Source organism: Vitis riparia, unplaced genomic scaffold (genome assembly GCF_004353265.1).
Source record: "Vitis riparia cultivar Riparia Gloire de Montpellier isolate 1030 unplaced genomic scaffold, EGFV_Vit.rip_1.0 scaffold824_pilon_pilon, whole genome shotgun sequence".
Classification (NCBI taxonomy): domain Eukaryota; kingdom Viridiplantae; phylum Streptophyta; class Magnoliopsida; order Vitales; family Vitaceae; genus Vitis; species Vitis riparia.
In genome coordinates this window covers 1-108,401 of record NW_023269803.1, presented here as the reverse complement: position 1 = coordinate 108,401, position 108,401 = coordinate 1, and the positions used below count along the sequence as shown (strand labels likewise).

Genomic DNA, 108,401 nt, shown 5'->3' with positions numbered 1-108,401 from the left:
AAGAAGATGAATTTGACCACAAAAAAGCACAAAGGATTTCTCTTAGATGTTTTAAACAACAAATAGAAGTCCAAACACTCATTCAAATACCATACTTAATAAAAAAAAAACAAAAAATTCGAAAGGTCTAGAGCTGGGTAGGAAATTGATATGTATAAACTGATATTTTAAAAATATCTAGATGCCTTCTAAATTCATACAAATAAAAAATAAAAAAATAAATCATATGTGACTTTTAAGGTGTCTATATTACATAAAAACAAAAAAAGCCAAGACTAGGGAGCATTGAAAGAATTTTTAAAATACTCAATTTGATCAGCTATCCAAAATTAGTTACGTATAGCAGATGTAACTTTGAAAAATCATATTTCCCTCTAGAGAACATATGTTTCAATATTTTATGTGTCAAAATTCAATTTCAGGGAGTCTAGAATTTGATAAAAATATTCATTTAAATTAAAAAGGTCAAAAGGAAATTTAACTCTATAAAATTCTCTCAGGTGTACAGTATTAGACCAAAACAGAACATGCTAAAAGAATAGATCATAACTCAATTTTGAGAAATGCTTTTTGACTAAAACAACCTTCTAGAATCAACTAAAAAAAGTGATTAACATCATACAACTTTTGGAATTTTTTTATTTTTTAAAACTCCAAAACATTTAAAAATGATTTTTTTTTCTTTCTAAAAGGTTAGTGGTTGAGTTGAAACTAGTAGCAAATCCTTATTTGATATTCATAAGTTTAACCTGTGCATTGTCAACCTCAGATGAAAGGATTCACCAAGGTTAAGAATACTTCCATTAGCTTGGGAGCACAAGTTCAAACCTGTCGCACCCCGATTTTTTTTTTTTTTTAATTGAACAATTGGTACTCAAATACAATATAAGTGCTCTCAAAGATATAGGGATACAAAAATTTAAATGCTGAGTTCCTTTTTGATTTTGTGCAAAAGGAGGATATGCAAAACCTATCATAAAGAGTGCATCTTGTATTAAACTTCGTAACTATTAATTAACAAAACATGTTTCGTTTCACAAAAGAAACTTGTACTACATTAATTTACATATACTAAAACCCTATGGTTTACTACGGGTAGCCCATACTACAAGTGTACCTAACAAATATATATATTACATCATTTCTACAAAAGATTCAATCTTTAATACAAAGGCAAAGCCTCAAGACACTATCAATGCGAGCAAAGAGCATCCAATCACAGTAAAGCAATGCTCAAGCATTATTTCCTGCATAGGCCTTCTAACCTACATCTAAAGGTGGAAGGGATGGGGTGAGTTCACAACTCAGTAGGAAAGTTTATAACCATCCTAAGCATACCCTTAAAAACTTTGAATTAAACATGTAATAGCATGCATGATAAACATTTTATAACCATTAACAAATATGCAATCATGTCACCCCCACCAATATATATATCAATGCTCCACAAGATACACAGTCGATATAATAATGACTATTCTGGGACATCACCCAAGGGCAAGTCATACCCTGTGTCTTTTGGGACTCATACCCAAGGGCAGGACCAATCCCGTGTCTTTAGGGACTAAAACCTAGGGGTAGGACCAACCCCATACACCCACATCGGAGTGCCTTCCTCAAGGGCTTTAGGGACTTTCACCCAAGGACCCACGATCCCATATAAACAATATATCAAAAGATAATGCCTGTAGCATCGCATAAATACTTCCCACCAATCAATTCTATGAATATCATCTGTGATTATTCCATATCCTTCTATCAATGCAACCACACTATGAACCATTTCCACAACACTGAACCATGAATCTTCGTACCAATATGTGTTCCAATCTCAATGTAACATTTCAACACAATAAACCAAGATGCAATGACACATTAAAACATTTTATAAAATCATAGAAATGACATGAAATTTCCAATAAATGTTTCAAGAAAAGAAATCAGATACACTATGGGATAGCATAAAATTCCCTACCTTACACGGACTTTCCCTCTGTGATTCTTCTATGTAGGCGATCTTTACATATTACAAGGAACTGAAATGAAACACATAATTTAGATTTACTAACGATGAAAATTTATACAATTTACTGTTGCTAATTTTTAATTCTAATATTCTCTAATCTACATGCCTACAGGTTTTCAAATCAAATTTGAATTGAATTAAACAATATTTACAATGCATATTAATATTCCCCAATTAATTGTCAAACACTAATTGTTTTAATTTTTTTCTTAAAGCCTAACCCATTAACAAATCCAAGTGTCCAAATAACCTAATTAATCACATGTTTACTAATCTATTTTTCAATTAAACAACATTATACAAAGATTTATGCTGATCTTACCATTAATTAAATATTTAAGCTAAAATACTTTAATCCTTAATCAATTATGATTTTTAACTAAAACATGTTTATAGCTAATTACACTCAACTTTTACACAAATTTCACCCTTAATTTGTTTCAACATTAGGAACCAAAATAAACCAAAATTACTAAATTAAACAACTTGCTTACCTCAAATCTACACTTTCTCTCTCTAGATTCTCTCTCTAACCTAAGTTTCTGCAACTAAAATGGTGCAAAATGAGCTATAGGCCCTTATATAGGGCTCTCCCTGCAGCCAAGTAGGACATGGCTGCCACCAATACACCCAAGTAGGAGGTGGTATGCCACTTGGCTTCCACTAACTCCAATTTCCCAATTTTGCACTTTAGTCCTTCAAGTTATCAAAAATAAAACCCATAATTGCCCATTAGTCCTTTAGGTTTTTAAAACTATAATCAGCCCCTAAAAACCTAATAAGCATGGTTAAGTCATTAACTAATATCAATTAACCTTAGTCAAACTTTAATTCATAATTAAACATGATTAACACTAAACTAGTTTTAACATCTAATTAAGCACGTTTAAAATTAAGTACTAAGATAGTCACTATTGCCTATTTAATTTATTAGTGCTAGGTATTACAAAACCTATGTGAATAAAAAAACAAAGTTTTGGTAAACTAGAAAAAGGGAGAATGCAACTTGGATCGATGAAATGAGTTGCATGTTTTCAAAAGAATGTGAAATCTTTGTCCTAAACCTATAATAGATTTCTTTCAAAGTTTTAGATGGTTTAAAATCTTTCAAAAACAATTTTTAGGGGAAGCAAAAGGAACCAAGTGAATTAATACATCCCAGTCAATAAACACAAAAAGGATTTTTAAGTTTCTAACTTAAAGGGATTAAAGAAAATACAAGAAATGCTTACTTGGATGTCCTTTTTGCCTACCCTTCATTAACAATCGAGGAGCCTCATCCATGATGGTGTAAATTCATTTTTTTTCTTGCAAAAGAAATTTTGACTCAACTCAAAATGCCAATTTTAAAAAGCTTTTTCCAAATTGGAAACTCTAGTGTAATAAGGAAACCTCCAATTTATAAAATTTTGAAAACTTGAGAGCACTTTATCTAATTAGGAAAGATTTCATTCTTCAAGGATCCTTAAAAATAAATTTAATAAAAATATTTTAAATCCTTAAGAATAAATTTAGAAAGGAACTTTAGCTCTCATATTAAAATTTCTCATAAATTTAATTTCATTATCCTACACCTTTCCAATTTAATAATTTTTTAAAATATATGGAATCAAATTTTCATAATAATTTATTTTGTTAAATTACCAAAAATAAAACTTTTAGTAATTCCCTTAATGATAAATAATCCATCTTGAAAATTTCCAAAAATTATTTACTCTCCAAATTAGGGATTAGTGTAATAAGAAAATTTCCAAAAACTTCAAAATAAAAACTAAAGAGAGCACTTTATCCAAAAGAGAAAATTTTATTCTATAAGGATTCTCATCAAAATAATTTTAAAGAAAATAGTTTAGAATCCTTTGGAATAATTTAGAAAAGAAAACTTTGCTCTCTAATTTATTTTCACAAATTTTATTTTCTTAATCTACACTATTCCAAAATTTAGTAAATAAGATGCTTTGGAATCTAATTTTCAAGAAAAATTATATCCATAAAATTAATAAAAGTTTCATATTATTTACAAAAGAGGCTTTCAATAATTTTGGTAACTTTCTTAAAATAAATTCTCCATCATGAGAATTTCCAAAAACTTTATTTATTCACTAAATTGGAATGCTTGTGCTTATAAGGAATATCCAATTTTATAAAGAATTTAAAATACGAAAATCTTCTTTTAATATAAAAACTTAAGTCCTTGAAGATCCCAAGATTAGAAACTTTGAAAAATGGATATTCTAAGGATTTTTTTTTAGAAAATGAAACTAGATTCTCTTACAAATTTTAAAAATCTTTCCATATAAAAAATTCTTAGTAGTAGCACTATTCCAATTTTGAATATAACTTTAATTTGGAAATAACTTCTCATGAAAATTTATTTTCCATAAGAAAAATTAAAATTAACAACTTTGAAACTATTTCCCATCACATGCACCAATTTTCTCATTTTTGCCTGTGGGAGCGAGGAATTATAGAGGATGTCTTCTCAGTAGGTGGCTAGTCAAGGCTACAACATGCTCGTCCAATTGAGGGAATGCTGAAGATGGCTCATGGATGTTGAAGGTGGTTGAGATTTATTTGAGTGGTATGGTTTGAGAAGAACCTAACATCGAGAAGGAAGATCCAAAAGTTTGAAAAACATAGAGAGATAGAGAACATTATCACCCTTGCCGTCAACACTACCAACGTCTGTAGTGGCCATCTCACTCCCACAGCCTGTCGCCACCGCACCTCTAGCTCCACCACTCCTGATTACTACCCAAAAAGTGCTATTTTGCGCCTTTAATTCATTATGTTTTAAGCACTTTTGTGTAGTAGTTCTCCATTTTTATTCTAATTGGCATGTTAAGGACCTAGCAATGACTTCTAATCATATTTGTGGCTAGTTTTAGTGTTTTGACAGCTTTTTGGATCATTAAGACAAGCAAAGCAAAGGAGAGAAGCAAAGAGGAAAACAGAGGACAGTAGTTGCAGTCTTCCTTCGCACTTTTGGAGCACTTCCTGAAGTCCATTTTCTACATGCTATATACCATTTCAAAGATCAGGAAGTCAAGAATCCAAGCTTCAAACGGTGCACAATTCGGAGTTGAAATGAAGGAGTTACAGCCATTGGAAGCCAATCACTCCAAGCTGAAGGAAGAATTTTGCACGGCTACGAAATCACCCTTTTGCTGCGAAATGATTTCGCAGCCATTTTGCACAGTGCCGTGGAATTTCTCCTGAACTTTCCCGATATTTGCGACCGACACTTTTGGATATTTTGCTTCAGATTTTTGATGTCTAAATCCCCATTTTCTCCTTGTAACCCACCAATTATAGGATTCCTTAGTTATTAAGTTTGGAAAAGGGGTGAATAACCTCAGATATTTTGTTTTGTAATTTTCTTTATATATAGCTCTCGGGAGCTTGTTCTCGAAAGGATCCTTTGTACAAATTTGCAAGGAAGTAAAATACAGAGCACTTGCTCTGCTTTTCATATATATTTTTGTTTTCTCATTCTTTTTATTTCTAGCCAATCAAACTCTGAGGATTTTTCCTCAGAGGATGAGAGGCTAGGCTCTTCGTCTCTTGGAGTGAAGAAAGCCGGGTAAGTTTCCGAATGAAAAATTGGAACTTTTGTTGTTTTAGTTTTTAATGAAGAGAAAGTGTGACCCGTTAATGGTTTTTATCTTTTTAGTTAACTTAAAACTTCTTTTAATCACCTGGGCCAACACTTGGTAAGGCAAGTGATCTCCGTCCATGGAGATTCACTAGTTTACCCCTTGCGAGCCTTTGGGAGGTGACTTGAAGGTAGGATTTTCTAGAATTGCCAACACTTGGTAAGCTTTTGGACTCCAAGGAGACATCCATTAGTTATCTCTTGCGAGCTTTTGACGGGTAATCCAAGGTTAAAGATCACCTTGAATGACAAATGCTAGGTGAGAGGCATGAGCCATTGCAAGATGCATCAGTGAGAGGGATTTAGTGTTTGAACCCATTAATGGGAAGCATCTGTACAACACCGGTTGGAGAAGGAACTATATGTTAATTCTCTAATGCGAGGAAAAGAAACAAGTGACCAGAACTCCCTTTTTGTATGAGGAATCTGAGCCTAGTGATCTGAAACTCCAAGAAACACTTTTCTTTATAAGTAAAATCAGTTACTATTTTTGGTTAGTTTAAAACCGAACATTTTTCATTCAAACATCTTTATGTTTTCTTTTAAAGCTAACCTTGAAATGAAAAGGCACCAATTCAGCTTTGAATTAATATCATTTGCAAAGTGAAAACCCATCCCAGTGAACGATCCTAGAGCCACTATGCTATAGTAGCTTTGTCTTTGCTACCCTAGTATATGGTGTAATAGGTTATAAATTTTGTTGATTACTCCCTCAATCAAGGAGCACCAGTTGGACACGAATCAGCTGAGACACCAATTGGGCACGAATCAACTCCTAACATCAACGCCTCACTACAATCACCACCACATTCGTTCCTAACTGTTTTTTTTCTCCTCCATTGTCATTCATCTTCCAACCAGGCGCCGATGAGATCCATTCCGCCATAAATCATCCACCACAGATCACCTCCATTTCCAGTGCCTTTGTATATACCAAAGCCCATTAATTTCGTCAGACTATCATCTTACCGAAGGCTGCCGCTTCATTGCCATCGCCATTTTTTCGGTTATGTATTTCTGGTACCAGAGCCATTGCAGTCTCCGAACACCAGCTATAAGCAACCTTATTTTAGGTGCAGGTGACCCATGCATGCATGGGCTTTCAAAGTCTCCATCAGAGTCTCAAATTCCTATCTTATCCTGAGAACTCTTTGATCAAACGGTGCAGTGTAGAGTACTAGACCTTCAAGACCTAAGTGAGAATTTACAACTAGAGAAAAGCTTATCTCTCTTGACTTTTAAATGGGTACATACCCAGCTGAATTTTCCACTCACATCCCCAATCACCATGCCCATCTAAACACTTCTCATGCTCCACCCGTCTTACCATTCTTCATACTTATAGCTCACCCACACAACTTCACTTCCACCATGCAGCCACAACCATCTCATAGCTCACCCACACAACGTCACTTCCACCATGCAGCCACAACCATCTCACAGCTCACTCACACAATTTCACCTCCACCATACAGCCACAACCATCTCACAGCTCACCCACACAACTTCACCTCCGCCATGCAACCACAACCATTTCACAGCTCACCCACACAACTTCACCTCCACCATGCAGCCACAACCATCTCACAAATCACCCACACAACTTCATATCCACCATGCAACCACGACCATCTCACAACTCACCCACACAGCCCACACCTCTATCATGCAGTTGCACCTCTATGGACCTGCATTTTTCACGTGCGTTCCCACTCGAATAACGAGACTCACTTTTATTTGTGAAAAATTAATTTTTGGAAAGTTGGAGTCGCCACTTATTTTATTTTATTTTAAAAGGGAAAATAAAACAAGAAAGATAACCCTAAAAGAAGTGACTCCATAGTTTTTGGAAAAACGCATATTTGAAAAACCCGAGTCTAGGTCCGGGGATCAGGTTACCTATTGGGAAGGTACCTCTAAAAGGTAGCACCCCTCAAAGCCCTACAAAGGTCTTTATTGACTAAGTTAAGGGAAATGTGTCAATTAATTGGTTAATCATGGATACCTAAGTAGGCTAGGTGATTTCGAAAAATAACATGCTTAACAAGAAAACCAATCACAATCATGAAAAAGATTTAGGGTGCGTACCTGGATTACTTCTTAAGCGCTATCACAAGACATCAAAGTTAGTTCAAATAGTATACAATTCAACATGCGTTTTATAAAAAATAATCGCACAATGAAGCATATATATCAAGGCACCCAAGCATTATCAAACATAGGCATAGTTCACAGTGACAATCATATTTACAGAATTTAGAAGGTAGGTGATATGGGGTGTACCTGGATAGTATAGAGAACTCATAATATGCTTCCTCAAGACATGGGGGGTTAGATAATAAATAATAAAACAAGAAATCCTAACAAGCATATCTAATTAGCATAGAAAAAATGATTTAGAATATATGAAATGATCAAGTATCACACATATCTTGTATACAATTCCTAAAAAAATAGATAGATATGATTACGACAAATGGTAAGGGTGGTAGCAAAAATAAGTTTTGAAAATATTTTCTTATGTAGGGGTTTCACCAATTCCCCAATCGATATACACGAATTTAGCCTAGAATTGTCCCATTTATTTGGGACCACAAGCTTTGATTCGTGTTTTATTCAAAACCAAAATTTTCATTGGAAGCCGAGAAGGATGCAAACCGATCACGATATGGTTGCATATTATTATTATTTTTTTAAAAAAAAGATTTTGATCATGAGGACTCTAAATGAATTTTTTAACATAAATTTTTCAAAGGTATCTTTTGAGAAAAGCATTTGATTTTAAAATAAAGGGAATTTATGTGAAAATAACAAAACATAAGAAATAAAATACAGAGCAAAACAGAAGAAAACGAATTCACAAAGTGAAATTTTGGACAATCTGAGCAAATTAAAGTGGTGAGAATGGAGGCCAATCTTCACTATTTTTCGATGGCCTTTGAAAAGTAAATTTTACGAGAGACCATCAAAGCAATAAATTATTCAAACTTAGATTAAATAAGCTAATGAGACATTCACCAAAAATTAAAAACTAGTATTCAAGAAGCACATAAATTGAGCATAACAATCAAGAATTAACATAAGATTGACTAAACACACAAGTACACCTAGATTAAAAAAATAAAAATAAATTGAAACTATACTCAATTAGAATTAAAAAAAAAAAAAAACTTTATGTAATGGGATTAATTAAACTATTGGATTAAAATAATAAACATACTCAGTAAAAAAAAAAACAAATTAAAACTAAGCTAAATTATAATTAAAAACATGAATTTTATTAGCCAGATTAATTAAATTATTGAATTACAACCACAAATATATCCAAACTAAAAAATAAATTATAACAAAACTAAATCGGAATTAAAAACATAAACTTTATCTAATAAAATTATTTAAACTAATGAATTAAAATTACTAACGCATTCAAACTAAAACATAAACTAAAACTAAACTAATCCGGAATTAAAAAATACATAAACTTTATCTCACAAGATTATTTAAACTAATGAATTAAAATCACTAACACATTCAAATTAAAAAATAAAATTGAAACTAAATTAAATCGAGATTAAGTGTGGCTGATACCCCTCCTGAATACGTGGCTCTTGTGTGCAGCCGAATCCACTGTCCAAAGAGTCATACTGCTCTCCCTTAGTTCTGCGCATGTTATCTCTCAAAAAAATTTTCTCCGTGTGTTCTCTCTCAAAAAGAATTTTCTCCACATGTTCTTTCTGCCAAAATTCTCACCCAAAAAAATGTGTTGAAAAACCTCCCAAGTGTGATCTCAAGCTTCCAAAAAAAAAAAAAGTGCTGACATTTATTTTCTTCTAAGGAAAAATCTCACTTTCCTCTAAAGAACCCTCTCACTTTCTTCATTAAACGCACAACCTTATAATTCCTCCAAAACCAAATAGGTAGTCTTTTTTTTTTTTTTTTTTAATTGTCTCCCTTTCTAAAGAAAACCTCAAACTCCAATCTCCTTCTCCAAGCTGTGTCAGTTTTCAATTGTTTCCTTATCTCCTAGAGCCACCTTTCTTTAAACTCTCCCAAAATGTATCTTCCAATCTCAATATGGTATCCATTCCATCTCCAATGATCATGCATCCAAGGAAACCACACATTCCAAATATCAATACCGTGCACACCTTTCATACATTTCCTATAAAATTTCAAATAGATAAGGACAATTAATAAAATAATAATAATAATAATAATAATAATAATAATAATAATAATAATAATAGTACTAAAAAAAAACATTTACACAAAATTATTAAATTAAAACAGATAAGTAAGAACAAGCATTACAGAAAAAGTGACAAAATAATAAGGAAATAAAATAGATGAAGAAATAGATAAGATAATAAAAGTCAAGTCATGCAAGCCATACAAAAAATGCAATCATGCAAAAAAAAAAAAAAACTTGAAAGGTGACCTAAGTAGGCCTAAGTGATCCTAAGTGGGCCTAGGGTGCCTAAATGGGCCTAAGGTGCCTAAATGGGCCTAGAGTGCCTAAGTGGGCCTAGTGTATCTAAATAGGCCTAGGGTGCCTAAATGGGCCTTGGGTGCTTAAATGGGCCTAGGGTGCTTAAGTGGCCAAGTGTATCTAAATGGGCCTAAGGTGTCTAAATGGGCCAAGGGTGCTAAATGGGCCAAGGGTGCCTAAGTGGCCTAAGGTGCCTAAATGGGGCTAAGGTGCCTAAATGAGCCTAGGGTGTCTAAATGGGACTAAAGTGTCTAAGTGGGTCTAGGGTGCCTAAATGTGCCCAAGGGTGCTAAATGGGCTAGGGGTGCCTAAATGGGCCTAGGGTGCTTACGTGGGCCTCGGGTGCCTAAGTAGGCCTAAGTCTAAATTAGGGTTGTCAAGAGTCACAATGGAGTTAGATAAATCCCTCAACCAAAGTTTCCAAGGTGGTTTCGAAAAAATAGGCTACACGAGTAGTAATGGGCCACCAGGGAATTGCTGTAAAATACGGAATCAATACCTAATAGGACATGTGCTAGGAAGACAAAATGGAGGGTTTACAACCTCTCTCACACCTCACCATCACTGCTCACAAAGCCCCCACACGGCCACCATATCCACCACCTACAACCCCACTCATTTTCAAACCCACTAAACCCACTTCTCTCTCTACCTCCTCCACTATTCATTCTTCATGGAACTCAGCTCCCATGCAGCCCGCACTCATCCCATAGACCCCTACCCCTCTCATGGCCATCCCTCACCCAACCATTCAGCTCACCCATGGCCTCACACCTCCACCATGCAGTCGCACCCCACCATATGCAACCCACATACACCAATCTCCTCCGCACAACCCATATGCAACTCAAGGTCTCAATCTGACCACCCTCCAATGCCCCATGCAGTGGCCATGTTCCATTCTTTTTTTTTTTTTTTAATGTTAAAAATTTATTTATTTACTTATGTCATTTATTCATTTTATTATTCTCAAATAACTCTTTAAATTTTTTTTTTTTTAAAAAAAAATCTAATCTTTAAAATATAAATTTCAAATAGTTTTCTAAAATTTTAAAATCTAATCTTCAAAATATAATTTTCAAATAGTTTTCTATTAAAATCTAATGCTCAAAATATAATTTTCAAATAGTTTTCTAAAATTTTAAAATCTAATCTTCAAAATATAGTTTTCAAAATAGTTTCTAAATTTTTCAAATTTAATCTTTAAAATAAGATTTTCAGATAAATTTTCCAAATTTAATATTTAAAATACGATTTTCAAATAGTTTTCTAAATTTTCCAAATTTAATCTTTAAAATATCATTCTCAAATAATTTTCTATTCCAAAATTCCAATTTTTAAAATCCCATCTTCATTCAAAATTTCCAAAATTCCAATTTTTTTTTTTTAAAATCCCATCTTCGATCAAATTTTCCAAAATTCCAAAATCTCAAATTTAATTTTTAAAATCTCATTTTCAAATGAATTTTCCAAAATTCCAAAATCCCAAATTTAATTTTTAAAATCCCATTTTCAAATGAATTTTTCAAAATTCCAAAATCTTTTTTTTTTTTAAATACCATTCTTAAATAGTTTTCCAAAATTCCAAAATCCCAAATTTAATTTTTAAAATCCCATTTTCAAATAAATTCTCCAAAATTCCAAAATCCTAATTTTTTTTTTTTTTAAAACCATTCTCAAATAGTTTTCCAAAAATTTTTAAATTCCAATTTTTTAAAAAATATCATTCTCAAATAAAAATTCCAAAATTCCAATTTTGTTTTAAATATCACTCTTAATTAAATTTTAGAAATTCCAATTTCCAATTTTAATTTTTAAAAATGCCATCTTCAAATAATTTTTCAAAATCCCAAATTTCAAATTTAAATTTTCAAAACTTCTATTTTCAATTTTTTTAAAATGAATAAGATTTCATAATTCCAAAAATTTATGAGAATTAATTCATAAAAAAATAAATTGGGCTATGGTGGGGGCTCGACATTCATAACATTTCTTTCGAAAATAATTCAAGTAAACTATGTGATCGATTTTGTTTGATTTTGATTTGGTTTTGTGTGAGATTTTTTTTTTTGACACTTGTCATTATACACTAACCTTGTTTCATGACAACACTTTATTATCTGCTACTAAGGTACGCTCTCACCCTCACTTTGTTTATTATTTCGTTATCATGACTCGTTTTTTAACTTTGATCATTTTGGTATCCATTAATCTCCTAGTTAATTACCATGCTTGCTTCTCCTTATTTAGTAGAAACTCATTTTAAGGGCTTAGAGGGGTGCTACGATCTTTACTATACCTTCTCAATAAGTAACCTGATCCCTTAACCTAGTTTTGGTTTTTCACAGACCGTCTTTTCCAAATAAGGAGTCTCAGTTAGGGTTTTTTTTCTTATTTTATTTTCCATTAAAAATAAAACAAAAATAAGTGGCGACCCTAAGTCTTTTCTAAAAATTATATTTTTCACCAAATAAACAAAAAGCGAGTCTTGCCAATTGAGTGGGAACGCATAGTGCTAAAATGCGGGATCCATTGTTACATGATCAATCATGATGACATAGGTAAGTATAGAAAGGTTCGGGAAAGGTTAATTGTAATTAATTGAGGCATGGAGTGGACTATAGGTTTTTAAATTGAGCAAAATTGTTTAAAAATTAGTTTTAAAACTCCTTAAGCTCTCAAGGTTACTTGGAGCACTTGAGCACTGCTTAGAGCACTCAACTTCTCTACAGGGTGCTTATGCACTAGTGTTAGATTTCTAAATCTGCACAATTTTCTTATTTCTATAATTTAATCACTTTTATTTTGGAAATTCAAGTTTCAGTCTATTAGGTATTTTTATCCTACAAATACTATGCAAAAAGGGTTTTTTTTTTTATCTGCTCTATGAATGCAAATATTGGAAAAGTTGTATTAACCTTCATTGCATCCAAAACTCCCAAGAAGTTCATGTTTGCATTCCTTGGGTTAAGAAGGAGCTTTGCATTCCCTCAGGCGCTAAGGTAGGAACACACATAGTGCTTTGTCATGGATGTGAAGTTCAATATAAGTATTGGGGAGTAAGACTTAGGGATAACAACCAACTAGGTAAAATTGTGTACTATTATGTCGATAGTGGATTTATAATTAGAGGCCCCTAACCTCATAGTTTTTACATTTGTGTGATCTCTAAGAGATTGTATAGGTGATTTTCCATTTAAAAATTATTGTGTCTTGAATTTTATTTCTTCTTTCCACTTCCTTATATCAAAGGAGAAAGTAAAAATAATAAATTTTGGGATAAACAGAATTAAAAACCTATTCACCTCCTCTAGGTTTTTCCTAATCTAGATCTACAAACTTCCGAGTGCACTGCCCCCATGATTTTTTATTAGGACTATAAAAGAAACAATGAGAATAATAGGATACAAGACATACGTGGATACCATCTACAGAGACAAATTTACTTGACCCGGATGCAACCTCCCACCATGGGCTTACTCTGTCCAGCATGCTTTTTCATGTCCATGTTATGACACCTTGTACTTCTAAGTGTACACCCTAACTCCTTGCTGTAAGGATGCACTCAACTTATTAATGCCCTTTCACTTAAAGAATTAACTTTCAAGTTTCCAAATTGAAAGATTTTTGAAAGCCAAGGAACAATGGTGCACCAGTAATGACAAAGTAGTGGTTTGTTATGTGTCTAAAAGATTATGAAAAATATTTTTTTTATAAGCACAAATTAAAATCCTAGGTGGAATAAAATAGGAAGACTAGGAAACAAAATTTTAAACTTTCTTACAATGTTTAGACTCTTTTTTACATTAGATTCAATTATTAACTTTATCATTACTTGAATCCAAAACTATAAACTTATCATAATGTGCTTCATTTTCCTAATCTGAAACCTGCATTTAAATGTTTTACCAACAAACTTGCTATATTAAAAGACACCCATGATTTCTCACCTGTGTCTTTTCTCTTCCCTTTTCCAACTTTTTCTCTCTTTATTCACTCTTCTATTTCTTCCTTAGATTTTGTTATCAACATATCTGTAATTGTCTCATCTACTCCATTTTCTCCTCAACTGCAACCTTCCATTCCATTAATTCATTTGACTTTTTTCTTTTGGTAGACATGAGGTAAGTAAGCATGTAAATGAAACTGTCACACAGTTAAAAGCATTCTCTTATGAATTTGGAGGAAGGCCAACTAACCTTACATGGTCCCCCACCCTATTGAACACGTATTTACTCACAGAGAACCTTGTAGAAATGTCTTTGTTTCTTATCTTTACCCAACCAAAACCCTTCATCGAATAATAAGTCATGGGCTCTTCTTTACACGTAGCTTTCGCAGTTAAACGTCATGGCCCCACTGCCAATGCCAGACTTTATATACTTCATCTGCCATATGGGTATGGTTTTGACTTTTCGGCATTGATCCTCAGACAAACTCCATGAAGCAATGAAGCTTGGATACCAACTCTGAACTTAGAACAATGAAAATGAAGATGATTGGTTGGTGGTTTACTTAATGGCATTAAGTTAGCTTTGGTACATTCTTATATCACAACGAGTTGGATTTTTGTTTTTCAACAGATTCAATCAAATTTCCTTAGAAAATAATTAGATTTTTAAAATTCTTAAATGCGTGTTTGTGAATATATGAACTGCAACATTAATTGTTCAGACTCTGCCGTTCAGCCTTGAAAGAGACATGCATGGTTGAAACAGCAGATCATATGTTACGCCAAGAACATGTATTGAATTGGTTAGACAGAGTGGTCCCTTTGTGACAGAATGGGTGGGGAATTAAAAGAATTAAAAGAATTAAAGGAATTGAAGTGGAGTTTCATATGGCAGGCTCAGACTCTAGCGAAGTGGTCGTTCACTCTTCATCCACCCATCATTGCAGAGTTGGTGGGTTCCATTCATATCTAATCGCACTTCTCCAGTGGGCTATGGGAATTATGGAACCTTTCATTACCATTTATATATTCTAGGTCTTGGTCTCTTTTATTAAATGGCAGTCTATGCCTTTTTAAATTTTCAAATGACTAGCTAGCAAAAGAAATAGGAAAACATTTCTAATTTCTTGAGAAGGAAAGTCTATTACAAAGTCATTTATATGTCTAGTATATTTGAAAAAATTTCAAATTAATGTCAATATCCGTATCTTCAAAATTACCCTTGGTAGCCCTTCGATATAAGCACTTTTCATCTAAACCATCTTCGATCTTCACAAGGAATACTCTACAACCTTGAATTCTGGATGATAATTTCTTTAGTGATTGGTCAGGCAACTTGAGATGGTAACAGTCAAAGACAAAAGCCACACAAACTACTACTAGCTAATAACCAATTCATGAAATTGCCATCACATTATGTTTACTGTCACTAAAATTCTTGAAAACCCCCTGTTGGTTTTGGTTTCTTTTTTAATAGAGCTTTGAGATCTTGCTTTTACCTTGATGATGAGCATCTTTATAAATTAGGGCATCTTTATCGACCTCTAGGTCTGTGACTTACTAGAAGTGGATTAGGTGGTCAAGGGCTCTCTAGTATCATCATAGATATTGAGCTTTAGCATAGGTAGGCTTTTTCTATATGATGTGTGAGATAAAAAAACTTTAATGAAAGAAATCAAAATAATCATGGATATGGTCGTGGACATGACTGTGGATGTTGCCAAAGTAATAGAGTAAGAGATAGTTTCAATTCATCAAACAATGAAGAGATAAACTAAAACTCATATTCCTCAAGAGAACATGGAAGATGACACAACTCAAGGCAAATCGAAAGGGGTAGGTATAGTAAATCCCAAATTCAATATTATAATTGTAAAAAATATGGTCATTATGCTTGTGAATACAAAAGTTCACTAACAATATTGAAAGATAAACTAACTATATATGTTGAGAAGAAAAATCAAGAACTTACTATATTGTTGGTCTATAAGGAGAAAGTGAAGAGAAAAACACTTGGTATTTGACATCGAAGCAAACAATCATGTGTGGTCTTAAAAATACGTCCGTGGAGCTTGATGAATTGGAAAGTGGTCAAATTACTTTTGAAGAAATTCTAGGAAAGGGAAAAGGTGAAATCTTAATTCATAAAAATGGAAGGCATTGATTTATCTTGAATGTCTACTATGTGCCCAATAAAAAAAATAATATATTAAGTTTAGGACAACTTTTTGAAAATAGTTATGATATTCATAAAAAAATAAAATTAAAACCTCTCAATAAGAGATTAACATGTCAATTTAATTGCATTTATCATCCTAAGTGTTAGGAGAGAGCTCTTAAAAGCATGACATGATGTAACAGTAAATGGATTTTATTATTTATAATATGATTCTTATTTCTTAATTTATTTGTCCTATTTATGCATTATATTATTAGAGCATTCAAACCTAACATCTCTTGCATTGTTCATGACTTAGGTGCATTAAGAGTTACATAGAAGATTTTAGTCATGGGTTCCTTGCAAGTAGATGAGTTGTTCACAATTGATTCATGGACTTAGGCAATCCACTTTAGGTTGTAGTGTACTACATCCTAATTGGAGGGATGACTTGTCTTGGTCATCGGGATGAGTTTCCCATGGTGAGTGCACTAGTGTGTATGGTTACATATTGAACATGACCTATGGTGATAATAGGCTATCGGGTAGTCATGTTCTCACTAAGCTACTATGCTATATGGGTTCTCAACCTTGAGAGGAGATTGATTTAGTGCTAAAGTCTTTAGTGACTTTGACTAATGATAAGACCCTAAGGTGCTCATATATTCCTTATGGATTGGGTCACTATTCATTGAGGTTGGAGGCAATGGGTATACCTAAAGAAGACATTATGATATCTTATGGATTTGGGATAGTGTATTCCCTTAGATGATCCTAAGAACATGTGATTATAAAATCTATGGTTGTAATCATTCATTAATATGATGTAACAATAAAGTGACTAGATAGCTCTTCCTTGGACCTGTTGTTGGGATAAAACATTTAAAGGCATAGCATGATGTAACAATGAAAAGGAATTCATTAATATTTATATTATGATTCTAGTTCTCCTTTTATTGTCCTATATTTAGGGATTATCTATGTTGAGCATTCAAGCCTGTATCACTTGCATTTCACATGACTTGAGTGCATTAGGAGTTGCATAGAAGATCTAAGTCATGGGTTCTTTGCAAGATTGATGAGTTGTTCACAATTGATCTATGAACTTAGGCAATTCATTTGAGGTTGTAGTGCACTACCCCCTAATCGGAGGAATGACTTGTCTTGGTAATTAGGATGAGTTTCCCATGGTGAGTGCACTAGTGTTATAGTTACCCATTGGACAAGAGTTATGGTGAATCATGATTGGTTATTGAGTAGTCATGATTCACCAAACTACTATGTTGTATGGGCTCTTAACTTTTAGAGAATATTAAGCTATTGTTGAGATCTTAAGTAGCTTTAACTTACGGGTGAGATCTTGAGGTGGTCATATATTCCCTGTGATTGGGTCACTATTGATTAAGGTAAGTGACAATAGGAATTCTTAAGATAAACACCATGATATCTCATGGGTTTGAGACAACATGTCCCTTTGGGTGATCCTAAGGATATGTGATTATAAAATTTATGGTCATGGTAATTCCTTTAGTAGAATTTGACATATGATCCTTATGAGTTAAAGTATGTTAATGGATCACAAAATAAAAGGATCTATTACTTAGGGATTGAAGAGGTAATCTTGAGAGTTGATAACATTTATCTTGTTAAATTATAGACACTAGTTCATGGGTAGCTTGCATACAGTCAGTAATAGGTCATAGACTCAAGCATTCTATCTCAATCTAATATCATAAGATACTAAAGTATAATTAACTCTCTATAGTAGGATGTTAAGTCAACTTTAGAATTGGATTTTGATGCAGAGAATATTTTTCAATGGGTCTCAATGGTCCCTGCTTAAGCCTATATTCCTAAGTGGCATATTACTTAAGGGATATATAGGTTATTTATTCATGTGTGCATAATTAATCTAGGAACATCCATTAATAGGTATGTCTTTTTGAGCACATAAATCTATAGTTTTATATGATTAAATGCTTTGAATGCTTCCATTGCATAGATCTAGAGATCCTTAGGATAGTTTTGCACCCAATGGTCCAGGGCTTAGAATAGAGTAATCCAGATTTCAAAACTTGACACTAGAGAAGTATGGGGTTCTCTTTCTATAGGGATGGAGGCTAGAGCTTACTCTTTAGAAGACGATATTTAGGAGTCTCTAACCCTAAACCCCTAAGGGGGTTTATATAGACTTCCTTGTGAGCTTAAGTGATTTGAGTCCTTCTTAGGCTTGAGTTAATTAATCTAGTCCATTAGGTCTTAATTAATTAGCCCAATCTAAAAATACCATTCATAAGTTCTACTACAACCTTGCTCTTTTACTAAAAGGTCTTTATGCGCACAAATGAATAAGAAACCCATAAATCCTGAAGACTAATGTGCCACTAAAAAGTGAGTTCGAGTGGGTAACATTAGGATCTATAAGAAAAAATTGGCTCGCTTAGAGTCTAATTTTGAAGTTGACTAAACATCCTATTACATAAAATCAACTACACTTTAATATCTCATGATATCATATCAAGATAGAAAACTCAGGTTTGTGACTTACTAACGACTATATGTAAGTTTCTTATGAATTGGTGTTAGTAAATTAAATCATAAAAACTTAGATCTAGGGTTAAAAAAAAAAATTATCTTTCATTTGAAGTTTTTTTATATTAAATCTAGTTAGTGAAGTGGATCTCAATACCTCACGACTTTCCGCCCAGACTCTTCCCGGACCTTGACATTAGAGAAGGGCGAACTTTTCTCTTTATAAGAATAGAGTATAAGGCTCACTCTTTAGAAGACAATATCTAAGAGTTTCTAACCCTAAATCCATAAGAAGGTTTATATAGACTTCCTTGTGAGCTTAAGTGATTTGAGCCATTCTTGGACTTTGGTCACTTATTTTAGTCCACTGGCTCTTAATTAATTAATTAGTCCTATTAGACTTTAATTAATTAATAAGACTAATCTAAAAAGATTATTCATAAGTTCTTTTTCAACCTTGAGTTTTTATTGAAAGGCTCTTATGTACACATATGAATAAGAAAACCATAAACCCTTAAAAATAATGTGCCACCAAGGAGTGTGAACTTAAGTAGGGACCACTGAGACTGATAAGAAAATATTGGTTTCTTTAAAATCCAATTCTGAAATTGACTCAATATCCCACTACAAAGAACTAATTGTATTCCAATATTTTATGATATTAAATTAAGATACTAAACTCAAGTCTATGACCTATTATCTACTCTATGTAGGCTCCCCATAAATTGTTGTTCATAATCTAATGAGGTGAATACTATCAACCTCTCAAGATTACCTCTACCACTCTTAAGGCTTAGATCCTCCTATTATGTGATCAACTAACATACTTCAACTCTCCAAGAGCATTTGTCAAATCCTAATAATAAATTACTATGACCATAGATTTTCTTATTACATGTTCTTAGGGTTACCTAAGGGATCACATTGTCTTAAACTTATGAGATATCATGGTTCCAATCTTGAGAATACATGTTGCCACTCGTCTTATACAATAGTGACCGGATCCATAGGGAATATATGAACTTATTAAGTTCTCACTCGTAGGTTAAAGTCATTGAAGACCTTAACACTGGCTTAGTATTCTCTCAAGATTGAGAGCCCATACTATATAGTAGCTTGGTAAAGTCATGACTACTTGATAGCTAATGTAATGACTCATCGTAGGTCTCATCCAACATGCAACTATACACACTAATACATTTATTATAGGAAAGTCATCCCAATAACCAAGATAATTCATTCCTCCAATTAGTAGTTAGTGTGCTATAGCATCAGATGGATTGCCTAAGTTAATGAATCAATTGTGAACAACTCATCAACTTGTAACCATCCAATGACTTTGATTTGTTGTGCAACTTTTAATGCGCTCAAGTCATATTACAATGTAAGTGATGTAGGCATGAATGCTCAATCTAAACATAATACACAAAAATGATAGTAAATGGAAACCACAATCATAGTATAAATATTAATGAAACCTTTTATTGTTACATCATGTCATGCTTTTAAGGGCTTTATCCTAACAATTTTCCACCAACTCTTAAAGCTTGTTGGAAATACATGTAACACCTGTGTTATCCTTATGACCATTAAAGACTCTATTCAACAAAGTCTTGTTGAAGGGATCCACTATAGAAATACCTGGATTACTCTAGTCCTCACCTTGGATATGTAGGGTGCATGCAAAAACTATCCTAGGCCTTTTTAGATCTATACAATGGATGCATAATACATAATAAATTTAGAAATAGAGATTTAGAAATGCTACTTGCGATTTGGATGTTCCTAGATTGATTTTAGTTAGTGAAAGGACAATACAGATCTTGAAAACTAGTAGATCTTTCACCCAATGACTCTCTTTCCTAGATCTTAGGATGCAAGGATGTGGAACCTCTCTAATGGGAATAGACACTAGGGTTCCTATCTTTGGAAGACTAAATAGACAAAAGATATGAATCTCTAACCCTCAAAGGGTTTTATATATGCTTTCTTATGGGCTTAAGTGATTTGAGCCCATCTTGAGATTGGGTCACTTAATCTAGCTTACTAGGTCCAAATTAATTGAGTAGTCATATTAAGTTCCAATTAATTAATAAGTTTAATCTATAAAGACTGTTCATAAGCTCTTGTGTAACCTTGTGTATTTATCAAAACATCCTTATGCATATAAATGAATAAAGAATCCAAGTCTCTCTCAATAAATGTGACCACAAAGAATGTGAGCTTGAGCAGGGACCATTAGGATGCATAGGAAAATAATGGCTCTCTTGGAATCTAATTTTGAAGTCAACTCAATATCCCATTATAAAGAGTCAATTTCACTTTAATATCCTATGATATTAAAATGATATATTAAACTCAAGTTTGTGATCATTTACTATATGCAGGCTCTCCATGAATTAGTATCCATAATCTAATAAGGTTAATATTATCAACCTCTCAAGATTACCTTTACCATCTTTGATCTTAGATCCTTTTATTATGTGATCAATTGACATACTCTATCTCTCTAAGAACATATGTCAAATTCAATTAATGAATTAATACAATCATAGATTTCTTAATCACATGTCTTTAGGTTCACCCCAGGGGACACGTTGTCTCAAACCAATGAAATATCATGGTGCCTATGTTGAGAATATCGTTTTCCATCTACCTTAACCAACAATGACCCAATCAAAGTCACTGAAGACCTTAGCACTAACTTAGTATTCAGGTTGAGAGTCCATCAAGCATAGTAGCTTGGTGAAGCCATGACTACTTGACAGCCTATGTCATGACTTACTATAAGTTTTATCCAATATTTAACCATATATAATAGTGCACTCACTATGGGAACTCATCTCGATGACTAAGACAATTCATCCCCTCAGTTAGGAGGTAGTACACTATAGCCTCAAAAGAGTTGCCCAAGTTCATAAATCAGGTATGAGTGACTCATCTACTTACAAGGAACCCATGACTTAGATCTTTCATGCAACTTATTAGAACTCAAAATTGGTGTGCTACTCATGATCATATTAACACCATGCATTCAATTTAACTAAACTATGAATGATCTTCTATTGAAAAATTAAAAGCAATGTTCATACAATTAAATGCATTCCATTGCTAGGGATCTACATCGCTACGTAATCTATTCTTGCATCAAAATGCCTCTTTTCCTTGTTTCTTCATATTTTCTTGTGTATTTAGACTTCTTTTCCTTGTTTCAATTATTCTTGGATCTTTGGGTTTCTATTCACTTTTATTTATGCACATTTTATCCTCTTTTTGTTTTATTCTTCACTAGATTTAAACATTATTCCTCAAATAGGGGATTAACATCTAAGTTAAAAGATAATGATTTGAACTTAAAAGCTATTCAAAAACTTATTTTTATATATGTAATCTTGTTTAATTTTTTTTAGAATCGTTATTTTTCCCTTGCTTTTTATGCTTGTTTGATATGAGATTTCGAGGTATTCAAGATCCACTTCCTCAATAGGATTTAGTGTCAAAATATTTAGATCAAAGGTAAAGTTTTTTTAGCCCTAGATTTAAATTGTATGTTTGAAGGCTTATGTTACCTTAGATCTAGTATCCCTGGGTTGATATATGCATGCAACCTTGTGATCCAAGGATTAGGATGGATTTTTCAAGATATTCCAAAATTGAGCATGTCAAAACATGATTGTTATGTTGAAACTTGTTGTCACGATTTCATTGAAGTGCTTAGATAGTGTGAAAGCTATGTGATTCTTCAATTGTTGGCATATCATGAACTATTATGTTGTGACTAACTTGGTTGCTACATGAGCAACATGAAAGTTAGTGCTTGAGGCATAAGGCACCATGAAAGGTAGCCTTGTAAAATTAACGGGAAAAAATAGTGCCTAAGTGAAAGGCTTTAAAGGAAGAAGGATAAAGTATCTTTGTTATGATATAAGATTGGGCATTCACATATGTCTCAGGGTAAAGTATGTACAATTGACTAAGTTGAACAATACCAATGTTAAAACACCAAAAGCAGGAAGAAAATTTTTAAGTTTAACGAAAAATTAGGATGTAATGAGATATGAATCATAATCTAATTAATTCAAACATTATAACCTCTTTCATAGTTCATACTTCGAGTTCTATCAAGATGGACTATTTTTTATATTAAGTTGAATCATGGTTCCATACCTTGGAATGTGGCAGACTCTTACTAGTAAATTAGTTGGGAGAGATGTGAGACAATGGAGAGAGAGAGAGAGAGAGAGAGAGAGAGAGAGAGAGAGAGAGAGAGAGAGAGAGGAGAGAGAGAGAGAGAGAGAGAGAGAGAGAGAGAGAGAGAGAGAGAGCACCCAACTTAACAATTGACGACTAAGGTTACTGTTATCGAATTGGATAGAATAATGCCTATGTATAGGCTTACGATAACCTTGGTTAGGAGTGTCAACTTGAGAGATAAGTTTCATCTATTGCCATGAATGCATATGACCATTAATTGGGCATTATTGTTAAGTGGGATGAACCCAGCTACCTTATGCTTTGTTTGGATTGAATTGTAAGAATTTAAAGACTTTTCTTTAAATATTGTATTTCATAAAAATCCTTCTTTCTTTATATACAAAGGTATTTTACATTTCATAAAAATTTATAATACCAATTTTAATTATTTATTAAAAGTACATTTTGACTTCAATTTCAATGTGTAATTAAAGTAAAAAAATAAAAATAATTTCAAATTACACTATTCGAAATTTATTAGAGTCTGTTTGACTGTATGATTTAAAAACTTTTCTGTTTTTAAAAATAGAAAATCGTTTTTAAAAATTTCTAACACCATTTGGACATTGTTCTTTTAAAATAATTTTTAAAAACAAAGTAAAATAGAGAACTAATTTTAAAGAATAATTAAGAGTTATTTTCATATGTGAATCTATTTAGTCATATTTGCTTAAATTTGATTTTAAAATTATCTTTAATTAAGTTAAAGAAAAAATTCAATTTTTAAAAACAAGCTTAAACCTTCTTTATCCTCTCTCTCTCTCTCTCTCTCTCTCTCTCTCTTATATCCACAACTGAAATTTGGAATTATGAGAAAAAGAAAGAAAAAAAAATTTATTGTTCGGATGGGGGAACAAGAACCAACATTAATGATGCGTAGGAGAGAGAAATTTCAACCTAAAAGAAATTTCAACATAAATATCTGTTTTCTTTTTTTCCTCAGTTCTCAGAGGCCAAAAGAAAAGAAGGTAAAAGAAATTAGTTGCTACTTGCTAGGAGCTCAGAAAGGACAGAATCTTACCTTTCCTAACTCATTTATTGCACTGCTACTTAACTGAAATTTTTCCTTCTGTAACCTCTATTCCTTTTGACCATCATTTTCTCTGTAAATTCAGTCTGCTTCCTTTCTCTATCATCTTGGTTATTAACTTTAATCAGCAATTTAATTTTTTCACGACCAAAATACCCTTGCCTCTCTGATTTAATGACAACCAACCCAGAACTCTATGTATCAATGATGGGAACAATATTAACAATGTTCAGTCTGGCTCTCAAAACATTTTAATTTAATTAGTATATGAAGTACATAAAATAAATTGCTTTAAAGAATCAAATATTTTTCCTAATTTTTGGTAATAAAATGCAGTTTTTAATAATAAACAATATATATATTCTTCCGACAATATAAACATATAAAATAATAATATGACTAAAATATGAAGAATATAATTAAGGTACGAAAAATGATCGGGATAGAGGGATGCGATTAAGAGAAAAGTGATTAGGGTACAAATTATAATCAAACTAAAAAACTTGGCATAATACCTATTTGGTATCATAATATTTTCATTAGGGTTAAAATACAGTCACAATGAAAGATTGATCTTAGCACCTGGTAGAAAGTGGATGAGGAAGAGCCATGAAGCCTTTGTTGAATGTTTACTCCATTTGGGCTTCACTTGTTCAAGTTAACTATATGGCTCAAAACACAAGTAATGCTGAATTTTAGTACATTATACTTACAATTTTGGTTCCTAATTTTACAGCATTAACCCAGATAACCACCATATGCCTTCCAGTCAAATTGCCCAAAATATATTTGGTGTGGAACTTTAGTTACTTGAGACTTCTGGTAAGCAGCAGGCGGATATGCAAATTGCCTGTACCTAAATGGAGCCCACTCATTGCAGTGATGGTTGAGAGTGATGATTGCAAGGTTGAGGATTGTAAAAATGTCAACATAAAGGCCCATAACCTTGGTGCCATTGCTACTAAATTTGTTAAGCTATAAACTTGGATAAGAATTACATAATATACCAATAATGTATGTCTAATATTCTATCTAAAGCAAAGTCCTTCTTACTTGTATCTGGATTTAATAGCATATTAGGCTGCTAATTTGATTGAGAAAAATCAAGTGTAATGAGAGAATTGATGTATTTTCAAATGAATTTTAGTTAAAGCCTAATACGATTTCATTATAAATCTTTGACACAAGTTTGTGAGGTGATAAGTACAAAGGTTTGTACTCAAACAAGAAATAAGATATGGTTATAAATCTTTTGAGCTGGGAATTTTGTGACATTGTAAGTACAAGGGGGTTGTACTGAAAATGAAGTGTGTTTAGTTTAGTTTAGTCTTTCTGCATAATATTTATGATAATTATTCAGTCAGTCTCTCAGCAATATTAACCAGTGGCATCTAAGAAGGACAAAGACATGTGCTGGAATCCATCAGAACACAAGTACTGGGTAGAGATATATTTACCCCTGCCAGCCCACTACTGTTAGCTAAAGCCATAAAGGCAGCATGATCCTCCTATTTTACTCCTTCAAATGCTATTACTCTTCACTATTCTCAACAGCCTTGCCTTCAATAGGGATATATCCTTCAAATACCCTCCTCCTCCTCCTCTTCACTTCGATCAATAGGCATGAACCTCAAGACAAGCAAGAAGATGAGAGGGCTTATGTGCCACTCTCCGGCAGCAACTGCAGTCTGCATTCCGGGTGATCCACGTTCGGTGATCGTGCCAAGAAGGCCAGACAGAACACTGGTTGATCACTCAAGACTAATCAATAATGCCAAGTACTCCAGACTGGTTGAATCTCATCGCTTCACTCCTGCTGCTAAGAGATCTGTTCTTGTGCCAGCCATGAAAAGGGGCCATCGTCCAGTGCGGAACCAATGCCCTTCCATCCACCTTCTTCAACACCTTCATTGGATCATGTTTTCCAGGTCAGGTTTATGATCATATGCAAAGTAGTTTCACCATTTTCTACACATTAGCATTTCAACCACTTCACTAATTCCAACTAAAATTTTTATTTCTACCCAAAAATATAACTACAGATGATGAACTCAACTGTCCAAAAATAGACCAAATACCATGATCTATGACTGACTATCATTATCCCTTATGTTGGGGGAGCATCCAATCCTGCCCCAGAATGTGATATATTTCTTCATATTGCGAAGTATTAAGTTCTTGAGGAAACTCCAGTATGGGGTAGAAGTAGGGTAGCACACTGTTATAATGGTGTTTCACCGGTGGTGGAAGCTAGAAACTGGGCATTAAGGGCCTGTTGGAAACAGTTGGGAATGGTATGAGGCAATATGTGCTGTCATTTTCAGTAGAGAGGTGAGTTGCATGCATATCCCATGAATTGAACTTTGAGTAGCTCTCATCTCTTTTCCATCTGTGAGTATAGTAAGTATTCCACATATTAATGCTTTATTAGATTTTGTACTGCAATCAGAAACTATTATTAATGAAATTGAAGGTGGCCATGCTAGTTAGCACTGCAATACTGTTCTACCCATTCTACCAATAGTACATTCAGATAAATCACATCATCCATTTTTACCCTTTTTTTGGAGGCACAACCTTGGCCTATATGCACAAGAGCCTTGTGGATTTTGTTTTCTTCCTTATTTGTATTGAAAAAAGTTTTTTTTTTTAAAAAAAAAGTTAAATCTTAAATATTTGTCTATGTTTGATAGAAGGAATGAAATAATCTTTTAAAGATGTTCTTCTTTTAGAAGGAAAAACCCAAAAAAGAAAAAGGAAATTTTCAAATATTTTTTAATTACAAAGTTGCTTAACATGTCCTTTTATAAAATTAAGATTATTTCATTATACATGCATTGCCAAAAAAAGATTTTAAATGTAAATAAAAAAATCTATTTTCCCTCTTAAAATTTTTTTTTTTTAATCTGATAATTTTTTTATTTTTAATATGAGCTTTTTCTTTTAATCAAATGTTTGCTGCTGCAGGTGGTTGTGATGAGAGTTTCCCTTCATTGCCAAGGTTGTGCTGGTAAAGTGAAGAAACACTTATCTAAAATGGAAGGTAGGTATTTGTTGCTTGGAGTTGGATATAATTCCAACATCTTGCATTCAATTGTATGCAATGTCACTACTTTTAAATTCAGAAATTTGCATCACCTTTTTTTCTTTAATTTGGTGACCAACCCAAATATATCTGAATTTGAACCATGGACCCAATTTAATTTGGCAACTGGTCATTTTTTTTATCTCTCAATCACTACATCTAACCCTCCAAACTTCACACAATCTCAACCCCATTTTCAGCTTCTATATTACTTGACTTCCAAGTATAAATGATTGAATTTAAATTTTGTAAAGGAAGGGTTGTGCAGATGTTGGATTCTTTTTCAAAGATGCTCTGGTTATTCCTAATAAAATATTTCAGTAACAAATTGTTTTCTGAAAAGCACTTTCCTTCTGTTGACAACAAGTATATTACAATTGAAAAATACAATCTAACAACTAAAAAGTGGGACTGCTAATTTTGATTGTGGAAAGCTAATACAATTTTGCCTTTTATTAGGAGTGACATCATTCAGCATAGACCTAGAGACCAAAAGGGTGACAGTGATGGGACACGTCTCACCATCAGGAGTGCTTGAGAGTATATCAAAGGTGAAGAAAGCAGAGTTATGGAGCTGCTGAATCGACTTAATTAAAATGGTAGGAGAGGTCACATGGTGCCAATCAGAAGCAAAATGAAGATGCTTTGTATTTATATTCTCTTTAGGCAACTTGTTTGGTTGTGTAGAAAATTAGGAGTGGGTGGAAATGTGATCATGTGCTTTGGAGCAGTATTGATGGTGATGTGTGAGAGGGTTGACAGCAACATCCCCCATCTTTCTATCTCTATTTCCATGGTTAAGGGCACTGTGATGTTATAAATGCTTTCAATTGGATCTACTTTTCAAGGAGGGTAATCAATGTTTTTTTCTTTTCTTTTCTTTTTTACTTTTTTTTCTGCACTAGATTTGTGACAATACAACTTTCATGTATTCAAATCCCAAGCTTTGCTCGTAATTTGCGCAATCCTATTCAACATGAAACAGATTTTCTGCGCTATCACTCCTTCAAAAAGTGAAGTTTATAGAGTCATAATTTGATCACAAAGTTGACGGTTGGTTGAGCTTATCATTGTTTGTCGTTATGCTAGAGATGAAAATGATGGACTTTTTGTGGCCTTGGTTAAGAGCAATAACAATTCAGAAGTGACTAATAAATCTCAAGTCTTTGCTGGATAAAAATGGAAGACCTTAAAATGTGATTGGTCATCCTGTGGAGAGTATTGTCCCTATAGACTAAAATGGACTTTTTGATATGTCAGTTGAGAGAGAACAATTTAAAAGCCAGTGACTGTAGAAAATCTGTAGTTTTCCAAATGAATGTGAAGTAGAAGAGGAAACTAAAAATATATCAAAAGAACACAAATCTAGCTACCATCCTAAGAACCATCTTGTGTATAATGTGATTGGTGATCATCCTAAGAGTGTGGTTGCTGGGAGTCAAGGTAGGTCAGATTTATCACCAAAATAGATCCTTACAATGTGGAGAAAATTTTGATACATGAATTGATTACTGCACCACATTGAGAGTTAAAAACCAATTTACTATGTAAAAATGATGTACTAAGAAAATAAAACTTTAGATTTTAATCAAAATATTTTATTTTTTCATCATCCATAATATTAGTATTAAAATATTTAATGTAACAACCAAAATCTAAAAAATAAAATAGTTGACAGTAATGAATTACGCATCAGAGAAAGTAGGCTCGAATTTTGTTAACAACAAATGTTTGAACCACTCAATGATACAAGCACAAAAGCTTGAGCTACTTTATATCTCCAATAAAGGTTTGATATACTTTCACATGAGATGATAATTGTTGGGGTGCAACTATGTCGCTTTTAAGCCTGGGATAGGTTAATCAAATTATGACTCTTAAAACAGGCTTGTAGGGTGTGATATTGAATGTTATAAAAGGTTTGACCTACCTTCATTAAACTCCAATTGGTTTTTAGATGAGATGGTCAAAACCCGATCCAACAATAGTGTCACCAACATTTATATTCTCTTTAAACAATTGTTCCTCTTTGTAGTTTCAAATATTTGTTTTATCAAGGTTCGTTTTTATAAAATCAATTATATATCAATAGATCTTGTTCTCTATCCTTTCATTTCCTTTATTGATTTTGATGTAGAAATCGAGATGTTTGCATACAAAAAGATATTTCATTTATTGACTAATCTAGTTGAGCTCTAATATCAACAACTTCTTTTAGATTTCTGAGCTCTAATAGAAGGAGAGCAAATCGAGCAAGCAATCCAACTAGGATTTCTGACCTCTAAAAATGAATCAAAATATGAGGCGATAATAGCTAGTCTCAATTTATCCCTAACCCTCTCTGCTACAAGGGTGAAGATCAAAAGCGACTCATAGCTAGTGGTCAACCAAATTTAAGAAGACTATCAGGCAAAGATGAGCCCATGGCACATTACCTCACCCTAGTCAAAGCCCAGGTAGAAAAATTGGACGAATAGTACTATTGGCCCACCATGAAAACAAACATTAAAGCGTATGCCAAAAAATATGACAAATGTTAAAGATATGCTTCAATTCCTCAATTTCCATTCGAGTAGCTTACTCTGTTACTAGTTCTTAATCGTTCACATAATAAGGGATGGATATAGTCGGGCCATTCCCGACTAAGGTCACCTAGAAAAATTATTTCTCACTGCCATAGACTACATCAACAAATGGGGAAGCAAAAACAAATGCTACTATCAAAGATAAAGATATTATAAAATTTGTCTAGAAGAATATAGTGTGTCAGTTCAGTATACCCCGAGCGATAATTACAAACAATGGGTCACAAATTGATAGTCAAGCATTTCAAAACTTTTGCTCACAGTTGAGAATTAAAAACTTATATTTTACACCAAGGTTCCCTCAGAGCAATGGGCAAGTGGAAGCCACTAACAAAGCTCTGCTAACAACATTCAAGAAAAGACTATCCAGAGCCAAAGACGAATAGGTAAACAAGTTGCTCGGAGTTTTATGGGCACATCGGACCATCAGCTGCAAACTCACAAGAGTCACACCATATGCATAAGCATATGACATGGAAGTTGTAATGCTAATCACAATCGACATGCCAACAACTAAATCGACCATCTCAGTGACAGAAGATAACTACGAGAACATGGAAATGCACTTAGACTGGGCAGACAAAGCAAGTGAGCTAGCATTTATCCAACTATCCTCCTACCCAACAGAGAGTAATTGCTTAGTATAATAAGTGGATGAAACATAGGACACTTCGGCCAGAAGATTTGGTTTTAAGGAAAGTATTTGGAAACACCACCAAAATTGGTGTAAGGAAACTACAAGCTAATTGAGAAGGGGTTATATTGTTGTCAAGGAATGACTGTTCGGCTCATATCACCTGGAGGATATGGATAGGACATCATGTAACAACCTTGAAATGTAGCCAATTTAAAGAAATACTATCAATAAAACGTAAGTTTCCATTATGCCTTTTTTTTATAATGCTCTTATTATGCTTTAACCATTATAAAAGCATGGAATGCCCTCACTCGCTATATAAACATTTCTCATCCAGAGACCAATGTAAAAGCCAAAAAACCTAGAGCCCCAAGTAGGCAGAGTAGGAAAACAGGCCCTTTGGCTTTAAAAAAAAATGCTTAAAAGCTTCACAAAGCCTAGTGCCCAAAATTCACAAGGCTTAGTACATGAGACTTACAAGGCCTAGTGCCCGAGATTCACAAGGCTTAGTGCCCGAGATTCATAAGGCCTAGTGCTTTCTCTCGATGGTAGCCTGTAGGTAAGTTCTTCATTTCTATTCCCCGTGCTCTGTTTTTGAATACCTTCCCCTGTTTTTGGTGCTTATCTGTGGTGACTCCTCTGGATACCGTTGGAGCATGGAATCTTCGAACTTGGCCCATGTGTAAAACCACTAGCACATAACACATTGGAATATCATTCTACCTCCTTCATAACCATCACAGTTCAGGCTCCTCATGTATTAATATCAGAGATGGCTCAAATTTGATTTCCGTGAAGGCTAGTAACGAATCTCGCAAATGTCATGGTGTCCAAAGATTCAGAAAAGGACTGGAAGGGTGATGATCAAGTTTGGCATTCGCTATCATCTAAGAATTTTATTGAACCACTTATTAGGTTTCTGAAGGATGTTTGTGGACAATATGATGTAAAGGCTCAGAGAGTCGAATTCAGTTGTCATTGGCACTTGTCAACGAAAGTGAAAATGTGGGTTATACTTGGAAACAGACGCATTCAGTCGGATGACACCCCTCCAAAATTCAAAAATCAACAATATTGTCAGAAGAAGTTTCAATGCAAAGTGACTTACGTGCTCCCTTTCTCCTTCAAGTCTGTGGACTCGGGATTCTCCCTTTACAAGGCAATAGGATATAGATGATCTGGGTGATTTTTTGCAATATGAAAAGTTGAGGTGTTGATGGCTTGATGGGTCAGAAAGAACTAATGCATGGCAATTTGCTTCTAAATTGGTTGGTTGTCATTAGTCTTCCTCAACATGGTATGGGCAATGTAAGAAGCTAGATCCTGCAGGAAAAGACTTCTAATAACTTGAAGAGGACAAAGTGGCAGTTATGTGAAAAATGGCGTTTGCCTTAGTTAATTAGGTGCATGGTAATATTAAAGTCATCTGAGATGGCTTCTTTGATTTGTTTAGAAACTGGTTAATGTGTGTATAGAGTTGAGCCTGTCACCTGGTACTCTCAATATCCTGACTTGATTGGACTCCTCAGTTGGTGCTCCCTTGGCGCCACACCCTTGTGATGACAAGATTATGTTTGGGAGAAGCATCCTGCCCCTATTGCTCATACATCCCATCATGCCACTGCTACAGTCCTACTGCGGCTATGAATGGACTCCACTAACAGCCGTATCAAGGATAAAAAACGGGGTGGGTTGCGTATTCTTTAAAGCCACGTTATAGCATGCAACATTCATAATATAGAAACAGCCAGCCTCCACAAACGATCTTACCTACAGGCTGCCATCGAGAGAAAACACTCACCATTTTCTGAAGGACAGTCACACCATCCTCCCCGTTCTTTCTTTTGTTAAACAATTCCAGTTTCCTTCAAATTTCATTCTTAAGAGTTTCTAGATTCATCAAAAAATCAGATTTCATAAAACCTTTTGTTGTCATCTTCCTCATGGCATGCATTCTCACTATTTTATTTTATTTTCAACTAGCATGAACAAACTGCATGGTGCAAAATAATGGAATTGATTGAACCAACTCATGCAAAAGTAATTTGGGACTTGATGGAACCTCCACATAAGAAAATTTTTCAAAACTTTTCCTTGCTGCTATTTTTCACTCAACCACTGACCCTTTAGATTTAAAACTCATTTCAGCAACCTCATAATATTTTAAAAAAAATTTCCAAAACTTGTATGATTTTCCTCACTTCTCGAACTTGAATTTAAAATTTCGTTTGAGTTAGAAAGCAATTCTGGAATAGAAGATATATATAAGTCTTTAAGGGGGCTCTGTTTTCACCTAGTTCTGCACACTTGAGATATTTTTGTAAAAATAAAACAACAAATGGCTCTTTAAATTTGATTCGATATTTTTCCTTAATTTTAGGCTTCTTGAAATTGATCTTAGACACATAAAATATATATAAAAAAATGTTTTTTTGAGGGAGATATGATTTTTCAAAGTTGCACCTATTGTACATGACGGAATCTAGAAATCTAATTAACTGAAGTGTTTTAAAAATATTTTTTAGTACTATCCGACCCTAGATTCATTTTTTTGTGTGATATAGACACTTTGAGCGTTATGTTATTTTTTTGTACGATTTTATGTAATCTCTTATTATTTTTAAAAAATCTGTTTATGCATTTTTTTTTTTTTTACCTAATCTAAACTTTGTAGAACTTTTGAGTGTCTTTGTTGCAATCTATCATTTGAATGAGTATTTGGTTTTTGGTATGTTGTTCTAAATGTGTAGGGGTTGTTTCTTGAATTTTTTTTGTAATTAAATTCCACTCCAATACATTATTTTAGAAATTGTTTTATGATGCTTCATTTTCTAATTACATGCTGATGATTTTGTACTTTGCTTGAAATTGTTATTTATTTTTTAAGTCATTTGACTTACCTTGGCTCAATTTTGGCTTTGGTACTATATATTAGACATAATAAAGATGTTATATAATTTATACTTATCCTAACCACTCTAGCATTTTTGGAGGAATCTTATAAATTATGCATGTTATCCAGGTACGCTCTCTATCACTTACTTTCCGGAATTCTATGAACATGCATGTTGTTGTGAGCCATATCTATGTCTGATTCCATTCTTGGCTGCCTAGATGTTTGTTTGATTTGCTCTGATAAAATACATTTTGTGTGCTATATTTATGTGCTAACTTTAATGTCATATAATAGTGCTTCAGAAGTAGTCCAGGTACACATCCTAACCTTCCTTTACGATTGTGATTTGATTTCTTTTTTTGGCATGCTAGTTTCGAAATCATCTAAGCCTACCTAGGTACCCTCAATCAATTGATTAATTGCCACTTTTCCCTTGACTTAGACAGTAAAGACCTTTTTAGTTTTTAGAGGGATGCTACCTCTTCGAGGTACCTTCTCAATAAGTAATCTGATTCCCGGACCTAGACCCGGGTTTTTAAAAGACACATTTTTTCTAAGACTATGGATTCACTTCTTTAGGTTTTTCTTTCTTATTTTATTTTCCCTTTTAAAATAAAATAAAATAAGTGACGACTTCGAATTTTCCAAAAATAAAATTTCACCTTAAAAAGTGAGTCTTGTCGATTGAGTGGGAACGCACATGGAAAATACGGGTCCACACTGAATGAATTCTCTGGGCATCATAGCACTTGGCTAAGGCATTATTCGTTTGAATAACCAAACGCCATGAATAAGACAGTTATGCTTTTCCCATAGAGTAGCCAAGGAGTTGTTACATGCAGTAAATGAGTAACTGTTACAGATAGTCAATGATTTGAGTGTTGCACATTAAAGCGACAATAATGGGCAATCATGAAAGCAAGAGTAGCATTACAAACTTCCCATTATAAAGACCACAAATAGCCACAAGGAAATGCAATTTAGCTCTTACAAAAACTTTGCCAAAAATTCTCCCTAAGCTAATGTAGCAATTTGAGGGGCTTACCCAAACAAAGATTTGAACACAACTTTTTGCTAGTCCATCTGGTGTGAGGAAAACTATTCGAAGGGAGCATTGTTGACCATAATCCAATAGAGATCATCACCAATATTCAAATTTTGTTCTCTCACTCAAAAAGTAGCCTTTCTTTTGTATATGCAATAACACTTTATATTCCTTCATTCCTTTTAAGAAGAATAAATAGCTTATCATAGTTTCTAATAAACTAGTGTCACATAAGATGCTCTGAAATGTCCAATTCAATTTTAATATGCGTAAAAACATAAATATTAATAAAAATAAATAAAAACCATCCAAAATGAAAATAAAGAATGCAAAAAAGTTCATGCCTAATTATCAAATGTTAGCTATCTTAGCAAAACAAATAGTTACTCAGTTCATCTTGATGTAAGCAATCCACATCATAGTAACTTCCATCATTTATGTTGATTTGTCAAAGCAAATTAAAGTATTTTTAAAGTCTTCATTGATTCTTTAGGTGCTCAAAGTGAAAAATCAAGTTAAAATTCAATCAACTTCATGAGCTAATATAGATTAAGGTCATGCATTGTACAAATAAGCCTTCACTTGAATATTTATAGTTGTTAGGAACTTTGAATAGATGGTTTATGACTGCTCAAAATTTTGTCGACTCATTTGATAGTATGCAATTCAATCTCGATTATATATGTATATAGAGAAAAAGACAGAAAAGAGAGAGAGAGATATAAAGATAAAGAGAGAGTCTTAAAAAATTAAGATCTAGGACATTCTTTGAGTGACAATAAATAGGTGATTTCAATAGGCACAAAGTATTGAGATCCCTGTAAAGCTTCCTTGGTATAATATGCTTCCATTTTCCTAAACTATGTGAATCTCATTTCATTTTCTCATCTAGCTTCGAATTACTTGACTTTGCTTTGCATTGATAGGATAAAAATTTCAAGCATCTTGAGTTGCTAAATTATTGTTAAGCACTTACGATGAACTCAGTCCATGACAAAAAGTTGTGAAAACCTCTCGTACATTTTGGTCTTTTAACCTTTGTGTATTTTCTATATCAATGGATTAAGTCGAAAGTCACCTATTTTATCCATCCAAATATTAGTTCTTTTCCATTTATAATCTTATTTGTTTATCACTCAATATTAAACTTTAGCATATGCAAAATTCATTAAGAACTTAAGACCGAATTAATATATAATTAGACTACGAACAATAATTCATGAGGAGATTGTATTCAATGAATTATGGGTCATGAAACCCGAGTTGTTATTTACATAGGGTATTAGAGTGTAGTTGATTCTCTCTAGTGAGATGTTGAATCAACTTTAGAATTTGATTCTAAGGGAGCTAGTATTGTCTTATAAGTCTCAGTGGTCCCTACTCGAGTTCATATACTTTGTTTTTATGAGGGTTAGATCGACTCTTAGTTTACTTATGTACATAAGGGCATTTTGGTCATTGCACAAGGGTTAGTGAACAATATCTCTAGATTAGGCTAATTGATTAATTAGATAGCCCCATAGGGTTAATTAATTAATTAGGACCCAATTTGGGCTAGATTAAGTGACCCAAACCAATGTGGACTTAAGTCATTAAACCTAGGTAGAAACCTTATAAATACCCCTTTAGGGTTTCTAACCCTTTTAGTCTTCCATTATCCAAAGAGAAAGAGCCTTAGCCTCCATCTTCCTAAACCCCTCACCATTTGAGTGCTAAGAAACAAAGGACAAGCCATACAATAGAAGATCTTGGGTGTATGAGACTTCCAAAGGCTTTAGATTTTGTTTTCTTTTGATGAAATTGATTTAAGAGCATCCAAATTAGAGGTAAAGTTTTCTAAAACACTAATCTAAATCTTATTTATTAAAAAACGATGTCTTGTTACTTTTGTTGCTAGGATCTAGATGCTCTAGGTAGTTTTCATGCACCTAATTTGATCATAGGATAAGAAACAAAGTGATTTGGGATTCCCTACAGACTAATTAACCTAGGGTTACTAGATATATACAATAGAAGCGGAAAAAAAAAATAAAAAAATAAAAAAAAAAACTATAGAGCTAAGGCTTAAAAAATGGACCTTTGATCTAGATGTTCCTAGATCTAGATTTTGATCGAAGTAAAAGAACAATCTCATTTACTGTGATAATCTTCCACCCAATCACTTGTTCTCTGGACATTGGCACTTGTGTAGGGTGGTTGCATAACCTTTTTGAGAATAAGAGGATGGAAGCTTTCTCTAGAAGACAATCGTCAAAAAAAAAAAAAAAAAAAAAAAAAAATGAATACCTAAAGGGGTTTATATAGTCCTCCTTTTAGTCTTAAGTGACTTGAGCCAATCTTTGACTCGAGTCACTTAATCTAGCCCATTGTATTCCAATTAAATAATAGTCTTGATGGGTTTGAATGAATTAAGTAGCCCAATGTAGAGACCTTAATCTAGCCCATTGTGTCCCAATTAAATGAATAAGGTCTTTAAATTGGGCTAATGAATTAATTAGAAGCCCATATGGGTTCAAGTCACTGTGGACCTGCATTTTTCACGTGTGTCCCCACTTGATGGCAAGGCTCATTCTCTTTTAATGAAAAATTGTATTTTTGTAAAAATTGAAATCACCACTTATTTTTTATTTTTTAAGGGAAAATAAAATAAGAAACTAAAACCCTAAAAAAAATGACTCTTTAAGTTTTGGAAAAGTATGTATTTGAAAAACCCAAGTCTAAGTCCAAGAATCAGGTTACCTATTGAGAAGATACAGTGATTACGTCGTAGCACCCCTATAAGTCCGTATACCTACGGTCTCTACTAAGCGAATTGAGGGAATCATGACAATTGATTAATTAATCAAGGATACCAATAATAGGATAACAAGATGCATATAAGTCATGAGGTGAAAAAAAAAAAGAGTACTTAAGAATGTACACAATTAATGAATGTGAAATGCATAAAATATAATTTAATTATTTATTAAAGTTATAACATTTCAAAGGAAGTTCAAAAGAATTTTATTTACAAAGGGAATAATTCCAAATTAATGATTTCAAATTATTTATTCACAAATTTTCAATTTATTTATAAAAGATTTGATTTTTATTCACATCCAAAATTAATTCAAAAAATAAGACTTTTCTTGATTTTATTAAAAGAATTTTGATCGAACGCAAATTTATTAAAAGAAATGCTCAATTTGTTCTTCTATTTATAAAGAAATGATTTTGGTTTACGCTTTATTAAAAAAAAAAATAAGATTCCACAATTATAATTAAAAAAACATCAATTCTATTTTTCGAAAAGTGATTTTTACAAGGAAAAGGGGTTTACTTATTTTAATTATAGGAACCAAATTTTAATTTACTAAGAAAATAAATTTTTACAACTTTCATTTACGAAAAATATTTCCAAACCAAATTTATTCAAAAAGAGAAATTTTTACAACTTTTATTTTCTTTAGATTTTTATTAAAACGATTTTCAAGATTTTTTTATTATAACAAATTTTGGAACTTTATTAAAACCATTTTGAAATTCTTCATTAAACAAAATCTCAGAATTTTTATTAATCAACTATGGAACATTTTATAAACTTAGAGAGCTTTAATTTAAGACAAAATTTTAAGAACTTTAATTTAAAACAAATTTTAGAGATTTTGATTAAAACACTAACTTTGAGAAAATTTACTAAAACACTTTGTTGATTTTTGAGACTAACTTCGAGGGTTTTTATTAAACAACTTTTAAAATTTATCAAGACAAACTTTGAGAATTTATTAAAATCGAATCTTAAGAATTTTTAAGATTAAAACACTTATTTTGAGAATTTAGTAAGAAACTTATTAAAACTTTTAAGACTTTTATAGAAACAAAACTTTAAGTACATTTAATAGATATAACTTTGAGAATTATTACTAAAACATTTCTTTTGAAAATTTTAATTAAACCGAACTTGAGAACTTTATGACTTTTACGACTTTTATGAAAACAAATTTTAAAAACATTTATTTAACACTTATTTTGAGAATTTTTATTAAACAAACTAATTAAAAATAAAACGATTTTGCTAAAAAATATTTATTAAAACACAATTTTTAGTAAATAAACTTATTAAAAAATTAATTTCTTAAGAACTTATTAAAACACAATTTTTAGTAAACAAACTTTTTAAAAAAATGACTTTTTTAAGAGCATTTATCAAAACATAATTTTTATTAAACAAACTTATTAAAAAATGAATTTTTAAAGAACATTTATTGAAACATAATTCAGGTGCCTACCATGGTTTTAAAAACCAGACCGGATCAGTCGATCACGGTTCTAGTTCAATCCGATCAATTAGACCAGAAATATGTTGAATCAGGATCGGACTAGCTAAACCGGTGGTCCGACCGATGAACCGGACAGTTCGATTAAATTTTTTTTTGTTTTTCAGCATCAAAACGACGTCGTTTTGATGTTTCTGGTGTCAAAACGACGCCGTTTGGAGGACTCCTTCCAAACCCTCCCTCTCGAGCATTGCAGTCCGCCCCCAACGCACCGCGACAGGCTCCCATCGCCGGCCGTTTCACCTCAATGGCAGCCACGACTCTACTTCCTCCTCCAACAATGGCAGCAAGAGCATCAAGTTCCTCAAGAAGACTCTCCTTCACAGACACTAGTTCAATGCTTTCTACCAAGGTCGTCTCAAAAGGGTTTCTGGTCGTGTGCGTGGGGAAGGAGCTGAAGAGGTTCATCATCCCGACAGAGTATCTGGGTCACCAAGCATTTGGGGTTCTACCGAGGGAAGCCGAAGAAGAATCGAGTTTCAGCAAGAGGGTGTGCTAAAGATCCCATGTGAAGTGGCTGTGTTTGAGAGGATCTTGAAAGGTGTGCTCAAGATCAGATCAAATTTCCTCAGATTGTTACTTGTCCCACCCAATTAGTGATTTAAATTTCAATTTGTAATAATAAATTGGCCGAGAAGAAAAGAAATAGGCATCGGCTGTAGATCGCACAACCCTCCTCCCCTCCCCTCCCCGGCCAGTGGCAGTAGCTGCTCCAACGTTTTTTTTTTTGTTTTTTGTTTTATGTTTTATTACTTTTATATTTATTATTTAATGTGTTATTTTTATTTATTGATAATAATTTTGATAGATATTATAAAAATTTAGATATAATTATTATTTTTTTTATTTTAATAGTATATAAAATAATAAAATATAAATTTATGACGTCACTGATTCGATCGCCCGATCCAACTAGTTCTAAAAACATTGGTGTCTACCATAAGGGGAAAAGTTTGAAATTTAAATAAACAGGCTAAAAAAGTATTTGAATTTTTTTTTAAACCCAAATCGGTTTCAGGGCGGGTTCGGATCTTGCCTTATCCTACCCCACACTACCCTAATTATATATAAAATTAATTTAATTTAATTTTTGTTATCATATTTTTAATATAATAATAATAAAATACTTTTCAATAAAATAAGTTATAAAAATATAATATTTTTAATTATTTATAAAATATATTTATTTTAATGTAATTAAAAAATTAAATTTTTTAGAAAAAAGACATTTTATTTTATTTTTTTATAAATAAAGTTAATGGGGTAGGACCGGTATGAGAAATTTGTATAACCGTCTCGGACCGCTTCTCCCCTTTAATTTTTTTAAGGGGATGGCATGAGGATTGCTTTGAATAAACGGGGTTGGGGTCGGGACGGGTATACATAGGTTTTGCCTTTTAAGCGGATGCTGCAATCTTTTCTAGTTTTGTTGCATTTTGACCGGGTCATACCACTGATTAGAAACGATGCCATATTTCATGGGGGATTGTGATTGATTCAATGTTTAGGCACAGATGTGATATGTGCTGGTCTAATTTGGAGCTTGGGTCTAGACATGGAGGGGCCACAAAGAGGTCATTCATGGAAGCCTGATATTTTTTAAGCTGAACTTTGTTTTTGGGTAAACATCTGGAATGCATATATCACTCTCTCTCCATGTGGCATGTGGAATTTGCCTTACATTTAGTTCAATATTTTTTTTTATTTACTTAGTTTTATCAATCATGCTTTCCCTTCTTATAAATTTCTCAAGTATATATTTTTTTTTAAATATGTCACAATCATTCCAACTCAAAATATTATTCCGCTAAAACTACATACATCAGTAAGAAATTTTCTTAGAAGCACTATTCATCAATGATGGTGATATGTTAGGGGCTGACACCAGCATTCATATCTTTTACCTATATTTTAAGTTAATTTTATAAATGCTTTGATTTCAATCTACCTTCTTAAGGAAGGCAATCAATTGTTTTCTTTCCTGGTTATGCTAGTGTTTTTTTTCTTTCGATGAATCCGTATGAACTTGTCCAAACAAACAACTTTTTAATTGAATAATTTAGTAAATATTTAAAAATCCAAATGTTGACCTTTCATGCCTCAAAATCAATCTCATAAGCTTTTCAAAGAATATGCTATGAAGCATATAAGAGATCCATATAAGAGTGATTTTGAGAGGATTAGTATGTCTTTTAATGCTTGGAAGCCCTTTTTTTTTTTTTATAAAAATTTAAAAATCATTTAAAATATTTTTTGGGCATTCACTCGATGGATGATTTTTATGTATTTATTTATATCTAAACACATGTAAGCTTTTCAGCACAACTTTAAGGAGGTGTTTGATAAAACTTAATACTTATTACTTAATGATTTAAGTTGATTTTAAGTTAAATTATTCTTAAAGTTGTTAAATTTAAAACTTATTACTTAATTCTTACTTTAAATATTAAAATTGTTTGATAAAATTTATTTAAAATTTATTCTAAATTATCAAATTAAAATATTTATTTTCATAAATTATTATTAGGGCAAAGGAGGTAAGTAATAATAAAGCTCGTGGAGTAGCAAAATAGATCATTAAAGTAATTAGCACAAATGAAGGTAAATTGATAAAATGAGGATGTATACTTAAGAATAAATTAATTATTTTACTTATTATTTTTAAGTTGTTTTTTACTTTTAAATCATATCATTAAATTATTTTATCAAATATGTTTAATTCACCTGATAACTTCAATTAAGTTATTAAATTAATAATTTAAATTAAGTTATTAAGTAATTTTTAAATTATTAAGTTGGTTTACCATTTTCCAAATTGAAAACAAATTAAAATCTTTTATCACTTGACACACTCCAACTTCTGACTCATTCTTCAGCACTTTAATTGAGGCCGGCATCGACAAACAGATAAAACCTTTGATTTGTTCCAAAAAAAATTTTGACCATAAAATTTAAATTAAAGAATGCATGCATGGGTCCAAGAAGCCATAGGGATGATAACAAGATGATTGAAGGAAAATGAAAACTAAAAGAATATGTGTTGTTTTTTAATCTTATATTGGATCATCACTGTTGTGATATGGACTTTGAATCACAAGAAGAAAATTCACAGAATCCATTCTTGTTAATCTCCTTATCTCCTTGGCCATTTATGTCTTCAATCCTTAGAGGAACCCCACTTCTCAATGATTCTCCCCTACTTGCATGGTAAACACCTATTGATCTCTTACTGATTCCAAGCTTTATTTTGATGTACTTTTGAGGTTCTGGAAGAAAATGATTTCTTTGGCTAGAGAAGGTCTAGCTTATAGAATAATGTAGTACTTTTACCTTCTGTCTTTCCAAAGAATAGTATATGATTTCCATTGCCTGTTCTCTTTTTCTGATTGCAATTGCCACTAGCTTTGTAGTTGATTCTTTTTGCTCATAATTATATTTTTAGTATCTTCTTTGAGAAGTGGAATATAAACCACTGTATCCTTAATTTGATTTTCTGTTTCATTACTATATTTTCTTACACAGGATTATACACTTTGATCTGATTGTTAATTACCAGTAGGTTACATTTTCTGTAAATCTATTGCATGTTCTTGTTAGTATTTTAATTTTAGGAACTCACAAATGATAGTTACATCAATGTTTTGTATGATTAAAGTCTATGAACATCTTTTGGAAAGGTTGAATTCTTAGTCCAATTCTTCTATTCATCCAACCACCTAGATTCTGCACTGGTTTCTTTTTTTTTTTTTTTTTTCCTTTTTGTTAATGAACTGGTAGAGATTATGTGGAAGGACAAAGTAGACTGCTTTTCAGGAGATGAGAAAAGAATGGAAAATTTTAACTGACAAGATACGAAACAAGAAAATGGTGAAATGTTGAGTATGCATAGATAATAGAGCACTGCCACACATGGAAGGATTCACTTTGATATGTGATGATTTAGGTTACAAAAGAATGGAAATTGCAAGTTTGATGGCTGAGAATGGTGAAAAGAGGAAGCATTGCCACATTTTCCCTTATCCAAGCATCTCTCTTGCAGCAGAGAATCCTCTGATACGAAGAAATCAAGCTGAAAATAGTTGAAGGTTGGAGTTGCTTGTTTGCTTCTATGCTTCTAGCAGAAGCCACCAAGTCATTGAAGTCACCGGTCTCTGTACTATGTTCTATGCCTTGGTCCAAATACTAATGCTACAGAAAGCCATCACTCTGATGAACTCAGTTTTATCTTTCTGTAGTTCTACTTTGTCTTAGATTCCACAACTTTTTTCGCCTCTGAACTTTAACATGGTTCCATTCCCCAAAAAAAGAGTTCATGTCCAATCAACCGAATTGGAAAATAGATTCTTTAGCAATGGCCTTAAATTCTAGACTAAGATGAACCATCTCTATGCGTCTTCTGATATTGTGTTTTTTACTTTCAGCTATATAGGTAAGTCCTAGAACTGTTCAGTGGCAATAAGTAATCACCTTGTTGATGAGCATGAAGCAAAGGACCTGGACATAAGAAGAATGTCTTCATCACATCGCCATTCGGAGGACTTGCCATACGTTCACAAGGTGGGAGTGCCTCCTAAGCAGGACCTTTTGAAGGAGTTCACAGACACTGTGAAAGAAACTTTCTTTGCAGATGACCCCTTAAGACCTTTTAAAGACCAGTCAAGATCGAGACAATTTGTACTTGGTCTTCAATCCCTTTTCCCAATTCTGGAATGGGGAAGGGATTACAACCTTACCAAACTTAGAGGTGATCTCATTGCTGGATTCACCATTGCAAGCCTCTGTATTCCTCAGGTAATCATCTGTCACTAAACCATATGGAGAATGTGTCCATTTTTAGGCAGTTCTAATGATTGCAACATTTTTAACAGGATATTGGATATGCAAAGCTTGCAAATCTTGCTCCTCAATATGGTTTATGTAAGAAGAGTCCTGTTTCCTACCCATGATTGGCTGCTTAATCATCCAATTTTTGTTTGTTAATTAGTTTTTCCTAATACTACAGACAGTAGCTTTGTTCCACCACTTATCTATGCCTTCATGGGTAGCTCAAGAGACATTGCCATAGGACCAGTAGCTGTGGTGTCTCTCCTGATTGGAACTATGTTGCAGAATGTGATTGATCCAACTGAAAATGAAGTTGAGTATAGGCGTCTTGCATTCACTGCTACATTCTTTGCGGGCATCACTCAGGCCACACTTGGTTTCTTTAGGTATCTTGACTTCCTACGACATGCAGGAAATAGTTTTCCCAATTTTACAGTTCCTAAAAGCTCCTAACCACGCTGTCATGATTGATTATTTCATTACTTCTCATAGTTATACCACATAATGACCCCTTTTGGCTTGGTTTTCAGATTGGGTTTCTTGATTGACTTCTTATCTCATGCTGCCATTGTCGGGTTTATGGCTGGAGCTGCCATTACCATTGCCCTTCAACAACTTAAAGGCTTGCTGGGCATAAAGAAGTTCACAAGGAAAACCGATATTATCTCTGTTATGCACTCAGTATGGAGCACAGTACATCATGGGGTAAGGAGTTATGGACTCATTTTTGTTTCTTTTCAATTTTGGATGAAGTATATTTCTTATGACATCAAGAGACATATCGATTCACGTTTTAGGCTAATCAACTAAGCTTTACATCCACCATGTTGTGCAGTGGAACTGGGAGACCATAGTCATAGGATTATCATTCTTGGCTTTCCTTTTGTTGGCCAAGTATATTGTAAGAGTTCCTATTCCTTCCCCTATATATACTGCCTTTGAAGTTTGTTGGTAATAAGCTTCTTTATTTATGCTTCTATAATATTGGAGCAGGGCAAGAAGAACAAGAAATTATTTTGGGTGCCTGCAATTGCTCCCTTGATCTCTGTCATACTTTCAACCTTTTTTGTGTATATCACTCATGCTGAAAAACATGGTGTTCAAATTGTGAGTATCCCTCTAATGATTTTTCATTTACAATGTTTCTTGAATTTGTAACAAAGCAAATTATGACTAGAAAACTAATAGCCTGAACAATATCTTTAGGTCCCACATATTAGAAAAGGTGTCAATCCACCATCTCTTCATGAAATATATTTCACAGGAGGGTATGTCATTAAAGGCTTTAAGATCGGTGTTGTGGTCGGTTTGATAGCTCTAACGGTAAGGAAATGTTTCACCCCCTGACCTGTAGGATTTCATATCTGATTCAATAGCCGTCTGATGCCCGACTTCGGGTTTCTAGGAAGCTATAGCAATTGGAAGAACATTTGCAGCCATGAAGGGGTATCAGCTGGATGGAAACAAAGAAATGGTAGCATTAGGAACTATGAATATTGTGGGCTCAATGACATCTTGTTATGTTGCTACAGGTGGGGAAACTAAAGAAATATTTGAACTGATTCCGATCCTTCTAAAGTTGCAATCAAACACAGTCCCTATCTTTTTGCAGGATCCTTTTCTCGGTCAGCAGTGAATAACATGGCTGGCTGCCGCACAGCAGTTTCCAACATAGTGATGTCCTGCATTGTATTGCTAACTTTGGAAGTTATCACACCATTATTTAAGTACACCCCGAATGCCATAATCTCTTCTATCATCATATCTGCTGTGCTAAGCCTAATCGACATTCAAGCAATAGTTCTGATATGGAAGATCGATAAATTTGACTTTGTTGCTTGCATGGGAGCCCTTTTTGGTGTGGTTTTTGCTTCTGTTGAGATAGGGCTCTTAATTGCAGTAAGGAAACAAGATTTTGTGAGTACTTCTAGCTTTGATTTGCACATCTGTATCCACTGATCTGCACCATCACCCTTTTGGCACAACAGATCTCCATATCCTTTATCAAAATCCTCCTGCAAGTGACTAGGCCCAGGACCACAATACTTGGGAAGCTCCCGAGGACAAATATTTACCGAAACATATATCAATATCCAGAAGCAGCAAAGGTGCCAGGCATTTTAATTGTCAGAGTTGACTCTGCAATTTACTTCTCCAACTCCAACTATGTTAAGGAGAGGTATTGATGCTTGTTAGCCTTTGCTCAATCTCAAGATCTGAGTGCCTCTCACTCATATATTAAAAAAGATTATACCATTCATAACCCGAATTTGTTTCAGGATTTTGAGATGGCTAACTGATGAGGAGGAGCAACTGAAAGAAAACCAGCAACCAAGAATCCAATCTTTGATAGTCGAAATGTCACGTATGAGAATTCTAATAATATTTTCAGCTGATTTTTTTGCCATCTTCAATAAAATCTGTATTGAATGTCAGTTCTCATGATTTCACATTCCTACAGCTGTTACAGAAATTGACACTAGTGGCATCCATGCCTTAGAAGAGTTATATAAGAACCTTCAGAAGAGAGAAGTTCAGGTAACCCCGACCAAAACCAACAATATTTTAGTACCCTGCAATGAGTTTTCTATGTAAAAGCTTTCCTATTAAAATCTTTCCAATTTTCTTCTCTCGCAAACTTAACTGCATTACATACAATGAAATTTATAAAAATCAGATCATTTGTTCACTGTGTCTATTCAAAATTCCTGGCATTATTCTTTAACATTAATACAAGTCCTAGAGATAGTCTTTCAAGCATATATGTCAGTGCTCCTACTGTTTTTTTTTCCACAGCTTAATCTGGCAAATCCTGGGCAAGTTGTGATTGACAAGCTCCATGCATCCAATTTTGCCAACTTGATTGGGGAGGACAAGATCTTTCTCAGTGTTGCAGACGCAGTTCTATCTTATGCTCCAAAGATGGAAGACCTTTAAGCGTTTGTGTGCTTGCGTCAACTCTAAATCCATTTCGAGAATGAAAAAAGGAGAAATCCATTGGACTAACTTGTGAAATGCATGTGCAGTGTGAAAATTTCCCACTTCATGAAATGAGACCACTTGGTTTATGGATATATGCATGTTTCTTTAATTAAGGGAGCTTTTCTTTATGATTTGAAAGAAAAATATCAATGTGTTAAATTTAAAAACAAAACCTTTGAAAACATTGGTATCAAAATGTTTTAGATTACATTAAAACTATCAAAGAAATTCAAAGAATTTTTTCAAAAGACTTGGTTCCAAGAAAATGTGAGGGAAAATGCGAGAGAAAAAAAATAAAGAGAAAAAGTGAAAGAAAATAAAAAATAGATTTAAAATCAATTAATTATTTTACGTGCTACTTCAAACCCGTTTTATTTCTTTTTCTTCTTCTATATGAAGATTAAATAATTAATAATTTTTTAATTAATTTTAATTATATTTTATTTTCTTTGGCTTTTTTCATGTTAGAAACCAAAAATAAGAAAATTATTTTTCTTAGTACTTTCAAAAAACCAAACGTAACCTTAAAAATAAAGGGAAAAAATAGAAAGAAATCTCATCACCATAAATTTCCAAGAATTTTAGTAATATTTTTGTAGCAAAAAATCCTAATTATTTTCCAAAGCATTCAAATTTCATTAATGATGTTCAGAATTTTTTTCAAATAAATAAATAAAAATTAGTTGAATTAAAAAAAAATATATATCTATAATATAGTAATATTGCTAAAACATAAATGACTTGAAAGCTTAGAGGTTGGTGGACAAGCCTTCTTAACTAAAATATAAGCGGATCATAAAAGGTTCACGGATGTTCAGAATTCAAAGAATCTTAGTATTAATATATATATATAAATATAAGCGGATCATAAAAGGTTCACAGATGTTCAGAATTCAAAGAATCTTAGTATTAATATATATATATATATATATATATATATATATATATATATATATATATATATATATATATATATATATATATATATCCTTCATTTGATTCAGTATTATAAAAATATTTTAAAAATCTCAAAATCAAATTGATAAAAAGCCACAACTAAAAAATTAACTAAAAATTTACAATAAAGTTCAATTTATTAGAATTTTTATGATACTATTATGGAAAAACCTCCCATCTTTCTACATAGAGTGACACACAAAGCTTAGTTGGTAATTTTATTTATTTTTCACTTACGGGCATTGCCAGGATTTCTTGTTATCAAAATTGTTGATCTCATCCAGTTTGAAGAATCAACCGTCATCCCCAAATGATAATATTCTTTCAATAGTAAGTGTGTTTAGAAGAATGCAATTATATTTAACTTCTCTAAGTGAGCACATATACGCACAAGTTATAACAATTTATATATGCTAGGTTATTGTCTTGATCTAGAAAAGACTTTAAATTTATTGTGCTATGGAAATTGGATATCTCATATCAGAAAAGGGAGAAGGTTTCTAACAATATATATATAGGTTTCTCTTTACCTTATTATCGTGTTATAAATTCTTGAGGGTCCCTTAAGTCCACAACAAAAAATATTTATATAGTTGGGAGTAGGTCGTTACAAATGGTATCAGAATCGATCCCCAACCCCGGTGTGGGAGTTTGTATAATCCCATGAGGGATATCTATCTATTTGATCTCACAATCCTATGAGATATAACGAGGATATTGTGTCTGGATAATGGGTGATTATGATGTCCTACATCGGATAGGGGAGAAAGTTTCGAATACTATATAAGTATGGGTTCGTCTTTATCTTATAAATGCATTTTAAAGTTGTGAGAGCTCCTTGAGCTCACAACGAATAATATTTACATGATTGGTAGCAAGTCGTTACATAAATAGTCAATAATATTGTAATAGTAGCAAATAGAGTTGGAATACAAATTGAAAATATATTAAATAAATTTTTTTTGTTCCTTTGAAATAATTGTTGCTACACTTTAATATTGCTATTGGGATACTGTTGCACCCAAATATTATTACGAACAAACCTTTACTAGAATATTAAAACACAAGTCACTAACTCCATTAATCGAATCATGGCACTACTAAAGCACTTGGAGTAATGTCTTATTGATAGCATATAGGATGGTGGAGTTGGATATTGGAGTAATAACCACTATGTTACTCCCATTTAGTGAAATATTCAAACAAAAATCATTGGTTCCATTTAGGGATGGCAACGGGGTAGGCTTGGGTCAAGGCACCCCTACTTCATTCCTGTCCTAGTTATATAATTTATTTCTCATCCCCATCCCAAACTCGGAGCAGGGCAGGGTTGATATACCTTATTCCCATTTACCAAAAAAAATGATAGTACCATCCCCGTCCCAATTGTGTTTTTGAGGCGGGGTGGGGCAGGTTTGGGTCGGGTTGGGAAGAAAATCTTGGAAGTTGAAGATTTTCAAGAGTCTAGATCAAAGAAATTACAAAATTAGTTTACAATACAGGTTCAAAGACACAACTTTCCGAAACGCATCCACAGAGAAACTTAACAACCATCACATACTACTTTTTCCTTTTTCCTTCAAACTATTTGCCAGTGTCCTTCTACCAATACCAATTCAAGATCTAGTTAAAAAATAATAAGGGAAATCGCCTGAATCCTCAAAGCCTAAAACTTAATCAGATGGAACACAACAATGAAAAATGTGTTGTAGAGTGAAAGAGTAGGAGAAAGAGGGTTAAGAATCAAAATTTAGGATTCTCTTACTTGGAAAGGAGGAATCCACACAAACCCTAACAATATGTTTCCTATGATCTAGTTTTAGAACACAAAGTATGGTTTTTGAGCAACAAAAATGAGAAAATCTAGAGCTTTCATATGATTGAAGCTACAAAAGGAACCCTAAATTTGTGAGAAGAAGCAGTTATTTATACAAAGGAGATTTTTGGTATTCAGTAACTTTATAAGTGTAAAATGATAATTATACATACAAGGCGTAGAGGGGCAAGGTACTAGAAAATCCATACCTACCCAAACATGATCCAGATTTTTAATAAACCCCCCAAACTTGTACCATATCCGATTACCATATTCTCATCCCCGTTCTAACAAGGGCGAGGAGGGGCAGGGCAGGCAACCTGATTAACCCGCAAAACTACCATCCCTAGTTCCATTGTATAGGCCACGAGGATGCTAAGATGGTGGAATAACCCCTCATTAGTAAGAAGATGGATGCTAAAACAATGGCTTTTTATTATTAGTCTTCTATTTGTCTTTTTAATGAAATGCTAACATAAAAATCACTAACTTTGTAGATCTAGTCATGACAATATTAAGACATGGATGGATATTGGAAAATGGTTTTTATTGTAAATTTTCCACTAGATTTTTTGGTGTTAATGCTAACATAAAAATGATTGGTTCCATTGATCAAATCATAACAATGATAAGACATTGGAACAATATCTTATTGATGGCATGCTAGATGCCAAACTCTTATTTCAATCTGGCCTCCTTTGACACACTGAATTGATATTTTAAGTGTATTTGTGTATTGGCAATTTCAAGTCAAAATTCCCTTTGTATCTCTTAGTTCATACTCTTCAAATCCTCCCTTGGACACTTGTCTTTTCCAAATTATTTATGTTTGTAGTTGGCTAGAGGAGATGGTAAGTGTTTTTAAGGTGTTGGATGATGACAAACATTGATCAACCATGTTTTTAAATCTTATTATTTTATTGAAAAATGGAGTGGTTTCTTAAGGAGTGTAAAACATAATTAAATAATCTGGATCGATTCTGATCAATCCAACTTAAGGGTAATAGTCTTTGTTGCACCCAGTTCTTTTTATTCTTCTCTGATCAATCAAACTTAGATCACATTTGCATTCCTTCAGCTTTTTCCAAATTATTCTCAATTGTTGGATAAGTTTTAAAACTCTAATACTTAAGTCTTATTTCCATAAGAGCAGAGATGATTGTGAGTGTAAGAGTTAGAGACCTTATTTTTTTAGCTTTAAGTTTTCTTACCAAATTGGGGAAAGTGTTTGCCTTGAGAGAAAATCACTTGGGTTTGAGTTGAAACTCAATTTATAAGTGAGAAATTTTCATTCCAAATAAGTTGATTCAATGTGTTATTCATCCTTACTCTCATACTCATCATTTTGAGGTAAAACCAAAATTTCTTCTTATGTGGATTAAAAAAGAAGTCAAGATCAAGTTTGGTGTGGACTTCAAGTATGTTTCAGAAGAAGAAAGTGGGTAACTGAAGTTTGAAGGTTCTAGACAAGTGGTTTGAGAGAGGATTGAAGGCTTGGGCTAGGTAAATACTTGCATTCAGTTAATTTTCTTCATAGTGAATGTTTTGATCGCTTGAGGCCCATGGTTTTTTATCTTTTTGAAGGTTTTCCACGTTAAAATTTTAGTGTTAATATCTCTCCATCTCATTTTTTATTAGTGCTTATGGAATTTTCATTGATTATTTTGTTGATCGATTGAGGTTTTGAGCTGAAATTGGATCATTGAAGCTTCACAAAAATATGGTATATTTTAGTTTTTGATGTTGATGACAAGGGACATGTGAAACTGTGATTTTGTGTTAGTGCAATGTCCTATATATATCATAGTTGGGGAGTGTTAATTCATTTGTATTGTGACTTGCATTGAGTAACTTGTTGGGTGAGCATTGGTGCGTCCATTATTACGTGTGACTTGCTTGTGTGTTAATAAGATCGAAAAAGAAATTCAAAATATTTGAGAAAAATAGGTTAAATAAAAATATTTATCAATTATAGTTTGGAGATATTAATTAAGAAACAATATTTTAACAATCAATAGAATTCGAACACTGATATAAATAAACAAATGAAACACTTAATTACATGATGCTATGATTAAATTTAATTTAGATCAAAACAGACATACAAACAAAAAAAAAAAGGGTCCTAACTTTTTTCATGATCATGAACGATCGTTTTGTTTGGCATTCAAGAAAATCTTTAAATTCATCCTACAAACGATATGGATGTTAAGCATCTGCCAGTACGATTGATGGATTTGTTGACAGAGAATCATCGGTAAATGATGATCGATCAAAGGAGAAGTCGTCGTCTTCTTCTGCACCGGCCGCCTGTATATTTGCTACTTCTTTGGCCACTTCTGTCATGTCTGGACGCATCTCCGGTGACTTGTCGCAGCAACCAATTGCAATTTGCAGTAGACTCAGCATCCCTTCACAGGAACCTCTCCGAGTACATATCTCGTGGTCGAAAATCTCAGCTGTCCATTCTTCTCTCACTGCTCGGTGGACCCAACTACAGATGTCCACTCCATTGCCTTCTGGTGCAGTATGAGACGGGATTCTTCCTGTGAGGAGCTCCAGGAGGAGGGAGCCATAACTCCACACGTCAGACTTCTTGGAGACCCTTCTCAGATTTTGATACTCGGGTGATTTATATGAAACCATCCTTTGAGCTGCGATTGGAGGTGCTATTATTGAAGCAAGGCCATAATCAGAAACAACAATTGTATTGTTCTTGGTATAAAGAACATTTGTCGATTTTAAGTTGCCATGGGGGACCATGGTTTCTGTTTTGGTGTTGAGGTGCAGATGCTCCAAAGCTCGAGCTACAGCTTGAGCCACTGCTAATCTTGAGTTCCAGCGAAATGGGACCCGGTTCTGCCCTCTCCCTCCTGAATTTTCAACCAGCTTGAGACAATTTGTTTGGTTCGAAGAAAAAAACAAAAAGGAAATGAAACTGCACTCCTCCTTTTCCAATTAAGGATTGAGGAAAATAAAAGAAAATTTGGAATTCAACAGCATTGCTACTTCTTTTTCTTCCATTTTCCTTTACCCTCTTCGCAATCAAATGGGGTTCCAATAAAAAGGAATAGAGAAGGAAAAAAAAAATCCAAAAAGAAAATTAAAAGGACTCACCATGAAGTCTGTCAAACAGGCTACCATTGTCCGCAAATTTGTACACCAGCAACTTCTCTTCTCTGGAGCAATAGTAAGCAAGAGGGGGCAGCAAATTAGGGTGATTGTGGGCAGCAATCAGCTGCAAATGCTTCCCAAATTCCTCGGTGCTTAAAGGTTTCAAATCCCTAAACCGCTTTACCACAACTATTAAGTCTTCATCCAGCATGGCCTTGTAACTGTTTCCGAAATTTCCTTTGCCCAACCCCTCTGCAGAAGCTTTTAGGAGATCATCAAGTTCAAAATAGGCTTCATTCCTCATGAATATGAGCTTCCCTTTCGCTTTCCCAGCCACAACTTCATTTTCTCCTGCCTCTATCTCCTCTTCGTTCTCTTGCTCTTCTTCACTGTCCCTATTCTTCATCTCTTTATTGAATTTCTTAGCTTTCTTATAGTAAAGAATGAAAAGCCACACCACAACAATTAGACCAACAACATCAAGAACCACAAAAATAATAACCATACGGGACTTTAAAGGATTTTTATAGGAGTCGCCTGCTGAATCATTCATCACTACAGAGCTGCTGGTGGGATTGGTTGAATCAACCGAAGGATCATCTGCATCCGTACTGTGTAAGAGAAGAAGAACAAAAATGAGAAGAAGCTGAAGGAGTTGAGAAGGCTCCATTATTCAACTCAAAGCGAAAGCTCTGTGAAAGCTGGATATGAACAAATAGAAGGCAGTAGACGAGTTGTTCAATGAAATGGTAAAATATTCTCTTGGGATGCCACTACGGCTAAACAGTATTTCTCCATGGTTGAAGGAGAAAACAAGAAGATTGTGAACTGTCTCTCTTGGTTTTCTCTGACGAGAATCCTAGGAAATCTGGTTGACATTGTTTTCATTTACACAGCTAGATATGATGAAACATAAATTGACCCATCTCATTCAATTTAATATTTTTATGAATTTTTGGCTTTTATGAGGAAGATTTGGAGTGTGTCCATTTTATTGGGCTTGTGATTTTGTGGGATTGACTATGGTAGGATAGTGATACATGGATGGCATTGATTTGATCCAAATTCGATCAAGTTGGTGATTGTAGAATCTAAAAGACTTCACTGGATATCTTTTAAATGAATAGAAGAGACCAGAGAAAAACTCTTATCATTTCTTTTTCTTTTTCATTTTCATTTGGGTGATGGCCTAAAATGATGTTATCAAAACCAAATTTTATCAAACTTTTAGTTTTGAGTGATGCCATAAACCGAAATTATTGCAATACTATCAACCACGTAGAAAAATGGAGTTCGCTATAAAACCAATCTCTTTTGAATGAAAAATTCAATTAGAAATTCTAAATCCCGATCCATTATGAAAATATTCACCAAATTAACACTCATGTTAGCATTCACCTTTCTTTTTTTTCTTTTTTTTTTTTTTTTTTTTTTTGAGTTTTAGCTTTAAAGTTAATACCACAGTCATCAACTGTAATTTTAACTTTGGACGTATGTCCATATATTATTATTATTCTTTTCATATTAAAATCATAATTGATGGTTGTGATTTTAACTTTAGATGTAAAACTAAAGTTGGTGATCGTAGTTTTAACCTTTTAAGTTAAAACCACAACCATCAATTATGGTTTCAATATGAAAATAATAATAATAATATATGGACACATAAGGTAGAGATGCACCATTTGAATGAATACTTTCAAAAATGATCTAGATTTGGATTTCCTTTTTTTTTTTTTAAAAAAAAGATTAATTATTTTTATGGTAAACTCCAAAAAATTCTAGTGCTATCATCACCATTTTCACCACCATGTTAATTTTGTTAATTATATGAGTTGATGGGATAAAATAAAAAATAAAAAATAAATAAAAGAACGGTTTTAGATTTGATAATTAAATAGATGGTAGAAATAATGATAAATCTATCTACTTTAGATATACACAGCACACACATATGGGATGGCAATATATCCAGTATCGGAACAGCCGACACATATATGGGATGGAGACGTATCGGACATCCTGGCGATAAATCGGTGCGCCATGAAACGGGCCTTAAAAGTGTCCCTTGGCCCAACTTGGGGCAGCCCAATCCATCCAATAGCATGCATCCTTGCTGCAGCCCATACACACCTCACGAGTGCACCCTTGTTACGGCTTCATTTTGCTCCCCATTTCCGATGTGGGATTCACTTACACAAGATTAGAAAAATTATAAACCCACCAGGATTTGAACCTGGTATTCTGAATGGAACTTAAGTCACTTGCTAGTAAAACTATGTTGGTATTGGAATCATAAGATGCATATTACATATATTTTAGTTTGTAAATAAAAAAAAAATTATTAGTATATATATATATATATATATATGTATTATAAATTAATTAAAATAAAATTATTGTGAATAAGTTAAATTTAATTATAGTAATTAAATACAAAAAATATAAATTTATAAATAATATTATTAACATTTTTAAATAAAAAAACACTTATATATATATATATATATATCAATTTTTTATTAAAAAATTCAATATAGGTATTTTTTTATCAATTTTCATCAACTGATATTTTATGTCAAAATCTAAATACTCATTTATCCGTAATCACCAATATCTTCATCCTTATAGATTTATAAGTTTGTAGATATCAAAAACACATTTTCATAGTTTAAAGAAGTCATCTAATGGTAGGAACTTCTCCTAAGGTGATATGGAGACATAATTTGTAATGGGTGTTCAAAAAATTAACAGTGTATAATTCTTCAATATTTACAAAAATAAAATCATAAGAAATGTTGCAAATAGAATTCAATGCATGTTACGTTATATGTGTATGCATTTATAGTGACATTTCTAAGCTTTCTTTCGACTTTATTTTTGTAAACATTGAAGAATTATGCACTATGTTAATTTTATAGGATCTAAGGATAGTTTTTTTTTTTTCAAATATATGTAAGAAACTTTTGGCAGTCTCGAAATGTTAAAGAACTCTCGTGGTCGCAGTCTCGATGAATTCCACTAACAGTAAGCATCTAACGTAGAGAAGGCGTGAATATAATGATCCAACAGTAAGCATCTAACATTGGGAATTCCTTCATCTCCCATAAAGTGTGCCTCACAGCATAAATTCCTTAAGCCATGGAACATATGAGCTCCTGCTCTATAGCCCAGTGCAAAGCAACCGAAAATCTGTCTATTTTGAAAGGAATTTGCAAGCCAAGCTTATGAAATCCGCAGCTATCAAATTGGAAAGCAACAAAAAATGTGGTGAGAGCCACCTAGAGGGATCTTGTAGCACTTACTAACTTCCCACTTGTTCTCCATCCACCCAGAAAAAACACTACACAATTCTGATGAAACCCTTTCTTCCCTAAAGCATATATGCTTCATCCATCATATATGAACAGCCTTGATCTAGTTTACCTGGTCACAATGCAAATATAAAACCTGCTTATAATGTCAATGACCATAAAGTTATTCTTCAGGTTTTTCCCTTGGAATAGGAACTGGGGTTTGGGAGGGGTTTGGGAGGACAAGGGCGACAGAAGGAGAGGAAAGTGGAAAGGACAAGAGAAGTTGATGTTTAAATGCCAAATGCCCTTTCTTTATTCACTTTCCAGACTTACAGAAACCAAAACTTAGTGATAAAACCCTCCTTATGTCCAAAAGCCTCATTGAGCGCCCAATGCAAGATCATGCCAAGTATCTCCATCAAGTTGTTGGTTCTCCTGGTCTGATGAACAAAGCAAATTGTTAAATGGGACCGTGTAAATAAGTAAATGAACTCAGTTGCACAACCTTCAATATGACTGATGAAAAGACAGCAGTAACATCCTCAAATTTAATGATATCAGTAAGCATAAAACACTATACTGGGATTGAAGCAGTTGTTTTCTCCCATTCTCTTAGCAACCAAAGCAATGGCAGAAACCTGAAATCGTTAAGAGATACAATCTGACATACTTTTTGAGTCTACTGACATTGTTTTACTTTGTTGCTGCAATACAATAATTATCCATGGTGATTATAATTAAAAAGAAAAAAATTGGGAAAAGGCTCAATCAAGTTTATGTAATACATATGACAAAGAAATGACAACACAATACAAGTAGCACATGTTTCAATTAACACACCATTAGAAATTGATTTTTGACTGATTTATGTAATACATCTATCTTTTATAAATTTCAAGTTCAGGGATGGGTATAAGATACTTAGGTTTATTCATGAAAAGGAAGAAATTAGTCAGTTGGTGATTCCACGTATTTGGGTTGCTCAGAGTAAAAGTTGGTAGTACTTGGTTATTTGAGTTATATTGAGATCTTGAAAAGTTTTCTTTGCTAGAAATTACTTAGGCTACATTTGGATCATGGAAAGCATCAAGAAACCAAAAGTAGGATGGAATCCAAGTCCACACATGGTTTACAATAGAGAACATGAAGGAAAATCAAATATAATGAATATTTAAAAATTTTGTATATTTTCAAATCATACATTTTTTATCTAGAAGAGAGAAGAAAAAGAAGAAAGCTGGAGAACTGTGTATGAAAAATTTATTGAGTCCAAATCTATTTTTCATTTTCTTTCACTTTTTCTTTCGTTCCATTTTTACCCTCTATTTTCTCTCTCATGCTCTGCTTCCAAATGGAATCTTATTTTAAGAAGTTCATATACTTCTAAATTTATATTTACTAGAAATTCATATTTAAGTACTATGTAGATTTTATAGTCTTCCTTAGCAGAAATTTTCTTACTATAAGATGTTCCATGCTTTTAAACTTTCTTTCCTTTTACTCTATAATTTGATTCCATTTGAATGGCTTAGGAATTCTTGGAAAAGAAATATTCCTTCTAGCCTATTATACATGTTAGAATACATTTTTAATGTGGTGTCAAGTTTTTAGGAGCTTTTCAAGCCTCTATATTAGAATAATTGCTGTAAAACAAAATTATAAAAAATTAAAATAATGTTGGCAAACCCTGCTGCCTTTAATAGTGAGATTTTATTTATTAATTTCCTTCTATGTAAGACTCCTTGAAGGTTTTAGAGAGCTTTAAGGATTATCTATCTTTTTTATTTAATGGAGAAGCTGTGTTACTTTCTTTCTATGTGAGACTACTAAAGGCCTTAGGAAGACTCGGAGGCTTTTCTATCCCTTCTTTTTCTTTCTTCTTGAATTTTACTTCTTTAGGTAGCTGCTCCCATTAACCTTGATTTCTCATTCCCCTATATGAATCCTAAAAGGATGAAGCCTTAGCCCAAGGTTACTCTGATTGCCGATGCCTATCTTAAGATTGCGTTTTCATCATTTCTAAAATCATGCATCAAGTTGAATGAGAGGTCCTCCAAAGAATAGCATTGAATGCACTAGTAAGGAGTGACTTAACTCACATGTTAATATTTTTTTAACTCAACTATACATGAGAACCCTTGATTATCATCTTTTCCTAAATTAAACCATTGCCCCATCTACTATATCTTTACTAAGCTATTACCCAGGCCGCTGCAGAAATTATTACATCACCAAATGACAAAATTCAAATAGACATAAACAGGGTATTGACTGAAGATATATTAGAGGTCTGATCTTTGTTGAACTGTAGCTTTAAGCGATAAATATTTTTTCCTTAGCAATTTCAATTATTATGCATCAACACAATCTTACTTTCATAAGCTATTTCAAAGTGATAACTATTTATCTGGATCATGTTACAAAGCCAACTGTTTTTGCAGGTATTACTTAGCAGTGCATTGGTATACTTTGACATAAGATGATCTGGAAATAAATTTTGATATTGGGATGGAAATAAATTTTCATTTATTATTGCATAATAATAGTACTTTCCAAATGTTATTAAGGTCAAGTTCAGACTCTTAGCAAGGTTGCAAAGGGTGTGGTTGATTCAGTCACTTATTTATTCACCAATCCAACTGTATCTTCATAATTCCTGCAAGTCTAATTGAACTGTTCTTGTTATCTTTACTTTAAGGCTGTGTTCATTTGTTAAAGCAAAAGGTTAAAGTTATCTAATTTTTGTTTTTAATAGGCAAAGAGATAGTATGTTAAAGGCACCTAACAAAAAAGGGGGAGCAACCTAAGTACACAGGATGTATATAATGAGAGCCGAAGGCAAACAATACAAGCTTAGCTCCCAAAAAAGAAAGGTGTTGAAGTTACATTGGGAAACCCAATTACACCAAGAATACAAAGAATTAAAGGAGTTTCTGAGAACCAACTCCAAGCTCTGTACACTCTCAAAACATCTTTTACCCTCTTCCCTTGAAGACCACATAAAGCAAAGAGGAACCAACTTCCCAAATTTCATCCATTTCCCACAAATCTACCAGGTCAGCCTAATAATAAATCTTTAACCAACATAGGAAGCATCCACGAAACACAGAACAAAGTCATACCAAATTTCACAAATTGCAAGCCATTCTATAGTGAATTAGAATATAATCTGTTCACTCCTTATCCTTCTTACAAAGGAAACACCCATTAGCTAGAGATCCTCTCCATTTATTAAGCTGATTTGACATAAGAATTTTCTCCCAAACATATTCCCAAGCAAAGAAACTGACTTTAGTAGGCACCAACGCCACCAAACCTCCCTCATAGGAGTCTTGATTGTCAAATTAAAAAAGCTATAAAAAGATTAAACAGGGTTTTTATCTCATTCTTTGCTAAACTTCAACCCAACTTATCCAAACAAAATGGAACCGATAAGCTGAATAAAATCTTATAGCATCTCCATCTCTTGTCTAGGAAATTCCTCCAAAAGTGAGGGGACCCATGTCCATGACTATCTACTCCCTCATAAAAATCAGCTACCCAAGCTTCTTTACAAGAAGCAATAACAAACAAAACTGTGAGTCCTTCAAAGGGTGATCCCCACACCATGTATCAAATTAGTGCCATCACCGATGACAATAGTCATGCAAGATTTGAAATTATCCCACCCACTTTTGATTGCTTTCCAAAGGCCCACTCCAAACCAACCTCAACAACCCACACAAACGCCTATGAAAAGATTGGTTGGATTTAAGAAAAGGTCACTTGGATTTATCCACTGTTCATTTAATTCTTATCCCGAAAAATCCTATTTTGTTTGGATTAAAAATTAATTAGAATTCAGATATAGGATTTGGATTATTTCTATTAAATATATGTTATACATATTATACAGTATATTATTTTTACTGTTCCTTGAAAGGGCCACACAAGGGCCTTTGGTTTGATCTTTTTTTTTTTTTTTTTCCAATCTTCCCATGAATCATATGTTTATAACAATAGGGACAGAATTTTTGCAATTCCAATGGACCAGGCTTATTGTGTTGATATTTCTTAGTAATATATCTAGAAATGCCCATTAATTCCTTAGAAACACCATCTTGTACACAACTAGTACATTCCAAAAGAACCATTATTCAAAGATCTTTACTTGGCCATGAACTTCATTGTATTTTATTTTTTTTTACTCATTAAAGTCTTCTATTTTCTAGCCAAACAAAGTACTGAAAACCACACCCTTCCCCCCACCCCACCCTCTTCTTCCTTTAGATCTAACTAGGTTCCACTTCTCATACTTTTCTTTGAATAACTCTCCACAAATTGTCCTGCACCTCCACATACCTCTAAAGTTTGTCTAATTTTCTTCAACCACAACTGCTTTGTTAGTCATTCTCAATTTTAAGGCTTCAGTTAATGTTGATTTAGACAAATTTAGAGTGCTACATCAGGATTATATTATATATAACCACAAAAATTTAAAATAACAATCCAACACAGAGTATGCAACCTTCCTTTATGGAACCTCATTAACTTCCCAGATTTCCAGCTAAAAGATATCATTCACTTCTGCAACTTTCTTTGCCTTCCAATAATTATATTCCTTGATATTTTGAAACTGCACCTCTCTGGAAATTCAACCTTAGGCTAAAACTAATATTTTTCATTCAAGCAAACAATGATGCAGCACTAGCAACAAAATGTTCCAGTTGTTTACAAGTTGTCAAATAATTAAGCCACATAGAAACTGAAATACTAAAACAGCACATTTCCTTTAAATAATCATCAGAAATTTCAACTCATACTTAGGTTGAGTAGTAACTTCCCAACATATTTCAATACCATCACTTCAATTATTGATGGATAAAGACTCCCATAGCAAATGAAGCATTAAAAGAGTATTAACATATGCATCCAAAAACAAAAACCAACTATTTTCCAAATATTATCAATTTAATAAAGCATTATATGTAAAGACATACTCGAGTCTTCCGTATCTTCAGTTCGAGCAACCAGTACAGGTGGCAATGGGAGATCTGTGAAGGTAAAGGAATGACAACTTAAAACAAGTGGACTATGAAAAGAATATAGGAAAATTTATTTCCTGTGTCTGTGTGTACCATGTGAAATTTGGAAGAGGAACAAAATTTACCATCAACAGGCAGAGTGTCTCTCATCCATTCCTCATCCACAATATCTATAAGCACCCCAAGGCTTAATTCAGCCATGCGTGATCTATACTTGCCTCAATATCCTTTAAAAAAAACAGACATACACATTACTGAAAGGGAGTAAATTAAAAGCTTAATTGACATATTCATTCGAAAATTAATAGAGAAACAAATGTTTGACTCCAAACCATGCACAATCATGATAGATATGCAAATACACCTCACTATGGGATCAAGGATTGGAATGCCGAAAAATTTCGGCGATATTTCTTTTCGGTGATATTCTCGCTTATCGGCCGGCTCCACACAATATTCGTCACCGATTATCGGTAGACGGAAATTTCAGTAATTTTTCGAAAATATCGCAGATATTTCGGTATTTATCGGTATTTTTACCGATTTTTCAGGAAATTTCCCGATATTTCCTACCAGTCCAGCCCGCGCACAGGATACAAAATCTGTCCAATTTTTTTTTTTTTTTTTTTTTTTTTTTTAAAAAAAACATAAGATGCTATTTGGTAATCTGATCATGATTTGCAGGCAAAGGTTGTGTTTTTCAGCCTGGCTCAAAAATCGTGGATTTAGGGTTCGTGAAATTTAAATCCAATGGCACAAAAGCAAAGAGACCCCTAGAACAGATCCAGAAAACACAGTGAGCAAAAAAAAAAAAGCAATTTTTTTGGTTTTCCTTGGGGGTTTTGCATGAATTTTCTCGGACATCAAACGAGGATAAATTTTCCCGGAAATCGAATGGGGGATGGATTTTCTTGGGAATCAAACGGGGGTTGCAAAAAAAAATAATAATAACATGATTAGATTAGTACCTGCGAGGATTGAGAGTGGCAGAGGAAATTAGGGCCTTTTTAGGGATTCTCTCGTCTGGAGGGCAACTTCAGAAAAGGGCTTCTTGATGCCCGAGTGAGAGAAGTGGGTGGCCCTTTTGATTTTTAGATTTAGTAGTGATAAAAAAACACAGAGAACATACGAAGGTTGCTGAAGGAGGCAGCGGTGAACGGCTTTATTCAGCTTCGCAGTGGCGACGGCGTGGCTCTCCCTCAGCTTTCTTTCACTGTGAAAAGCATTTGGAGTACGACAGAGGAAATATAAAAATAATAAATAAACAGAGAAAATTAAAATAATGTTGAAAGTTGTAATTGTGAGAAACCTCAGAGGATATAGGCGTAATTTACTCAATTAAAATCTTTTCTACTTCCATTATTAAAGCATTTACGAGAAACCTGGGGAAGCAGAGACTTTAGAGAATAGATATGTGAATGAAGGTTTTGAATCGTGTTTCGAGAACAAAAATTCAAGCTGTACAAACTTAGCCGTTTTCTGAAGAAAACAGCAGCACAATGAGGCGGGCTATGGCAGGGGCAACCATCTCTCGAGCCCGTTCCCTTTCTAATAAATCTTGCTGTTTCCATGCACCAATGGGAGCTGCTCTGAGGCCGAGGTTTTTGGGGCCTGCGGCCAACACACCCAACGCCGGCAATACCAACTCCTCCACTTTCCATTTCAGTTTCAATCGTAATTTCAATTCCCTTGCTAGTTCAGAGAGTACTCCGCCGATCACTGAAGAAGTCATAAACAAATCAGTTTTATCTTCTCGGTGGCATTTCATCGAACAGGTTTCACCCAACCTCACCCCGCTTTAATCTCCAATGTTCTTTATAATCTCTGCTCTAAACCCCAGTTGGTATCAGATTTCATACATCATCTTCACCCTCATTGCCTCGACACCAAAAGCTATTGCCTTGCCGTTGTCTTACTCGCCCGTCTTCCGTCCCCCAAGCTTGCATTGCAATTACTGAAGCAGGTAATGGAGACCCGCATCGCCACCAACCGTGAGCTTTTTGATGAGCTGACGCTGTCGCGGGATCGTTTGAGTGTGAAAAGTTCTATTGTTTTTGACTTGTTGGTTAGAGTTTGTTGTGAATTGAGGAGGGCTGATGAGGCATTTAAGTGTTTTTATATGATGAAAGAAAAGGGTATTGTTCCGAAGATTGAGACATGCAACGATATGTTGAGTTTGTTTCTTAAGTTGAATAGGATGGAAATGGCTTGGGTTTTGTATGCGGAAATGTTTAGGTTGAGGATTAGTTCGACAGTGTATACATTTAATATAATGGTCAATGTGCTGTGTAAGGAAGGGAAGTTGAAAAAGGCACGGGAGTTTATTGGTTTTATGGAGGGGTTGGGGTTTAAGCCAAATGTTGTTAGCTATAATACTATAATTCATGGGTATTCTTCTAGAGGCAACATTGAAGGGGCACGTAGGATTTTGGATGCAATGAGAGTTAAAGGGATTGAACCAGATTCTTACACTTACGGTTCACTTATTAGTGGGATGTGCAAGGAGGGAAGACTTGAGGAGGCATCTGGGCTTTTTGATAAAATGGTGGAAATTGGGTTGGTTCCAAATGCTGTGACATATAATACTCTGATTGATGGGTATTGCAATAAAGGGGACTTAGAGAGGGCTTTTAGCTATAGAGATGAGATGGTTAAGAAGGGAATCATGCCAAGTGTGTCCACTTACAATTTGTTGGTTCATGCATTGTTTATGGAAGGCAGGATGGGTGAAGCTGATGATATGATAAAAGAAATGACAAAGAAGGGGATAATTCCTGATGCCATAACCTATAACATCTTGATTAATGGGTATTCTAGATGTGGGAATGCAAAGAAAGCATTTGATCTCCACAATGAGATGCTGAGTAAAGGAATTGAGCCTACTCATGTGACTTACACATCACTTATTTATGTATTGAGTAGAAGGAACAGAATGAAGGAGGCAGATGACTTGTTTGAGAAGATATTGGATCAAGGAGTCTCCCCTGATGTTATAATGTTCAATGCAATGATTGATGGCCATTGTGCTAATGGGAATGTGGAACGTGCATTTATGCTTTTGAAGGAGATGGACAGGAAGAGTGTTCCTCCTGATGAAGTGACCTTTAATACATTGATGCAAGGACGTTGTAGGGAAGGAAAAGTTGAAGAAGCTCGAATGCTTCTTGATGAAATGAAGAGAAGGGGGATTAAGCCAGATCATATCAGTTACAACACCCTTATAAGTGGGTATGGTAGAAGAGGTGATATAAAGGATGCATTCAGAGTTCGAGATGAGATGTTGAGTATAGGGTTCAATCCTACGCTTCTCACTTACAATGCCCTTATAAAATGCCTATGCAAAAACCAGGAGGGAGATCTTGCTGAAGAGCTTCTCAAAGAAATGGTGAATAAAGGCATTAGTCCAGATGATAGCACCTATTTATCTTTGATCGAGGGTATGGGGAACGTTGATACCTTGGTGGAAGACAATGCTTCGTAATAATGTGTCTCTGAGCAATGTTTAGACCTTCAAGAGAGAAAAAGGATGTTCTAGAAATGGATACCTGGAACATGAGATTTTTGTCATTTCTGACTATTGTATATTAGCATTGTTGAGTAATATTGTGACTGGTGATCCAAAAAAGAATTTATTTGAGGCTCAATAATACAAATATATTCATGTGGGCTCTTGTATTTACTTTGTTGTATGATCAAAGGACATAGTAGTTTCATTTTAATTAGGTACATATTATTCTGAAATGAATTATTGTGCTGTATCTACTCTGTAGTTCAGGTTGATTATGAATTATGTATCATGCATACTTTCAATAGAGAGATGTGGGAGGAAATTTTCTTCATTTAGGATTTTTATTTAGTTATTTATTTTTATTTTATGTTTGTCATAATCCAAGTAAGGAATTGCTGTAATTATACATGGAAGTTCTGCATTTCTGCAGTGGCTTTGAATATACAACTTTCGTTGCTTTTCTTCTTCATTGTCCTTAAATCTCAATGAAAACAGGCCAGATCAACTGTGCCAAGAACATTCACAACGTGCTTAGTTAAGCTTGCTTTTATTCAACCTCTATCTTTTGTTTTTAATTAGTGTCTTTCCAGTTTCCTTTTTTCAGGTTTGATATGGTTCCCAATGCCTATTTTGGAGGTTATCATTTTTATCTCCATCAGATTTTTATTTTTTTTTCTTTTCTGAACAATGATGACTGCATGGGTTGGTCTATCAACTTTCATGGAGCTTATTCATAAAATGCAAGAAAGTACAATTTTGCACTGTTGCTTGCGACTTTTCTTTCAGATAGATGTTGCTTATATACTTCTTAATTACATGGATTGCTTTCCGTTTTGCCTTTATATTTTAATTGATGTTCATATTGCCTCTTGCTTATCAGTACTTTTCTCTTCTTTTTTTTTTTTTCTTTTTAGAGGTTAGCATTTTTATCTCCACTATATTCATTTTCTGTACAACGACTGCATATGTGTAGGTATATCGACTTTCATAGAGCTTATTCATGAAATGCAGGAAAGTACATCTTGCACCATAATTAAATCCATTTGATTCTACATAATTGCAGCTGGGAAATGCTGATCATACCTGTTGCCAACAAAGTTTGATTATGGTTCTTCTGCAATTAGTAACTCTAATTATTTTATCATCATACCAAAAAAAAAAAATGTTTGCATAAATTTTTAATTATTTAATTATTTAACATCTTATATCTCTTATCTTTATCTGTTTTTTCCTTCTTAATTTAATATATATAAACTATTGAGGGTCTTACCTCTTTTTGTCTCTTTCTTTTGCTGTGTGTTTCAAACATAATGAACAGGTCTCACTGCCTTGTTTTCTATGCTGTTTTACAGATTGGATAATATTCAGGGTGTAATTATTTGTTAACTCAGATGCTAGTTTTGTGATGCTTGGGGCTGTTGGAGTGAACCTAAAAGGATCTCTCCTTGAGCTGTTTACCAACTCGAAACAACTACCTTAGAATCTGACTCTGCATTCTCTTTGAATCAAGCAAGTAGAAAACCAAAATGGATAATAAGCCCTAAAGTTATTGAGCACAGGTCACCCAGATGTGCAGTGTATGAGGTACTCTAGTTTAACAGAACTTTCCTTCTGTGTTGTGGTTTTCAGTTCAAAGAATGTTTGAGAACCTCTGGTTTGTTGATTTTTGAGATGCTGAAAATGGTTTTGTGATAAGTGAGGTTTCTGAAGAGATCATAAAGGGGGTTTGTTTGTGACTGAATTAAGGGTTGTTTGTTGATGTCCAGAAGATTTGATCTCAAATATGTTGGGTGCATTTTTTCTTGTAGGTTCTGTTGTTTCATTTTTCTGTTTTCTTCTGTCTCCTTAATATCTTCTCTGCTTCTAGATATATATAATATATAGTACTGAGTGGACTGACTTACTGGTTATAATTACTCTGTTCTGGTGTGCTGTTTTCGGTCTTAATCACGATCTAGCATGTACAAGGGGGAAATTTGATTGCTGAAAAATTAGGTAGCTTGATGGTGCTAAGCTTTGATCATCTTAAATCTAGTGAAGAGGGTGGTCATTTGATTTGATTGAGGTATTTCCTATAGTTAGATTTCTTTAGTGTTCTCTTTTATTATCCTGGACCTGGTATATCTGACCTTATTATTCTTCTTAAATTGTGGTTTGATTCTATGCTCATCTGGTTCTTCCACAGTTGTCATGGAGGCAATGCCTACGAGGGGAAAGAGTGATTGCTTCATGGGTGGCTGTGAAAGAACCAGCTATATTATATGTGACTACCTCAACAATGAACATAACATCATCAGGGTCTTGGATCTACATCATTCTTTGTGAGTTTGTTACTTGTCCAGAAATTACCATAAATTTAGTGCAACCTTCACTTCTAAAATACTGGTCAGTTGAACTGGAAATAGGATGATTGTCATTATACCTTTAATCTCATTGCTTTGTAAGAGGTTCCCATTGGTCCCATTACTTTGTACCCTTACTCCTGCTCTATATTCATAACACACAACTAAGAAAACTATTAGTTAATGTACATGATCACTTTATAAGTCAAATAATGATCATTTGAATGCAATCATATAAAAAATAATCCTTTATTAGAATTTTTAACTTAACTGATAAAACAAATTTGTAAAATAATATATTATGGTAAATAAAAAATATTTTAAAAAATATTTATTTTGTGTCGATCATAATTCTAATCTATCAACAACGATAAGCAGGAATTTACAACCAAAAGGTTGAGATTCTTACAGGTACTAAAACATGTATTCAAAATAAACTCATAGAAGATGTGTTCCTAGTCCCGACCTGATGGCAACAAAGCGCCCAGACCATGGAACCAAGCTCACCTAAAAGGGTACTATGCCTAAGCTAAATGACCTGTTTTAAAGTGTTGTAACTACCCTCAATAAAGCCAACACTTTGCACTAACTCTTGCGTATGTGTTTACTTAAATGAAAATCACAAGATCAAGAAAGACTGGGCATGTAACCTTCGGGAAAAGCTGACCTCACAGTTGATGTATAAGCCCCAACACCAGAAGATAACTTAAGCCAATCAACTAGCCAAAGCTTGCTTGGTCTATATTTATTAGAATTATGATTGGTCTTGCCAAGCAACCAAGACCTTAAATGATCCCTATTGTAGGATCACCAACCTCTCCTAGAGATCAAGGTCATAATTTGACCACTTCCTCTGGCCAAGGAAGGGGCTCCACACGCTTGCAACACTAAACACATCCTTCCCCAATCTCATCAATCATGGATCAAAGCACATTTCCTTAAGCATACATACACATCAACGTGCAATTATCTAAAACAGTATGACAAAAGAAAAAAGCCCCACATGGGCACCATTCATCAAGGTAGTCTCTAAAATCTAATGGAATACAAAAATGGCTCATCCTCATCTTAGTGGATTAAAAGCATGGTAGATACCACCATCATCAAGGAGACTTCAATAAAGGAGTTATGGCAAGTACAAGAGGGTCATACTCTTTGCCCTCACTACTAGAAAGCTTAGCCCTATTTATATTGAAACTCATGGCACAAAGGCACATCAACCTCACACCAGTATGTGAGGTAGGAGGATTTGTATCACCATTTGATTCTTTTGACTACCAACTTGAAAGCCTCCCAAACTACTCTGATCATGGTGCCTACCCTGACCTGATCATTAAACATGGTAAGCTGACACTACTACAAAAAATTGATTTAAGGACGTTTTATTTCTTGACGTTTTTAAGAAGCGTCAATGATTTAAGAAAAAATGAGTTTACCTTGATGCTTATTAGTCATAGTTTAATATTGGCGCTTGAACGAAAGTATAATGGCGCTTATATATAATTTGGGTAACCCTGGGGCTTAAGAAAGTGTCATAGAATACATTTGACATAAATACGCAATCATGGCACTTCTTAGAAACGTCATTTCCTCTACTCCTATATAAAGCTCTCTTTCCTTTCCTTCTAACCCTTGCACCTTGATACCCCAGAAAGATGAGCACCTCACATCTCGAGCAATAAAAAACCTTGGGTGGGCAACCTTATTCATCGACCTTAAACCTGTGTTTTTTCCAGCCATCACACTGACCTTCTTGAAAATGAAATCCTCAAATCTTTGTGATATAAGGTGATGAATTTCCAAACATCCAACTCCTATATTTCATTAGAATATTCTCCAAAAGGCAAGAATCCATCAACACTATAAGTCAATCCAGAGGTTTCAAATTCCTATACACAGTTTCTCTCTGAAAATTTCTAAAATAGTTTCTTTCTCTACAACCATGGCTTTGTATTCTTTTGTAGTTGCGTTGTTTGGTTAGGTGAGAAATGGAGGAGAGGGAAATGGAATTTAGCTTTTATCTTTTGTTTAGTGGATGACCAGTTTTTTATTGTTTAATTGTTGCTCTGTTTGGCTTCTAAGAAAACTAAAAGGGACGAATGGAGCATTACCTCCATGAATTAATTTTTTAGCAAAGAAGGTTTACTAGTGCACGTATATGAGTTAAAACCACAATAAAAGTGCACATGTACAGGTGAAAGCTGTTTGATTTAGGAAGAAATTGACTGGTGCATGAGGGCTCAACCTCCATTCACCTTAGGTAAGATTAATGTTCTATTTTTTCCCAAGGTTTTTCATTTACAAAACATAAACTTTTGACTCAATTAGATGATACATCAATGTTTATGGAGGATGAGGTAGAACTGAAAATAGTTGTTATTGTACACATCATACTGATTCAGTGAATTTTGGATGAGACTTATCTTCCTTCATCTAATCTTTGCAATACTTAGGCTATTGCTTTTTGAGCTTGCTACCAGTTGTTTCATTCAAATTGATGCAGAGCAATATGACTTTTCAATTTTAAAATATATATATATATATATATATATATATATATATATATATATATATATTAAAAGGTGCAACCCAATTTGTCATACAAACCATGCATATAACAAGGTTGGAAATCCATGAAGGCTCAGCTCTTGGGGAAATATCTAGTAGACTAATTACAATGCCAGGCAGGGGTTTCTGGTCTCTGTTTTCAATTGGAATGGTAGTATATGTGTCTCAGTTTATACTACGTGTCCTATACAATTCCTCTTCCGGGACTTGCCATCTCCAAGTTTATTGGTTACCTTTCTACCTCCAGAAGAAGATCTGAAATGATGGATGATGTGATTAACAAAAAAGGCAAAAAAAAAAAAAAATTATGTTCAATTCACTTGACTTCTCTGTTTTATTGCTTCCATTCATGTAAATATCACTTGATGCTTTGATTTGAGGATAGATATAATCAATAGTGAAATGTTTTTTTTTTTTGGTTTTTTCTGTGGGCCAATCTCCAAGACTTGACCCACCTTAGCGAACACTTCTGGTTGTCATATAGGGCGAAAGTGGATTCCCTTATATGTCCTTTGCACAGTTTTAAAAAAACTGGGTGGATTGCCTGTTGACCATTGTTTTCTCTCTCTCTCCTTATAAGATATTTTTTAGATGGATTTTGTTTGCAAGAGGCCTTGAGTCTTGGAGCAGAAACATTCTGAACTTTAGATTATTCTACCTTGTAGCCATGTTTACTTTTTTCATTCAAGTTCTGTGCTGAAGAAAGATGTTTATATGGAGTAATTCGGTTTTTAAAGAATGCTGGTGCAAATATTCAGTATCGAAAAGTATGTCCTCTGCAGCTCCAGTGGGCATCTTTGGACTAGAATTCTTTTTATTGATTATATTGAATTTAGTGAGAGCTCAAGGTTTGAGTATCCATAATGTTAGTGCATTAGTCTTGTTAAATTAAATTTGTTTAATAGTTTGGAGAACATTCCCATTTGGTTATTTTTTTTACTATATATGAAGGGAACAAAATTGGAGTACTTTTTCAAAGACTTGAAGCAGTGGGTTAAAGCTTTAAATGTCATATCTCTGTTTTATATGTTATATATGTTTGTGAGCATGTGTTTGGATTTTTTGCTGATAGGGAGGTTTTCCATTCTTAGTGATGGTTATGACTTGTAGGAAAAATTTTATATTTCTTAGCTATATATTCAAATAATTATTTTAAACAAGTAATTAGGATCTCTCTAAACAAGAAAATAGCAACTGACCTGTACTTAGATTTTGTGCTTATAGGTTTGTTTACTGCAGTGACTTGTTTTTCAATAATATGAGTAGCCATGTACTTGGATTTCTAAGTAAAACCTTCAAGTAAGCTTTCTTAGTCTTATCATAACAGAGAATTGAGGCACTGAACATTGCTCACTATTTTCCTCATCACTGCAGCATTGTAGGCAACCCTTTGATCTATGCAGCATTGCATAATAAACTACCATGAATTATCTCATATGTTATTGATTTTAGAAGTTGAGTGTTCGTGGTTTGTTTTCATTTGGAGAACTTCAAAGCAAAAGGTTGACAAAATAGTTATAATAAACTAACTATTTTAGGTCTTTCTTGGAGATTTTGTTTATCATAAAATAGGGAAAAATAGTTGTATTTTATATTGATGATTCAAGACAAGAAAATTATTTTCAGTAGTGGTTTTAGTTTTTCCAAAATTTGTTTAAATAAAATATTGGGGGAGAGCCTGGCAGTTTGAATTTCTTAGAGAGTTTGTTTTTTAATTCTGGAACTAGCTCGCTTGGCCACAAACAAAGTGGCTGCAACACATACTTTTTTGGTTTATTTTTTTTGCTCACATTTGATGATGTTGCAGGGAAGTTCTCCAAGAGAATAGGACTAGCAGTTTTTGGCAATGATGTGAAAGACACAAAAATTCATGCACCAACAAGCCACAAGTGAGTTCTTTGTTCAGTATTAGTGGTTGGCTATGGATGTGTGACCATCTAGTCAGAATCTTTAATAGATTTATCTTTGCTAGACACCTTATTTATATGGGTAGATTTGCAAGCAAAGCTAAATACTTGGTGAATAATTTAGGCAATTTTATGAATCCAGTATTAATCTTCATCACCAAAGCTCATGGTTAATAAAATGCTTGTAGAAATGAAGGTGTTGAGTTTCTACTATAGTTATTTTGTTTCATTTTCCTTATTTGATTTGAAGTAGGAAGATTTTATAAAGACTAGAAGGAGTAGAGGTCATTTCTACACTTAGATAGGATTAGACACTTTTGATCTCTGGTCACTCATTTTAATTTGTAAGTGGGCTTTCATTTAAAGTCTTATAAGTGGCCTTTCATTTAAATGAAAAAAGTGTGGTATGATATTTAACAATAATTATTATAGGGTTGATCACTGTCTTCTAATAATTCCTACATTGTGAGTTATGGATGTAACTATAGTTCCTTTGGTAAATAGTGGAGGATCAACAATGAACTAGTTGGCTATAGTGAATTAGATTTCTTTCTTGTGAATGATTTTTCCTTATACCCCACTTTCCTGGTCTTTTGGTGTAAATTAAAAACATAAAGATTAGTAAAAGCTAGGAAAAATGGATCACTATCCCTAGATGACTATATTAGACTAAGAGTCCGTTTGATAGTGATTTTAAAAAGCTGTTAATATTTTTAATACTTGAAAATTTTTATTATTCAAGTGTTAAAAATACTATAAATATTTTCTAAAATCACTTCCAAACGCAGTCTAAAATTGCATGAAGGCTTCTTGGTTTATAAAGAAACTGCTTTACAAGGGCTTTGGTTTTCTTGGACCTTGTAAGCTCCTTGAACTTCTGGTATAAAAAATAAATATAAGTCTATTTTAGAGAAAACTTCACTAAAGCCTTCTGCTAATTGCTATGCATTAAAAGTCAATTGGAAGGCAAAAGAGACTACCAACCACTGGAAGGACAATAAAACTACTTACTTGCTTGTAAGCTTTCTTGATTGGCTATTAGGTCTTTTTTTTTCTTCTCAGATTTTCATGGTAAACCCGTGAAAATGATAACACTTCTATGAACTTAAAAATAAGCCTAAACTATTTCTATTGAGATCCTAATTAACTGTTATATTAAATGCAAAATAATAATAAATTACAATAAATATAAATTGATAAATATAACTTTATACGTAGCAAAAAACATAAACAACTTATTAAATATTAAGTAATTATAAATCATAATATAAGTTAATAAATATAAGTATTGAAGATCAAGTTCTACTATCTTTAAACTTAATATAACTTTAATGGACTAATTGTTTTAATTTAGTTAACATTTGGTAAATATATATCTAATTTTTTGTTTGAATATTTTTTATTTAAAAAAAAAAATTACATACAAAAAGTAGAAACTTTTCTAATCATGTGTAATTTGGTGCGTCTATTATAGTTGTGTTTAACATATTTTCTTAATATGCCTATAAAAAGGTAGAATACTAAAAACATCTTGCTTTAACCGTTAATCTAATATATAAAAATAACTACTATTATAAAGAAAAATTATACAAGAAATAAAATGAATATCAACTAAATTTTATTTTTCCCATGCGACATGTCTTAGGTGGAAGATTTAAGGAAATGATAGGCATGAGGTCTCATGTTTTAATTTAGGCATAAAAAATGTTATTTGTAAATTTTTTAGGCAAATATTCAAATTTAAAAATTTACTGAATATTATTAAGTGAATATATTTAGTTTTTAAGTAGATATTTAAACTTTTGAACATAAATTCCCAATTAATATTAGATGGTATCACGTGATCATCACAATGGAATTGTAGTTGTAATATTTGTGGTTTTACATAGTCATTTTAGAATTCTAAAGTAATATTTCCTTGAGAGAATTAGCACAAAAAAAAAAAAAAATCATAAAAAAAATGCTAATAGGATTGTATAAAATGAAATGATATTTGAATACTTGTATATTTTTAGGGAAAATTGTGTTTTGGATCTAGTTTGACCAAAAAATTAAGCTTTGTATATCTTGGGATTAGAGACAGCCCTCGAGAATGCCACGAACACTTTGGTTTATATAAGTTCCCTATTTAAGCTCAAAACTTAGAGGAAGTGCGAAAATTGAGAAGAAGAAAATAAAGTTTTTATCTTTTCAAAAATGACATTTATTGACTATGAAAAAAAAAAGTAGAAAAACATTAATTTAAATTTTATTTGCAAATCTCAATAAAATTTAATATAATTTAGTGATTTAAAAAAAAATTCACCATTTTCCAAAAAAAATAAAAATAAATTATTATTATTTAAAAATCAAACATCTTGGAAAATATATATATTTAAAATTGTGTATATAAAAAATGATTGATAATATGTCAAATTTATTTTTTTTTAAATGATATATTTTTATAATATATTTTTTAAAAATTTAGTTTTCTAAAAATAATAATTTTTTAGAATAATTATTAAAAAAAATTAAGATAAAAAAGTTTCTCAACATTATGGAAGAAAATAGTTTTGAAGGGTATATCGGTCTCTTCATATTTTATATCCTCCTCATCAATTATGCAACTTTTATAGGTCAAATATTAAATTTTTAGGTTCAACTAGGTTCAAAAGAAAATTATCCTTATTTTTTATGATGACATTTTAGATAACATTGACTTTTATGGTGACTCTCACTGCAATATTATAAATAGGGTATCATAGCTTCAAAAGAAATAAATAAATATCTAATAAATATGAAGATTTATGAGAAGGACCAATCCTTTTGTTAAGTTTCCTCATGTTCTCCCTCTTTCATATTTGCCTTTTCTATGTCTTTGGGTCTTGATACCTTAATGCCTTGACACAAATTTTGCAGTTTTTTCTCTTAGCCTGGGAAGGTATTTTTATTTATATTTTCAGTAACTTAATCTACTTTGTTGATTTGATAACTGCTGAAGTTACTTCAAGTTGCATGCATATAAGAATGCATGTATGGATTTAAATCCAATCATAGCTTCTTCTTTTGTTCAAATTTATTGTGATTGACTTGCTACAAGAAGAAACAATGTAGTATATTATGCCTATAAGAAGAAAATCAAAATGACCCAGTCAAACTCATTACAACTTTTAATTGTCTTAAACTAATTACTCATCTTCACTATGGACCTCCCAAACTCCATGTTGAAGTTCAGCTCCCCTCTCAGCCCCAAGAACCGTTGTACATAAGCTCTTGTGGAAGCATCTGTCCGCATCTTCTGATCCGACTCCAGTATTCCGCGTCCATTCCTCAAGTTTGTAAAGAAAGATCCGTCGAATCTGTCGGAGCTACCTGTGTCTAGTGCAATACGCTTACTCCCATCACGGTTGGCTGGACACATCTTTTGTAGTTGAGAAACGAATGCGGCGTCCATGGAAGGGTCACCACCATTTTCTGATGTATTGCTGCAGTTGTATAATCTGTATCTGAAGGACTGGCATGCTGCAGTTCCGATGGTGTCCTCCTATATATATATATATATATATATATATATATATATATATATATATATATATATATATTCACACAAACAGACACATGGAATTAGGTTACAGAATAAGCAGCAGTACTAATAATTCTAACTTTGGTTCATTATCGCATTAAAAGTAAGTTTCGGAGTGATTCTAGAAAATATTTCTAATAATTTTAACACTTAAATAATAAAAAGGTTTAAGTGTTAAAAAGATTAAAAGTATTTTTTAGAATTGTTGTCAAATGAACTTTAAGTCATTTGTTTTGGAAGTGTTTTCGGAAACAGATTTGAAAAACAGTTTTTGAAAATACTTTTTAAAAACTATTTTTTTAGTATTTTATAGAATAAAATTTTGATGGAAAACCTAAAATATTTTTAACATATTTTCAATGTTTTTAATATATTTAGAAAACATTATTCTGTATAATTATTTTTTAAAGCAACTTTAAAAGACAAGTGAAAACAATTAAAAACAATATAATGTGTTATCTAAAAACACTTTATTTTTTGTTTTAAGAATAAAAAAAGTCGTTTTTTATTTTTTGATTGCCAAGTATGTATTTTTCTTTCAGAGAAAAGAAAATTATTTCAAAAATAATTATCGGCTAATATACCAACAAGAGTAACGAGATCTTGATCATTAAAACCCTTGTCTGCAAATTTTTTCTTTTGAGAGGCAACGGATTCAGTGAAGCCTAGCATATTGTTAGTGTCGGATGCCAATGAAACTCGCCCATCTCTTCGTTCCGTTAGCACTAGCTAGCGTGGTCCATTGGTCTGCATGTAACATTCAAAAAATCATATATATTCGAACATGTTGTATACAGTATGAAAAAAACATGCTTGATTAGTACCAGAACCACAGCATCACGGGCGGCCAGGGCAAGAATATCAGCGCAAGAGACCACCCCAGGGCAGACGTCTTCAATCTGGGATTTGGCATCATCAATAGCATCATATCCTTTTAAAAGACTGTTTGGTATGGTTGTTTTCTCGGTGGACGTTCCATTGATAAGGATAGAAGCATCAAAGCCCCTGACAAAACAGTCATGAAAGTGCATGCGAAGCAGGCCAGGGGCAATGGCTGGATCAGATTGGAAATGAGCTGCAACAGTTAGCTGAACAATGAATTCAGCTTGAGGGCATGAAGCTGAATAGAAACCAACCCTTTTGCCTTGGCCATGCACCAATGCAAAGGCTTTGGCAAGCAAGAGAAACACAAACATGGATGATCTCTTGAAGAAGGCTGCCATGGTCTAGGGATTTTGGTAGTGAGTGGAGTGATTTACATAGTGGGAGCGAGTTCCGAGTATTTATAGTGTGAGGGAGGTCAAAACTGGAGAATGAAGTAAGCAGAGAAGGCTAAAAACTAAGATATGGAGAAGGGATATGTAGAGAAATTGAAAGTTGTGGGTGATGAGTTGGGATGCAATCTATGTGTCCATGGTTACAGCACGGCCACATAATGACTTGGTGTGCACTGGGCATTGAAGTAGTCCATCATGGTACTATGTTTCATCTCAATCAGCACAAGTACACACAAGACCTCTTAATTCGCACTGCCACGTTAGACTCCAAGCCTGCTACTACTCCAGGATTGCTAGGACAAATGTTGTCTCATCTTGATGGTGAACCTCTCTCGGATGCCACCTTATATCGAAGCACAATTAGTTCACTTCAATACCTTACATTTACCAGATCAGGCATTTCATTTGTCGTTAATAAAGCTTGTTAGTTCATGGCTACACCTACCACTACTCATTGGTTTGCTGTAAAACGAATTTTGCGATATCTCAAGGGTACTTTATCCTATGGCATTCAGAGGCAACAATCCACCTTGTTGGATATTCATTGATATACTTATGCCGATTAGGCATCTAGTCCAGATGACAGAAGCAGCACCAGTGGCTGTGACATATTCCTTAATCCGAATTTAGTATCAGTTCTCCAACAAACAAAAGGTTGTATCTCGCAGTAGTGTAGAATCCGAGTATCGTGCTCTTGCATTTATTGCTTCGAAGATTATTTGGATTCAATCTATTTTACAAGAAATTTGTCTCTCTTCCTCCTCTCCACCTCTACTTTGGTGTGATAATAAAAGGGCAACTCACTTAGCTGCTAATCCAATGTTCCATGCTAGGACCAAACACATTGAGTTGGATCTTCACTTTATACGGGATCAAGTTCTTAGTAAACAACTCATCATTCAGTATATTCCTTCATTCGAATAGTTTGCTGATATTTTCACTAAACATATTTCAAGCTCCTATTTCCTTAGTTTCAAAATGAAGCTCTCAGTTGTTCCTTCACCTATGAGCTTGAGGGGGGATGAGAGACAAGACCTAGTTGATCAACAAGAAGAAGACCCAAGCCACAAGAAGCTAACTACTTGGGATCAACTGCTACGATCCAAGATCAGCGGTAACAAACCAAAGTTTGTTAAGAACGTCTTCAGATAGGAAGTTAGTCAATTAAAATAAATATAAAAAAAACCAATGTACAAGTACTTAAGATCCTTTTTCTAGTACAACGAGAAATATTCACTTTCTACAACCCAGTTTCTGAAACTCACAAACTCCTACTTATTTTATGACGATAATTTTTATTACTATTAACACTTGTAGTTTGTCCATCACCTTCTCACAAGTTTGTTTGCACTAGATGGGGGAGTTTGACATTGCTACTAGTACAGAGAAAAGCTTTCATTGGAAATTAATTTTTAATTTATTATAATTATTCTATGTGTGAAAGTGGCTATTGTGGTGTCCCTTATCCTTCAAATGAGTTGATGCGCATTGCTGGGTGTTGAAGTTTCGTCTTCCTCATGAAGTCACACTGGTCTCTTCTCCACTATTAACAAGTCCCATTAATAGAAAAGTTGTTAGTGCAAATTTGTAATAAGATTTTAGAAACTAAATCTCAAATAAATTACTTTATGTAAATTAATTTAAATTTTTATTTAAAATGTAATATAATATTTTAATAAAAATTGTTTTTAATTTTTAAAATAAATAAATATAAATATATTAAAGAAATTTAAAATTATTTTTAAAAAAATTTATAAATATTATCTTTAATTATATTTATATCAATTATGTTAATAAAATAAATTTAATATGTGTATTCTTCTTTATTTTATCATTTTTTTTAAAGCTTTCTAAGGTTTGATAAATATTTTTGTCAAAATATCCATCAATATTTATCCGACATTTTTAATATATTCATAAAATCTAAGTACTGATATATCCGTATTTACAGATATTTTAAACTTTGATTCTAGCTGAGAAAATAATATTAATAATACAAATTTTAGGCTAGAGAGAAGGTCCCACAACAAAAAATTAAAAAAAAAATTTAAAAAATAGGTAGACAAAGTTTAATATGATTCAAATTTGATACTTTTTCATGGTTTTGAATTAATTATAATCGTATTTGGATTAAATTCATATTAATTTATTTAACTCATTTAAGAAATTCGTTACTTTTTAAGTCAAATACCAACATGGGGAATTGACCTATTTAATAATGATGTTAATTAACTTGATTATAATTTCCATCGATTTAACTCATATTTGATTTATTTAATTCAAAATTTTATTTTAAATAGGTTAGTAAATTGAATCATAAACATGCTTTAGAAAATTAATTATATAAAATTAAAGAAGATCGAACTCGGTTTAACCATTGAATAAAATCTAATAATTGAATAGATTAAATAAATTAAATAAAGCGTTATTTAATAATTAGCCTCGCTTTTCAACAATGACGCACCATCGCCTCGCTTTTCTACAAGGGCAAATAGTTGGTGACTATTTGTCTCGTACAAGGAGTAGTGGGAGGGGCCTTTATTTTGAGATATACATTGAGATTGGGACGTCCACATTCCATAGTGGAAGACCTGTTGACCAAGCAGACAATTGTGAGGAAATTTCTTGGATGCCACCTCTTGCGAACCAATTTCAAAAATTATCATTTAATTTCTCTAAGCCTTCATTTGTCATAATTCCCAAAATCATATTTGACATGAAATTTGAAAAAAGGAAGTAGTATATTATTGGTCGTTAACCATTTTGTTATTTGATTCTTGAGGGCCTATTAAGTCCTACTTATTATTATATTTTAACCTTAATTAATTATAGAATTCGAGGAAAAATAAAATTTAAGAGTAGGGGTTCAATTGAAGTATCCAATTCACAAAATTAAGAAAAAAACAAAAATATTAAAGAAAATGATTTTTTTATATATATATTTAAATATACCATAAAAATTTTTTAAGAAATCAAACATATTTAAAATTATTTAGAAATTTATATATTTTAAAATTATTTAATCTTTATATCAAATTAAAATAAGTTTAATAAATTTGAAATAATATATAAAAATAATATAATAATTTTAAATTTTTTTTTAATTTTCTTTTCTATTTTCTTTTCCTAATAATTTTTCTTAAAATTTTCAGAACCAAATATAATCTTAAAAAAAAGAAAAAGAAAATCAAAACATAAATTGCACATCAAATTATCATTATTTTTCTAATTAAAAAAGGGAAATTGCATGCTTGTATTTGCTAATTTCTCACATTAAGTTTTGTTGAGAATAAAATTATATGTTTTTTTTTTTTCCTTATGTATTTGAAAATAATATACTTTCTTATGCTGATACCATTTATTTCTCACAAGAAATGCCCTCCACCTCTAATATTCCCTCATCATGGTCCTAGTAGCCGCCTTTGTTTACTTCTTTCCGCGTTTTGACTTCAGTCTTTTGCCTATATATACTTGCATGCCTTCAGGCTTCACCTCCCACAGCACCAACAATAACCTAATTCCATAACACTCTACTCGCATATCTATTGCTTCTATATACCGAACCCTAAGCCTGCTTCTCTTCTTTATTACCTTGATTACATATCATTTTGTCATCATAATGGAAACTCCCACATTGTTGTCTCTCCTGCTAATAGCCATGGCTGCTCCATTGGTGCAAGGCCAAGGCACTAGGGTTGGCTTCTATTCCCGTACATGTCCTCAAGCTGAATCCATTGTTCAGAAAACTGTCAATTCCCATTTCCAGTCCAATCCAGCCATTGCCCCTGGCTTGCTTCGCATGCACTTCCATGACTGCTTTGTCAGGGGCTGTGATGCTTCTATCCTTATCAATGGAACTTCCACCGAGAAAACAACCATACCAAACAGTCCGTTAAAAGGATATGATGTTATTGATGATGCCAAGACCCAGATCGAAGCTGCTTGCCCTGGAGTGGTCTCTTGCGCTGATATTCTTGCCCTCGCTGCCCGGGACTCGGTGGTTCTGGTAACTTTCACGTTGCATTCAATATACGCTTTTGCAATATCTTGATATCCTTCCGATACTTAATTGTGTTATAATTCACTATATATGCAGACTAAAGGACTCACGTGGAAAGTGCCTACGGGACGTAGAGATGGGCTAGTTTCATTGGCATCTGATGTTAACAATTTGCCTGGCCCTCGCGACTCTGTTGAAGTCCAAAAGAAAAAGTTTGCTGACAAGGGTCTCAACGATCAAGATCTGGTTACTCTTGTTGGTAAGAATAGATATTGGAACCATAATGAATGAAAGTAAGAATCAGTAACCTTGCTTAATTGGAAACTTAACTAAAGTGGTTGTTTGTTTGTGTGACTATATATAAATAGGAGGACACACCATTGGAACTGCAGCATGCCAAACCTTCAGATATAGACTATACAATTTCAGTACCACGACTACAAATGGCGCTGACCCTTCCATGGATGCCTCATTCGTAACTCAGCTACAAGCCCTCTGTCCAGCTAATGGAGATGCGAGCAGACGGGTTGCACTGGACACTGGTAGCTCAAACACATTTGACGCATCTTTCTTTACAAACTTGAAGAATGGACGTGGAGTGCTGGAATCTGATCAGAGGTTATGGACGGATGCTTCCACCAAAACTTTTGTTCAGCGCTTCCTGGGGGTTAGAGGGTTGAGTGGGTTGAATTTCAACGTCGAGTTTGGAAAGTCCATGGTGAAGATGAGCAACGTTGGGGTGAAGACTGGGACAGAGGGTGAAATTCGCAAAGTGTGCTCGTCAATCAATTGATCATGTACCCTTTGATTATCAATTTACCTAAGTGAAGTAAAGAACAGTTACTATTCCGTAACTTCTCACTTGCACCGTGAATCTGTGATAATGATTAAGCTTACACCCAAAAGCAAAGTGTGAATGGATATATTGATGCAAGGTTGAATATATGGTTGTCTTTTGAATATAGATGCTCCCTTTTTCCCTTTTTATTTATTGATTGATATGTGGATAAGGTTGGCACTGCCATATTGGTCCCCTTTGCATTGTCAGGTTGACCCCCCAATTTCAATCGGTGGAAATTGTCCTAGTTTGATATATCCGACGTGATTCACCATATATAATTATCTTAATTATTTAAATTAATTCATGATTTTATAAAATTATTGAGTGATCAATTTCCATAAAAAGTGAAAGTTGTTTCTAGGCCTGTTTTTCGAAATAGAGAGTATTTCTAAAGGAAAAACTAAATAAAAATTGTTCCTCTCTAAAGTAACCCATCGAGAATGTAGGGAGAAAACAGTTGAAGATACAGAAAAAAACAATGAGCATGTTTAGGGGTGTTGTGGGGGGCATATCCCACCTGTTGGCCCATGAGTGCTTCCACACGTCTGTCCATGTGGAGTCGTCCAGTTGAGCCCCATGTCACTTCTTTTCATCACTACCTGGATGACCTTCGAGGTATTTGGGAACATCTTGTCCGGATCATTTGCGCCACTGAGTGGCCCGCACTCTCCTGATAGCCTCAAGTCTTCTCTGATATATGAGACCATGACTAACTGACACCAAATTGATTGATAGGACTCTTCCCATCCTCATATCTACTTTAGTAGGTAGGCATGCTCAATTTCACGTCATCAACAAGGTTGAAGGGACAACAAATTGTGTCATGATGCGCCGTCTGACATAGCCCCTAACCATTTTGCAAACGTGATGATTGCCTTGTCACCGCTGCGCAAACATCACCACAAGGGCCATATCAGCATTGTGGAACCTGGCTCCTCATTTAAACATTATAAAAACCCTACTGTAATAGAGCTAAGAGGAAGATGAGTTCTCTGACTCGATCTCTCTCTCTCTCTCTCTCTCTCTCTCTCTCTCTCTCTCAAGGTCTCTAGGCTGACTTGAACTTCTGAGGGTGTGTTCGGACAACCTGTCCGAACATTTTTGTGCAGGAAAGCAAGACATCCAGATTCCATCATCTAAATAGGAGCTTTCATTGACACGTCTAAGAGAGAAGTCCATCCTCAGTTGACTAACTATTAACATTGCCGCCGTTTGTGGGAATGAAATACAAATGTCAACACCTTCCAGAAGTCGATGATCGACCATGGGTAGCGAAGACTACTTCAACTAGCGCGAGAGTATGGAAAGACGCCAGCATGAGAGCGAGAGACAGATGCAAGCCCTACTCTAAGAGACAAGGAGACTCAGGGAAGAGAACGAAGTGTTGCGTATTCAGGTATCCTCATTAGCTCCCCCTCATAGTCCACAGCATAGAAGTTAGCATGCTAACTCCATGCAAAACGAGGAGGCAACGTATCCTAGAAATGCAAATTTCCTCCATACTGAACAAGGAATGCAGCCTGAAAAAAGATCCCCGCCAGCCTGCCCCATGCAGCAAGATGAGAGCTCTGACTCCACTCGCATCTCATCGAAAAAGAGGTGCGATAGGAAGTCTCAGCTGTTGGATGCAATGCGCGCTAGGGCCTCAGATGCCTAGCATGGGGGAAGTCGCATATAGCGACGACCTAGGAGGCATGTCCTGGCCCCTCAACTAAACTAGTCATAATTGACTAGTCCACTCACCTGCTAGTACAACAACCATTCGGGGATCTAGTCAGCAGGGGTCCCCTCAGCTCTATCAGTAGGTGATTGGATAACATGCTATCCACACCTTTCAGCCCTGATATCATAAACTACGAGCCCCTAAGAGGGTTCATGGTTCCAAAATTCTCTACATATGATGGAACCAACGATCCATTTGACCATATCATGCACTACAGGAAACTCATGACCCTTGATATAGGAAATGACGCGTTATTGTGCAAAGTCTTTCTAGCCAGCTTCAAAGGTCAAACTCTTTCATGATTTCACCACCTCCCGATGAACTTCGTGAATAACTTTTGGGATATGTCAAAGGCCTTTGTGGGACAATACCTGTGCTTAGCAAAGCATAACCAGAACATCAGTATCCTACAGAACATAAAGATGCAGGAAAATGAGTCACTGAGGGAATTCATGAAGCAATTCGGGCAGGCCGTGCTCCAAGTGGAATCTTAGAACATGGACGCCGTCCTGAAAATCTTTAAAAGGAGTATCTGCCCGAGTACACCTTCTTTGTATCTCTCACCAAGAAGCCTCCGACGACTATGGACGATTTGTTCAGATGAGCGAATAAATACTCTATGCTCAAGGATGACGTTTGCGCAGCTACCCAGTAGGTCCTGGTAACCAACCAGCTTGCCAAGAACGACTCAGCCAAAAGCTTTAAAATCGCGGGGCAGCAAAGACAAACGGGAAAAGGGCAAGATGGACCACAGTAGTTAGACCAAACCAGCCTCACTCCCCTCAACATTTCATACAACAAGCTACTCCCCATAATTCGAGATCTATCTGACTTCAGATGGCCAGAGCCAATAAGGACGGATCTGGCTAAAAGGGATTAGAGCAGAAAGTGTGCATATCATAAGGAACATGGCCACACCACAGAGCAATGCATAAGTCTACATCACATAATGGAAAAGCTGGTCAAAGCTGGACACTTGAAAATCCCGGGCGGATACTATCAAGGTTCAATGGAGCTTTAACCACCTCTTTGGGAGACATAGTGTTGCCTGTCCAAGCTGGGCCAATTATCCTGAATGTGCAATTTTCGGTGGTAGAAGACTTGGCTCCTTTCAACGCCATCATGGGGCGCACATGGCTGCATGGCATGAAGGCCATCCTCTCAACGTATCACCAAATGGTAAGTTACTTAATTGAGAACGAACAGATTAACCTCTATGGGAGCTAGCTGGCCACGCGTCAATGTTACCAAGTAGCATGAGAGGTCGGGTCCACCAGCGATGGTGAGCCACCCACAGAACCAGTGGGCGCGCTGGAGCAATAGTAATTAAAGAACCTAGCGGAGAGAGATCCGCCGACGGTTGACCCCCTACAAATCATGCGTATCTTAGAAGAGAATGATCACTTTACCTATGCCAACTCTCTCCTGACATCAAAGGAAGCAAAAGCTCTTGAAGATGTGTTTCAACAGAACAAGGATGTCTTTGCCTAGACTCCTTCAGATATGCCCGAAATCCATCCGACAATAGCCTTACATCGACTTAATGTAATCCATTCCTCACAACCTATTCGCTAGAAGGTTAGACGCTTCCACCCGGATAGGCAAAGAGTCATCCAAACCGAAGTAGAAAAGTTATTGGCGGCTGGGTTCATAAGGTAAGTAGAGTATCTGGAGCGGTTGGCAAATGTGGTAGTTGTCCCAAAAAAGAGGAGGTAAATGGCGAGTCTGTGTTGATTACACCAACCTGAATGATGTTTGCCCAAAGAATAGCTTCCCATTGCCTCGAATAGACCAGATAGTCGACTCCACTACCGAGCAAGGTATGCTCTCTTTCATAGATGCTTTCTCCAGTTACCATTAAATTCCCATGTTCCAACTAGACGAGGAAAAGACTTCCTTCGTGACACCACACAATATTGCTATAAGGTCATGCCTTTTGGACTTAAAAACGCTGGAGCCACCTACTAAAGGTTAATGACAAAGATTTTTAGGCCATTAATCGGTCAGACTGTGGAAGTGTATACTAACAACATTGTGGTAAAAAGAAAAACCAGGAGCGAGCACACTCGACATTTATAAGAAACCTTTCATTTGATGAAAGCATACAACATGAAGCTGAATCTAGCCAAGTGCGCCTTTGGAGCTAGCGCAGACAAGTTCCTAGGATTCATGGTTACACAAAGAGGAATAGAGGTCAATCCGGACCAAATCAGGGCCGTCATGGAGACATCCTCCCCAAGTTCCAAAAAAGAGTTACAGTGCCTCACGGGCCGCCTAGCTGCGTTGGGACGCTTTATAGCTCGATTTACAGACAAATTAAGGCCCTTCTTCCTCACATTGAAAGGAGCTAGCGTGACAGGGTGGACAAGTGACTGTGAGATAGCATTCGAGGAGATTAAACGCTATCTTACTCAACCACCCATTCTGAGCAGTCCTCAACTTGGAGAACAGTTGTACATGTACCTGGCAGTATTTGACTGTGTTGTTTTATTTCGCTGCGTAAATGACAAGGAGCAAAGACCCGTTTACTACGTAAGCAAAACAATAGTTGACGTAGAAACCCGGTACTCAAAGATGGAGCAAACAACCTTGGCCTTGAGGAGTGTCGCGTGAAAACTCCGCCCCTATTTTCAAGCTCATCAAGTGACTATACTCACGAATCAACCACTCTTAAACATTCTGCACAAACCAGATATATCTGGGGGACTAGCGATGTGGGCCATTGAACTTAGTGAGTATGGAATTAAGTGTCAACTCAGGCTGGCAATGAAGGGACAGGTCTTAGTTGACTTTATAGCCGAAACACCTCAAAAACTTCATCAGGGTACCAATCCTCCCAAAAAAGGGTGGTGGATTCTATACGTTGACGGAGCATCCCGGGCCTCAGGATCTAGAATGGGCCTTCTTTTACAATCCCCAACCAGAGAACAACTGGAATAGGCTATCCAGCTCGAATTTACAACCTATAATAATGAAGCTGAATATGAGGCTATTCTTGTCAGGCCGAACCCTGCACTAACCATGTTGGCATCCAAGCTTGAAATATGCAGTGACTCCCAGCTCGTCATTGGGCAAATTCAAGGAGAATATGAAGCCAAGAACGGACGCATGACCCAGTACCTTTCAAAAGTCCAAATTGGACTAGACAAGTTGACAAAGTGGGCCATCAAGAAAATCCCTCGCTTAGAAAACACTCAGGCTCACGCTTTAGCTGGAGTAGCTACCACTCTCCCTATAAAGGGAGCAGTATTATTGCCCATCTACCTCTAGGTCGCGTCATCCATAGCAGTCGCACCCGTGTGCAATACCAATGAGGCAGACGTCGGTTGGATGAACGAAATCAAGACGTATCTCTGAACCAAAGATCTTCCTGAAGAAAGCAAATGAGCTCATAAGGTTCAAATGCAAGCTGCCCGCTTCACCCTAATCGAGGATAGCCTCTACAGGTGATCCTTTGGAGGTTCGTATCTCATATGCTTAAATGACATGGATGCACAGTATGTGTTGGTAGAGCTACATGAAAGTGTATGTGTCAATCACATAGGAGGGCGAACCTTAGCACATTATGCTCATTTGCAAAGGTACTATTGGCCCATCATGAAACAAGACGTTGCAAACTACATCAAGAGATGTGATCAATGCTAAAGACACGCCCCCATTCCTCACATGCCTTTAGAGGTCCTCAATCCGGTCACAAGCCCTTGGCCATTTGCGTAGTAGGAAATGGACATATTTGGTCCCCTACTCGTTGTTGCTGCTAAAAAAAAGTTCTTTCTTGTGGCCATTGACTATTTCAGCAAATGGGTAAAGTTCGAAGCTTATGCCAACATAAAAAAACAAAGACGTCTTTAGGTTTGTCTGGAAGAACATCATATGTCGATTTAAGATCCTGCAAGTGATCGTAGCTGATAATGGACCACAATTCGACAATATTTCTTTTAGGACCTTTTGTTCGGAACTAAAGATAAAAAATCTGTACTTCACTCCATGCTACCCTCAAAGCAACGGGCAAACAGAAGCAACGAACAAGACCCTGCTCTTTGCACTAAAGAAAATGTTGGAAAAAGCCAAAGAAAGGTGGATAAATGAACTACCCGAGGTCCTGTAGGCCTATCGAACAACGCCCAGACGACCAACAAGAACTACTCCCTTTGCCCTCGCCTATGGGATGGATGCAGTTATCCCAATAGAAGTAGGCATGCCCACAGCCCGGACTACCGTCCAAGGCTAGAGGGATGAGAATCTGGAACTTGAAAGACACCTGGACTGGGCAAATGAAACAAGAGGGAACGCGGCCATCCGGATGGCGTCCTATCAGCAAAGAGCAATTGCCCACTACAATTGAAAAGTCCAGCCACGCACCTTTAAGATTGGGACTCTAGTCCTCAGAAATGTCTTTGAGAACACGATCGAAAGGGGAGTTGGGAAACTCTAGGAAAATTGGGAGGAACCCTATATTCTGTCTAAGGACGGAGATTCAAGGGCTTACCATTGGTAAACGCTAGATGGAATATGGCTAACTTAAAGTGGTACTATCAATAAAATGGGTAAATAGAAAGAAGCTTCATTCAAAAAGCGCAAGTAGAATAAAAAGTATATATATTGATAAATGTAATAGTTCATTACAAATCCGGACATAGCCGGATGGAAGAAAGGAAAAATACAAATCATTGCCCAGTAGAGGGACCAGGAGCATCCGGATCATTGTCTCATTGGGCGGGGCCACTAACTGCTGTATTTTCTTCATCATCAGAGGGATAGGTGGGGATATCTTGTGTGATGCCATTCTTCCTCATACAGCACTGGTAGCCGTAGAAGAACATCTCGTCCACCTGCTTCTGATAATCCTCAGTCAGTGCCTTATTCTCAGTAGTGAACCCGACCCGGAGCTCCTTAAGCTCTTTCTTCTGAGCCTCAAATGTTGCTCGGAGATCCTCGAGCTCCTTCTTTAGATGACCCCTCTCCTGCTCAATGCCCTTGCACTTGGCTTCTATGGCCTTTTTCTCATTTCCTATTCAACAAGCCTCAACCTTCGCCACCTGCATCTCTTTCTGCAATTCCTTTAGCAGCTTCTCCGCATCTGTGACTGCTATTCGGACAGCGGCCAGCTCGCTCTCTACATGCACAAATTGAGTACAAAGTTCTTCACTGGTATCTATTTTCCGGGTAAGAAATACCCGCATACTCTCCGCAACCTCCAGCCGTTTGAGGAGCAAGCTTCATTGCTGCATCATTGCTTGAATAGCAACCACCCCCTGAAACAATAGTAAAATAGGTATCAGAGCCGGACAATTAAGCAAACTTGGGCAAAAGAGGAGTAAAACCTACTACTTCCGTTATCTCCTCAACAATATACTTCAACAGTGGATAAATACACTAGAGTGCAGACTCTGGAGTGACATGGGAGGGGCGAACCACACTAGCAATGTGAGGGTGCCAAGTAGGTCGACGAAATGATGACGAGACAACGAGAAGAATTCGTCCACGCCAGATGCTGGAGGCTTGGGCGCAGTAAAGCAAAGAACTATTTTTAGTAGCACGCTATTTCCTACTAGCTTGAAGGAGTAGCTGGAATGTATTTCTCCTTGGCATTGCCACTCGGAATAGCTGTAGGGGCCTTGTCTCCCACCGAGCAAGTGTTCTCTATAGAAGGTCTCACTTCCAATTCTTAGCAGGGCCTGACAGTATCAGAATGGGGCACTTACACCATAGGGACGTCTGGAGTTGGCTTTTCATGAGGGGCCTCTGAACAACTGTTCTTGGTAGGCGGAGGCGTATCTGGAAGAGCCTTAAAAAGGTGCTTACGTTGCCTTTCCTTGAGACCGACCCTCAGGTTTAGAGCCATTTGCGCCTCTTCTTCTTCTGGCTCAAGGTTTATGCAAGAAATCATTGGCTCAAGCTCCTGGTTCGAGCGGCCCTCCACGGATGGCAAGCCGATTGAGTCTTGATCGGGGCCAACCTCTTTAGAGGGTGGAGAATGAGATGAAGATGATGGGGACAAGTCTAAGGCCTTCTCAACAGGTCGGGTGACGGACTTCTTTTTAGAAGGAGGGTGAGCAGTGGAGCTGGACGCCGGACGACTCCCACCCTGAACTTGTCTTACCATGCCCTCATTGCGTTTCTTTTCTCTCTAAACAAGCCGATCTTGCCTTGCCTTCGCGTTTGTTGCCTGGGCTTCCTCATAGAAGGGGAGGTCCTTCAACATAAACTGTTCTTCGGGCACCAACACTCTAGTTACAAAATGTGGAAGAGTGGGGACAACGTATGACTCTGAGTCCCGAACCAAGGCTATTAAATTCTGATCAGTCAGGAGGGTCCCATGATCCCGCTCACCAGTAGAGATCACAAACAGTTTGTTCAGCCGATCAAAAGATGTTTTGTCTACCCACTCTACCAGTCAACCTCTCTTTATCTTTCCTGTAAAGCATCAAGTAAGGCACGTCAACAACAACCCTATAATCATAAACGAGAAAATAAGCATATAAAAATTCTCTCTGCCCGGAATCCCCAACGAACGATGTGGTTCGAAAGCATGATCCGGATTCTTGTATGAACTAGCCCAAGGGCTCGGAACGATGATGTGTCCTTTTGTTGAGCCATTGGTAGAATTTGGAAGTCCGGTCACTAACTGTAGTGACGGAATATGAGCTGACAAACTGAAAACTTCATTTTGACTCATCTTGATCATGTAGACGAACATAACCTTTATCAAAGAGAGATCCAATTGGTATAGCATGTTCAAGATGCTACACCTTACCAGTATCCTCACCGCGTTTGGATGAAAGAAGGTTGGGGGAATCTTTGTGAAGTGGAAAAACTATTTGAAGATGGGAGGAAGAGGAAAACGGAGCCTGACATTAAACTGCTCTTTGGTGAAAAAATAAACATTAAAAGACTCCTCCTTGGTTGACCTAGGACTGCCACCCATCAAACGAATAACAAGCTTGAGTGGAACGCGAAAATGATCCCTAAACTCCCATGCAGTAAGGAGTTCGATGGACTTCTACTCATTTATCCGTTCGATGCCTTCTCTTGGTTGGACACCTTTTTTGCCTTTACTAGCCTCACTGGTAGAAACAACTCCCCTCCCTGTTGGCATGCTGAAGTGGCGGGCTGAGTAAGACCTGCATAACATAACGACCGGATGTTATAAAGGAGTCACCCAACCCTCTTCTTTGTAAACAATACTTCAACTGTGCAAAGACCAACCCACAATGACTCAAAGCCCATTCGGACAAAGCCCTAACTCAACCCACAAGGCAGACCCCATCCAAGGGTCTCCCCCTTTAACCATACCCCACAAGGACCTTAACTTAACTAAAAAACAAACTACAAGAGCCTCGGTCCTATTTAGACCTCACCAAGCCTATCACTAGCAACAACCGCCCTATACAAAAAAAACCAAAAGTACCCTACATTATGTACACCGCAACTAAGCAACAAGTCCAAACTCCAAAAAATCCCCAATAGCAATCAAGTAGTAAAAATACAGAACTGGTATGATGAATGAAGGCTTACCAATGTTCAGAAAGAACACTATTGGTAGAAGCTAAGCCCTCATGAGCCCAAGACTGGGGAAAGTGGCAGAGTAACCGAAAAAATGGAAGGCCATCGGAGTTGCAGTACACAAGAACCGTAAGAGAAAGTGAATGGTAGGACAACATGACGATGGTGACTAAAGGTTGTTGAATGTAGAGCAAAGAGGATAATGGCAGAAAAAGGAAAAACCTTAGAAGGGTGAAACGTCCAAAAGGTATTCTCAAAGGTCTAGGATCCCCTATTTATAAGGGACCAAAACCCTAGGGATCCCAAAAGACAACCGTCAGGCAACACACCTCAAAACAACAGGTCGCCTGTCTCGGCGAACTATCTCTTTTCAAAATTAATTGACACGTGTCTCACATCTATTAAGGGATTCTAAAGGATAGTTTCAGCCCGTCCATCCCTGCTCGGACACAAGTGTATGCTGAAGGGGGCATTATGGGGGGCATATCCCATGTGTTGACCCAGGAGTGCTTCCACGCATCTGTCTACGTGGCGTTGTCTAGTTGAGCCACGTGTCACTTTTTTTCATCACTACCCAGACGATCTTCGAGGCCTTTGGGAACATCCTGTCTAGACTATTTGCGCCACTAAGCAGCCCGCACTCTCCTGATAGCCTCAAGTCTTCTCTGATATACAAGACCATGGCTAACTGACACCAGATTGATTGATGGGACTCTTCCCATCATCACGTCTACTTTAGTAAGTAGGCATGCTTAGTTTCACGTCATCAGCAAGGTTGAAGGGACGAAAAACTGTGTCATGATGCGCCATTTGACACAACCCCCAACCACTTTGCAAACGTGATGATTGCCCTGTCACCACTGCACAATCATCACCACAAGGGCCAGATCAACATTGTGGAACCTGACTCCTCATTTGAACATTATAAAAACCCTACTGTAATAGAGCAAAGAGGAAGATGAGTTCTCTGACTCGATCTCTCTCTCTCTCTCTCTCTCTCTCTCTCTCTCAAGGTCTCTAGGCTGACTTGAACTTCTGAGGGTGTGTTCGGACAACCTGTCCGAACATTTTTGTGCAGGAAAGCAAGACATCCAGATTCCATCATCTGAATAGGAGCTTTCATTGACACGTTTAAGGGAAGAATCCATCCTCAGTTGACCAGGTATCAACAGGTGTGATTTAAAAATATACTTTTATTTTTCAAAAATAAAAAGTTTTTTCATGCACTAAACATCGTATTGGACTCATCGTACACAATAGATTTGATAGCTTTATAAAAGTATCTACAACTTGTTCTTTTGATCTACAAAACTTGAGCTCAATTCTACTATTTTTCATATCTTGCCTAATATTATGGAACTTGATGCTTATATATATATTTGCTTTTACTATAAAACATCAAATTCTTTATCAATGTCATAGCAAACTCATTATTATACAAAATATTTTGTATAATCTTTTTTCTTCATGTTTTAACTCGCTAATTGTCCAGTAAAGCTTAACTACTTAACATGTTATGGAAGTTGTTGCCATGTATTCAATACTTCCAAACAATCAATACTTGGCTTTTCATTATTGTCTTTTTCCACCAATTTTAGGTTAAATTGGTTAATTTTATGATAAGGTATATATTGTTTTATAAACTCATTTTAATGCCAATAGGTTTCTTTCCTACTAGTAGATTGGGTAGTTCACATGTGTTGTTTTTTTTTTCTATTGAATGAATTTCTTCATTCATTATTTGAATTTACCTCTTATCACTTATTAGTTCTTTATTCGAATTGGGCCACAATATGCAAATAACTAGAAGTTAACTAAAATTTCTATCAGTAATTTCTTTATCCTTCATGACTTCAAAATCTTTAAATGTGGAGGCATAATATGAGAATATTTTGAGCATCCTTGTGATTTAGATTGCTACTCTATTTCTATTTGTAAAGAAAATTTTCTAATAGGAGAAAGTGTAGTTGAGATAGACATTTATTGCAAAATCCTTCTAATATTCATTGTCTTCCACAAAGTGTTCTTTGATTAAAATGCCTTTTCCTTTATTGTCTTTTGTGGTCCATCTCTAACTGGCATTCTCTAAAAATAAAAAATCTCTACTCATAATCAGCTTATTAATTGAGATTAAAGCCTAGTTTAGAATAACATTATAATTTCTAACTTTTTATTAAAGGTAGAAGTGATTGCTAGTATGGTACAATTGAATTGTATATTTGAGAATTGTATTTTAGAAATACTTTTATTAATAGACAAAAGATAATTATGGAATTATAAAAAATTTTAATTAAATAAAAATTTGTGCATTTAAGAAATTCATTAATCTTCCTACTCTTTAAAACAAGGGTAGTTTAAGTTAGAAAATATTGGTCCCATAATTAACCAATCATTACTTTGAAGGTTTAGAAAGTGTCAATCCCTCAAATTTTATCTAAATTATCTTAAAATTTGCATTTGACTTTGATTACAACTCCGAACTTGTAATGGCTCACTCATTCTCATGCATATATTGTCTACTTTAGGTTGGCCTAATAAACCCTTATGACTTTAAAACATAATTACATAATAAAAAGAATTTACTACATATATAATTAAGAACTTCTTTTCCTAACTAATAAACTCTCATAACTTTAAACGTGTCTAAATAGTTAAAAGGATCTCACTACATATATAGTGTCAAAACATTTTTTTTTGAACTGATGAGGGATATCACAACCCCCTTATAGGCATGACATCTTTTGTCATGTCCTATGACATTATGGAGTCAGACAAGCAAACACTCCTTACAAGATGGGATAAAGTTCCATAGTGGAGTTGGGACTTAGTTCTAATACCATTTATAATGACTCGCTTCTACTACATATATAGTATTAAGAACTTATTTTCCTTAACTGATATGAAATATCACAAAAATGGGTTTTTTCTCAAATATTTAGATGCATTTTAAAGCTATGATTGTCAATCATTCTAAAAACAATAATATCTATACAAGAATGATCAAGGTAATATAACGGTGTCAAACTTAAACACAAACCTGGTATGAGAGTCTAAGTGAGTGTTTTGAGCGACCTCCTAATACAATGGGACACAATGAGAACACTATATTTATAATGAGGGCGATTGTGATTTCTCACATTGGTTAGGTGAAAAAGGTTAATAGACTCCCCTTAACCCTTTAGTTGCATTACAAAAATTCGTTATGACATGTTAGACCTAGAGTAGACAATATTTATATAGGAGGTGTGTCATTATAGAGATTATTTGTAACTTTGGAGAAACTCTTTCACACAAAGAATAAATATTGGTCCTTATATTTATCTCTTCATAGATCCTTAAAATTTTGTTCATACATTTATTTCTTTGTAAACCATTAAAATTTTAAAATCAAAGCAAGAATCCAACAAAAGAAAATATGAATTTAGTTGTATACTAGTAGTTCCAGCTTCTAACTTTATATAACATTCTGGAGGTTTTTCATCCTTTAATTGATTGAAAATAAGAGTATGAGAAGATCTCTCTAATCGATTCTCCTACACACACATTGTTAGAGTGAAGAGGCCAAAGTGGTTAATCCCTCTTTGATGATTAAGTTAGTTATAGATAATCCAAAACTACAATAGAAAAAGAGAGTGGATAAATTCTACCTACTTTTAAAGGATGTTTGCTTTAGGTTTTATAGTACTAATTCTTGATGTGATCACACCTCTTATGTTGTTGTTATTAGCGATAAGGTCATTATTTTGTTCAATGGTATTTTGAATAGGAGCCAATCATTATATATGTTGTTACACCACTTTTGGTTTTATAGTATTAACTTTTGATGAGATTTAAGGCATAGGATGTTTGTTTTGGTGAAATGAATGGAATAATGTGTTATGCTTATTGATGTATTATGTCTAAGTAGCAATTTTGTTCCATTTCTTATTGATTAGGATATTACGTACTTCCTTGAGTCTTATTCATGTTGATTAGACTTCAAAATAATTCAAAGGCAATTTTAGACTATTTTAGTGTCGATGTTATTCAAAGTATCTTTTCATTTGAGGTCACTAAAGCTTATGTAATGACTACAATATGGTTTTTAGGCATGGATCAAGGAGAAGTACATGAAAAAAAAGTAACTTAGGATTTTCATTTTTAAGGAACATTTGAATGTCTAACAAGCAATGTTCAAACAAACATCCCTTAAGGAATATTCACACATTCAATCCAATGACTTGCTTGTTTTGCCCTTACTTAGGTTCCTCATGCTTCATAAGTCATGAGTCTCCCATTTATGCATATTTAATCTCTTATTTCACTATGGTTAAAAATGACTCTTGTGAATTAACATTATTTTCCTCTCTTAAACTTAAGATTAATTTCTAAATAGAATTGAAATTCATGGTTGGGGTTTTAGAATCAATTGAGTGAAGTTGGTGATTTAAGCTTTTCATATTGCATAATTTATAACCTTTATGTGCCTTTAGAGCACATATTTGTGCTCCAATTAATGCTCAAGTCAGGCAACATTTTAGCCTTAGGTAAATACTCTTAATGATTTAGGCCATTAGGAGTTGTTTAGATTAAACGATTCCAAAGAGAGGCTTGACCTAGGCGGCATTTTACCGTTAAGCGAATGTCTTCAAGGGTTTGGGGCACTAGGTGCTATTTGGCTGAGGTTGCCTTAGGAAGAGGCTAAACCTAGGTAATATCTTACCTTAGGTAAATGCCCTTAAGGGCCTTAGGCTACCAAAGGCCATTTGGATTAGGTTGTCCTAAGGAGAGGTTCGATTTAGGTAGCGTTTTACCTTTAGTCAAATGCTCTTAAGGATTTGGAACACAACGGGTTGTTAGGATTAGATTGCCCTAGGGAAAGACTTGATCTAGGTAGCTTTTACCTTTAGTCAAATGTTCTTTAGGATTTAGGTCATTAGGAGTCATTTTTCTTAATATTCTAGATTCAAAATCTTCCTTAAGTTATTGGAGTCTCACTCATGACCGTTCTCTATAATTGATTATTTTCATGAACCCTACTTCTCCTAAAGGGTTGAGGGCTAGAATGATGGCTAACATTGTTTAATTGTTCCCTTAGTCATGCATTTTCTTATGCTCGGGTTTCATTTCTTCTTGTCAACTCTTCCATTTTTTAGGGCATTTGTTCCCTTTTGCAATTGAGTCTTTCCAATTGTTCCTTGAATCTTCTAGTTGAAAAGGGTCTTCCTATGGTTGTTGGCAATTAGGTCAAGTTTAGAGCATGGTTGCTAAATGACTTTTGAAATTTCCCACAAATGGTGTCAATGTGTTTCATCTTCTAATTTTCTTGTAATATGCCTCTTGGAAGATTCCTTCAATCAAGTGTTCTACACACACGTAGTTAGTAAGGAGGCTAGAGCGTTTGACCCCTCTCCGATGATGGTCAAGTTAACCATGAATGATTAGAAAGAATAACATATTAGTGGAAAATTATAATTATAGGTGATAAGATTGTTCTTCGCTTTAAGAGTAAGTTTGAATAGAAGTTGATCAAATTATAGTTAATATATAGATCACTCGTTACAATATTAGTTCATGGGACATCCGTTTCGATGAGAATGCATAAGATGTTCATTAATTACAGTATTAATAAGTTATAGGACGAATGTGACATCCTTATAATCCACAATATATGAATTTTGTGGTGGGAATTGTTTAGCCACTGTAATTATAAGGGAGTCAATCTCTTACTACAAGAATCCCAATGAGAATGATTTCCTTTTTATGGTTATGTAACAGAGTTCCTCTAAGCAAAGAATATAACCTCTTATTCATTTATTGCTAGATTGTTGACTCATGTCCCTAATTATATATGCGACGTAAACTACTCTGAGTGCCTTCATTTGAGATATTGCTTAAAATGATGGAAGTGGAATGGATGGAGGCAATGATATTCTGTCCCTAAATTTTTCCAGGAGGAAAATGGAAAATAAAATAAAGAAAGTTGAGTGTGACAGTGTGTGAGAGACATTTTTCCACGAGGAGGATAAAGAAAGCTTAGTGTGATAGTGTGAGAGAGAAGTGGCTGCTAGAAACGCCAATCCCATGATTTCCACATAATTATAAGATAATAAATTAAAAGAAAAAAAGAAAAAGAAATTGTTTGTTGGTTTTGACTGCTCTCCTGGGGAGCATGCATATCTTTGAAAACCATTGGCAGTGGGACCATCACTCTCTTTAATGGAAGACTTTGTTGGTCAATTAAAATGGAAATAGACGAAAGGGGACAAATTTCTTCGGGTGCCTCAACCCTCTTAAGTGGGTTTAATCAATGTCTTTTATATGATTATTCTCTTGCCAAAATGTTATCACAATTCACAAAATTAATTAATACAAGTCAATCTTTTATCATAAGAGGTGCAAAAAGTAGGAAAATTTTGATTTTGGTAACAAATTTTCTTCTCAAGGCTGTTGAAATTGTACATACAAGATTTTTTAGCATCATAATAGAGGCAGACCCAAAAAGAAATAATAATAATAATAATAATAAAAATAATAATAGTCTTCAAATATAAAGAAAAAAAAAAGATTCAAAATATGGCATCATTGAAATTTTAGGTTATTGATTTTTTAAATCCTTTTAGAGAATTTGGACATTAATTATTTATGTATTTATCTAAAATATTATAAAAATTTACGTCCTTTTGGTTCTTATCCACTATTTATTGCAGGCATGACATTTGAAAATTTTGTCATCTAAGACCTTTCAACATGCTTGAGCCACCCACAAAATGAATGATAACTAGGCCAATGCGACGAGTTGAGAATCTTGAGAGAAAAATAAAGAAATTAAGCTCAGTTTGATATCACATAATTACAAGATGGGCAATGAAAATTAGTCATCAATTAGTTAGTAGCAATCAATGTTTTCAGAATCATATCGATAATTAAATCGAAAAAGTTATTAATTCACGGTTCATTAGTTGAATTGGTTGTTGGACCTTAATTGAACCAATGACGTCATAAATAATAATTTATATATTATATAAAATTTTAAATAATTATAAGAAATTAAAATTATACATAATTAAAAAATTTAACAATATTTCCTTTTTATACTTGACATATCAAATTAAATTATGAAGAGAAATATGAATATATTAATATTTTAAATTTTATTAAATATAACATTTATAATATTTAAATATAGAGATATATTTAAAATGAAAAAAATTATAATATTTAATTTCATTTGCATGCCTTTTGCATTTTATTATTTTGAAATTATTATATTAATTAATTTATATTATTTTTATAATTACATTATATAATTATTATAAAAATAAATGTGAAAGTGTTTTATACTTTTATATAATAAAAATTTGAAAAAAAAATTATTAATTTTGTTATATAGTTTTATTTGCAAATATAATACAATGAAGAATCTTTATAACTTAATGGTTAAGATTCAATTTTTACATCAGAAGGTCCTAGCTCAAGCTCTCTAGTTTGTAAAATTCTTTTCTTCTCACTAACTAATCCTACATCCAAAATGGTTAAAATATTATGTAGGGATTATGGGGTATAAAAGGTATGCAAGAATCATTAACTTGTAAGACTAAAAGTTCATTGAGCTTGATGATAAATGGGTTGGATGGGGTCCTCATGGAGTGATCCGGTTCTCTTAGGAAACATTGTCATTTTGGTGCAAAATGCATCAAAAACTTTTTTTGGTTTAAAAAAAAAAAAAAAAGGTTAAACCATCCAGTTCGCCAGTCCAATCGTCGATTCAATCGGTTCAATTATGATTCAACCCTTAACCAACAAATTAATTGGACCAAATTAGAACCATGACTAGCCGATCCGATCTGACTTTTAAAACCACGGTAACAACTTTTGTTACGTACATATAAGTGGGCACACTCCGAAGTGGGTGGTGAAATGCATGCATTTGAAAAATATCGAGAGCGGGTGCCTTGTCCTTCTCTAATGGAAGACCCTGTTGACAAATTGGAGTGGTAATAAATGATTGAGGGGAAATTTCTTTGGATGCCTGATGCCTTCCATATGGAAATTTCTAAGAGGGTTCCACATAAGGATCAAAATGGCTCGAAGCCCATATTCTGGTGACACATGCATTTGAAATCCAACAATTCACAAAAATCAATTAACATAATTCATCCTCGTGGTGGAAAGGTCCGAAAAGCATTGCTTCTGCTTCTTTAGGCTGAGGGGCGGCTGAAAATCTTAGGGGAATCATTTTGTACATATGATCATGTGTGATTGTCTAATAGGTTTTAGACTATGACCTTCTAGGATTTGGATCTAGCTACATGAGCCAATTAGTCATGGCGATTGTTTACCTTTTTATCATTAACTTCTCCACCCGTCATGCCCACAACACAATTCGCAGAATCAATAAACAAACACGATGAAGTTTTCAATTTGAAAGGGCAACTCTAGGAAAACCAAAAACCTCATCAAAGGTTCCAAATTCTAAGTGAGTCTCAAATGTGCAAGCGTGACAAATTCTCTAAAATAAAATTTTAATTTAAATAAAGTTTCCAAATTCATTTATCAAAAAAGTTTTTAAAATATTTTATTAAAAAAAAAAAACTTTCTCATAGCAAATATTCTTTAATTTAAATTAACTAAGAAACTTAGAAAGCGAAACTTTTATGAAAATCGACTTTCTAAAAGCATGCATGCATGCATGCACTCGAGCGATACCCTGAAGGACTACATACAAGTAACAAAAAGGTCAAACCCACCTCCACTGCATCCGGCCAACTCATGCTCCAATTGCATGCTTTGAAATTTTCTACACCTTTATCACGGTTTTGGTAGCCGCTTTTTTTTACTTCTTTCCGCGTGTTGACTCCACTTTTATGCCTATAAATGCTTGCATCTCTTCATGAAACTCACACAACTTGATTCACAATTAGCTAATTACACAGCACTCTCTTCACGTATCTAGCTATTGCTTATCAATGGACGCCTCCTTCATTCATACACCCACATTGTTCTTTCTCTGGTTCTCCATGGCTGCTGCATTGGTGCAAGGCCAAGGCACTCGGGTTGGCTTCTATTCTCGTACATGTCCTCCAGCTGAATCCATTGTTCAGAAAACTGTCCAGTCTCATTTCCAATCCAATCCAGCCATTGCCCCTGGCCTGCTTCGCATGCACTTTCATGACTGTTTTGTCAGGGGCTGTGATGCTTCTATCCTTATAAATGGAACTTCCACTGAGAAAACAACCGTACCAAACAGTCTGTTAAATGGATATGATGTTATTGATGATGCCAAGACCCAGCTCGAAGCTGCTTGCCCTGGAGTGGTCTCTTGCGCTGATATTCTTGCCCTCGCTGCCCGCGACTCTGTAGTTCTGGTAACTTTCACGTCGCATTCAATATATCCTTTTACAATATTTCTATATCACTCCGATACTCAGCTGTGTTATAATTCACTATGCAGACTAAAGGACTAACGTGGAAAGTGCCTACGGGACGTAGAGATGGGCGAGTTTCACTGGCATCTGATGTTAACAATTTGCCCAGCCCTCGCGACTCTATTGAAGCCCAAAAGCAAAAGTTTGCTGACAAGGGTCTCACTGATCAAGATCTCGTTACTCTTGTTGGTAAGAATAGATATTAGAACCATAATGAATTAAAGTTAGAATCAGTACTCTTGCTTAATTGTTAACTTAACTAAAGTGTTTGTTTGTATGACTAAATATATCAATAGGAGGACACACCATTGGAACTTCAGCATGCCAATTCTTCAGATACAGGCTATACAACTTCAGTACCACGACTGCAAATGGTGCTGACCCTTCTATGGATGCTAAATTAGTAACTCAGCTACAAGCCCTCTGTCCATCTGATGGCGATGGGAGTAAGCGCATTGCACTAGACACTGGTAGCCCAAACAGATTTGACGCAACCTTCTTTACAAACTTGAAGAATGGACGTGGAGTGCTGGAGTCTGATCAGAAGTTATGGACAGATACTTCCACCAGAGCTTTTGTTCAGCGCTTCCTCGGGGTTAGAGGGCTGCGTGGGTTGAACTTCAACGTTGAGTTTGGGAGGTCTATGGTGAAGATGAGCAACATTGGGGTGAAGACTGGGACTGAGGGTGAAATTCGCAGAGTGTGTACTGCAATTAATTAGCTGATGAGAATTAATTTTCCACCGCAAATTGGTGTAGTAATTTGAAAGTAAGGGAATAAAGTAGCACTAAGGTAAAAGCTACATGGATAGTTGACATTATCATGATCGGGTTATTTGAAAATATGAATGGTCCATTTTGATATGCCGACATTGTCATACTGGCACGTTGCATGCTCAGGTTGACCACAAAAGTCAGAGGGTGGAATGGAAAATTATCCAAATTTTATCCTAATTTGTTAAGTTCTCTCTGTGTCTCTGTGTCTCTCTGTCTCTCTGCCTCTCTCTCACTCTCTCTCTCTCTCTCTCTCCGTCTCTCTCTCTCTCGGTAGATATGGAAAAAAAGATTTAATGACTTCAAGGTTGACTAGGAGGAGGGAAGAAATTATGAAATTCTGACCAAATTCATGTGGCAATGCTAAATTTTTTTGAATTATCTTATATAATTACAGTCAAAATTGGGGGCCCTGACACATGCAAGGGGGCAATGGGCTTCAACTAGCCAAAATGGAGCAAGTACAATGTTTGAATTTTTACCAGATCAATGTTTATCAAAATTTTAGGAAAGGAGTTTGATCTTAACCATATTCAAAATAAAAATATGATAGAGATAAGTGTGATATCCTGAGCTAGGAGGTACCCCGGACTAAGAGAAGGGTATCATGATCGTTTTATACATACATTAACCAAGCTAGAATGTAACAAGATAAAAGAACAAATAAGAGATTAAGTAACAAGCTAGCCCAAGGAACTCCTCTCGTCACTAAGAAGAGAAATACTTGAAAATGGGACAATAGAAGGTAATGAGCTCAAAAACCCAACAAGGGGTTATAATGCATAGTCTTTTACGTAATTAAAATATGAATTAGTCGTATTTCTTACAAACATATAATGTAATTTAAGTGATAAAATGTTCATATGGATACTATGAGTTTACAAAAAAAGGATAAATTTCAACGATTTCAAATCATATATATTATTTCATCGATTTCTCATTGGGAACTAAGAATTTTTTTAGAGTCCAATGAAAAAATAATATATTATACCCATAATATACTAAAAAAACTTTTAGATTACATACATATATATATATATATATATATATATATGTTCTTTAACGTGAACAATAAAATAAAACTAAATTATATATAAAAAAAATGAAAAGGATAAAAATAAAATTTAAAAAAGAAGGAAAAAAAAAGCTTGAATATGATATAAGATTTTTAAAAAATTATTCTTAAAATTTAGTTAAATCATAATATATTATTACTACATGATGGTAACGTTATTATTATTATTATTATTTTTATTTTTTGACAATAATATTTGCTAATCTAGACAACATTATTTTCAAGAAATTTTAAGATGACCATATGCCCCTGTGTTGCTAAATTAGTCTATATATATGAAATAAATCACAGGTTTTTCCAAAAAGCATCCAATGTAATAAAGTTTATAGAGATAGAATAAAGGAAAAAGTGAGTTGTCACAGAGTCATAAAAATAATCACAAAATAGGAACCTTTTAAAAATAATTAAAGTTTCATGTGGTCATCAGTCAAAAATAGTACCTAAGATGGTTAAATATAGTACTTATATCATTAAAATGTAATATCTGAATGGTTAAAAATAGTACATTTGACCAAAAAGTGCATAAACTGCTAATTATTTTCAAATAGCTACTTGAAATTTGTATGTTATAAATTTGAGTTTTTATTTTATGGTTTTTTTTGTATGAGTGTATGAAAACCTACTTAATTTTTCCCTAACTAAATCTAATTGTACACCATAAGAGGACTTTACTATCTTAGTTATAGACAAATCATTAATGTCTTCACCAAGAGAAGGAAGTTGCCAACTTATATGTTTACTTATTAGCACCATATAATCGAAGTTTTAAATTTATATTTTTAACATCATATAACCAATACACATGTAATATTCAAAACATATCAAAATGATAATTCCAATTTTTGTAGTTTCATACATAAATGAATAAAACATCATGCTTTTTGCTTGATCCATGATTTATATTAATGAAAACAAATAGTTTTCAATGCATATATATTGATAAGCTATCAAAAGTTTAAGCGAAGAGTGGAACAGAGTAATAGATGAGAGGATTGGAGAATGTGGCACTAGTATTATTAAAGAGAGAATTCTAGGAAAATGGAAATTTATTTCTTATTTTCTCTAGTGAAAATGAAGGATTTTTATAATGCTCTAGGATAGTAATTCTCATAGTACTTATTTAAAAATGGTGTGGAAGCCTATAAATATGACATGTATTGGTAGTCGTAATGCCCTCTCCTATGTGCTTTCCCTTCATGGCAATCCATTTCATTTGAGGCAATAGGTAGCTTGCTTACTTAGTAGCAATCCCTAGACGAGATTACAGAGAAAGAGAACTCCCACTTGTAAGAAATCTCTTCATAGGTAAAGGGGAAAAAAGAAAAACAACGAGAAGGAAATCTCTCTTTGTTTGCTAGCTCTCTAACTATCTATTTATAAACCTACCAAAACCAGAGAACTATAGCCTTCCTAAAAAAAGAAAGAGATTGCTTAGGTATATACCTTTACCCCAACCTTGCTTAAACTGGCTTATTAGTTGGAACACCTAGGGACATCAAAGGAAACTCACGTGGATCCTATATTCTCAACTACACCAATAGCTAAGGAAACTCCAACAAGTGCTAGGGAGATTCTCTAGGTTGTCCACCATTGAAAAGAACCTATGTTGTAAATTGGAATAAGAAGTAAAGACATGCATGGAAACATTTTTGTATGCAAAATGGGAAGAAAAAGAGTTAGTTCTATCATACACTAATAAAAAGAAATCCCTCCTCACTAGCTTTTAACTCAAGAAACAAGAACAACAACTCTAAGTTTTGGCTTGTTAAAAAAGATAACTCACCTGCCTTGGATGGATTAAAAGAACTGATTTGAAAATGCATCTTTCTATTGATCTCATGAATCCCTCTGGTATAGGAGTTGGCTTGAATGGATGTAGGAAAGATGTCATGCCATGGAGTGAGGAATATCCCAAGTCTCATGTAAGACAACTAAATGCACCTCAAGGTGATGCCAAGGAATTAGGGGACCTTCTCGAGCACAGGATAAGCAATTGAAAGGTAGAGTTAGCTTATTCGTTATGGGGAATCAGTGGTCTAGGCTGAATAGAGCTTAACTCTAACATTTGGCTTTCTCTTACATATTAGCTTTGTTGTGCTTAATAGGCCAATTTGGCTTCTTATATGACAACCACATTCCTTGTCTTACGCACACTACACTCCCACTCAAAGCTATGCTTGTTGAGCAAAAATCATAAGATAATCTCTTCCTCATATTCTAGTTGAAACGGGCTTAATTAATGTGTCAATTCTACTCTAGCAAGCCTCTAACTTTTGCCACTAAGACCCACAAATTAGTCTTAAATTAGTATTTAGTGTTTAGAGGACCCACTCAAAACTAAAAAGCAAAAAATAAAAAAATAAAAATCTAGAACCAACCATAAGCACTTCTAAGAATTTCTTGACCACATAAGGCGTTTGATCACTCCTCAATTTCCACATTTTGTTGGCAACTACAATTATGAGTATATTCTTATATGTGTGGGATGTTTTTCTCATTGCCATTAGCCTATCACAATGTCTTACCAATATACTTACCTTAGTTGATGGTTGAATATTCCAAACATTTTAGTTTTTTAGTTGGTAAGTCATATGGATGGACATACATAGATTCAGACGGTATTATTTGAAATAAAATTATCAACCTATAACTAGTTAATCTAGCTCATACAATCTCCTTTTAGCAATTTTAAGCCAAAAACATTGATTATGGAAACCCTTGTTACTTTTAAATGGAGTTTACAAATTACACAATCCTCACACCTTAATATATTTACATTTGACACTCATTGAAAAAATCTTATTTATGTTCTTGTAGTAGCAGCTAACATCTTACCTATGATCCACACACACTCAAACAACGTTGTCCATGAAAATCAAAGTGTGTAACAAAATATTATAAATAAAAGTAAAAAATAGTCCTTCAACTTAAAGAATAATAAATAAAAAAACCAATAATACACATAATATCAAGAGATCAATCAAGCAAACTAAAAAAACAAACCTAAACTAGCTACTTCCTCACTCTATCACAAAATGGCAAAGATGATGTTGACTGCCATATGAAGATGTTTGTAATTTTGTAATATATGGAATATGATTATTGTTTGTAAGAACTTGGTTAAAGGATTTTTTTTTTTTTTTTTTTTTTGTAAATTTGATTTTGGTTGAATGAATTTAAGCCTTCAGTTATAAATAAGTTTTTAAGGTTTAAATATCATTAATGGTTGTTGAAGAGGATTTTCATTCGTTCAAGAGCAAAGAAAAAAAAAAGAAGTAAAAATATGAAAAATTGAAAGAAAACGGTGTTTTGCATGATAAGTCTATCAACTATTCCTAAGTGCGTCAGAAGATGGGCTAACTATATCATATGTGTGTCAAACTTGGGTGCAAATCTCTTAGGTGTTCCAACTTAAATGGCACATGCCACATGCCAAATTCTAAAACAATAGTTTAATTATAATATAAAAGGTCCACCCATAGTTTTGGAATTTGAAATATGAATTAAAGGTTAATAATATAATATTTGTAATATAGGATATTCATAATTTATTTTCATATTTAGAAATTTTAATTATGATGTACAAATGACAATCATTTTTTTTCCAAACTTGCAATTTTTGTTTTTAAAAGTTTAAATAACGTGGTACAATGGATTAAGAGTTATCTTATATGCCCAATACATCATCTTAGCTATTTAGAATTTCACAAAGTATAAAAAATAGATCATTTTTAAAAGTTTCAAAATTTAAGATAAAAAATGATGGATTTTAATGATTTCATGTTAATGATAGTCAAAATAATTTTTCTAGATTTTTATCTTTGGTAAATTTATTTGTGCAAACTTTTTTTCAAAGAAATTCAAAAAAAGGTGTTAATTTATATAAAGAAGGTGAGCTATGGCTTAGTAAAGAAGGGCTTCATTATCACAAAAGAATTTCTAAAAACATTTATATAAAATATTTTACACAACTCAAAACAATAATTCATATAAATCACAAATTTTCACTTCACATGAATAGTTATATCACATTCAACAATAGATATCACATCATATATCTTTCTTGAACAAGCTCTTTCCACAACCTAACAAATATATAGACTGTAAGGTATTCTAGGTCTCTCACCCAAGGGCATGCATCCATGCTTTCCTATTAATCTAAGCATGGATCATCTCGATGAATGTTTCAGGTCTTTGACCCTAGTGTACCTTACCCTTTTTCCTTTAAGGACTCTCACCTAAAGACCATTTTCCCTATTGTTTTTTACGTTTTATTCAAGTTACTCTTATCAGTGCCTCTTTTATGAGTGTACAACTGCTTTCAACATTTTTCTATGTTTGCTCAAGCTACATATGATGTTAGTGAAGGGAAAAATTTTGATCTCTCCATTTCCCAAGTCTGGATCAGGTTAGGAACATGCATAACTATTCTAGGCTTTTTCTAAATCCTATGAACAACGGAAAAATAACATTTTATACTTTAAAAGGATTCAGAAAGTGCTAACAAAAATCATACCTTAGATTCAAATGTTTCAGAATCAAATCCACATAGTGAAGATGAAGATGGAAATCACAAAAGTCTCGTAAACCCGAAGTCTTTCACCCAATGACTTGAACCTTAATCTTGGCACACTTCCAATAGGGAGGAAAAGAGGGTGGAGGCTATGGATTTCTATATTTCCGGATGGTGGAAGACAAAAGCTATGAAAACCCTAATCCCTAAGGGGTATTTATAGGGTTCCTAAGTGGGCATAAGTGACTTGAGCCCACATGGGCTTAGGTCACTTAATTTATCCCAAAATACGTTCTAATTAATTAATTAACCCATTAGGGCCTACTAATTAATTAATTAACCCAATTTAGAGACCTTGTTCACTTACCCCTATGCAACCTTACGTAATTAGCAAAACGTTCTTATGCACAAAAGTGAATCTAAAGTCAATTCGACCCTTATTACCCATGCCAACAAGGTATATGAGCTCGAAGCGGGGATCACTAGGACCCATAAGAATACTAGTTCCCTCATAATTCAATTTTAAAGTTGATTCAATATCCCACTACAGAAAATCAACTAAACTCCAGTATCCTATCTAAATAACAATGAGACACTAAGTGCTCGGGTCCGTGACCTACTATCTATTGTTTTTAATCTCCCCATGAATTGGTGTCCATGGTTTAACAAGGTGAAAGCTATCTGCCTTTTAAGACTACCTTTACCATATTTGAGTTATAGATCCTCATATTGTGTGTTCAATTGACATAGCTTAGCTCTCAAAGAGCCTACATCAAGTTCCACTTAAGGAACCACTATGACCATAGTTTCCATGAACACACCTCCTTAGGATCACCTAAGAGGACATAGTGTCTCAATCCTAAGAGATATTTTGGTACCTCTATTGAGAATACCTATTGCTACCAACTTCTACCAATAATGACCTAATCCATAGGGAATATATGATTAGTTTACTATCTCACCCACAGGTCAAAGTCTTTGCTAAATTTAGCACAAACTCAATATTCTCTCAAGGTTGAGAGACAACACAATGAAGCAGCTTGATGAGCTCATGACTACTTGATAACCTTAAGTTATGACTTACCGTAGGTCTTGTCTAATATGTAACCATATAAACTAGTTCACTCACCATGGGAAACCCATCCCAATAGCCAAGACTAGTCATCCCTCCAATTAGAATATGGTGCACTACAACCTCTAATGGGTTACCTATGAATTGGTTGTGAACAAATCATTTATTTGCAAGAAACCCATGACTTAGATCTTCTGTGTAACTCCTAATGCACCTAAGTCACGTATAATGCAAAATATACAGACAAGAATGCTCATAAAGTATAATACATGGAATAAGAATAGATAAAAGTGAAATTGAAACATCATTAAATAAGTAATGAATTCCAAATTTATTACATCATGTCATGTTTTTAGGGGTTTTATCCTAATAGTTAGTTGCAATGAAAAAATAGCATATCTCACCAAAATAGAGCATATTGGAGCTTGAACCAAACACTAAACAGAGCAAACATGTTTGTTCACACTTCAATAAGGAATTTCATGTTTTATTCAAGTTTCCTAACATATTTAAGAAATCCGGCTTGTTAAAACTTCAATTTTTTTTTTCTCAAAGTAATTTTTTTCTCTCACAAGTTTTTTTTTTCAAAACCTCTAAGGTTAAGACTAGAAGCTGTTTATTTAAAAGAAGTTGTTGCTAGATATTTCAATTTAAAACCAATTTAATATCCTCTGAAATCTATTTCTCACACTTATTCAACCCATTTCAAACTCATTTAATGGTGGCAAATAGTTGTTGTTATAGCCAAGTAAATCACCAAGTTTTGCTGAATTTTCAACCACTCACTCAAACAAGTAGTTGACTAAGCTATCAACTTACTAACCACCAAGAAAAATCGTAGAAAAATGTCACTTAGTCTTAATAATTTTTCAATTAGATTAACAAGTTCATTAACAAACTAATTAACCAACTTCTTTAATTTACTAACATAATCAATTTACTAATCAAACCATTAATCTTCATTAAGGGATTAAATAAAGTTAAATAAACCCTTAATTAAATGCAAGTCATCACAATGCACCTCTCCTCTCTAAGTTAACAACCATCATCTAGGGTGCAACACTCTACTACTAGTATTACAACGCTTGTATTACTCTCTTACAACCCCATTTTCATGGTTTAGGCTGTTCTCATTTCGCTTGTCGCTACTGTATATGAGAATCATTTTTTGCTTTATTTTATTTTGGCTACTAAGATGTTTTAGTTCGCCAAGTTGACTCTTGCTTGTTGATGGATTTAACACGAGTTTGAAAGTTAAACTATTTGGGAATCTCCGAATATTTGCTTATTTCAACTCCCTAAAGCATTTTATCACTTAATATGCCTTTTCCCATCTTTAGGTGCCTAGGTATCCACCGTAAGCCTTTCCTTGTTTGAACCTCACACTTGACTTTAATTTAAGACTGTGTCATCCTAAGGTGCTACTAAATGGAAGGATCTTATCAACATTCATGAATGACAAATCATAGATAAATTGCCAAATTGGAAAAATTGAGTGCTATCATACAACTTTGTATCGACTAAGTTCACGGGTTGACATATACCATAGTGTGTAGATCAATATGAACATCATGAGATGTCCTATAATAAAACCAGCTATTGTTGATATCTTTTTCTTAGTTCCTTCTTCTCCTTCTTCCATAACCTAGGCTTG

General features: G+C 34.2%; 7 protein-coding genes and 1 pseudogene across 8 annotated transcripts; 5 read left to right on the top strand and 3 right to left on the bottom strand.

Moving 5' to 3' along the window:
- The first annotated feature begins 25,965 nt into the window (after positions 1 to 25,965).
- On the top strand, positions 25,966 to 28,068 carry LOC117910718 (protein SODIUM POTASSIUM ROOT DEFECTIVE 1-like). The gene is made up of 3 exons (XM_034824834.1): positions 25,966 to 26,024; positions 27,064 to 27,139; positions 27,641 to 28,068. The coding sequence occupies exons 1-3, from the start codon at positions 25,974 to 25,976 to the stop codon at positions 27,760 to 27,762; spliced, it is 249 nt and encodes an 82-aa protein (XP_034680725.1). The 5' UTR covers positions 25,966 to 25,973; the 3' UTR covers positions 27,763 to 28,068.
- Positions 28,069 to 41,761: 13,693 nt separating this feature from the next.
- On the top strand, positions 41,762 to 46,591 carry LOC117910724 (sulfate transporter 1.3-like). Its single transcript, XM_034824839.1, has 14 exons — positions 41,762 to 41,867; positions 43,082 to 43,451; positions 43,529 to 43,577; positions 43,663 to 43,870; positions 44,015 to 44,189; positions 44,320 to 44,385; positions 44,478 to 44,591; positions 44,691 to 44,807; positions 44,890 to 45,016; positions 45,097 to 45,383; positions 45,473 to 45,663; positions 45,764 to 45,849; positions 45,946 to 46,022; positions 46,281 to 46,591. The coding sequence occupies exons 2-14, from the start codon at positions 43,170 to 43,172 to the stop codon at positions 46,419 to 46,421; spliced, it is 1,920 nt and encodes a 639-aa protein (XP_034680730.1). The 5' UTR covers positions 41,762 to 41,867; positions 43,082 to 43,169; the 3' UTR covers positions 46,422 to 46,591.
- Positions 46,592 to 51,370: 4,779 nt separating this feature from the next.
- On the bottom strand, positions 51,371 to 53,023 carry LOC117910720 (probable inactive receptor kinase At2g26730). Its single transcript, XM_034824835.1, has 2 exons — positions 52,357 to 53,023; positions 51,371 to 52,112 (listed from the first exon to the last, which is right to left on the bottom strand). The coding sequence occupies exons 1-2, from the start codon at positions 53,021 to 53,023 to the stop codon at positions 51,448 to 51,450; spliced, it is 1,332 nt and encodes a 443-aa protein (XP_034680726.1). The 3' UTR covers positions 51,371 to 51,447.
- A 2,410-nt stretch (positions 53,024 to 55,433) lies between these two features.
- On the bottom strand, positions 55,434 to 61,886 carry LOC117910726 (anaphase-promoting complex subunit 13-like). Of its 2 annotated transcripts, none has more exons than XM_034824843.1 (4): positions 61,803 to 61,886; positions 60,799 to 60,900; positions 60,629 to 60,682; positions 55,434 to 56,089 (listed from the first exon to the last, which is right to left on the bottom strand). In XM_034824843.1, the coding sequence occupies exons 2-4, from the start codon at positions 60,872 to 60,874 to the stop codon at positions 56,028 to 56,030; spliced, it is 192 nt and encodes a 63-aa protein (XP_034680734.1). In that variant the 5' UTR covers positions 60,875 to 60,900; positions 61,803 to 61,886; the 3' UTR covers positions 55,434 to 56,027. The 2 variants fall into 2 exon arrangements, with proteins under 2 accessions (XP_034680734.1, XP_034680732.1); XM_034824841.1 differs by lacking the exon at positions 61,803 to 61,886 and adding an exon at positions 61,642 to 61,683.
- A 192-nt stretch (positions 61,887 to 62,078) lies between these two features.
- LOC117910725 (pentatricopeptide repeat-containing protein At2g15630, mitochondrial-like) lies at positions 62,079 to 64,485 on the top strand. Its single transcript, XM_034824840.1, is given in 2 exon segments — positions 62,079 to 62,467; positions 62,470 to 64,485. Coding segments are annotated over 2 exon segments (1,980 nt in total). The 5' UTR covers positions 62,079 to 62,172; the 3' UTR covers positions 64,155 to 64,485.
- A 9,676-nt stretch (positions 64,486 to 74,161) lies between these two features.
- LOC117910719 lies at positions 74,162 to 75,783 on the bottom strand (annotated as a pseudogene).
- A 3,567-nt stretch (positions 75,784 to 79,350) lies between these two features.
- LOC117910721 (peroxidase N1-like) lies at positions 79,351 to 80,801 on the top strand. Its single transcript, XM_034824836.1, has 3 exons — positions 79,351 to 79,843; positions 79,934 to 80,096; positions 80,206 to 80,801. The coding sequence occupies exons 1-3, from the start codon at positions 79,457 to 79,459 to the stop codon at positions 80,628 to 80,630; spliced, it is 975 nt and encodes a 324-aa protein (XP_034680727.1). The 5' UTR covers positions 79,351 to 79,456; the 3' UTR covers positions 80,631 to 80,801.
- An 18,008-nt stretch (positions 80,802 to 98,809) lies between these two features.
- Positions 98,810 to 100,066, top strand: LOC117910722 (peroxidase N1-like). The gene is made up of 3 exons (XM_034824837.1): positions 98,810 to 99,254; positions 99,341 to 99,503; positions 99,611 to 100,066. Exons 1-3 carry the CDS (start codon positions 98,856 to 98,858, stop codon positions 100,033 to 100,035), a joined length of 987 nt encoding a protein of 328 aa, XP_034680728.1. The 5' UTR covers positions 98,810 to 98,855; the 3' UTR covers positions 100,036 to 100,066.
- The last annotated feature ends 8,335 nt before the right edge of the window (positions 100,067 to 108,401 follow it).

What these genes read in the sequence shown, in the direction of transcription:
- LOC117910718 (XM_034824834.1), top strand. Translation starts at nt 25,974, where the DNA reads ATGCCCTTCCATCCACCTTCTTCAACACCTTCATTGGATCATGTTTTC. An exon ending in CATTGGATCATGTTTTCCAG is followed by an intron (nt 26,025 to 27,063) that starts GTCAGGTTTATG and finishes TTGCTGCTGCAG; the next exon opens with GTGGTTGTGATGAGAGTTTC. An exon ending in ACACTTATCTAAAATGGAAG is followed by an intron (nt 27,140 to 27,640) that starts GTAGGTATTTGT and finishes GCCTTTTATTAG; the next exon opens with GAGTGACATCATTCAGCATA.
- LOC117910724 (XM_034824839.1), top strand. Translation starts at nt 43,170, where the DNA reads ATGTCTTCATCACATCGCCATTCGGAGGACTTGCCATACGTTCACAAG. An exon ending in GGAGCACAGTACATCATGGG is followed by an intron (nt 44,190 to 44,319) that starts GTAAGGAGTTAT and finishes CATGTTGTGCAG; the next exon opens with TGGAACTGGGAGACCATAGT. An exon ending in ATCTTGTTATGTTGCTACAG is followed by an intron (nt 45,017 to 45,096) that starts GTGGGGAAACTA and finishes ATCTTTTTGCAG; the next exon opens with GATCCTTTTCTCGGTCAGCA.
- LOC117910720 (XM_034824835.1), bottom strand. Translation starts at nt 53,023, where the DNA reads ATGGAGCCTTCTCAACTCCTTCAGCTTCTTCTCATTTTTGTTCTTCTT. An exon ending in CCTGTTTGACAGACTTCATG is followed by an intron (nt 52,113 to 52,356) that starts GTGAGTCCTTTT and finishes TTGAAAATTCAG; the next exon opens with GAGGGAGAGGGCAGAACCGG.
- LOC117910726 (XM_034824843.1), bottom strand. Translation starts at nt 60,874, where the DNA reads ATGGCTGAATTAAGCCTTGGGGTGCTTATAGATATTGTGGATGAGGAA. An exon ending in AGACACTCTGCCTGTTGATG is followed by an intron (nt 60,683 to 60,798) that starts GTAAATTTTGTT and finishes TTACCTTCACAG; the next exon opens with ATCTCCCATTGCCACCTGTA. An exon ending in TGAAGATACGGAAGACTCGA is followed by an intron (nt 56,090 to 60,628) that starts GTATGTCTTTAC and finishes TTTGTTCATCAG; the next exon opens with ACCAGGAGAACCAACAACTT.
- LOC117910721 (XM_034824836.1), top strand. Translation starts at nt 79,457, where the DNA reads ATGGAAACTCCCACATTGTTGTCTCTCCTGCTAATAGCCATGGCTGCT. An exon ending in CCCGGGACTCGGTGGTTCTG is followed by an intron (nt 79,844 to 79,933) that starts GTAACTTTCACG and finishes CTATATATGCAG; the next exon opens with ACTAAAGGACTCACGTGGAA. An exon ending in AGATCTGGTTACTCTTGTTG is followed by an intron (nt 80,097 to 80,205) that starts GTAAGAATAGAT and finishes ATATATAAATAG; the next exon opens with GAGGACACACCATTGGAACT.
- LOC117910722 (XM_034824837.1), top strand. Translation starts at nt 98,856, where the DNA reads ATGGACGCCTCCTTCATTCATACACCCACATTGTTCTTTCTCTGGTTC. An exon ending in CCCGCGACTCTGTAGTTCTG is followed by an intron (nt 99,255 to 99,340) that starts GTAACTTTCACG and finishes TTCACTATGCAG; the next exon opens with ACTAAAGGACTAACGTGGAA. An exon ending in AGATCTCGTTACTCTTGTTG is followed by an intron (nt 99,504 to 99,610) that starts GTAAGAATAGAT and finishes ATATATCAATAG; the next exon opens with GAGGACACACCATTGGAACT.